Here is a 102,770-nt window from a genome sequence, read left to right as displayed (position 1 = left end):
TTTCATCACTTTTGTGCAGACCTCAGCCTTCTCTATTGGAAAGTCCAACCTTCTCTTACTGAGAAATCAACTACAGAGAATTCTAGAGGTAATGAATTGTGTAGGTCATTTTCAGATGGGATTTAATGTTATTCATAAGACAGAATTAGCATGTGTTGTTCTTGTATTACCTTTGTCATGAACTATATTGGGGAATATGCCCACCTTGGTCCTATTGACCTCTTAGCAGTGTTTAATAACTAGTACTCAACTACTTCTGGATATCTACAAGGGTTGGGGGCCAGGGGTGAGTTCCGGCAGTCACTACTGCCAGTTTGCTTGTGGCTACGCGCAGAGAACCAGTTCGGGGGCATGGCAGGCCTGAGTTGCTGTGGTTCCAGCTACCCAGGCTGCCAAACCACTACCGGTTCAGCCAAACCAGTCCAAACCAGCAGGAACCCACCATTGTTGGGGGCACTGTTTAGATGGATTGTTCCTACCTAAACAGGTAGTTTCAGCCAATATTTGGAGAAGAAGCTTAACCCCATGAGGCTCATTCGTCTCCCCTATGTTGTTTATGAGACCAGCGGAAGGGAGCATCCATCATCCATAGATGACATCTTACACCGTGTCACCCTGGTCCAAGCCAGAGATATCATGAATATCCTGAACCATCATTTGAAAGCTCTGAGGATGGGAATAGTGAACAACAAGCACAGCTCAAATCTTATCAATGGGTGATCCAATATTAGCCCCAATATTTATTTTGGATAAGATTGTGCTCCTCTCAAAAGAAGTGATTTGTCATGTAGAACGGGTGAGCAGAGGGGTCCTTCACCTAGTTATGACTCTACTTAGAACAGAATACCTTAGTGATGGTGATTAAACATAGTTTTTATTGCAAAGAAAATGAAGACACAACAAAAGATTGCAGCTTATTTTTCACAATAAATGTTTATGTCAGCCTTTATAATGCACATCTATAAATGAGAACCTTATATTGGATGTTAAAGAAAAATATGAACTTTTTGTCCCTAAATACAGGTGTTTTCCATAGAAAGTCTTTCCTATCAGCTAACTTTTCCTTGCATGTAAATTCTTGATATTCATTATCTGCACAGCACCATGATATATTCACATGGGATCTGGGAAATCCTACATTCTAATCTTTCCAAACCTCCCTTCTTGGAATGCATTTGTAGAGAATCTTTTTATTCTGATTGTAACTTTTGGAACCTGCCTTTGAAAGAGGTCTCTGCAATATTTGGAATAGAACTGTAGAATTCCAAATTATCTATTTCAGGGGTGTCAAACTCACGTTATCGCGATGGCGTCATTTCACGTATTGGCCTTTGCTAAATTGAGCGTGGATGTGGCCAGCATGTGACACATCCCGCCTATAGGGTGGGAGTTTGACAGCCCTGATTTATTTGATCTGATGGGATTTCTATGCTGAGTCCAATCCTTGACATACAAGTCAAATAAGAGGAATCAATCATGCCAGAGACTGTGTTAGACTCAAAATAAAATATTGCTTAGATTTATTGCTGCATAAACAAATTAATACATTTCTGAACAATTCTTGGCAGAGCATATTATGACTATATAATAAGAAATCTGTCTTATGACACAGGATAGTTACTATATTCAATTCACATTCAGACTGCCAAAAGGACAAAAAACACAACTAGAAAAGATCAAAATGTATTTTTAAAAACCCAATAAATGTGCCCATGGCACTCTGAAATACTGGCTCAGAACATCTTTTCTGAGATCTCTACTGAGAAAGACCAAGTGAATTTATAATAATGGAATGTGCTTCCAGGGTAAACCCATCTATCATCAGACACACAATTTCTCTACTGTCTCATACTATGTGTAATATATGTGAACAAGAAGCAGGACATGCCATCCAGTACAGCAGTGCTCAGACTGCAGAGAGCCTGCCCAGCCTTCTTGGCACATGAATTCGGGACCCACAGACCAAGGAGGGATTTAAAAAAACCCAAAGCATAGTGACAGCCTTCTTGAAAAGTTCATTGTCTGGTGTTTGAAGACGGAAATAAAGAAGAGCATCCTGTGCAATGGGAGTAGCTTCACACAATTTATGTATTGCTGGGAGGGAAGGAAAGGAAAAGGGAAGAGATATAAGTGACAAAAGAGACAGATTGCAACCGCCAATTTTTCCCAACATGCCATATGCCTTTGTGGGCTACTGGTCCTTCTAAAAGGCTATTTTCTGGCAGCTGTGCTCAGCTCCCAATACGTTTGGAGAGTTCCAGATTAAAGAAGCAGATCTAAAGGCTTTTTCTTAAATAAAAAAATAAATAAAATGAATCAGAAGGATACATCTTGTTGCAACATTATGGGTTCTATTTGCGACATATACAGATAACATACAATTTTTTCTTCTTCTATGTATATATCATCCAATTTACCACTGGTTCACAACTGTGAGCACATGCGCACATGCATGGCATTCATGTGCACCTTCCACACATGCATGCTGCCTTTTTTGCATGCGCTTTGCTCACATGCGTGGTGTGCACGCATACACACGATATCGAAAACGATCCGGGGCAGGTGGGTCCACCCACAATTCGCCAGCACCCACAGTTCACTACTACCAGTTCAAGTGAACTGGTCTGAACCGGCTGAATACCACCTCTGCCCCAATTTCAAAAAGGCATTTGCTTTCTGGAAAAGAAAACCAAATCACAGTTATTGCAAGGGATTTTTTTTTTTAAAAAAAAGCATCTGAATCCTCCAGAATAAATGTGGTTGAGTAATGAAAAGGCCGTCTGAGGCATGAACTAGAAAAAGAGGCAGACATAATAGGTTTGGCTAAAGGCCAAAGTAATGGGAAGAACGATCACGCAGGGAATGAACAATTTGCAAAACAGCAGAGCAACTCTAAGGTATTTGGAAATGTGGTGAAATCATGCTGGTAGCAATGAGTGCAATTTATGTCAGAGAAAGCCTTGCTCGGTGAGTGTACATTTTGCAAGAAAGAAAACCAGGTAGGTCTTGACGTATGACCAGAATTGGGACCAGAATTTCCATTGCTAAACAAACCAGTTGTTAAATGAATTGCGCCCAATTATATGACCACCTTTTGGCCTGTTGTTTAGCAAATTCATCACAATTGTTAGGTGAATGATGCCATTATTATGTGAATCTGGGTTTTCCCCATTGACTTTGTTTGTCAGAAGCCAGCAGGGAAGACTGCAAATGGCCATCATGTGACCAAAGTGTCACCATGTTTTTTTTGTTTTGCCAGCTGTGCTCATATTCTAAGACATAAGGTAGGCTGACTCTTCTCTGTAAGCCTACTGAGCATGTCCGTTCCTTCTTCCTTCTTTCTGTTTCTGTTTGCCTGCTACGAGGAGGTAGGCTAGGAACTTTACCAGAATGTAGTTATTAGCCAGTAAGTTTGTTATTTATTTTATAATAAAAATGTGTTTTCTTAGAATCTACCTCGGGTTTATTTTACTTAATCATAAGGTATACTCCAAGGAAAAACCACGATTCACCCCTCATCAAACACAGGGCTGGATTTACAACCCTCACACAAAGGACCTTGCAATCATCATAAATACATGCTGGTTGCCATGTGCCTACATTTGGGATCATGGGGATACTGTGATGTTTGTAAGTGTGAGGACAGGTTATAAGTCACTTTTTTCAGCACCATTGTAAGTTTGAATGGACATTAAATGATTATTGCAAGTTGAGGACGACCTGTAATTATTACCAGTTCAGATCTTTTACAAAGAAGTTAATATTTTAAAAAAGTTATAAATATATTTTTTCAGAGGATGCTGACTAATTCTTCAGAATTGGGCGAAGGGAGAATGAAGATATCCTGGTGGGATTCAAATAATTTAACAACCGGTTTTCTGCCCTGTTGATTACTTCCAACAACCAGTTCACCAAATTGCTCAGAAAGTTAACAACCGGTTCAAGTGGTGCAAACTGGCTGAATCCCACCAGTGCCTATGATGTCCATATTCTCTACACATCATATATAATGATTTAGGATGAGTTTTAAAAATGAACATATTGGATATAAACGTCATGAATAAAATTAAGGCACTTAGTATTTTCCACCCAAGAAGCAATTTATTTAATAATTACTTTGATCCTTCTCAAATCAACCCATCATACAAGCCACAAAGATGTATAGCCTTATGTTGCTATTCAGTTGCAATGAAATCTTATTTCTTTTTTATTCTGCAATATTAAACCAGTTACTCAAGTTACTGGCCCTTATCAAATGCTATGTGACAAATTGGAAAGAAAATCCTTTTAATGTGTCTGTCTGTCTATATCTCTATAGATCTTTGGGTGATACTAAAACCTTTAGGATGGAAGCATTCCTGTTACTCTGACACGAACCCATTGATTTATTACTGCTAATACATTTGTAAGTTGATCATTTCTTCTATGCATCATTCCAAGTTTTAAAAAAAGATGTGAAGGTCAACATAACATGTTTTCTCTTTGGGCACGAATACCGTGTATCCAGATGATATTATTAATAATTATGAATATTTCTGATGGCCAATTAATATGTATAGAAAGCAAGCAGGGTGTGAAAATATATTATTTCTTAAAATTATTCTTGTATAGCAGGAGGGATGCTACTGTCTAAGTTGATCAAGATCAAGATGGATCATGAGTCACCAGTTCAAAGACAGCAGCTTCTGTTTTGGAAGGATTTTTTTTTAGCTGGTTTCAAAAGAAAATATCCTTTTACTGTATGAAAAAGGTCACTGATAATAATCCTTCCCTGGAGGTTTCAGTACCAGAAATAGAATGTTTTGTTTTATACTCTAGTCCTTGAGTTTGACTCATTGGATGACTTTGATGTTCCATGACAAATTTGATTATTCTAATTGACCATCTTCTCACCTACCATCCTAAAACTGGGTTACAAATAAGTGTACTTGGAAGCTCCTCTATTTTAAAACAATATTACCTTCATCCCTTCATAGCTTGCAAAGTAAAATACAATGACCAAGAAAATAAAATCCTGTCCTGTTTTTGCTGAATATGGAATAAACCACCAATTACCATGTTAAACATGATTATATCTCCCATGATGAGCAGAGACAGGCAACTAGGGCCCTTTACGACTTGTAGCCGAGTTCTGGAGTTTGAAAGCTGGAGAAGAAGTTATGCTCAGAGCACAGCGGTGCCCTGGCCCTGCTTGGCGCCTTTGGGATACTGCTAGGTTGGTGAGCGGTGCTCTGCCTGACTGGAGGAGGGGTTGTCCAGGGGGCTTATTTTCAGGGGGGACTTATATTTTTGCCCACACGAAAAATGTGGCAAGGCCTTAGTTTCAGGACAGATTGTATTTTCGGGGAAACACAAGTCTATGCATAAAACTGAAATATGATTCAGCTACTACCACATGATTAAATCAAGCTACAAGAAACATGATTTCTTTTTCCACACATTTGTTCAAAAACGATAAGCAAATAGACCTAGGTAGAAAATTTTCCAACCTGATTTGGTTGAAGGCAATTTTTAAACGGCACATTTGAAAGAACTGTGTTTATTTAAGCTACTGGTATGCCAGTTTCATCAGTTTTTATACACAATAACAACTTTATACTTTTTCTCTATACCCTGAGGATGGATATCTTTGAAATAATGAGATAATAAGACAAATAAAAGTAATATAGAGGAAACACTGTTTAAATATGAATATTTAGTAGCTATACATTTCATACTCTTGAGATAGCCACTTTTTTGAGATTGTCAATTTTCTATGAATGGATTTTATCAGAAATAAGGGAACCCAATGCAAACTTGGCATTGTTGTTCTTGGATGACCTTTGTCATGAGCTATATTGGGGAATATGCCCACCTTGGTCCTATTGACCTCTTAGTGATGTTTAATAACTACTACTCAACTACGTCTGTGACAGTTAATCCAGGGCGAGCAGCTTTTTTTCATCATGATGGGATATAAACATTTTGGTAGAATATGTAAAGATATGCCTTTTGTAGAGCTGGAAAATGTTTATTTTCTTCCCATTATTTTCCTGTAATTTTTTTCTCACACATCAAGAAATTCCTTACAAAAAGTACAGACTTTCCTTAGTAAAGCTATAAAATAATTCAATCTTTTTAAGTCTTAAAAATATAATGGCCCAGATAGAGGCAAACTGATTAAGAATTTATTCAGGCTGTGTAAAACTAAAACAATGAGGGAAACATATTAATATGATGATTAACAGTTAAACTTTTTTTTAAATTAGAGAGGGGACATAATCTACCTTTTATCCAAATGAAACATAACTGTTCTAATATTAAATAATTAGTGTCATGAAATATTACCAGAAGCCTGCCAGAAGACTGAGTACAAGTGAACTGAAAACTTTTTTACAATAATGATAGGGAGATTTTTTTCCCTGAGCAATACATATCAAGTTACAGTTCTTCCCTGCTGAAAGAGCTAATGGGAAATGCAGAGAGAGGGAAGTAAGATCAATGGACATTTGGCTGAGGGTGCAACTAGAAGACCATAATGGTTCCAACCATTATTCACATATTAACAAGTATTTTTGAGTAATTATATAACATTTTGAATAATTATGAATAAATTCATATTTTAGAAAAAACAGAACACCAACTACAGCAAATAATAGATTGTATCAGAGGTGGGTTTCTGCCAGTTCTCCCCGGATCAGGCGAACTGGTAGTGGCAGCTGTGGGAGGCTCTGCCCACCTGCCCGGATGCTTCTGTGCATGCGCAAAAGTGAGCCTGCGTGCAAGTGCGCACAAGCGAACCAGTAGTAAAATAAATTGAAACCCACCACTGGATTGTATCAATCATAACAGCTGTAATAAAAGGTTAACCATCACATCCCCAAGACATGGGAGAATTATACCTTCATTTGAGAAATGAGGATGTTGACAGAGAACTGCTATAAACAGAAAAATGGACTGGACTTTCTGTGATTTATTTTGCAGCTAAAAAACAAAGTTGAAATGACAAATCTTCAAACCAATCTTCTCCAATTTGATGTGTTAGGCCATAAATTTTATGGTAGCTGCAAAATGGAACTGCAGGCCAATGTCACTGGAGGGTATTATATAGGCCAAGGCTGTACCAACTGGCTGTATATTTTCCCCTGCTTTTTATATTGCATTATTTTATGTTTTATGCACTGTTAGGCACACAGACACTAAATTGAGATGGGTGAGTTATATAAGTTCTTTAAATAAATACAAGTAAACTTGAGTCTGGTGCAACACAAACCATGATTAATTAGCAAATACTTTGTAGCTTATGACAATGCCTGCAATAGAAGCTTAACTATATTATCTTATGTATGGTTTTATTCAGTCCAATTGACAAAGTTTGTTTAGCACTACAAACTATAAAGTATAGCCAGCTACAAGCTAGGTTAAAATGGGACAGGCTAATCTGTGGTTCTGAGGGCTGTGTATATAACTTGTTGAAAACTAAAATGGCTTGAAGCTTGTCAATTCTTCGATTGTCTGAGCCTGTAGCACAGTGGTGGGTTACGACCGGTACGCCCCGGTACGGACGTACCGGTGCCTGCCAGGAGCACCAGGTACCGTTCCAGTATGGTGCTCTGGAGGGCCCACCCGCCCGCCCTCCTTACAAGTATTTGAGGTTTCCGGGGCTTCCACGCATGGAGTGTACGGCGCCTGTGTGACGCTCCGCCAAGCAGCAGAGGTGTTGCGGAGCATCATGGGCAGTAAGTATGCATGCGCATGCTGCGTGCTGTGCATGCACACTGTGCACATTCATGTGGTGGACTCCCGGCCCCGTTGCACCGTATCAGTTGCAACAGGATCCAGAACCCACCACTGCTGTACACCTAAATGCCATGGATTGTGTGAACTTGAAAGATATATTTTGATAAACCTGCTTCACAATTTGCAAATAGAGGGAGCATAATAAATAAGTTTCAAATCATATGACACCCTGCAGACCAAAACTTACATCATCTTTCTTAAAGCTTTCCACCTCCTTTATGACCTATTCTCCGTATACAATTCTCAGGAGACTAGCTATAAAACAGAACAGTTATCAAAAGTCATTGGAATCACTCAAAGCAAAAAAAATCCAAACCAAACAAACAGTGGTTTACAAGGACAAACCCGTATTCTCTGCATGGCTAAAGGCAAGAAAGTAGGCCATGCAATTTGCTAATGAGGACTAGTCTGTAGAAATAGCATGTCTTTCCAACTGCATTTATAGATCTATAAAAACATTAGTCATGCAGGATAGGATTTTTCCCACAGCCCACTTGACAGTCATCAATATCAGAACCCTTGAGCTCATTCTTCCACAACCATCTAGCTAGCTAACATTGTTGTCTGTGAAATACCAGAACCTGCTTTTATAGCTTAGTTTACAAATCAGGTTTTAGTCATTTTTATAAAGGAACCAGGAAACTTTAGTCTAAGAAATGTGGAGAGAAGTAACTAATCAAGATACATGTAGGGAAAAGAACAAACACTACTCACACTAGTAACCCTTGATTTAACTTAGTTTGCCATTGGGTTTAAACATTGTGCTAAGCCAAAACAAATGAAACAAAATTACAACACAACAGAGAATTGTAAAATGGTTTGTAAAGTCTGGTTTACAATGCAACATACATGAGGTAGGCCACTATGATTTTTAAAAAAGCTTAATTTAGCACAATGTGTAAAAACGACTGTGTCTAAGAACAGAGAGAAAAGTATTTGAGGTAAATTATGCTGCTGTCTGTCTTTAATAACTGCTAAGATTTTTCCCCCCTTACCTGATAAGTCACGTCTCTCATAATTTGGTCTTCTACTCAATTTATTCCAACAGCATACTTTTCATTTACAAAGTCCAGATAGCTAAACTGGTTAAAAGCTAATTTAAATCATATTTGGCTCTCTGCAGCTTTGTAAATATTTATTTAGCATTTTTATTAGCTCAGGATCAACACTTTTATGCAACTGAGGTGATAAAGCTACTGAGGCATTAATGTTATCAGGTATAATTATTGCTTACTATGTTCTCTATGGAATTGTATTAAGTTGAAAAGGTACATTATATGTTTATTATAACACAGGTCATTTTTCGAATCTGGATGTGTTATATTTTCAGTTGCAAATGTATAAATCAGCAGAGAGTAGGCACACATGGTAATAAAATGTAGAATGAATTTATAAGCTGTTGTATGACTACATAAAATGAATTTGTTATCCTATATTGGTACAACATTTTATGGTTCAAATTCTACTAGCATAGAATTACTTTGTAGAAAATAAGTTTATTTTTACAGATAGATTACTACAGATTTCTCGATATCAAAACTCAGAGAAAATGATCATTGTATAGAAATCCAATTTTATCAGTAGAGTAAAATGGAGCAATTCCAAGGACCACAGCATACAATGGCTAAGGCTAAGCCATAATGTACCACCCAATATATTAAGCCATATTTTTTGGATTATAAAATATACCAGAGTATAAGACGCAGTAAGGTTTTAAAGAGGAAAAATTTTTTTTAAAGTTTTTGCACTCTGCATACCTCCCCAAAACAGCCCATTTTTCACGAAAACGGGCCTGTTTTTTCCCCCCAAAAAGGGCATGGATAGCCTTTAGGAAGCTTATAGAGTGCTGCTGGGGGCTGGGGGGGGGGCAAAAATGGGCTGTTTTTCGCTCATTTCTGCCCTCTCCAGGCCCCAGGAGCTCTCTGAAAGCTTTCTAAAAGCTATGCTTGGCCATTTTGGTGAAGGGGGCGCAGTTTCAGGAGGCAAAAAATGCTGTATTCAGTGTATAAGATGCGCCCAGATTTTCAGCTTCTTTTTTGAGAGAAAAAGGTGTGTCTTGTACTCCGAAAAATCCAGTACATAATTATTGATACTCTCTGAACTTGGTGATTTTCTTGCAGACATTTCACTACCAAACTAGACATCATCATCCCTGCACATCAGAGCATTAAGGTTAACTAATTTGGTAATGAAGCATCTTCAACAAAACCATCAATCTCAGAAAATACTAAGGATCTCACAGTTCAATCATGAGCTAAAAATATTCTCTTTTATCCATGATGTACCGCTTTTTTCATAATATAAGATGCACTTCCCCACCAAAACAAGTGGGTGGAAAGGTCTGTGCGTCTTATACTCTGAATATTATCGCAGGGGGAGGGGGTGGATGTGGTGCCAATCAGCTGTTCTAGAATGGGCTGCGGCGGTGGTGAACAGACTGGTGAACAGGCACCATCAAACAGGCCGCTGTGAATGGGCAGTGGCGAACGGGCCGCGCTGGTGGTGAATGGGCCACGGCAAACAGGCCAGATGAATACCGGATGGATGCTGGGAGGCAGAGGCAGATTTTTCCCCCTTGTTTTCCTCCCCAATAGCTAGATGCATTTTATAATCCAGAGTGTTTTATAGTCTGAAAAATACAGTAGTTAGTTGCTTTTTAGTAGGATATTATATAAACACTCATCTCCATTCAGTTGCCCAGACTCCACCCTGCAAGGGATTATGGAGTCTTTAAAAGATAATGATTGTGTGAACTGAGCCATGATTCAGAAACTATAGTCTATAGATGAATGCAATACATGTTTAAATCTATATTCATGGATTAATTTGGCAAGCTAAAACAGACTGTATTAGAAGATCAGGTGTTCCATGCCAGCTGTATCAAGATAATTTGTTTTAGTACTCCAGCCTCTTTTATTCTTTTTATAAAAGAGGCAGAGTACCAAAATTCCCCCCCAAAAAAACAATTAAATTAACTAAATCTGTCTTTTTGGAAAATCAATCTTTCTAATTAGCAGTTGGAAAGTAAATAGATACACATTAAAAACTCATTTAATTTTAATCATTCACATAAAATCTTGCCAATGTAGAATTACAGCATACAAAGTATTTACATATAACATGGAACACTTGAGAACAAAGTTTCTTTCCTATAAATATACATATTTGAAGGACCACCATAAATAATATAAATAATCTATAGTAGTAAAAGAACAAGTTATATCTGTAAGCATTTATTTTTTGCTCCAAGTATATGCAAGCATTGGCTGTAGCACTGTCTAATCATACTGGTTTACTCAGTAGAATCCTGTTGTGATTTTTTCATTCACATTAGTATTTGTAAAATAGGAAATAAGTTGCAAATCAAAGAAAATATAAAAATGTTGGAGTACATTGCAGGTTTAAGATTATTTATGCCACTTTTATCATGCACTTGACCACAGAACAGTATTGACCAGTTTGCAGTAGGCACAGTTGATGCTTGGGCAAAAAAGGAACATGCAAAATCCAACCACCCTTAAGTAAATATTCAAACAATCCAACCCACATTTAATAGTAACATCTTACTTCACTTCTGAAAATCTCAATAATCAGAATTTTCTCTGACTAGTTGTCCTGCAAGATCAAGACTGCACTCTTATTTTAGCCACACAGTAGGTGTCACATCACAGAACATTTGCTTCTCAGTTTATCCTTCTTTCGCCGCTGCTTTGATTTCTTGCCATCCACCTGCAGACTTACATTTCTTCTCTTTTCCAAATTAAGGAGCTCTTCAAAAAGCTCCTGCACATTGTAGTTCATTTTGGCTGAGGTCTCCATGAAGGAGCATTTCCATTTTGCGGCAAGGACTTCTCCTTCACTGGTGCCCACTTCTCTTTGAGGGCCATCGCTCTTGTTTCCTACAAGTATAATTGGGACTTTCTGAATGTCTCCTTTGATCTGACAGATCTGCTCATAGATTGGCTGGAGCTCTTCTATGGATTGCCTGCTGGTCACAGAGTATACTAACATGAATGCATGGCCTTTCGAGATGGAGAGCCTCTGCATGGCAGGGAATTGGTGGCTTCCGGTGGTGTCTGTGATCTGAAGAGTACAGATGTTCTTGTCACAGCTGATCACCTGGCGATACGTATCTTCAACAGTGGGGATGTATGTCTCCCGGAAGGTCCCCTGTATGAAACGAAGTACCAAGGAACTCTTACCAACACCTGCAGCTCCAAACACAACCACTCGGTAATCATTACTTTGCTCTGGCATCCTGCTTGTTCAGTGGGGACCAAGGAAGAACCTTGAATTTACATGTTCCTTTGGTGAATAGCCTGTCAAGGGAAAACAAATTAGATATCAGCAACTGAAGTTCCAACTTGTACTAAAATTCAACATTTGTTCCCTCCAAAACACAGCTTCAAGATTTTTAGCAAGGAATATGGTGCACGGGGATGACCCTGCTATTAGACAAAATGAAATGACAACTACTATGAAGAATCACCAAAATATGAGAGAGAGAAATATATTGGTTTGGCCCTCCACAAAATCCCAATTTCTCATGTGGCCTGTTGGGAAAATTAATTGCCCAACCCTAGTTTAGTTTAGGCAGTCTCCACCATCTTGAACATTTTCTGGATGTGTTGGATGTACTGTAATTTCCAGCTACTGATTCCAAAAGTCAGCATAACTACTGTAGAGGATTCTGGTAGACAAAGTCCATGCTTTTGGAGGGGTGGGTGGGGGGAACCAAATAGGAAAGTTTGCCCTATCTTCATAGGAAATTGTACTTGTTCAGATTATTTGTTATTCTAGCCTAATTCATCAAAGGGATCCCAAAGTTTCAGACACAACTCCGTCCCATAACTAGCTCTCCAATTACAAAAAAAAGAGGACAAACCAGAGATTAAAGTCCCAGATGGATGTCTGAGAATTTTCATAGACATTCAGAGATTAAAGGTGGAAACTATTGCATGTTCTTAAGAATATTTGGGCTACAGAGGTTGAGACAATCAAGAGTAGCAAAGATTTAACAGTATTCTATCCTTCATTACTGCCTACTGTGGATCTAAATTTTTGCAGGCCTAGATGTTCTGAGTACTAAGCCACGCCAAAAGCTGACCGGCAACACCCCCGTTAAAGGATTGCCTATATTGTGATATAATAGAGACATATTTCATGGTCAGCTAATGTTAAGCAAATCACAATGTGGCTTCTTAGTTTAATGCTTCATGTACAAGCCAATCTCCAAACCACATGGTGTCTTTTTCCATGAGTGCAGTCCAAATGTTTATACCTACACAGAATTGAGAATTTCAGAATTCCATTCCCGTTGCATAAAAATCAGGTCTATAAAAGGTAAAGGTATCCTAGAGTCAAGCGTGCCTCCTGACTCCATGGATACAATGATGCAGTGATCTTAATAATAAGATCTTGTTGCTCCCTGCTCCGGGAGACTAGAGTTGTAAAATTCACTTCCTGGAGGTCAACTCATCCAAATACTAACCAGGGCCAGCCATGTTTATCTACATTGTCTGATAAACTACCTTTAAAAAAAAAAAGCATCACAGGTCAATTTTTCCAGAAAGAAAGTGGTGGAGGAGGCGCAACAACTTCTGATACATGAACATCCCGTTCTCAAGCCTGCAGTACTAAATGTTTATAAGATTAAGTTTCTCAGAAATAAAGAGGAACATCCTCCCAAGCAATGGTTAAATTGGCTTAAGATCAACGGGGTTTATAGACACTTACCGCTCGCACGCGCGTTTCCCCTCACACCCGGAGTTAAGAGACCGCCCATCATCTAACCGGGATTCCAGTCAAGCGTGGATTCCGATCGTGGGAACGCGCTCAGAGACCGAAGTCTCGTCCACCACCACCCTCCAGGCCAGAGGAAACGACACGTGTTCCTTCGCCCCAACACCGGAGAGCCGAGCAGGCCTGCCGACAATCGGGAGGCCAAAGAGCGAGGCAACCTCGGAAGCGGCAGTCCGGTCAAACACGCACCTCACGGGAAGCCAGCCGAGCAGAAATCCAGTCCGGTATTGGTCGTCTCCGCGCCTTCCAGAGCCTGGGGAGGCGGGACCGCTGTCCTCACGACAACCGGGCAACAGGAGGGATGCTCCCTGAAAACGAGCTACCTCCAAGCCCCGGCCTGGAGCAACTTCCCGCCCTGGGAGAGAGTAGCCCTTCCTTGCGCTTTATCTGCCTCCCTGGCGGCGGCTCAACAGTGTGGCATGTGCCCGGTGGTCCGTCTTCTTCTCTTACTCGGTACGGCTGGAAAGCGGAGCGAGCGGCCAGGAAGGAGATCAGCCCAGCGCTGCCGCCGCCGCCTCGTTCATTCATTCATTAAATCCTCCCCTCTGGGAGGGAGAGGGAGAGGGAGGAGGGTGAGTAAAGTTCTTAGGATTGCGCAGGGACCAAGCGGCGGCTGAGCCGGTGGGCTGGAGAGAAAGCGATCCCCGCGGGATCTCCCCTCAGGCGACGCCCCCTTCCCTTCTCTGTGCAAGCGGGCCGTGTCTCTGGGGCGCCAAGATCAGAATGTGGGAAGTGCTGCATCTGTTGAATTATCTTGCTTGGTCATTAACGGTGACACATAGAAGTACAATCAGAGGAATGAAATGGCAGCAGCCTATGTATGTATGCATTTGTGTGTGTGTGTTGTGTGTGTGATATATTTATATCTGATGTGTGTGTGTGTGTGTGTGTGTGTACTGATGTATACACACACACACACACATATATATATGACAAATTATTTGCAGTTTTTATATTGCACTAAATACTATTTATCTTTTTTTTTAATTCATGGAATTTAAAATTACGAATTTAGTGGTCCCTGAGATCCCAAAGGTTGGTGAGCCCTGTTCTAGAATACTTCCCTCTTCCTTGCAGCTATCCATTATAAAATGAAATGCTAATAAATCTTGGAGATCCTATATTAAAGCAGCGATAAGAACCAAAGCAGTACAGGTAATTCTTGATAGTTACTGTATTTTTCAGATTATAAGATGCACCTGACTGTAAGACACACCTTAATTTAGAAGAGGAAAACAATAAAAAAAAAGGTCTTTGGCCTCCACGCCCCTTTTTGGGGCCTTTTTTGGCCCTTTTCCAGCTTATTTTCTACCCATTTTTGAGGCTTTTTTCAGCCGTTTTTGGATACTTTTTTGGCCCATCTTTGAGGCTTTTTGGCCCATTTTTGAGGCTTTTTTGGCTCGTTTTGGGGGGTTTTTTTGGCCCATTTTTTGGCTTTTTTGGCCTGTTTTCTTTGGAAAAAATGGCCCAAAAAGCCTCAAAAAAGGGGTGAAAAAATCTCAAAAATTGGCCAAAAAGGCCTGAAAAAGGTCCGAAAACGGGGCATGCGGAGGCCAATAAATGGCCGGTGGTTGAGCGGGGCTTCGGCAATATTCAGTCTATAAGACGTACAGACATTTTGACCCCCCTCTGGGAGACAAAAAGGTGCATCTTATAATCTGATAAATAGGCTAGTTTAGTGACTGAATTTACAACAATGCTGAAAAAGGTGGATTCCTTGGACCGGTTTGGCTGAGTAGGTAGTAACTCGGCACCCACACTCCCGAATCGGTTCTTTTGGCGGCATCTACGGTACCGCCATTTTGTTTTTTGCTTCTGCACATGTGCAGAAGCAATTTGTTCATTACTGTGCATGTGCGCATAGGGTGAATCAAGCACATGCATGAAGCGCATCCCTGAGCGAATTGACAGTAAAAAAATCCGAACCCAAATCTGCTTATGACCATTGAAACATCCCCATGGCCACCTGATCAAAATTCAGATTTGGCAACTGGAATGTATTTATTGCAATTGCAATGTCTCAGGATCATCTTTGCAACTTTCTGACAAGTAAAGTCAATGGGGAAGCCGCATTCACTTAACAACTGTGTTACTAACTTAACTGCAACAATTAACTTAACAATTGTGGTTAAGTGTCATAAAAGGTCATAAAATGAGGCAAAATTCACCTAACTGTCTTGCATAGCAACAAGTAGTCCTTGACTTACGACCACAATGGGTCATAATTTTTATTGCTATGCAAGGCAAAGGAACATAGACCAACATAGCTCTCCTCTGCAATGTCTACTATGGCTGATTATCAACCACATTTCAGAACTACCCCTTTATGCACTAGCTGAGAACTTTGAAAGTTGTAGGTACAATACAATGGAAAGGCACCAAGTGGAGAAGGGAGAACTTTAGACTTTATTTTCTGTCTCCCTTTGTTCTTCGTCTATGATTTCTAAATACCAGTCATGTGTGTAGTACTTCACAGCTGCACAGAGAAAACTTTAGATTTATTGAGCAGGAGAAGGAAGGGAAAAACCACAACACAATGATAAATGTGTGCAAATGCAGGTATGTATATACTAGAAAGTTTGAGTATATCTAGAGATAAAGGCTGGCCAGAAATAATCAGAATGAAGGAATTAATTCAATCTCACTGATTGACTAATACATATAACTAGCTGAAATAGCAGTTCTGCTTTCTCAGTGAAAATAGATAATAAAGATTAAAATCAGAGGTGGCCTCTGTAAAAGTGGACAAATATCTAAGGTTCAGCTTTTCCTAGCATGAAGACATATGTATTGACCAGAAGAGCAGCATCTATAGATTTTCTGCTTACCATGTTGCAGGCAACCCTATATAGCAGCAATCTCCAAACTTGGCAACTTTAAGACTTGTGGACTTCAACTCCCAGAATTCCCCAGCCAGCAAGCCCACACATCTTAAAGTTGTCAAGTTTGGAGACCACTGCTAATATAACATGAACAATAAACAACAATAAATCTCTCTTACTATGAGCTGCTAGTAGAGGACTGCTATTACTAAACAGCATATTTCCTTTGATTTTTACTCATGGGTTATTTATTTGCATTTAAAAAGCAGACAGATTAATTACAGCTCTGTATCTTGGCTTGATTTTCAAAGGTTTTCTATTATTTATTATTCAGGGCAGCTGCACTTCTTCAGCTACTAAAAGCAACGGATTATTGTATTTCCCCAGAATAAAGATGCACTCCGCTGTGTAGTATATATATTATCTCCTCCAGGCTGGAGAGAGAAGATACATAATTTTTGCTGTGTTCCCCTTTATGTATTGTAAAACATAGACGCAGCTTTTAGGCTCTTCATTTAAAGACAGCAATTAGCAATTTTCTTTGTAGGGCACATCCATTTTTTTCCACTAAAAATGGTATTAAACATGCTGTAGGTTGAGTTTGCTTGCCTTTCTAATTGGCCCATCTAATCTATTTTTTTAACAGCTGCCAGATATGCAAAAATTACTATACCAGAGAAGAATTGCAAACAAATTGGTTGAACATAATGGGAAGGAAATCTAAACCTGGTTTGTTCTTATTTGCATATCTGCTTGTTAAAGTCACAAAAAGTATGATTGCCATTATACTAGTATAGGTAATTCTCAACTTATGACCACAACTTATGGAGTTGCCATATTTTTCGGACCATAAGACGTACCAGAGAGTAAGATGAACCAAGGTTTCAAAGAGGAAAACAAGGAAAAAAATAGTTTTTGTCCTGCCCGGCCCCCAGGAGCACTCTGCCAGCTTCCTAAACTCTCTGTGCTTCCCATTTTTGCAAAAAATGGGCCTGTTTTTGGCCTCTCAAACCCCCCACACATCCAGTTTTTGCCCTCCCCAGCCCCAGGAGCACTCTGCAAGCCTCCAAACCCTCTGCACATCCAGTTTTCATGAAAAATGGGCCCATTTTTGGCAAAAACGGGATGCGTGGGGTGGGGTTTCGGGAGACCAAAAATGGCCGTATTCAGAGTATAAGACGCACTGACATTTCCACCCTCTTTTAGGGGGGAAAATGTACATCTTATACTCCAAAAACTACAGCAATTCCCAGTTCACAGCATCCCCAGTTCTTCCATTTCCTAATTTGAAAATATCCAAAGGAAAGATGTCTTCTTTGGTACTTAATAGAAGCACAACCATTCAGGGAGATTGAGACTGCTGGAGAGAGGTTGGTACAAGGAAACACTTTATACATTTTTTTCCTCCAATTTTTTTTATCCAATTAATGAGAATGGAGGGAACCGCTGATAAAATGATGGATACAGCACCAGTGGTAGATCTTTCTTTCACTTTAGCTTGGAGAGCTATAGATATCCACATACCTGACTTCAGGATATTTTTGATTGAAGTCCGTCCTCATTATCCTGAATGTTTCTAGTGATCCACAAATGCTTTTTGTAAGAGGGATTTTTTCGGCTGCAGTTTTCAGCAGGCTTCTGCTGGAGGGAAAACACTAACCTTCAATTAATGTTCAGTAGATAGCACAACTGTTCAGTAGGAAACTCAAAATGGAGACAACTGTAAGTCGTTGGGGGGAGGCAATGAAAACTATAATGGGAATTTAAATGTCATTTTAGTTGGAATTCTAAGCCCATTCAGCCCAATTAAATTCTTGAGCTATGTAAAGATAGTACAAAACAATTAAAGGTTCCTAATCAGAATTATTTTTCTTTTCTATACTACAGCCTTTAAAACACCCGAGAGCTGGCAGCATTTACTGAAGGTTGCCTCTTTCTCTGCATGCTCCAACTGGTACTTAATTGGCCTTGGGTGGCTGCATTATCAAGAACATTAATTTTAAAAGCTAACTTACTTTAAACATTAACCTTTTCAGGGTACTTTACAGAACTGCAAAACTCTGGTTTCTAAAATCTGCTTGTTCATCTGATGATGGGAAGATACGAGAATGAAAAGTACTGGTCTGGAAACCAGGAGACTGCGAGTTCTAGTCTCACCTTAGGCATGAAAGCCAGGTGGATGATCTTGGGCCCATCACTCTCTCTTGGCCTAATCACCTCACAGGATTGCTGCTGAGTGGGAAACGGGGATCAAGGAGTATTAGGTGCGTTCACCACCTTGTGTTAGTTATAAAAAAATAATCACCAACTACAAGCCAGGTGGAAAATAGACCAAAAAATAGGTTTTGTAATAGCTGAGGATAACTTGTTTAAACAAATAAGAGATCAAAGTTTAATGCACATAAAGAGGATATATAATGTATTAGTACAGATGGACTCAGAAACCGAAATGGTTAAAGATTGTATGATAAAATGGGCTCAGAATATTGAAGAACCTATAATGCTGGACACATGGGAAAAAATATGGGTAAGAAATGTAAAATTTACACAAGCACAAAATTTGAGAGAAAATTTTTATAAGATGTTTTATAGATGGCACTTAGATCCCAAAAAGCTTGCTTCTATGTATTCAAATGTTCAGCCTAAATGTTGGAGATGTGGTTCTTTTGATGCTACATATTTTCATATATGGTGGACATGTCGTAATGTTAAGGCATTTTGGATAAAAATTTGGTGGATCCTGCAAAATATCTTCAAAAAAAGGATAAAATTCACTCCCAAACTGTTTTTACTAGGTATATGTATTGACTTTGTAGCAGTAGAGATTAATTTGGTTCTGTACTTAATAACGGCAGCAAGACTCTTGGTGGCGCAATACTGGAAGAAGAAAGACCTGCCTACAATTCAAGAATGGACTTTGAAGGTTACAAACTTAGCCGAAATGGCAAAAATTTCAGCATATCTTAAAGAACATTCAAATGAGAAGTATAAACGAGACTGGAAAAAATGGATTGATTATATACAAAGCAAATACGGGACTAGGAAATTCCAGATAGCTTATGCTTAAAATTAGTAATAACTTAAATTGTTAAAAATTTGGGTAACAGCAAGAAGCTGAGTTCAATGTAGAGATATTTTAGACTGTGATTGTCAAAAAGTTATACCATGTATGGGCTCTGGGAAGTCGGGGGGAGGGAAGGGAGGCGGGGATCTAGGGGGAGGGGGGAGGGGGGAAATATAATATGTGTTAAATTTTAAAGCATGATTGCACTTGTATACTGTGGTTTTTTTAATGTTAGTGTCAAAACAGAACAAACTGAATATATCGGAAAGTAATAGATACCGAAGGGAGGAGCTGAATGAAAGAAGAAGGAGAGTAGAGAGAGTGAGAGAGAGGAGGAGGAGAAGGAAGGGAGGGAATGGATTAAGAGAGGGAGTGATAGGGTTAGGGTTAGATAGAGGGGGAGGGGAAGTAGGTGTAGAGGGGTATGAGAGAAGGAAGAATGAAAGTTGGAGGGGGATGAAAGAGGGTGTATGGTGGGCTAAGGCGGTATATTGGGTTTGTATTGTAGGGGGCATTTTCTATAAAAGCGAGGGCTGTGTTTATTACTCAATGTTATATGCCTCGGTTGCACAGTAAACATGTGATTGTATAGAATGAAATGGAAATAAAAAAGATTTGTAAAAAAAAAAATAATAATCAGAGTTTATTGATAGACTATACATTAGTTTTTACAAACCATATTAAGCCAGAAACCACAATGGCTGGCTTTAATAAACCACTTAGCTAAAACCAAGCACAGCTTTGCTGCCTTTTCTTGGTTCTTGGCATTTCTGCAGCCCAGACAGGCACTTCTATTCCAGCTCGGGAATTCTGGGAGTTGAAGTCCACAGGTCGTAAAATTGCCATAGTTGCCCAACCCTGTTCTAGAGGCAGCCTTTTGCAACCATTTTTTTTCCTGGAGGAACCCTTAAAACAATTTTCAGGCAATTTCCTGCCTAAAAATAATTATACCCACAGCTCACAATACATAGCATGATCAATGAGTTGCAGCATTCCCAGCATAGCAAGCCACAGTGTGCAAAGCTTTTTTTTTTAAGTTGGTTTTTAATTATAATCTCTCATGGAAATTGTAGGGACCTCTTGCAGAACCCGAGGCTAACCTTAAACTCCCCTTAAGAAAGACTTTACATCTTGCTTTTCCTGGATAAAATCTGAAGCATTTGGAAGTCATTGGGTTGCTACCTCTTCTACTAGATCAGTGGTTCCCAAACTTGGCAACTTTAAGACTTGTGGACTTCAACTCCCAGAATTCTCCAGCTAGCTCTTCTGGCTGGAGAACTCTGGGAGTTGAAGTCCACAAGTCTTAAAGTTGCCAAGTTTGGGAACCACTGTACTAGATGAATTTCATACCCTTGTAGCAGTGGTGGGTTTTAACTTTTTTTAGAACCTCTTCTGTAGGTGTGGCCTGTTTTGTGGGAGTGGCTTGCCATCCATGTGACTGGGTGGGAGTGGCTTGCTGGCCATGTGACTGGGTGGGTGTGGCCAACTTGTAAATTGTGGTGAAACTCACTTAACGCTCTTGCTTAGCAACCAAAATGTTCGCTCAGAAACTCTGGCATTTAAAGCACGCAAGTCTTAAAGCTGTCAAGTTACCCCTAACCCTTTAGAAAAAAAAACCAAGGGTGTTCAAACTTGACAGCTTTAAGACTTGTGGACTTCAACTCCCAGAATTCCTCCTCTTGCTCTTCATCTTGATGATGTGTGGACGGGCAGGGGGAGGGAGCTGGAACCGGTTCTAAATGGCACTGTAGATTTGTGGAATCTCTTCTATAGAAGAGGTTAGAACTGGCAGGAACCCACCTCTGCCTTGTAGGATGGAGAGACCCTTTGCCCACATTTATCCTCACTGGTATTTTGATGCAGGTAGTCCTTGACTTGTGACTGGTTGTTTAGGCACTGTTCAAAGTTATGGCAGACCCTGAAAAAGGGATTTGAAGCTCTGATGGCCACCCTTTATGGTCATATGACCACGTTTTGGCCCCTCACAACCGAACTGCATTTATGGACATTTGCAGCATCCTGCAGCCCTGTAACCATGATTTATGACATTGTTCTGATCTAGGCTTCCTGAGTCGGTAAAAATCACACGTCCCAAAAACCCATTTTTCATTTAAATGGTTGTGAATTATGTTCTTTCACAGCCTGTAATGATTCACAAATAGTTTGTGAAGACTCCGACAGAGATCTGCCACAGTCTTTCATGATAAGGCTGATAAGCACCCACCTTTATTTTATCTCCCTTGAAACCTAATTGCCAATTAGTTTTGCAAGGCCAAACGGAGCACAGAGTCAAACAGAGCTTCAAAGTTTAAAACAACCAGAATGAACAAATATTGCTTCCTGCAAAAGTTCACATCCGTTTGCTCCTCCTTTATGTCCCATGGGAGGGGCCAATCATCTCCAAGCTTTACTGCCAAGTTGCCCCTTTTGTCTTAACTGTTCTTGCCTTCTGGCAGCTCTGCGCATGCTTGCACTGGGAACAGGCTCCCCCTGCTACTCTGCCTTGCTGCTGTCAAGCTCTGGAGGCAGCACATAAGTACCAATGGCCCTGGCCCCCTCTCTGCCTCCTATGCAGAGGGCCTCGCCCGAGCCTTTCCCAGACTCCAGAACCGGCCCATGTTCCTTCCCAACCTCCTCACTGTCTGACTCTGCTGCCAGTTCTGCAGGCCTCCAGCAGACCACAACAGGCATTTATTCCCAGCAAAAAACAACCCATAGCGAACAATGTTTGTTTAATAGTTGCAACATTCACTTTACAATCACTGTGTTCACCTAATCACTGACGTAAAAAAGATGAAATGCTCCCATGACCTGCTTTATACCCTCACGACTTATGACTGAAATAGTGAGCTTTATGGTAGTCATAAGTCAAGGAGAGCCTGTACTTGCTGTCAGCTCCTATGATCCAGCTCGTTTCAGTAGCATGTGGGCTGAGTGAAGCTGGTCACGATCAATGCTGATTAATCTTGCTGCCGGCTTTCTTCCCCAGAGAACTGGAAGACATAACCATGGTGACTGAAAGCCTTTTGTGCCTTTGAACAGAGAGCTTTTCTGTGCATTGACTGAAAGCTACAGGAAAAGCTCTCTCCCTCCCTTTTAATGGACACCAATGCATATAAATATTCGCTCCCTTATGGAGTTACTGATATGCTTCTGTTCACACACACCATGCAATACCACCTTGCTACTTGTATGAGAAAACATGGTTAGTTAGACAATAATAATTCCCAGTGACGTCACCATTAAAACACCCATTATGTATAATGTGAAGATTGGATTCTATGTCTCCAGGAGAACAACGTGATAGGAATTTAATAGGAGCACAAAGGATCATGCCATAAATCACAAAAGTCTCTTTACATTTGTTGGATTACATTTTTCCAATCAAGTTAAAAGTGGCTTTTCATGGAATTATTTTAACAGTTGTGGCATTGAGAAAGTGCATCCAAGTTTAGGCACCTTTTAGCATACAAGCTCTGTCTGAGTGAAACATTTCCTAATGGAGAGTATTTTTATCTTGCTGTGCACAGGATGTGTCAATAAAGTTGGTATACCTATTGATTCCTTTCTTTTAGATTAGGTTTGTTAAGTCATACCCAGAAATGGAGGTTCATTAGCAGTTCCAACCAAATTGAGCCATCTGAATAGTTATGGATTTTCTTGTCCCTTTTCCCACTGATCCCTTCTGCTTCTCCTTCTAGCCTACAGCTATTATTTCAGGTTGGTTATAGACAACATGGAGAAAACAATTAAAAAGATAGGAGAGAGGATGGTTGCTGAGCCCAAGATTCGCTTATTATGCTAATTCCAGTCTTCCTTCTCTCTTGAAGGCCTTTGGCATGTGGACTTAAAAAACTGGAATTGTCAAAAAAGACAATATTATGTAAAAGGGTTAGGGAGCTGAAGCTCTTAGGTTGGGGAAGACTATGATAAGATACTGAGTCACAATTTGTGAGTTCACCAATATGATATCTAACAAGCATCTTAGTGTGATGTGTGAACTTAGTTATCATCTAGCCCAACAGTTCTAAGGCAAAAATCAATTTCTAGTTTTTCATTTTATCATGAGGTGCTGAAAATGATTTACTGAAAATGATTTACTGTATTGTATTCCCATTTCCACAACACATTTAACTGGATCAATAAGAGTGATGGGAACACCAGAAAGGACTTAGTTGACTTAATTATCTACTTTCCAGGGGATAAATTAATTTCCAGGGATTAAATCCTGTCAAACACACCTATTCCAACTAGGCAGCCATTTCCTGATAATGCTAAACTCATCTCTCTCATTTAGTATATTTAGTCCTCCAAAAACAACGATAACAGCAGGAAAGTAAATTTATCTGGAAATACAAACCATGCAAAACTCGGTGCCAAAGTCTAGTAATCCAGAATGTGCCTGCATGATCAAATAAAATTTTACTGGTTTACTGGTGCTAAAACTCATGGCTCGCCAGGTACTTTTTGGAGGACATAAGCAAGGCTTTTATTTCCCAATTGGTGACATAATTTAATTGTTGGTGTGACAGCACACTGTCAGTAACGCCCTAGGATTGACTGCCTGGATTAAGCATGCTGAGGGAACAGACCCTCTGTGACATCTCTCTGACAATCCAGGTTGAGATAGCAGACATTGTTTTGACAAGAGGGCTACAAATCTTGGTCCACGCTGAGCCCCAAAGCTTTCTGATTACCTTGGGATCAATTTAGTCTTCTGCTTAAGCTATTTTAATATCAGTAAAATATAAGATACCTCCAGGTACATGTCTCATCACCAGGCTTACTATGGATTATTCGGAGGAGCTCTAGACACAGATACAGAATTAGCCATCCTAAAATGGACTGCACAGTTGTTTTAAAAGCACTGGAAGGAATGAAGGTCACTCTGATTAAACTCCTCTCTGTTTCAGATGTCTGGAAGAATCAGAGAAATAATTTATCTTCTGTCATTCTGTCCACTACCTAAATAGCTGCTCTGCAAAAATTATGAGGAACCCAGTTGAGAGGAATTTAGATGGAAGAGGGCAATGAAGCATGTTTACTCCTGTCTTGTAAACAGTAAGGTGTTTTTGGCTAAATTGTTGCTGGATCTGAATTTTTCTTCGCTAGATTTAAAATCCTTGTTTGTGTGTTTGCTTAGGTAAGTGTTTCTCAACCTTGGTGACTTTAAGTCCTGTGGACTTCAACTCCCAGAACCCCCCAGCCAGCAGAGCTGGCTGGGGAATTCTGGGAGTTGAAGTCCATAGGACTTAAAGTCGCTAAGGTCGAGAAACACTGGCTTAGGTTATGGTAATCCTAAAAATCAAGCTAAGAGCTGAACAAGGTGAATGAGTCCCTTGTTCTTAAACTAAAGGAGAGAGCGAGAAGACAAGAAGAGTTGTAATGTATCCCGAAGGAAGCACATCATACGTTGGCATCAGATTGTAAGGAAAAGCATCTTTACTCTTACAAGGTCAAGTCAGACTCATTTAGTCCTGGGGGACTCAACTAATGAAAGCATCTAACAGACACGTTTTGGGGTGAGGCTAGAAAGTAGTTGTCTTGGGGACATGTGCTATCACCACTGAAAATGGAAAGGAAGAAGTTTAAAATGTTTTCAGCGCCCTCATATGATCACCATCTTATCCTGGGATTGATTTCAGAATTACCCCTTTATTTTTAAATGTACTTTAATATTATTTTTCTCTAAGAAAAAAAGAGTCTTTTACAACTCTTGACAGCTTATTTCTTTCACTGTTCTACATTATGCCCAGACTGGCCTCCAGCATCAACACAATTTTACAGAGAGATGCCATATAAATGGAATTAAAAGCTTTGTGACATGAAGGTAGAGCATTTGCTCAACTCCATTTGATAGCCTGAAAACCTGAAGATGTTGGGATTCATTCTATCCAGCCTCAAAATGTATTGCAAACTTTTAAATAAAGAATTGGAATATCCTATCAGTACTTCAGGTTTTAAAGAAGGTTGGATTTGTGTCTTCCAATATTAAAATATTAATTCATCAAAAAAACTTCATGTTTATTAGCAAATGTTGTCCCCCCCCCCCAAAAAGCTACCTGTCATTTAATAAAAATACTGGCGATATAACACATTTAAATAAACTTTAACCCATTTGATTTGGAGCTTGTCTTTGGTTGTTCAGTGTTGGTTTAAGATTTGTATTTTTATTAATAAGATTTTCAGATTATAATTAAAGTTTAAACATGCGAATTTAAGGCTCAATTATGTACCAACATTTTGGAATATGTCAATGTGTAATGAACTTTAGATGTATCATACTTGCGTATCAGAATGTAGCAATAGATAATGTGCGGTTGGGGTGGGGTGGGGAAACTCTACCAGCCCAGATGTAACACACTGGATTGAGGACATGTTTTGTTGCTTTCATCCTTCCAAATGGCCCTTTGTAGATGCAATAGAAATACTGACCGATATAAGTTGGAATGATTGGCATTTGTTCTAAAAATGGATATTTATATATTGATGTGTTTTAGGGTGTTTCTCCTCTTTAATTCTAGCTAGGTATTTTTTTTATATATTCTGAAACACATTAAAATGTAGGGGCTCTAGGATTTTATAACTGTTGGAGAGGAGGTTTGGATCACAACTTGACAAATTTAAGAGTAAACATACTGGATACAGGAAATAGTTTGGACTGGTTCAAAGCCTACAGCTTTTAACAAGCAATGACTCAACAAACTTTACAAGGAATCTTGAGTTACTTATTCCATAATACTGCAGTGGCCAAATGAAAAACCATTTTGGAGACTTTAATAGCCATTTCCCATAAGCAGGATGCTTATGCCCAATATGTAGAATCTTACCATAACTCTTCTATACATCTCCAAAGAATGAAAATTGACAAAATTATTTGCCTTGAAGATGATGCATTAAAAGGAAGAAAGCATTTTTATAATGGGATTTAACAAGGATTGGATTAGAAATAAATAAAATATTTAAAATAAAGATATTCCTTGTACCTTTGCTCTGGGGCAACAAAATATAAAAACGGATAACACCAATGAAGAAAAGGCAAGGGTATCATATAATACAATCAAGAGCCTACTTAGTCCAGACTTCTAGTCTGAATTTACAGAGAGCTATCCTTTGTCAGGGTTCCAAGTAATAAAACCATAGCAAGCAAAACTCGAGGCAGGTAGATTCCCCAAAGAATAACTTTATTGGAAATATCATATTGGAACATATCTGGTGAAAGATATGAAAACTGACACTGAAGTCTCCCGTGGTTTTCACCTAATTAAAAGTTTTTCTACTTTTTCAAAGCAATCAATCACATGGTCCAATCACAGTATGGACTGGCAGCCAGGTAGCATCACTCTGCCTTCCTCTGACCAGGTGTGAGAATGTCCTTGATTCCCAAGAGAAAATATTTTGTTTTGGCTACAGAATCCCCTCTATCTCAAATCCCCCCTCCCTATTCCTCAGCTCCAGTGTGGCAACACTGAAATGATCAAAAATGGCTTTAGTCAGGTCATCTTCAAAGTTGACATCCTGGTCAATGTTTCTAAATGCATGTTAAAGTGATGCTTTCACAAATTATATGGAGTTTGTAAATGGTTATACAAAAGACAGTCATGCCCCAAATTTGGAAAATGTAAGTTTATATCCTCTAGCATAAAAGAGTAGTGCTCTTTTATGAGTTCTCATGTTCTGGCTCTCTGTGCACATTATTAGTTCCTGGTTCAGAATATATTCAGAATAATAAGAGTCGGCAAGGACTTTGAAAGGTCTTCTAATTCAACCTCCGGTTCAAGTAGGAGACCCTATACCAGTGATGGCGAACCTTTTTTGGCTTGTGTGCCAAAAGCGGGGGGAACGCAGGAGGGTCGTGCATGAACATGCCACACCCATAATGCTTTGTGCATAATCCCAGCACACATGCACACATGACCAGTGCTCCCCCCATTTTTGGCATGCTTTTTTTGCCCTCCCCAGGCTCCAGAGGCTTTATAGGCGAAAACAGCCTCCCCAATCCCCCTGGAGGTCATCCAGAGGCTTCAGGAGCTTCCCTGAAGCCTATGGAGTGCGAAAAACTGCCCCATATGGGCAAAAGACCATTGGCTTACCTGAACGATCGTTCTCTGGGCGCTGCGGGAGAGTCCAAGCATGGGTCAACACAGTCTATCTGCCCTAGGACTGAGTACTTTTTTCCCTTGACCACGCCTCCCTTTGCCTCCACAATCTCAGATTAAAAACAAAGAACACTCCATACAGGACCGCCTCCACAGTTCCTGAAGTCTTCATTGGAGGCAATCAAAACCCTGGGTGGGTTTGGACTCTCCCGCAGCGCCCAGAGAATGATCGTTCAGGAAAGCCAACGGTCTTTCTCCTGAGTGCTGCTTGGAGAGTCCAAGCATGGGACATACCCAAGCTATGATGTTCCAGGGCGGGAAGAACTCCTAGAGTCCAAACCCTCTGCAACCTTTTGCAAGATTCTTTGCCCCAATGAGGCTTTGGCCGAGGCAAAGGTATCTATCTTGTAGTTACGTATGAAAGCTGTGGGAGACGCCCACGTGGCTGCCCTACAGATGTCAATGATTGATGCCTGGGTCGCCCAAGCAGCGGATGTGCCCGCACTTCTTGTTGAGTGAGCAGTCACATGACCCAGCATGGCCTTGCCCTGAAGTTCGTACACCAGCTTAATGCTGGCCCGCAACCAACGTCCAATGGTATGTGATGATGCTTTTCGCCCTTGCGACCCAGGGTGAAAGGAGACAAACAATGCCTCAGAACGTCTGAATTCTTTGGTTCTCCTGACATAGATGTGTTCTGCACACCTCACGTCCAAGTTGTGCCAATCCCTCTCTTTGTGATGCGATGGTTTGGGGCAGAAGTTGGGAAGGATCACTTCCTGCGATCTGTAAAAAAGTGTGTTGACTTTAGGAATGAAAATAGGGTCAAGCCGCAATATGACTCTATCAGGGTACATAATACATAGGTCCTCCCTAACCGAGAGAGCCGCTAACTTGGATATCCTCCTAGCCGAAGTGATAGCGACCAGGAAAGCTGTATTAATGGTTAGGTGTCAAAGAGACGCAGTCCAGAGTGGCTCAAACAGAGCCCCCGTAAACGCACGAAGGACAAACAGCAGGTTCCACGATGGATATTGATGCACCGTAGGAGGCCTGATGTTAGATTGCCATTCAGGAAGCTTTTGACCTGAGGGTGTTGGCTCAAGGAACGGGAGGAACCCCCAGAGAGTATGGTTGACAGAGCTGCTACCTGGCGGCATAGGGTGTTGGGGGCCAAGCCCTTGTCCAACCCCTCCTGTAGAAAGTCCAGCAATTGTGGAATTGAAGCCTCTGTGTCTCGCAACCCCTTCTCTTGAAACTAGGTGGAAAATGTTCTCCAGATGGCTTCATAGAGCCTGGTCGTCGAAGGTCTCCTGGACGCTTGGATGGTCTGAATGACCTTGTCAGAAAACTTCTGTTTCCTCAGGAGGTCCCCTTTAAGTGCCAAACGGCTAGTTGCAGCCACTGGGGGTCTGGGTGGAAGATTGCCCCCTGGCTGAGGGAGATGGTCTCCTGAGGATTCCTCCAAGGCTTTTGAAAGGAGAGACTGACAAGGTCTATGTACCAGGACCTCCTGGGCCAATGGGGTGCCACGAGCACGATCTCTGCCTTTTCTTCCAGCAGCTTGGTCACAACCTGTGGAATGAGCGGGAGAGGAGGGAATGCGTACAGTAGTCCTGGAGGCCACTTGCACGTCAGGGCGTTTGTCCCCTCCGCCTCTGGAGATCGGTAACGCAGATGGAGAGGTGAGAAGTGAGGCAGTTGTGTGTTGAGGCGGGTGGCAAAGAGGCTGACCTGTGGTTCACTGAACCTCCGCACAATCTGTTCGAAGATGTCTGGGTGCAACCGCCACTCCAAATGATCTATCGTTTGCCAGCTCAACCAATCCGCCTTTTGGTTGCTGGTTCCAGAGATGTGGTCTGCCCGGATGGAGAGCAGATGGTGCTCTGCCCACCTGCCCAGAGTCTCTGCCTCCGTCATGAGCGATCTGGAGTGCGTGCTGCCTTCTCTGTTGATGTGGGCCTTTGTTGCCATGTTGTCAGTGAGCAACAGAACGTGATTGCCTGCAATCTGAAGGGAGAACTGACGTAGAGCAAGCTGGTCCGCACTTAGCTCTAACCAGTTTATGCTGTGGGAGGACTCCCTCTGACTCCACAGTCCCTGAGCAAGCTGGCCCTGGCAGTGAGCGCCCCACCCTTGTAAGCTGGCATCGGAGGTCACCACAATTCTCTCGGTTCTTTGAACAGAGACCCTTTCTCCACCGCTTTCATCTTTCACCAAGCTAGAGAGCGGATCACCTTCGGTGGAACTCGGACATGCCTGTGCAAGTTGCTGTTCCTCGCCCTTTGCATGGGTAGGAGGAATCATTGTAGTTCACTGGTGTGAAGATGAGCCCAGGGAACTACCTTCAGGCAGGAAATCATAATGCCCAGGAATTGTGACAACTGGACAATCTGTACTGACCTGGACACGCTGCAAAGCTGCACCCTGTCCCGGAGAGTCCACAAACGTTCAGGGGGCAGGAAAACCTGACAAGAGTTCGAGTCCAGAATGACCTCCAGGTGTTGTATGCGCGTAGTTGGCTCCAGGTGGCTCTTCTTCAGGTTTACTGAGAAGCCGTGTTGCTGGAGTGTTCTGATGGTAGTTCGGACATCCCGCCGAGCTTGGGCTTGGCTTGAGGAGTGAATTATGATGTCATTGAAATAACACTCCAGGCAGATGGAGAGGTTCTGGAGGTGGGCCGCTACTACTGCCAACAGTTTCGTGAATGTCCTGGGTGCCAATGACAGGCCGAAGGGGAGAGCTTGGTACTGGTAGTGCTCCCCTTCGAAGAAAAACCTCAGGAACTTCCTGTGGCCTGGGTGGATGGGAACATGAAGATAGGCCTCCTTTAGATCTATTGAGGTGAGGAGGTCTCCTCGTCTTACGCAATCCAAGATGGAGTTGATGGATTGCATTTTGAACCGCCGATATGCCAGATGGAGGTTCAGGCGCTTCAGATCTGGGATGGCCCTCCATCCCCCTGTTGCCTTGGGCACTAGAAACAGGATTGAGTAAAACCCGTTTCTCTTGCTCCTTGGGAACCGGTTCTATGGCTCTTATCTGGAGTAAGTGGTGGATCTCCGCTTGCATGAATTCCCTTTTTAGGAGGCTTCTGGGAGAGGGGCAATGGATAAAGGTTCTTTGGGGAAATGACAGAAATTCCAGAAGGAGACCCTTTCTGACCGTATTCAGCACCCATTTGTCTGTGGCTATCTCCCCCCACCTGTCAGCATAAAATTGAAGCCAACCCCCTATGGGAGGATCCCTATGGTGGTCACTTCCCTCTGCAGAAGTTCCGGGAATTGGTTCCACCATGAAAGGGCTTGCAAAAGGAGACTTGCTGATGTTGTTGCCTACCCGTGCATTGAAGGACCCCCTGTCCTGACCCCTATCGCCCGATTGGGAGTAGGGCCTATGGTAGGAAGAAGAGGTGGAAGGTTGGGCATTGTCTTGAGCCTGAAAGGCCTGCCTCCGAAAGGAGCCAGACCCCTTACGGTCAGATTTCTTAAGGGTTGCTGGAAGTATCTTTCTTTTATCTTTGGTTTCAATGGTGAACTTGTCTAATGCCTCCACAAACAGGAGGACCCCTTTGAATGGGGCCGCCACCAACTTCCACTTGGCCTTCATCTCTGCCTGCCAGTGGCGGAGCCATAGCAGGCGGCGAGAGGTCACGTTAGAGGCCAGCGCCTGAGACGCAAACTTTGTTGCGTTCAGGGAGGCGTCAGCGGAGTACTCCACAGCAGTGATAATTTTAGTTAGGTCGTGTCTCCACTGAGATCCCCCAGAGGGGGGCTTGGATCTCAGCTGCCTCAACCAAAGGAGGGAGGCTCAAATGAAAAATGAGGCAGAGATGGATGCCCTAATTGCTTAGGCAGCCACCTGGTGCGTCTTAAGACATGCCTTTTCTGATTTCTTATCTTCTGCCTTGAGACCTTCTAGGTCCGCCGGGAGATTAGAAGTGGAGGTTAGGGAGACCACCGGAGCGTCCATCTCAGGAAGCTTGAGGACCTCCTCAATCCTACTCTCTACAGCATAGAGCATTTTGTCTCCCCCGCTAGGGTTGGTCAAGGTCCCAGGTTGTATCCAATGCCTCTGGACTATGTCCATGAAAAGTTCCGGAACCGGGATCAATTCCTGGGCCGGGGCCGTTTCTTTGAACAGACCCTCTTTATGGTCCCCCGTGTTTGTGGCGCTTGCAGCCACCCCCTTACGAGCAGAACCTAACTCAGGGGACGCCACCCCCTTATGGAGAATAGATTTGAAAAGGGAAGGCTTAAAAAGGCCGGTGAAGGCCGGCTTATCGGGAGGAAGGTCCTCGTCCTCCGATAACTAGAAGTCTCCTACCTCCCCCTCTTCCAGGGCGGACTCCTCCATAGCAACTGATGTGCTAGGGGAGGCCGGGGCCTGCTCTACAGTCTGTCTGGGAGCATGCTTGGCTTTTGGAGGTGTGACTTTGTGACTTTCCCTCAGTTTCATGCCCTTCGCGATGCCTTGGGAGATGGCCAGTGTAATAATCTCCCTCATCTCTGTGGACAGGCCCGACTTCCTGCCTTTCTTGTGGCAGAGCCTGCTTGAAGACCTCCGGCTTCTGCTACCCTCTGAATTGGAGCCCTCCTCAGCGGGGAGGATGCCTTGGAAAGGCTCCATCTCCTCTCTCAGGGATGAACTGGGTGAATCAGGGTAGCCCCAGGAGGCCTCAGGGGAGGAATCTCTAGAAACATCTCCAGCAGACAAAGGGAACTTGCTCACTGGAGGGGAGCCAGGTTCCCTGTCCACCCTCTGGGCAGGGGTGGGCCCAGACACTTCCCTGCGATCTGGGGATGGATCCTGACCCCGTGGCTTGGGGGATCCCAGCCCCCCTTCTGCTGTTTGGGGCCTTCTCTCCTATCACTGTTCCCAGTTGGCCCCGCGGGGGTCTTACTAGAGGATCCCTTGCCCCCATTACCCCCTTTAGCCAGGGGAGTCCAGCCTGCTTCGTTTAGCGGAGGGCCCTGCCTACGCCTCCTGGGCCTCCAAACCTCCATCTGGCATGGTGGTTCAGCCGAGGGGAATGGAACTGTGGCAAACTTGATTGACAGGCTGGTATCAGGTTTGAGCCAGCCGGCTGCGAGTGCCCACAGATCTATTGGGAGGAGAGGGAAGCCCATGGGACAAGGCCCTTCCTCCAGCCACCTTCCGTTGCCGGATTGAAATTCATAGGAGAGCTTTGCTGGCGCCCCAGTCAAGGCCCGCTCTCCCGGGCGGTGATCTGCTGCTGAGATAGTTGTCGTCTAGCTGGGAGGAAGCCCACGCACTGCCGTGGCTCCTAGTTCTTCTCAAACGGCTGCCGCTGTGATGTGGTGACTGCTAGGGTCGGGCTTGGAGGACAAACTACATGTGGCCGCTCGAAGGCACAGTCGGAATGCCCCAAAATGGCCGCCACTGCGAACGCAGCCAATGTATTTTGCTGCCAGAGGAAAGTGCACGAAGGCCACCAAAATGGCTGCCGCAACTGCCGGGTTAATTAGAGGGCCGCCTGCACCCGCCGGAGCTCCGATAAGGCTCCGTACCATGCTATATGTCTGGCGGCTGGGGAAGAAGCCGAACGGGAAGCCTCCCACCGCCCCCCTGCAGCTGCCGGGCAAACGACTCACGCGTCGCCCCGCTTGTGACCAGCGGAGGCCAGCACACGTGGCGATCTCTCAGCCTCTGGAACAGCTTCAGAACTATTGAAACGTCCAATCTTCTCCTGGTGGTGTTGGAGTGGTAATTTTACACTTTGAAGCTAATCTTTTAATGGGAAGTTCAGTCTATCTGCACTAAGACCGAGGAACTCCCCAAATAGTAGTCCTCACGGGCAGACTGAGCTTTTAATCTGAGATTGTGGAGGCAAAGGGAGGCGTGGTCAAGGAAAAGAGATACTCAGTCCTAGGGCAGATAGACTGTGTTAACCCATGCTTGGACTCTCCAAGCAGCGCTCAGGAGAACCAGAAGTTTAGGAAAGTACCTTCAGTTTGCTCATAGGGCCGGTTTTAGCCCTCCGGAGCCATCAGGGGCCTTGAAAGCTCCGGAGGGCTAAAACTGGCCCTACGAACAACCCGGAAGTTACTTCCGGTTTGCTCGTATGGGCATTTTTTGCCCTCTGGAGCCTTCAGGGAGGCCTCCTGAAGATCCCTGAAGGCTCTGGAGGCTAAAACTGGCCCTATGAGCAACCCAGAAGTACGTTCCCGAATTTCCAGTTTGCCTGTAGGGACTGTTTTTGTGCTCCGGAGGCTTCTAAAGGCTGAAATCAGCTGGCACATGCTCCCTGGCTGACAGGGCAACACCTGACAAATGGCTCCGCATGCCACCTGTGGCACCCATGCCATAGGCTCGCCATCAAGGCCCTATATGATTTCAGAGAAATCTGAAGACAAGTCTCTTTTAAAAAGCCTCCAGCCCCCACAACCTCTGAATGAAGCCCTTCCATGCCTATTGTTACTGAGTTTATCCACTGGTTTATTGTTGTTGTTATTTTTGAATGCCAGAGTCATCTCTTATAAATCTCACTTATCCTAGGTTAAAGATCCAGGACTTACTTAGTATATTACGGAGATGTAGCTGGGCTGGGCTGGGCACAGGGTGGGTGCTCTCTGAAATGTGCCCATACACAGGCCACTGGGTTTGGTGCCATCTGTGGCCCCACAGCTGGAAGAGGGTTGCTGTTTTTTTGTGGGGGATGAGACTGGGGTTGTCAGAACTGCAGAACTCCAGTTGTCAGAACTGGAGTAATCTTGTGCGGTTGGGCCTTAGGGATCAGTTGGATTTGCTACTAATATCAGCTTCCAGCCCATACTGCTTGATACAACATCTGGCTGGTGTTGCAGTCTATAGTTTTTTGGGGTTTCAGCTTGCTTTTTTTGGATACAGACTCAGAGACAGTCAGGAGTTCATGGCCACCACAGCCTTGACTTAGATAACAGGGTCGACCTATACAATGGCCATGTGCTAGAACTGGTCTTTGTTTTGGAGGAATGATATGCAGTTTGAGGGATATTGCCATCAGTGCCTTGACATAGACAAATCACTCCCTGTTATCCTTAGAGTTATCATAGCATCCCCTCTTTGCAAGGAAGCTGGACTATTCATGATCTCCCCATGGTGTATAATGGATCCATTTGGGTTTCAGAGGGCACTTTGAGCTGGCTCATGGTTTGCTGACTGCTTGAAATGAGTTGGCAATGGTAGCTTTAGATGTGTTTGTGTAGATTCTGACTGTCCAAGCCGCCTTCTGGTTTAGAAGATGAAATGAAAAAAGGATCCCAAATTGCTACTGAGTGAAAACTGGAAGTAAATCTGAGCAGATACAAGTAAGAGCCTTCATTTAGGATCTACGTTGTGGAATAGGTCAGAGTGCAAATGCTGGCTTGCGGCTCAATATTTAAACAACCTGAAATTCATACCAAGGGGCAATGTCAACCCAATAGAAACAGAAGTTAAAATAGCGTGTTGTTGTAAACTGGTGAGATGAGCAGCATAGAAATTTAACAAATAGTAAGATCATACCTTTCTGGGCTCAAACATCCATAGGGATGATGAATGAAAAGAGACATGTCTACTATGTGGAGAAAGACTGATAGTGCTATACAAAATATTAAAGCAGAAAGAAATCATACATAGGCCTTAATTTTCCAATTGGAACACATGACTGTGAAAGCTGGACCAACAGAAAAACTGAAGGAAACAATAGAGGCATTGAACTGCTAAAGTGATGCTAGAGCAAAGTCCTGTGAACACTCTACGCTGCAAAGCTAAAATTTCATTTTTTCATTTCATTTATTAAAATTTATAGGCCGCCCTTTTCCCTGAGGGGACTCAGGGCGGCTTACAATCACAAGGGAGGGGGGTGCAGTATCAAAAAACAAAACAAAATGTGAACAAAGAAAAATAATAAAACACAACTTTCGTTCAGCAATCAAACACTCGGGCGGGTGAATTGGGAACCTATCCCCAGGCCTGCTGGGAGAGCCAGATCTTGAGGGCTGCGCGGAAGGTCTGGATGGTGGTGAGGGTACGGATCTCAACGGGGAGATCGTTCCACAGGGTCGGAGCTGCAACAGAAAAGGCTCTCCTCCGTGTGGTCGCCAGTCGGCATTGACTGGCAGATGGGATTCGGAGGAGGCCCAGTCTGTGCGATCTAATTGGTCGAAGGGAGGTAATCGGCAGAAGGCGGTCTCTCAAGTACCCATTTAACATTAATTCAATGTTAAATGAACCCAGACTTATATGCATTGCAAAGATTGCTTGGACTTCCAATGTAATCTACCTAATCCCCTACTTGGATTGCCCCTGTGACTATGTAGGACAGGTAGGGAGGAAGCTAACCACCAGACTGAAAGAACCTAAGTGAGCCATCACATGAGGAGACCCAAACTCATTGGCAGTCTCACACTACAATGAACAAGGACACACATTCAACTCTGCAGCGATTAAGATTGTTGGATGAGCAGGCACAAAAACAGCCAGGGAAGTAATTGAAGCCTGGGAAACAAGCTCCTCTTCAGTCAACAGGAGTGCTAATTGACCAGCCTATCAAGTACTTAGAAGGTGAGGACTGGGCAAACAACAGCCAATGACTTAAAAGCCAGCCATCAACACATCCCAATCAACATCTAAAAAGCCATTTACAGCAGGCACTATAAATATCACACACATAACAGCAGATACTCTACTGAAAAAATATTCTCTGAAGATGGGTTCTAGCACCAGTCCAACAGCTCGGAAGACAGAACCTCTAGTAGTGGGGACCGACCCAGATTGGATCCTGCAACATTATCCTAGGACACGTTTATTCACTCTCATTCATAAACTCAAGACTGCTCACTGGAAGCACTAACAATAAAACTAATGGTATTTTGGACATGAAGGAAAGGAGACATTGTAATAGATCCTAATGATTTAAAAATTGACTTAAAAAAATAAAAATCGACAAAAAAGGCTAATACAGGTCATGGTATTTAAATAATCAAACCAATGACACAAATATGACCTTCAGGAACTCAAAACTCCAGTAATTGACAGCCTTGATGAAATTATGTCCAGAATCACAGAGAGTTGGAAGCAACTGGACAACCACAATTAGGCTGGGGATTCCTGAGGTCACAACTGGAGTGGCTGCTGCTGCTGCCAGGCACGGAACAGGTGGGGGAGCATGAGAATCATGGGACAGCGACCAGAGGAGTACACTGGCCACCCAGATGGAGGGCTAGCACAATGGGGTTGGTGAGGTGGGGTCTGTCGTGGAGCCCTGAAGCTGGGGCTGGAGTGGCTGCATGCGGCCTGGCTACAGATTGGGGAGCAGGTGGGCTTCGAAAGGGCTGCACACTCTCCCTCTTTACTGTTGGTTTGCCTGCAGCAACAGCGTCTGCCTGGCTTCCATAGCAATAGCAATTAGACTTATATACCACTTCATAAGGCTTTCAGCCTCTCTAAGCGGTTTATAGAGTCAGCATATTGCCCCCCACAGTGGGTCCTCATTTCACCCACCTTGGAAGGATGGAAGGCTGAGTCAACCTTGAGCTGGTGAGATTTGAACCGCTGAACTGCAGATAACAGTCAGCTGAAGTGGCCTGCAGTACTGCACCCTAACCACTGCGCCACCTCGGCTCTCCCATGTGCCACCTGCCGCCTTGTCAATCACGGGGGTGCACAGAGGGTGCTGGGAGGGTGCAAAGGTCCACTTCCCGCAGAAAAGCCTTCTTTGTATAGCCTTGGGATGGGCACTGCATTGTGCCCTCCCCCTCCTCCTGCTGGGTCTGCTGGTGAAATGCCATTCATACACATGATGCACCTTGGCACTGCATCCTTTCTAGCTGGCTGGCTGAGGGGCTAGCAAGCTGCAGCTATCGCCAGAAACCATCCCCTCACAGAGTGGTGAGCAGGTGGTGACCTAGTTTCCAGCTGTAGCTGCCCCGCCCCCTTCCTCATCTCATCCTGCTGCATAAGTCCCACCCACCGGAGATCCCTGGATTCTCTCCCTAATGCTGCCTGGCCCTCCCAGGCACTACCCGCGCCCAGTTGTCTGTGACTACCCCAGCCACACCCCTCCCTTCTCCAGCCCCAGAGGACAAACACAATCCTGATCCAGCCCTCAATGAAATGAGTTTGACACCTCTGGTCTAATAAATTCAGAATACATTTCCTAAACATAATACTATTTTCCATAGATCCATTGATATCCATGTGAAGACCCTTGCCCACTCAATTTCTATTTCCAAGTTTGTTACAAAAGAGAAGGAAAAGCATCCATTCACAAACCACTTCTTCAAATTGCCTAATATGGGAAGAGTTTATATGAAAGCTATCATCTCTAAGCATTATCCTCCACATGCTCATCATTACAATAAACAAGGGTACAAATTACTAATACTGGTTTCCATGATCCAAATAGAACTCCTTTCTGAGCTGATTCTGTACGTCAATTCCAGAAGGCATTGCCCCATTTTTTTCCAATCTGAACAGCATTGAATTAAGTCTTTGAAGAGGGCTATGTAAAACAGAGGAGAGGAATAGCATCTGTTCAGGCCTTTCCTTCTTGAATTTTTGCTCCAAATGATAGTTCCAAATGATAGTTCAAGGCATGTCATATTTTATTCATGTTGTTTGGAATATTTTACTATCTTTGTTTCTCAGATATAGATCTTATTCCACTCATTTGCTTAAACTAGATTTTCAACTGTGAAGTTAGAGTAATTGTGGTTCATGAGAGAGCATTTGGTCTCCAATAGATGTCAGCATTATCCCAATTATGTTTACTATTTCTAAAGTAGTACAGTGACGATGACAGATTAAAATACAGCAGCAGCATCCTTTTTTTTTTTTCCAAATTTCAGCCAACAAAAAACAGTAACATATTTTTATACTTTATTTGTAGTAAAAAAGATGAACTACAGTGGTCCCCAGGGCTACTTAGAGCACTTTTTTTTAAAAAAAGAAAGAAAATAAAAAATTAAAACACATACATACACACTTGCACACCCCATTCGGTCCTATGGAATTATATATAAGTAAACAAGAATTCTTAAAGTATATAAAAGGATATCTACATCAAAAAGACTTGTTAAGAGTTCAGGACACATATTCATACATCAACAGAGGTTTCAAATGTCCTCTTTTTGTACCAAACTTTAGAAAAGGCAGTGTTACACTAGACTATGGAAAAAAAGTCATGAACACATTCATTGAAGTATGTAAATATTGAACTGGCTACATATGATGCAAATAACTAAATTGGTTCCAGACATATGCACTGGGACTGTTGTATAAAACCTTGACTTAGGAAGCATATAATGTATTTCAATTAGTTTCCCAAGAACATCCATAGCAGCAGCAGCAGCAGCAGCAACAGCTGGAATGTTCGTAAGTAGTGAAATACACCCAAAGGTAAGAAGGAAATACTTGTGGAGCAACCACTCCTCCCACCTCATTCCTGCTAATACTCCTGCTAATACTCAAGACTGGTCTTTCCCAAACTGGTTAGCTTAGCTGGCTGTGGGCCTTGCACACCCAACATATTTTGAGATTGGGGAATATTGATCAAGATGAAGAATTAAAAGAATTCAAACTTGACAAAATATTCTCCCCAGGAAAGATACATGGATAATAAGCATCCCATCAGTTCTTGCCAGATAGTCATTATTTTCTGCAGTGCACCCCCTTCAGATGATTCCGAACAAATCCTTGCAAGAAAACACAACCATCATGCTGTATAATTTGTATTTAGGCACAAGTAAAATTGTGCTGAAGTGATTATTCCTGGGCCTCCTTGCGAGCCAATTTGTAAACCTGGGTTGGTCCATCCACATGAGTGATGGTAGTAGTGAGCTGAAGTTCTTCTCCAGTATTAACTCCCAAATCACCTGAAAACATAAAATTGCATTTGAGATGAATGCGTAACTGGAATGATAGTTTAATCGCAAAATTACCTTAGCATTCAGAAAGAAATAAGCAGACTCCAATGGAGAAGTTTCATGAATGGACATAGCTTCCATTAATAAAATGGGGGAAATGTGTATTTCTCCACTTTGTGCAATTCTACACACATCTACATATTTGTTCAGTAACAGTCCCTCTTTCTAACTACAAGCAGGGCTGTGGTTGGGTGGGTGGGGGGGAAGCACACAAATGAAAGTCTTATTTCACATTTATTTTTCATAAAAATAAACGTGCAATAGGAGATTTTCATTAAAAATAAACATTGTGCAGTAGGACTTCCATTTAATAAGTGTGTATAAATCTCAGGATATAAAGAATCTGAAAATAATCTTTCAATTAATTCAGGTTCTAGTACAAGATTTATTTTGATTAAGGATTGTGCAACAAGCTGTTGTGGATGGGTTGCACCATGTGTAATCAAAATGGGGAGGTGAAATAAATTCTCAGATCCAGAAATCTCTTTTCTATTCTTTCCTTAGTATGTGTTTCCACAATCTAAGCTTCCTTTTCAAAAAGCCCTTAAGACTTTACTGTTCTCCCAGGCCCTGGGGTCAGGAGATTAGCTGAACCTATGTTACTTTTTGCTTTTTTTATGATTACTTTTATTGTTATACTGTTTGCTGCTCTGACCATGCAAATGGGTATCAATCAAATCAAATAACCACACTAACTTGGGGTATTTATTAGCAGTTATAACCCATAATCAACAGAGCTATGCATATAATGCTAGGGATCTTCTAAACATGCCGAAGTCCTAATTGGCTGATTAGTTGCACTGCAGTACAACCGAATCACAACTACAGGAAAGTGCATCTCACCATTTGACTGATCTTCACCGTAATTTTTATGGGAAGGTGCATACAGGAACATCAGGGCAAAGACATATAGGTTCCACATTCCATAAATCCCTGTGAAAAAGGCACTGTTCCAATGAAATGTAAGGTCGCCCCATTTCCAGTGACCTTCAGACACCTAAACAGGATAAGAAGTTGATATATAATCCAGCAGTGAAGACGTAAGTGTAGACTTAGCAAATAAAAGTCAATGATTTTCATCTCTGGTAGAGAGACTTTCATCTCCTCCAAAACATCTATTTCTGGCCTTCACTCCACTGCATGGCTTTAACGCAATGTTCTCCCTATCTGCAGTGAGCCAACAACAAGAAAAACAGCTGGGCTTAATGTTAAACCAGGGAAAGAAATCTATGAGGCTTCCTCTTTTCCCTCAGTTATGAAATAAAGAGATGAAAAGATCCCTTGTTGATACGTTGCTTCAGGATATAAAAAACAAAGTAGCAGAACACATTGCTACTAGAGAGCAATAATTTTCCGTAGTCATTTTAGATTTCTCACCTGACTGAAAATGAAAAATATGACTGTCATGGCAGCACACGCTAATGTGATCAGCATCAAGAACTTGAACCGAAAAATCAGTCCCTGTGAGAAAGAGAAGCAAATTTAATCGGGGAGAGAGAAAAAAAACAACAAAAAATATTGAAATATTCCAAATCAAAGATTCTGGAGAAGAAATCCTATATAGAAGGGGGAAACGTCCCGGAGGGTTTAGGGCTGGTTCTCATCTCTAGTTCTTTAAGCTATTAAGCCAGTTCTGTCTGGAGACATTTCTGCACTTATATGGCCTGCATCAACATCATGTGGCAGTGCAAAGTGTATGATAAAACACTGGATGCTGTTATTTCCCCATAAAAATGGTACCTATTTATCAATTTACATGCTTTCAAACTGCTAGGTTGGCAGGAGCTAAGGCAAGTGACAGGAGCTGACTCCACCACATGGTGAAAGGAGTTGAAACTGACAGAGTAAGGGGAGAGGGAAAATCCCATCTGCTACTATTCCCCTGGTTGGTTGTGCTATGCAGTTGCACACATGCAAGTGCGGGCCTTGAAATAAAAGGCACGGGGACAACAAATACTAGATTTAGGTGACTGTTACTGACAGCAATTGTCAGTAATGGTTGTCGACAGCTGTCAACAGCAAATATAGTGTAGTGGTCAAGGCGATGGACTAAGAATAGGGAGGTGAGACAGCTCCACCTACAGTATCTTGTGCTCTTGAATGTAGGTGAAGTGAAGAGTAAGCAAGCAATAGACAAACCAACCTGTAACATTCCATTACTCTTTTATCAAAGCCAGCTTGTGCTTAGAGAAACGTGGGTTTGAAAGGGAAAGGAAATGGACTCTTGTCATCTGGGAAACTATCCAATTAAATGTATCCTTTCTAATAGCAGGGTTTTTTTCCTTTTGCATAGAGGGCAACAGGAAGATAATCTATGAGCCGAGATGGTGCAATGGTTAGAGTGCAGTACTGCAGGCCACTTCAGCTGACTACTAGTCTGCAGTTCGGTGGTTCAAATCTCACCGGCTCAAGGTTGACTCAGCCTTTCATCCTTCCGAGGTGGGTAAAATGGGGACCCAGACTCTGGGGGTGATATGCTGACTCCGTAAACCGCTTAGAGAGGGCTGAAAGCCCTATGAAGCGGTATACAAGTCTAACTGCTATTGCTATTGCTAATCTATTCCCCGCTCTGCTGCGTGACCTGAGAAGATAGATCCATCCAGCTCAGTCTTTTTCACAACAAAACACTTGCTACATTTACATTTAGTGGGAGTTAATACCCAAGGATACATGTACCCTCTATGCAGGAGCTTTAAAAAGATACCTTTTAAAAGCTTCTGAAAAGCTGCTTAATTTGCAGTCTGGTCCGTGAATAAGGGCTTTCCAGTTGCTTATTGGATACAAGGCTGAAGCATTCCCTCTAGGAAACAAGTCCAACCCACCTAGAGTTCCACTTGAACTACAATGGACAGAATGGGAAACAATATATAAGCAGATGTATCTTACAACTATGGGGCACGATGACTCAGTGGCTAAGACTTAGTTAAGACATAGTTAAGGGTATACAGGCTTGTTGGCTGCATAGTTGACAGCCCAGTTCAAACCCCAAACGCTGTGCATTGGGGTGAGTGCCTGTTACTTGTCCCAGCTTCTGCGCCCTTAGCAGTTTGAAAGCATGCAAATGTGAGTAGATAAATAGGTACCACTTCAGTGGGAAGGTAACAGCATTTTGTGCATCCCGGAGTATAGTCATACTGGCCACACGACCATGGAAATATCTTCAGCAATACTGGCTTCCTCAACTAAGAAACAGAGCTGAGCACTTCCCCCCTACATTCGGACAGGGGAAACTTTTACCTTTACCACTAAGTAACAATAAGAAAGGTTTCAGGAGTCTTTATCCAAGTCCTATCTTATCTCTCTATGGCACTTTGGCAAGAAGCATTAGCAAAATGGAAAGGCTTTGATTCTTCCATTTGAGAAATATCACTTTGGGAAATGGTATATTCATGTCTTACTTACACCGCATCCCACTGGAGTCTCCATTATTCCTAAATATCTTTAGCAGCTGTAGTGGCAAAAAAAAAAAAAAACATTTCATAGTGTTTGGACTAGTTTAGTCCATTTGTTATGGAGGAGCCAGACAATAAGAAGGGACTCTGTTTGCTACCTGTTCTTTGAGAAAAGCAACTCTCTCTACCCTTGCATACAGAAAAAGGACTGCTTCTTTTTACACAGTCCTGGGGGGCGGGGTATAGGGAAGTGGTGGCTCAGTGGCTAAGACACTGAGCTTGTCGATCAGAAAGGTCAACAGTTCGCCAGTTCAAATCCCTAGCACTGCGTAACGGAGTAAACTCCCATTACTTGTCCCAGCTTCTGCCAACCTAGCAGTTTGAAAGCATGTAAAAATGTGAGTAGAAAAATAGGAACCACCTTTGGTGGGAAGGTAACAGTGTTCTGTGCGCCTTCAGTATTTAGTCATGCTGGCCACATGACCACGGAGACATCTTTGGACATTGCTGGCTCTTTGGCTTTGAAACAGGGATAAAGACCACCCCCTGGAGTCAGGAACAACTAGCACATATGTTTGAGGGGAACCTTTATCTTTACCTTTTAGGAAGGAGCATAGCTCAAGGGGCAAAATTACAGTTTAACAAAGCCTTCGTTAATATAATCAATGTTGTAGGGTTCCTAATGTAAATCCAGCCTACGAGATTTTGTTAGTAGGAATAATTTGTCCCTTGAACTGGATTAGGTTCCACATAATCGTTTTTCTGTAATCCCAGCAGAAACTGACTTTGTTTTTAAACACAATTCCCCCAACATCTTACAGATTCCTTACCTCATAATGAAGCCTGCGGGCTTTACTCATTGATGGCAGGCTGGATTGTTTGCCACTGATATTTCTGAACACTTGAAATACCATAAAACACAGGAACAAGAAGTAGAGGCAGAGGCAGATTCCAGCAACAATAATAAATGCCATCTTAAGTGGTAAAGTTAAGGGAACCAGTAAAGGCAGAAATAGCACTAGGTAGTTCATTTGGCATCTTGTCTGCAAAATCCTATTCTGCTCTTAAATACACGCATGGTAAGAAGTGTTGCATTTGTCACACTTGATGCTTGCTAAAATAAACTTGGAAGTTAACCCATAACAAATATGCTGCTGTTCAGAAAGCTCATTGTGTTATTAATGTCTCCAATCATTTCTGCCCACCCAGTATATTCTAGCTGAGTGGGTGAGCTCCAGGTCCCCTCCATTAAGCAATATCTTGTAAGTCCTAGGTCCATGATGGCGAATCTTGGCACCCATGCCAGACGAGGCACGCAGAAGCTTCTCTGCGGGCACGCGCACCATTGCCAGCTGCTCTCTTCCGAGTTTCAGCACATGCATGCTCCAGTTTCACCATTCGGTGCCGAAAAGGACCATCCCTGTCCTAGATAGTGTCTCTTCTCTGTTGTCCCTCCCCCAGATAAAGATAGAAACTTTGGAAACCTTCCATTGATCCCAGGCCTGGGATTGATGCTTGTTATTTGTTTAAGGTCATTATTTTGTGTTGTGTAATTTCTTGTTTATTGAGTCATTTTAGTCTGGTCTATCTGTCTGAAGCTATGTTTTCAGCTGTTTTTATGTCCCCCCCCCTAGTTTTCTACACCCCTCATGGTTCCCTGGAGTTGGGCAACCAATAAATGTAAATAAATAACTACATAGGCTAGAACAAGGAGTCCTAACATTTGTGTTCCATACAAATATCCTGGGTAAAAAAGCAACTAACTACCCTGAAACCTCAGAAAACACTTGTTAGAGGTTTGAACTGCCATGACTTTGTAACTTAGCATTATTTCATGCTTCACATTGAGCATTAATGGCAAAGAAACTCAGAAGAGGAGGAGATGCTGAATGGAGATCTCGGGCTCTCCTTCACTAAGATTGGCAATGGAGAATTGAAGGAACGGAACTGGCCAGCTGCTGACAGAAGAGTGGTGAGATTTGGGGAGGCACTGGTGTTGAAAGGAAGAATGGGCAGCTAAGTCCTGATATGTGAGAGAGTAGGTCATATAGAAGGGCCTTCTGGGGTGCCAGTGTCCTAACCAGAACAGTTATATCACTTTGAGAATAAAATCTGTGGTTGCATGTACTAATATGTACCTGGCTTTGGATCCCATTCAGGATAAGAGATGGGGAGCTTGAGGATGGCCCTGGTTTAAAGTGAAAGAATAAGCCACACTGGCCGGAGAAAATATTGTTCTAAGACTGCAGGTAGTTCCTGTGGTTGTCAAGCAGGATATTAAGCAAGACATCACACCACAACTTGTGATTTTACTGCTGGCTTCTCTGTTGACTTGATCAGCTGTAAAGCATGCAAATGTGATCATGTTACCATGAGGACAGTGATAAATTATAATGCCTGCTGGCTGCAAAGTGCTTGGATGTCAATCATGGGACCACAGTGATGTTGAGGCAGTAAGTATGAGGACTGGTCAAAAAATTATTTTTTCAACACCATCATAGCATAACTTCAAACAGTTGCTATACATGGCAGTTATTAAGCAAGGACTATCTATAGTGAGAGATTATTCAGGGATGGCTCCTCCATTGTATGAATTTAGGAAATAGGTAATTTGATGGGTGTGTTTCCACCTTTATCAGACTGCTGACCTTCTGAGCAAGGAGAGGAACACATTTAAGGGGACAAAAGGAGGTTGTGGTTAAGCCTGATATTCCATGGTGTAATACTGATATTGATGGGGAAAGTGAACTTATCAAAGACATGAGGAAGGGTGCAATAAGCCATTCCATTGGAAGGGGAAACGGGTAATTTGGTACCAGTTTCTGTTTCTGCCCTGTGGCCTCATTCCCAAGTAGGATCTCTGGTGGCCTCAGCTTGATACAGAAAATTCCAGGTTCATCTATGATAAGATCTTGTTCACGGATAACTTGAATGGGGTTGAAGAAGCAGATCTGATAACTTACATTACTAAAACCTGGTTGCATAAGGGCAGTGATGTCACCCTCATAAAATTCCATCCTTTTGAATTTCATGACTTATAGCAACCTTGATGCCAACCAGCAGGTGGAAACACTGATCTGTAGAATTGCAATGACATCTACCTGGGAGATATTGGTCTTTAAATGTTTGTGTTCTGTTGGATTATGAAGTCTACCCTTCATCATTTGGTGTTGGGTGATTTCAGCTTCCATTTCCTAATGTCTGAATCTGGAAAGGTTTTGGAGTTCATGAACAAAAAGTATACTTGACTATGGGCAAATATAAGCCCAAAGTCATTCCTATGCCATGATGGTAAGGGAGGAGAAGTAATGCAGCCTTGAATAAATGTTACACATACTTGCTCTAATGACATTCACAGAAAGTAAACTTTGAAGAACATCCTCATGTGTATGCATGACCTTAAATTCATGAAACCATTTCAAAAGATGCTTAAACTCTCCATGAAGTTTAAATGGAAAAAAAAACCCTATCAGTTTATTAGCATCACCTTCCCAAATTTCAGAAGCTTTGGGGCAGAACACAGAAGATAACAAATGGTTTTGAATGAAATAAAATGCAAAGGATACAGCCAACTCTGTGCCAACATCTGTAGCCCAGATACTATAGAATGGATTTTTTAATTGTACTCCTCTGGAAAAGAAAATCAGTAGATCAAATTATACAAACCGCCTGTGTAAAAATAACTATTTGGGAAGACTAGAGGAACAATGTCTAAAGAGCCCTTGTGAGTTTTATGAAAGGGAGGAGTGATGTTCTTTTAATTGCTTTAAAAAGTATATTTCACTACACAGAACCAGAAATGCTCAACTGTCTATTTCCATGCTATTCACTTTGCAGATAAATATAAAATAACAGTTTTATTATTAGCTTGATTCAAATTGGTTTCTTTTTTTATTTGTTTGAAACAACCTGGGGAGGAACTATATACTACCAGAAACAATGAACCAGAAAAATATAATAATTGTAAGTCTCTACCCTTTTCCTCTCTTCTCTAACTTGCAGTAGCAAAATGTGTGATGAGACAGGATGCAATCCTGTGCCTCTCTGCTCTTATTCAAAGCTTATTGGTGTTACAACAGAAGAGGAGGTTAGTATGATATTTACATTTACTTATGGGAAGAAAAAGATTTTTGGGCTAGGTACTACTCACTTTAGTACTATCCAACAAGTATGTATTTTCTTCTTTACAAAAATTTTCTTTATACAAAAGAAACAAAATGTATATTTTTATGACTGTAATGGGCAAGCTCCATTACAGTGGTATCTTGAGGACTATCTGTAAATTTTTTTAAAAAAATTCAATATCCAGAGTAAAGCTAAGTTACAAAAGCGATGAAAAAGAAGGCATTCTAATTACCTCTCGCACATGTCAAAGGCAAACAAACAGAAAGCACCTACAGCTATTGGTCCCACTTGTTTCCAGTAGGCTGCGAAACGATTTCGTTCACTCTGATCCTAAAACAGATTAAATAAGAAGATAATAAAACCATTATTAGAGGAGAAAAAAAGTAACACATATTGATTTCGCAGGTATAATTAGAACGGGAACTGTAGCAAAGGATTTGTATTCTGAAATAATACTTTATATTAGAACAAGGGTCAAGACATGGACATGTCTTACCATAAAATGTAAACTCTCATGCTTTAGTAAAGCTAAATAAGACTATGTGTTATAGCCCAGCAACAGCCTGTGCTGCGTTCTAATTGGTCGGGCGAAGCACAGCCTGTGATTGGTGGTTGTAATGACAGTTAAATGACAGTTGGTACCTGAGAGTATAAATACTGTGACAGTTGTAACACATTCTGAATCGCTTGTCATCTACTAATAAACATCTTACTCTCTGATTCCATGGCTCCTGCTTCGTTCCCTCACAAACATATACAACACACAATATACAATACTATGGAATGACTCCCCATCCCCAACAACCCTGTACATGTTGATTCCTAGAAGAAAATGCAAGGATGTAGCTTTTCTGTCAGCTTCAGCAAATTACAGCTAAGGTTGATCCAAACAGTATAAAAATGATAGGATATTGAGTCTCATTTTCCAGCACTTTCTTTTATATAAAATCTTATTCCATTAAGAAATTATTAATTTGATGTTCATTTTGGTAATAAAGCCCTTCCTATGTTCATAACTTCCACCTGTAATAGACTACGGTTCTCATAATCCCCACCCAGCTCCAATTTATGGCTTATTTTCTGAGAATAATGGAGTGCTAGAGAGTGGGGAATTGCTTTGCAGAATGAAAACAAACTCTAAAATATATAACAATGGAGAATGGGGCGGGGGGGGGGGGGAAATCCTAGAATAGTATATTCACACGCTCATGTGAGAGCACCTACCATCATATGCTCTCCACAGAAGATGATCCAAAAAGACAAAAGCATAGCATAGAAGATCCCTTGACGAATATCTCCAAAAAGCAGCATCCAAGTCCAGTCAAAACCAATAGAAAACCACTCTACTGGAAGGTTTATGAAAGTCATAGAGATTCCAAGGGTAAAGATTATCCTGAAACAAATGGTAACATTTTCAAAAACTCTTCCACTTTCATCAGTTGTTCCAATAAGCTTTATGTAATATTCAGGTAAATGCCTCCTAAAATGATCCCTGGCTCCACCTACTTGACATGTTACAAAGGCCAATACAGACCTTGCACTGATGGAAGCTGCACACCACCACAAAATATAGAGGTACCAGGGATGGGACAGACACATCCAATATTCTTCCTGACTCTATGTTTGTCTGTCTGTTTACCTACTGTATCTAGGACAATTCTAGCAATGGTATGAAGTTGACTCAGTTTTTAAAACACAGGTGTCAAATTTGTGTCATCACAGCGACGTCATGTGATGTATCAGGACTTTCCCCCATTCACTAAACTGGGCGTGGCCAGCACATGAAACATCTGGCTTGCAGGCCACGAGTTTGACAGCCCTGTTTTAAAACCGTGACCCGTCAAAACCGCACTCGACTAAGCCGCTCCTGATTAAACCGCGTCGCTGACGTCATCAACAGGGCGACAACAGCCAGCGCGGAGAAAGAGGGCACTTTAAATAGTGCTTTGAAAGCAAGCCGATTCAACTTAAGGTAAGGGTTAGGTTTAGGGTTAGGTTTAGGGTTAGGTTAAGGGTTAGGGTTAGGTTAAGGGTTAGGATTAGGTTTAGGGTTAGGTTAAGGGTTAGGTTTAGGGGGGTTAGGATTAGGTTTAGGGGTTAATTTTAGGTTTAGCGTTTACAGCGTGCTTCTGTCTCCGCGCTGTTGTCGCCCTGTTGATGACATCAGCTAAGCGGTTTATTTGAGCGTGGTTTATTCGAGCGGTTTTGTGGTGGAACCTTTTAAAACATTTCTCTGAATTCACATGAAAAGTTCACCTTAACTTCAGTTAATAAAGTCTACCTGAAAAAGAAATTAGTCCCTCAGTACATCTGTCCACAGCTGGTAAATTTGTTATTAACCATAGCTACGGCAAGTAGATGAATCTATAATGTGATAACATTTTGAATGCTATAAGACAAATTTCTTGTTATTTTTCAAATACAGTATGTTAGGAAAACAAGGATCATCATTAGGTTGGGAGAAAGCTGTTTTAGCTGTTCTACAAGATGCAGATAAAATAGTGTACCGCCAAAGTGAATCGAGGGAGAATATACTTTGGTACAGGGGTCTTCCCGATGTCTTAAGATTATTAGCATCAGAATTCTTTACCATTAGAACTAAAGACAGTTTACAGTCCAAGACATCTAGAGGACACCACACTATCCCTACCTATTTTATTATATGTTACACTGTAGATTAGCCAATCTTGACTTAACAGAGCTGTAGAATAAACTGGTAGCATGAGCTCCTCGAGGGAGAACGATGACTGCCATTCCAACAACTACACAAAATTTGGTCTCCCCTTCCAAAAAACAGACAGGACTTTCATGATCATTGCTTACTTTTCTAGGAGCACAGGAGACCGTGTCATCTGCATGATCCGTCTCCAATACCAAACCATGATGATGAAAATGCTGGGTGTCAGGAATGTTTTCATGGCAAACCAGACTTTTGTGAAGCCTCCATTTTGATGGATACCCTGAAAGTGAACTTAAGTTTCAGTGCTGATTTTCTTCACATTGCTAACACCAATCCATCATTTGTTTAAACTACCATAGCCTTCCCACTTATCCAGAAGATCTTATAAAAAACAGGTTAAAACAACAAAGACAAATAATATAAACCCACTGTTTATATTAAGATATTTACTATACAATCACAGTAGCAGGAGATGAATTGTACTTGGGGAACAAAAGACATGGGAATATTGTGAACAGAAGAATTAAAAAAATCAAACATTTATCTGGTGCCAAAAGCTGGTAATGTTGGAATGTCAAATGGACCTCAAGGCAAAAGATATTCTAAAAGTAGGGTGCTGAAATCAAGAAAGCTTTTGCCAGAGGTGGGACATTAAGGGCACCCTTAGAGGCTCTTTTAAGTATTAGGACCTTAAGTGCTAAGTTTGAAATTTGATTAATAACAAATAAATTTCAGTGCAATTCTTTTAGGTCTGATGTTATTTGGTTTCAGAAGAGTGCTAGTATTCTCCATTAGCTTCTGAATTGTCCTCAAAGAAAAAGCCACATAAATTGCTATCTGGATTTAAATGAACTAGTTGCTTTTTGTAATTTTGTGTATACCGTGTTTCCCGAAAATACAACAGGGTCTTATTTTCTTTTTACTTACAAAATATGGCCTTGGGCTTCATATAGGGGAGGGCTTATTGTTTTGGGGTTGCCGGGCGGCTGCTCCCTTGCAAACTGGCTCCCAAAGAGCCAGGCACAGCCTCAGGGGCGAAGCAGCCATGAGGTGACCAAGCTCACGAGCAGACGCCGAGCAAACTCCCTCTCCAGCCGGGCATAGTGCCATTCACTGACCTAGGGCGTATCCCTAAGGCGCCAAGTCACGTGGCGCTCTGCCCACTCCCCAGCTCCTGCGGCTTGGCACATTCGGGATACCCCTAGGTCAGTGCATGGAGCTCTGCCCGGTTGGAGAAGGGTGTTGCGTGAGCGCCTGTTCAGCCCCCAGCAGGCATGCCTCCTAGCCTCAACATGTCCGGGCCCAGCCCTCCCTGCAGCAGCTGCCACCACCACCACGCTCCGAGCATAATGTCTTCTCCGGTTCCAAACTCCCAAACTCGGCTGCAGAGTCTTCCAGCAGTGGCCGCTCTAGGAGTGCGCTCTATGGTTGTGGGCTGGCTGCTGGAAGACTCTGGGTCCGGAAGACTCTCTTACAGAGTCTTCCAGCAGCCAGCCCACAACCATAGATTGCACTCCTAGAGCGGCCACTGCTGGAAGACTCTGCAGCTGAGTTTGGGAGTTTGGAACTGGAGATGATGTTATGCTCAGAACGCAGCGGCTGCTGCTGCAGGGAGAGCTGGGCAACTCCCGCCTCCGGCCAGGCAGAACGCCACTCCCCAACCTAGCATATCCCAAAGGCAGCAAGCAATGTGAGCGCATTCCCTCCCCCGGCTTTCTCCTGTGGCTTGGCGCCTTCATGATACCACGATGTCGGTGAGTGGTGCTCTACCTAACCGGAGGCGGGTGGGGGGTTGTCCAGGGGGTTTATTTTCAGGGGTGAGCTTATATTTTTGCCCATGCAAAAAATGTGGCAAGGCTTTAGTTTCAGGACAGGTTGTATTTTCAGGGAAACACGGTAGAAATAAATAAAAACGCAATCTAAGTATGCCTCTTTTATCATATCCCATATTCTCTTAGTTTAGCTTCTTGGAAGATGAAGAAAAGAAAGCAGTATTGCTCTTGCTCTGTCTGCAAAATGTAATTCAAAGTCAGGTGACAGACAGGTGCTGATAGTCTAGCAAAATGGCTGCTTGCTCCTGAAGGCATCGAGGAAGCTATTACCAGCAGAGCAAGTGAAAAATTAGTTAATTTCATGGGTGCAAAGAAGCATAATGGCAGAAGAGGCATCAAAGGGGGAAAATCTGCAGGGAACCTGGAAACTATGTACAGGGACAACATTCCACATTTCCAACCACTGAATTATCATATGTTCTTCTTTTCCCCCATCCTGAAGGACATGCACTTAATTCTGTGTTTTAAAAAGTAATTATAGGAGGTCGGAGACAACCTTTATTTTTGTTTGCTTTATAGTTAGCACAGTGTCTCAGCTGCATAAGATCCTGTAATCAATATAAAACATCCCAAATAATTACATGCCAATTCTGTTCTGATTCTACTTCCCTAGCTACCAAACCTACTAGTCAAATTATTTAAGAAGATTTTAAAACACTGTGGAAATTGGGTTTCCAAATGCTTCTTTGGAATGATAAGGAGCATCATATGCCCATTTTCCATGCAAACTTATTGAAACAAATTCTATTGTCCACATTTTAAATCTGGTTTTTTCCTAGTGGAATCTAACCACAAAGAATTTAGAATAAAAGAGTAAGCGCAATTAATTCCATATTCAGAATTTCAGAATATCTCAAGTATGTGAAATAAATACAGCTGTTTGGATTCTGTTAGGCTAGCAGCTTATGTGTATGTTTATATAGAGAAGGAAATTAGTATAAAAAACTATTAACAGATACTTACCACTAAACGGATATCCTTTATTTCACCAATTCCTACATTAATACCTGCCTTTTCATTCACTGGAAGACGAATGTTGAGAAGATAGTATTTGTGAGCTACGGTTCCAATCTCCATGAATGGGAGAAAGTCACAATCGTAAAACTTCCCTTCGTGCTCTATAGTCTATTGAAAAAACAGCCAAGAAAACAGTGCTATAAATATTGAACATATCCACTCATAAAACTGTTGTTTCTTTATAATGTATGAACATATACATTGTATTTTGGAAATTATAACTGCTTTCCTGGGATAGGTTGGTACTTCACGCCAAGCTAAGGACAAATAAAGCATTGTGTAGTTTTTCTTTATGTGAACTTTCAGCTTTCTGAAACAAGTTCACTTAAAAATGCGTACATTTTCTGAAATAGCAAACATTTTATCCTCTAACCCTAACCCCAACTTTACAGTTATAAGTTCTCCCAGCAAAATTGGTTGTCAATTAAAGACTATTATTAAGTTCAAACTAAGTATAATTAAAAATAGCATAAATAAATAAATAAATAAATAAATAAATAAATAAATAAAATAAAAAGGACACTGAATCTTACATCTTACTAAAGCCAAACTATAACATTTGTTCAGCCAAACCTGGAAGTGTGAAATAATTCATAATGTTAATGCTTTCCACTAGCTATGCTATACTATAGCCCACATACTGAAATACTTTTATAGGCGAGGGAGAGGGGGGGATGTATGAACATCTGATTCTTGGTTGAGATTGTGAAAAACACTGGTGGAGTAGAAGTTTTATTAGTTTTCCAGTGCTGGGTTATCAATAAAACCACTGCTAATATAGACTTACTAGTCCTAGTAAGTTAATAGTATAGTACAAAGTTTCAGAAACAAGCCTCCTTACAATTTATTTATATTTCTGTATAAACTTATATTTATAATTTAAAGTTCTTAAACTTCTCAAGATACTTTAATTAAAGTTGGAAATCTTAGGGTAGCCTCCAACTATGCTGTAATCCATGGCAGAATTAATTCGGTGCATTTGAAAGCAAACAAAAGATTTTGCATTTTACTAGGACAAGTGTATTAAAACAGAACAGAATCACAAAGAACTTACTTTTGGAGCACCAAATGTACAGTTGAGCTTTCGAGTCTCCACCCCATGTGCCATTTCTGTCCACTCACCAACTGTATCATCACGATATCCTAAGTGCACATCAAGACTAACTTTTGCATTTTCTCCTGCAAAAACAACAGGATACAACATGTTAAATGTGTCAAACAATATTTTTATGGCAAAAACAGAGCAATTACTTTTGGCTGCCCCAAATACTGATTGACTGGATAACAGATGTTCCTTGCCCCTCATGCCATGACAAAGAGTAGTGTGACAATTCCTTTTGTGCATTGTATTATAGTTTACATCTTCCTTGGTGTAGCTAAAAATCCCACCAGACTACCTTCACTTATTTTCCAGCTTTTCTTTTTCATGGGTGGCACATCTTTATGAACACCTGTGCTTTGCTTAAAATTACAGTGTGTCACTGACAATCTATATATAAAATCAGTACTGCTTGGATTTAGGTTAACAAAATACATTTTCAAGCAAGACCAACATTACTCCATACCATCAATAATGATCTTCATAAAATTATTTATCAAGTTTATATCCTGCTGCAGTCTAATCAGACTCTCAGAAGCTTGGCATAAAGGTTTCACAAAAAATTTATAATAGAAAAATCACCATAAATAAAAGAACTGTTACTACAATTAGATGATACTACACTTCAAATGCCCATTGGAAGATTCCTATTTTTAACTTTTTCCAAAATGTGTATTATGTCAGAGTCTATTGAACTTCCAACAGGAGGAGGATTCTAGAGATCTGGTTTCCAGGCTTCAACCTGCCCGATCTTCTGAAATTCAGGAATTACTAGCTGTTTCTTTTACTTAGTACGACTGAATCTATAGGGCTGACTCTAGTGGAGAGATGCGGTCTTGAAAGTGACTTGGAGTAAAATTATAAAGAGCTTTACAGGTTAAAGACAGAAAAATAGAAAACTGATGACAGAAAAAGACCCATTGAGTCTGCCTTTGAGTTTTTGTTTCTTTGTTGTTTTTCTAATTAATTTATTTATCATTTTAATTATTTCTTAAATTTGTATTTGTTTTTCATTATTTTTATTTTATTATTTATTTATTTTTAAATTTTTGTCGGATTATAAGACATTTGTTTATCCAGTGTTTAAACAGCACAAATGTATTAGACAGCCAGTGTAGGGCCTGCAATGCAGATATAATCCCACTTGAGAACTGCTGCTGAGATCACTGCAATCTACCCTTCCAGGTGGTCTTTAAATACATCTCTTTGTGTATAGCACATTAGCCGATAACCCGGCATTGCTGGGGTATTTATTTATAGGGGAGAAATGTCCGGACCAAACATAATTTCTAATGTTGGATTTTCCCCCTTACCAGAGGGAGCCCCCTTGTGGAGTACTGTGAACCCTTTACCATAGCAACTCCAATGCACTGTACAATAGAAACCATTTAAAGACACAACAGGCTGCATCTTAACAGAACACACACCCCAAGGAGTGTTAGGGTGTCTTGCCCCCACCGTATTTGCCTCCAGAGAGACAAGTTTGGTTGAAATTGCTCGAAGCGTTCCAGAATTATGCTGGAACATACAGACACACAGCCGTTTTTATATATATAGAGACTGCAGTAAGCTAAGCAGGTGGTAATTGGGGCATGGGATTTGGTTAAGAGTTTTACATCATGAGTTTGGACGGTGCTGGAGATACTGTCAAACGTTTTGTCCCAGTGCCTGGAAGCTATGAGGATCTGGGTGGGACAGAATAGCCCGCAACTGAATCCCAGCAAGGGAGAACATTGATTTGTACATCAGTGATTTCCTATGGTCCCAGTAATTCCTTTGAATGGAGTTTCATTCCTCCCAACAGAAAAGGATTGCAGAGGAATCAGAGGACACCAAGGTGCCATTTGCAGTCTTAACTTGGATGTGATTACTGGTACCTTGTTACAATTCCCCCATCACTACCCACTTAGACTTCTGCAATGTCTACGTCCTGAGAAACAACAAAACCCTAGACAGTGTTCAGTGTCTAAAGACACACCTAGGAGTCCACCGACTTAAGGTTAACTCAACCTTCCAACCCTCCGAGGTTGGTAAAATGTGGGCCCAAATATGCTGATTCTGTAAACCATTTAGAGAGGGCTGTAAAGCACTATGAAGTCTAAGTGCTATTGCTAAGTAGAATCAAAATTCATGTTAAGTGGCTTTATTGGCAAAACGTTGTACTAACTGTTCACAGCAAACAGGTGGTAAGGCTACAAGGTGGTTCTTTCCAAAAAATGAATTAGTTGCCTAATGGTTCGCTGGGCAATTATTGTCAATGCAGCAAATGTTACATATTTTTATTGCCATGGAATATGTCCAAACTGACAGCAACAGTGCTTGAGCAAACTGTTCTGTAGAGGATGGGGTGCTCAAGAATCTGATGCCCTCTCCATGATCAAAGGTGTGGGTTAATTCCTATCTAAATAAAGGATAGAGAAAATTGATGTGAGCCCTTCAAGGTAGGCTTGGTCAGGGATTGGACACCACAAAAACTATTGGAACCCTATTGTTGAAGTGTGTAGTAATACATTTTTAAAGCCTGATGATTTTTTGTCTTCCCCTCAAAGGGTGTCTGATGTAAGAGCAACTTTCACTTTCACTCCCTCCTGTCTTCAAGGGCTAAGCTTGATGGTGGTTTAATTTCTTCTTCAAGGTTATCTCTGTATTTCTCTCTGCTTGAGAATCTCAGCTCCACTTAGGTACTTTTATGCACTAAAAACAGCATAAAATAATGGTGTCATATAATTCACAATGTTTATTTCCAGTCTACATTTGAGTAAGAACTTCTCTGAAGCTCTTCTTTTCTACACATCTGTTACCATTTCAGAGTTATAATTTTATTGGAATTACATGGAGAGACACTCATCTAGAATGCTGGGAACGGGCGTGGAAGGGCTTTGTGGTTCAGACCAGCTATTTATAAAGTACTTGAAGGTGTTTCTTTTTTCTATGGGCGCACCACCCTTTTCCAGTTACTTTTCTATTTTGCAATAAGCACAAACTGTATATTTCAGATTTAAATGTTAAATTAAATGTAAGTTTCTACATTAAAGTCCATCCATTTTGTTTTATTGTGCACACTTTTAGTGACACATAAAAGTGTGTGAGCCCTTTTGAATTTGCAATATTTTTGCATAAATGTAACTTCTAAATGCAAAGAAAACTTACCCATAAATCAGTACACAATAAAGAGATCTGGATGGTATCTGAAACATCATCTGATCTATTCCCCTGCCCAGAAAATCTAACCCTTTTTCTGGGAAGTGGCCATCCAGACACAGCTTAAACCTAAATTAAGAAGCTATCGGTTCTGTTAGATGCAGTGGTGGGCTGCTGCCAGTTCAGACCAGTTTGGGCAAACCAGTAGTTCCGACGATCAGTTGGCCCCACCCCCCACCCCCGCCTTATCCTGTCCTATATTTCCTTCTTTCTGGCTCAGCTGATTTGCGCGGCATAGTTGGATTTCCGTGCCTCCTCTGTTCTACTTACAAGGGCTGCCTTAGAAGGTAAGCAGCTGAACTTCAAATTGCTGTATTTTGAACGCTGTGCGCAAGTGCGTTAGGTGCGCGTGCGCGTAAAGAACACAATCAGTGAACGGGTTATTAAACTGGTTGCAACTCACCCCTGGTTAGATGTTAAAATATCTGTGTTGTCAGGAATCTCTTTCTATATTTGTTTCTAAATAGTTTTGCTGGTAAACATTCTGGCATCTTATCTCCTGATATTACAAAATAAGTAATAGTCTGTCTAGAACAGCGATGGTGAACCTTTTTTGGCTCGCGTGCCATAAGGGGGGGGGCAGTGCAAGAGAGTTGTGGGTGGGCGTGCTGCACCCATAATGCAATGCACGACTACCAGTGTGCATGCGTGCATGAGGCGCCCCCCCATTTTTTGCACACTTTATTCGCCTTCTCCATGGCTCCAGAGGCTTTATAGGAGCTTGGGAAGGGCAAAAACAGCCTCCAGGGACCTTCAGGAGGCTTCCCTGTAGCCTCCAGAGGACTAAAAATGACCCTACGAGCAAATTGGAAGTCCATTCCCGAACTTCTGGTTTGCCCATAGGGCTGGTTTTTTGCGCTCCGGAGGCTTCAGGGAAGCTCCTGAAGCCTCCGGGGGAGGCTCTTTTCGCCCTCCCCAGGCTCCTATAAAGCTTTTGGAGCCTGGGGAGGGCGAAAAATGGCTTTAAAAAAGGCTGAACTCAGCTGGCCAGCACGCACATGTGCGCTGGCCAGCTGACAGGGCAACATTTCATGTGCCACCCGTGCCATAGGTTCGCCATCCTGGCTCTAGAACATGTATGTAAATATATATATATAAACGTTGCCAAGACAATCTCAATCTTACACGGGAAAAGACCCGAATACAACAAGACCAATGTACCTACTCCCGTGAAAATCAACAAATATTCTCTCTCTCTCTCTCTCTCTCTCTCTCTCTCTCTCTCTATCTATCTATCTATCTACCTACCTACCTACCTACCTACCTACCTATATACACATACACACACACACACAAAAACACACACACACACACACAGAGTTGCGAGAAAAAGTATGTGAACCCCCTGGGATTACGTGGAGTTTTGCATGAATTGGTCATAAAATGTGCTCTGAACATCATCTAAGTCACAACAATAGAAAAACACAGTTTGCTGAACATAATACTACACAAACATTAGATGTTGCCATGGTTTAATTGAACATAACATGTAAACATTCACAGTGTTGGCAATAATAACCTCAACCAAACGTTTCCTGTAGTTGCAGATCAGACCTGCACAACGATCTGGAGTAATTTTGGACCACTCCTCTTCACAAAACTGTTTCAGTGTAGCAATATTCTTGGGATGTCTGGTGTGAATCGCTCTTTTAAGGTCATGCCACAGCATTTCAATCGGATTGATGTCAGGACTCTGACTGGGCCACTCCAGAAGGCGTAGTCTGTGCTGTTGAAGCCATTGTTTTGTTGAATTACTTGTATATTTTGGGTCATTGTCCTGTTGCATCACCCATCCTCTGCGGAGCTTCAATTGGTCGTATGTTTTCCTGCAAAATGTCTTGATAAACCCTGGAATTCATTGTCCCATCAATGACAACAATCCGTCCAGGCCCTGAGGCAGCAAAGCAGCCCCAAACCATGATGCTCCCTCTGCCATGTTTTACAGTGGGGATGAGGTTTTGATGTTGGTGTGCTGTGCCTTTTTTCTCCACACATAGTGTTGTGTTTTTTTCCCAACCAACTCAATTTTGGTTTCATCTGTCCATAGTATATTCTGCCAGTAGTGCTGTGGAACATCCAGGTGCTCTTTTGCAAACTTCAAATGTGCTGCAATATTTTTTTGGGACAGCAATGGCTCCTCCGTGGTGTCCTCTCATGTACTCCATTCTTGTTTAATGTTTTCCTTATTGTAGATGTGTCAACAAAAATGTTAGCATGTGCCAGAGATTTCTGTAGGTCTTTAGCTGACACTCTAGGTTTCTTTTTTACCTCATGAAGCATTCTGCACTGTGTCCTTACAGTCATTTTTACAGGACGACCACGCCTAGGGAGAGTAGCAACAGTGCTAAACTTTCTCCATTTGTAGACAGTCTGTCTTACCGTGGACACATGAACATCAAGGCTTTTGGAGATACTTTTGTAACAGTTTCCAGCTTCATGCAAGTCAACAATTCTTGATCGCAGGTCTTCTGAGAGCTCTTTTCGGCGAGGCATGGTTCACATCAGACAGTGCTTCTTGAAACCAGTACACCCAAAACAGGTGTGTGTTTTTAAAGGGCAGGACAGCTGTCAGCAACACATCCAATATCATCACACTGATTGGAGTCAAGGTTGGCTCACTCCTGGCTCCAATTAGCTCTTGGAGAAGTCATTAGGCTAGGGGCTCACATACTTTTTCCTGCACTGTGAATGTTTACATGTTATGTTCAATTAAACCATGGCAACATCTAATGTTTGTGTAGTATTATTTTTAGCAGACTGTGTTTTTCTATTGTTGTGACTTAGATGAAGTTCAGAACACATTTTAAGACCAATTCATGCAAAACTCCACGTAATCCCAAGGGGTTCACATACTTTTTCTTGCAACTGTACATACATACATACATACATACATACATACATACATACATACATACATACATACTACATACTCTGCTTTGGAAGAGAAGGCTACATGTCTTTCATAATTTGGTTATAATTTTCCAGTTCCCATCTCTTCATTTCTTACTTTAAATAGTAAATGAAGGGCATAGTCCCTGTTGTGTGATTTTGGTTTTTTTTTTGTTTGTTCTTAGCATCAACAATATTTGAGGGACTTCTGCTGGCACCGTAGGCGTTGAAAGCCCCGTGATTGCGTTTAAGCTGCTAGAACAGTGTAAATTAGCTGTCTAGTTGCTTGAAAACTTTCCCCTTGGGAAAAGAGGGGTAGGTGAGCAGCCGGGCAAGGGTAGAGCTCCCCTAGACCCCCAGGAGCAATTCTGGGGCTCAAAGGGTGAGAGCTCCCCTGTAGCCCGATGGAGCTCCGCATCCGGGACGTTTCTGCTGTAGCAGAACAAAACGCCGCGACCATCCCTGTAAACAACGCTTTAATCTACATCTGAATAAGAAGCAGGCAGAGCAAAGACAGGAGTGATTATAATTGCAAGTACAAATTTTAACTCTGATGCAGTATTACTCCCTTCTGTAAAGATTGAGGGAAACAAAAGGGAAATGAAGATGGCGCCTGAAAGTTAAAGGGTGTGGTGAAAGTGAAACTTATAAGGAAAGTACTTTTTAAGTGCTTGCTAACATCGTTAACCTTGTTCTAATCAATGGACTCAATTTTAAAAGAACAAAGAGCTCAAGATTAAAGAAAACAACATTGGTTTACTAAGAAACTATAAGATTTAACAAATTTGGGGATTAAGTGGACTTTTTGTACTCAATAATTTGGCTGCTAGAAAGTGTGATTTGAATATTTGGAAATGGCTTCAAAGCAAACAAAAATAGGTGCTCCTAAGAGCGCTGGAAGTTCCCCAGCTCAGCCATCTAAACTGCAGTCTTTCTTACCCCCAGCGGATACACAAACACTGACACTTGAAGCCCTCCAAGGCACCTTAAAGGCACAAGCCTCTGTTCTGCAAGAAAACATTACAACTGCTTTTAAAGATGTGTCTGATGAAATGTCTGAAATTAAGGATTTAATCCAAACCCGCAATCAACAAATATGAGAGGATATTGTGGATGCATTTAAGGGCTTGCTTGGTTATGTAACATCGCTGGAGGATAGGGTGGAAGAAATTAATCAGTCTAATGTGAACTTGGAGAACAAAGTTGATGAGGCTCAAATCAAGATCGAAAAGACAGAGGCAGAAGTTATAATGACACAATACAGAGCGATGGAATTTGCTTTGAGAATAAGAGGCCTGAAAGAAAATAACCAAGAAAATTTTAAAGAGATTTTTGCAGAAGCTTTTGCTCAGTTAATTGGTGAACTAAAGGCAGAATATGATTGGCAGATTGACAAAATCTATCGTGTTAACTCATGGATTGCTAGACAGAGACAACTACCAAGATGTTGTAATCTATTTTGTCACCAGGAAAACAAAGAATGGAATATTACAAGCGACTTATAAAAACAAGCTACAGGTGGCAGGACAGGAGGTAGCAACACTGAAGGAAATTCCCCCTAAAATGTTGAGATCCAGAAAGGACTATGCATTCCTAGTTGATGAACTTAGAAATCGCCAGATACAGTATAGATGGGAGGTTCCAGCTGGATTGGTGATGAATTATTTAGGAGAAAGATATCATCTTAATTCAGTTTGGAAGGCAAGAGATTTCTACAGTAATGTACTAAAGGCTGGATACCCACCATCTTCAGGAGCTAGAAGAAGGAAAGAAGAAGGGGAGGCTAGAAAGGAAGCTGCCCAGGTACAAGCCCAAGGAGGTGCCTTGAGTACACAAGAAGATTTAATGCAACTTTCAGGTGCTGTTCAAGCCTTCGAATTATTTGAGGAAATAGAAGGAGTTATGGAACAAAGACAAACTCGAGCGGTAACTAAACATAAAGAACAAGAATTAAAGATGCAACAACCCAAGAAACTATAAATATAAATACAGAAGCTGTGGGGGGAGCCAGACCAAAGAAGAAATTCCAGCAGGATTTCCAGGCGGCTCTTAAAAAGCTTCAGGGGGCTAAAGATGACAATTAAAATTTTAACCTGGAACGTTAATGGCTCAAATTCATCACGAAAAAGGGAAAAAATATTTCACTATTTGAAACAATTCAAAAATGATGTAATTTGTTTGCAAGAAACACATATTAGAACAAATGACCAGAAATATTTGATAAATGCAAGACTGGGAATACACTTTGTGGCATCTGCTCCTGAGAAGAAAAATGGCATAGTTATATATTTAAGGAAAGACTTAAAGGTTATATTAATTGAAGCAGATCCTCAAGGAAGATCTATTGCAATTGAATTATTAATAGAAGGAAAGAAAATACTCTCAACGGGAGTATATGCTCCCAATCAACAAAAAGAAAAATTTTACAAGTTGCTGCATACTAAATTAATACAATGGGATTATAGATCGTGTATATTATTGGGTGACTGGAATGGAGTATTGGATACTATGAAAGACAAGAAAGGACTTTTGCAAAATACTCAAACACAAGCAAGACTGCCTAAATCTTTTTTCGACATGATGGATGATATGGAACTGAGAGATATTTGGCGTGAACGGAATTTTAAAGAACAAAACTTTACAATTTTTCCAATAGGCACCAATTCTTTTCTAGAATTGACTTTATATTAATTACAAATGATTTTCTTTCCAGGGTGAAGAAGACATGCCCGAGAACTCTAACAGATCATAATCCTGTGTGGATGGAACTGGAATATGGAGAGGGGTCTAGGAGGTCTTGGAGGTTAAATGAAAGTTTATTTAGATATGAGGGAAATGTGATAGAATGTAAAAAACTATTGAAAGAATATTTTGTTTTTAACATGCATAAGGGAACACCCATGGAAATGGTTTGGGATGCAAGTAAAGCATATATGAGACATGTTCTAATAAATTTCAATAACCTACACAGACGTAGACAGGGGGAAAAGTGGAGGGAACTAGAAGAGGAGATAAAAAAGAAAGAGCAGGCATTAATATCTAACTCAGATGATAAGAAGACAAAAGAAGCAATTACTTTACTGCGAGGGCAATTTAACATATTGATGTCAGACCAGGTAGCAACTAACTTGCTATATGCTAAACACAATACTTTTTGCAATGCAAATAAACCAGGTAGATGGTTAGCATATATGTTAAGGAAAAAACAAAAGTCTCGTACCATAGAGAAAATAAGAGTACAAAGGTAAAGAAGTGTATCAACAGAATATAATTAAAAAGGCCTTTTTAGAATTTTATACGAGACTGTATGCTGGTGATAAAATACAAGGTATAGATATAAATAGATATTTGGAGAAGGAGAATATCTCCATAGTTACAGATGAGCAAAGGGGAAAGATTGAATCAACCGATAACTACGAAGGAAATTCTCCTGGTAACTAAGCAGTTAAAAGTTGGTAAGGCCCCTGGTACAGATGGATTGACAGCTGTTTACTATAAAAATTTACAACTAGAAATGGTAGAACCTCTTAAGGAACTATTTAGTAAAATACAATTGGGAGGAAGGGCACCACCATCTTGGAGAACAGTCTTTATTTCCCTGATTCCGAAAGAAGATCAAGATCATAGTCAGCCAAAAAACTATAGGCCCATATCACTACTTAATACAGATTATAAAATCTTTGCTAAAATACTAGCAAATAGGTTAATGTCAGTTATGCAACAAATGATTCACAATGATCAATCTGGTTTTATAGAGGGGAGACAAATGAAAACTAATGTAAGACAAATTGTTAATATACTGGAGTATTTGGGGAAGAATAACCAAGTCCCTGTAGTGCTTATATTCTTGGATGCAGAGAAAGCATTTGATCAAGTGAATTGGCAATTTCTAATGAAAATAATACAAAAGATGCAGTTTGGAGAGTATTTTATACAATCTATTAAGGCAATATTTCAGAAACAAACAGCACAAATTATAGTTAATGGTAGTTTAACAGAATCTTTTAAAATCAAAAGAAGAACAAGACTGTCTCCATTGTTTATTTTAACTTTGGAATTATTGCTGAACAGAATACGTGATTCAGATGATGTACAGGGAATTAAGATTAGGCATTATGAATACAGAGTATGAACATTTGCAGATGACTTGGTTGTAACTTTAACCCAACCGGGGAAATCAGTTATAGGTTTAATGAACATAATTAACCAATATGGTCAAGCATCTGGGTTTAAAATAAATCTAGGGAAAACAAAGATGATAGTTAAAAATATGACTATAAATCAAAAAGAAGAATTAGAAAGAGTAACAAGATGTGAGATAGTAAAAAAGGTTAAATATTTAGGACTTTATATCACAACTTCAAATGGGAAATTATAAAAGCATAATTATGAACCATTATGGTACAAAATACAGACAGAGATGAATAAATGGAAAAAAATTACAATTGTCTTTGCTGAGAAGGATAGCAGTAGTAAAAATGAACGTTTTGCCTAAGTTTTTATTTCTTTTCCAAATGATACTAATACTCAAAAAATGCAAATTTGGAAGAATGGCAGAAAGGTATTAATAACTTTTTTGGGGCAGGGAAGAGACCGAGAATAAAACTTAAAATAATGCAAGATATATGTAAAAGAGGAGGTTTGAAAATGCCCAACTTAAAATTATATTATGAAGCATTAGTTTTATCAACAATTAGTGATTGGATTAACTTAACACAGGACAGAATATTGAGGGATATGATTTAGTATATGGTTGGCATGCTTATTTAGTATATGATAAGAAGGTGGACAGGAGTTTTAAAAGCCACATACTAAGGAATGCTCTATTGCGTGCCTGGAAAAAATATCAATATAAATTAAATGACAAGATACCTATGTGGGTAGTTCCCAGACACACGATAGAGAATATAAGTATAGAACAAAAACAGGATGCAGTTACATATAAAGAGCTTCCTAACATAAAAAGAGGTGTACTACAGTTAAAGCATTTGAATGTATTAAAAGAGGAAAGGGTAATTCAAATCTGGTTTCAGTATGGACAGTTACAGGCTAGATGGAAAAAAGACCAGAAAATTGGTATCATACAAAATGAGGAAAATTTGGTAAAACAAATTAGGGACCAGAGTCAAATGCATATTAAAAGGTTGTATAATATATTGATAGAAATAGATTCTGAAACAGAGTTAGTTAAAGATTGTATGATAAAATGGGCACAAAACTTTGAAGAACAAATAATGATGGAAACATGGGGAAAGATTTGGGTAAGAAATGTAAAATTTAGGCAAGCTCAAAACTTGAGAGAGAATTTTTATTAGATGCTTTATAGATGGCATCTAGATCCCAAAAAGCTTGTATGTACCCGAATTTACAACCCAAATGTTGGAGATGTGGTTTGTGTTGACGCTACGTATTATCATGTATGGTGGACTTGTAAAAAAGTTAAAGCATTTTGGATAAAAATATGGTGGATTATTCAAAATATTCTTAAAAAGAGGATAAAGTTTATTCCTCGGTTGTTCTTGCTAGGTATAATCACAGACTGTACAGTTATAGAGACTAATTTGATTTGAACTTAATAATGGTAGCAAGATTGTTGGTGGCGCAGTACTGGAAGAAGGAAGAATTGCCCACTATTCAAGAATGAACGTTAAAAGTAGTAAATTTAGCAGAGATGGCCAAAATCTCAGCATATTTGAAGGACCATTCAGATGAGAAATATAAGTTGGAATGGAGAAGATGGATTGATTACATTCAAAATAAATATCGTACTAAGAAATTTCAATTAGCTTATGAATGAACAAGGAATGTTATAATTTATAATTTATCTAAATTTAATTTAATAAAAGGGGAGTTAAAGTACAAGAGGGAGGTAGGATGCTATAGTTAGTTGGCTTTTGTTAGTGTATGATTGTTAAAAGCTTATACCCTGTATTTTGCTCTGGGAAGTTGGGGAGAGGGAGGGGTGGGGTGGGGGTAGGGAAGGGGAAATATTTGTAAAATTTATTAAAGCTTCTCAATTAAAAAAACAATATTTGAGAGAATATAATAGAAATCTGGGATATTAACAAGTAACAAAAGGTGACTCTGCAATTCCAGACATGTATAATCACGACAGTCAACTCTCACAAAGCAAGCCCCATGTTGTTAAGGTAAAATAGCAAACTTCCCTCTGAATTTAGTCTAAATTATTGGAGCAAGAAAATTGGAACTGAAAATACAATTACAGGAATAATGAATAAAAGAACACTAAAGTCTTTATTCCCTGAAAAGATAACTTTCCAAACATTTTACAATCTTGTTTTGGAATTATCCTTTTTTAGCCATGCCCAAATAGGGGATTTCTTTTGTAGAAAATTGGGATTCTCCCTTTAGTCTCTCTAGCACTTCTCCCCAGTTTAGTTCTGCTTCATGGTCCCATCTAGTCAAATGTCAGGTTCCTGCATACAAGTATTTCCTTTCAGAATTCCATCCGCTGCCTGGATGACTAAGCTCTTTCAGCAGCTGTATTATTGCTGGAAGACAGTCAATATTTTTCATAGAGTGTATTTTTTTCATGGGAGTTGTGCAAATTGTGACTTGGTGCTGCATTGGAACAAAAACTGAATTCAGTTTGGCAACCTCAAAATAAGAAAATAAAAGGGGCTTCCAAATGTTCAACAGTTACCACTATTTAAAATTAGATGTTAATCACTTCTATGAGTTAAGTAGTTTCCTCCAGGTTTTTTTTTAAAGTATATTGACAAAGACTGCAAAGAGATAACGATGTACAATATTTGGAGTGAGTTGGGCAACCACCAAGGAAGGAAGGAAGGAAGGAAGGAAGGAAGGAAGGAAGGAAGGAAGGAAGGAAGGAAGGATTGATTCAAGCGATTGCCAAATTTAAAATACAATATTTATAGTAAAATCAATGTTCAATTCTAGGGCCTCTTTCTCCTGCTTATGAGGTGTAGCTTCCCACTTTGGGGCAGCAGGAACAATTTCTATTTATGTCTTATTACAGTACTGTAACAGACTACCTGGGTCTTAAGCAATTTGCTTCTGACCTTGCCAGAACAAGCTCTCACAATGAGCTGGCTTCATTTCAAGAAGTTGTTCGTTCTTCTGCTTAATACTTAAAAAGGAGGGGGGGGGGATATTCTGCTGAACAATCTTTTTCTTTGTGTCAATCTAATGCTTGCACAAAGATAATTGATTTATGCATTTAAATATTACACTAATTTTATTCATAGCAGTAGCTAAGTGAAATACAATATTCAGCCAGAAGAAAGACTTAATTTCCATAAGCCTGCATAATAAATAATATCCAGGGGAAAGAAAAACACAGCACTCCTCAAGGTCACAAACATCTGTAAGATGTATTTTAGAATTTGCATTATCTGGAACAACCCACCCATCCCAATATACTTTCGAAGAAATCCTACCAAGAATTGGATTTTAGGCCACCATCAAAAAAAGTCTGCTCATTAAATGATGATTTTATAACAATTCAACATTATTACTCACATCATTGCTGAATTTCAGCACTGTGCAAAATAAACAAAAACCCAGGAATTAAATTTAGGTAGATTGGTGACTTCAGTTTCCCATCATGTTCATTTTGTGACTCAAATCAGCCCAGGGGTACTGGCCGAAGAAAGCAAATGGACTGAGTCACGTACGTGAGTCAGTGAACCCATTTTTATTCCATTGGTGTCCCCCAGGAATGTTATATGTTCCTATACACACCCTCTCCAAATCTGAATGTCAAATGCCAAAATAACTCTGCCCACCAGGAAACAATTGGAAGCAAAAAATTATGGCAGATATTTTAGGACTAGGTTTCTGATTGCATTGCCTAAGAATAGAAAGGAAAAAAATGAGAGAATGTATTGAAAGTCAAATTAGTAAAGGATTAGGGAGAAAAAGCTGATACAGGAATGCAAAGAATGTTGTACAGCCTTATAGATAATAGAATCTGTATGACTCCTCTGGCTCCCATTGAATCTTACTAAAATTAGAAGACTACTGAATTATGTTTTTTTGAAAAAGTGAACTCACATATTGCTAATACAACTATCCTGGATCATAAACTTTAATCCTATCAGAGAAAAACATTGTATTTAATATTTATTTCCTAAAAGCATTCCAGTAGATAATTTGCCCCCCCCAAAAAAAGCTCATTTAATTTTGGTTCTCATAGTCAAAATTAGGCAGCCTATATACATGTTATGTAAACTAAGTATTTACATAAATATGCACACTTTTCTTTTATATATTTTTATAATGCATCCCAAGCCAAATCACAGCATGGTAACAAAAGTACATCAGAAATATGAAATTAATGATTAGAATAATTCAAAATCTATGACAAATCCAAATAAATTTCTGCTTTGGAAATCTGTCAACTTTCAACTTGACTCACACATTAACATATTTAAGTTGTAATTATGAAGAACTGACAGATACAAAAAACCAAGTGTTGTAATAACAGAGTTCTAGTCCAACCCCCTCCACAGGCAGGAAACCCTATACCAGGGTTCCCCAAACTTGGCAACTTTTACTTGTGGACTTCAACTCCCAGAATTCTGGGAGTTGAAGTCCACAAGTCTTAAAGGTGCCAAGTTTGAAGACCTCTGCCCTATACCATTTCAGACAAATGGTTGTCCAATCTCTTCTTAAAAACCTCCAGGGTTGGAACATCCACAGCTTCCGGAGATAAGTTGTTCCACTGAATAATTGTTCTGTCAGGAAATTTATTCTTAGTCCTATAGGTTGCTTCTCTCCTTGATTAGTTTCCTTCCATTGCTTCTTCAGGTGCTTTGGAGAATTGCTTGACTCTATTCTAGAGTCAAGCTATTCTCCAAAGCACCTGCGGGCAGGACAAGAAGCAATGGATGGAAACTAATCAAGGAGAAAGGCAACCTAGAACTAAGAAGTTTCCTGACAGTTAGAACAATTCATCAGTTGTCTGAAATGGCATAGGGTTTCCTGCCTGTGCAGGGGGTTGGATTAGATTCTAGTCACTAGAAGAACTCCAAGGTCTCTTCTAACTCTGTTATTCTATAACCTAGTTATGTATTTCCAATCCAGGCCAAATAGGAATGTGGTAGAATTCCTATCCTGAAAGCTGTCAGGATCTAGAGTGGAAAAACAAGGTCAAATGAAGCAAGATTCAGAAACCTTCTGATTCTGGGATGATATGATCTTTGGATTTTAATTAGGTTGTGTTTTCTCACCGAGAATAGACCAACAGTTTGGATATCCTCCTTGATTCATAGCTCTTGGTGAAAAAGCAGATGAAGGTCATAGCCAAAAGGGATTGATACAATTTCTTAGATCTTATTGCATTTTGTATTATTTATATTGGTTGTATCAGTTGACTTGTGTACTGCTTATATGTCCTTCAAGACTGAAGCAGCATATAAATTTCATAAATAAATGAATACAATAGATCCTGAAGCCACAACTTGGTATCCTCTTAAATCTTTAAAATGACATATGTCTTTAGAGAGCGTCTATGATGGGGAAGCCTGATCTAAAAAATCCCCTATATGGGCATTTTGCAAGCAGTCAGCAGCATGGACTTTTTTCAATTGGGCTACTTAATAATACAGAAGCCAGGGTTTACATCAAGTCCAAATCCCCTTTCTACTATAGCTCTATAGATGTGCTGGTGAATGCTGGTCAAGGTCTATGGTACATCTTCAAGAATGGAAATTACATAATAACCAAGCATTTCCTGGCCAGTACTGAGTACAGACAATGTTAAATTTCTATAGTTAAGATAAAAAGCTAAAGCCATTTTCAAACAATCAAACTCACTGCCAGTTATTACCTAATGTCAATGCAAATTAGTAAGGGATAAGGCTTAGGAAAAGCAACATATTGGATGATGCTTAAAGCCTACAAAATAAAAAGGCTCTTAAGAATAAATACTGGCTTGGAATCAGGCCAACTGATACTTTCATTTGCCATCTAGAGGTGGCAAAGGCAAGGTAGAAATATTAGAGAGGAAATTAGAGAAGAAAAGCAAGCCAAGAATGATCTCAAATGACTTTCACCTTCATGGCTATTGACTGCAAGAACAAAATCACAGTCTGAAAGGAAAACTTCTAATATCAAATGAATTTGGAAGGAATGATTATTTTGGCCAGCATTAGTTGCAAACTATCAATTTTTAAGCAATTATTACCCCAATTAATCACTCTGGCACCCACATATTCCTTGCAAGTTTTAAAAGGAAATCCCACAAGCATCTCAATGCTTGCTGACTGACTGAATTTGAAATTAAAGTAGCTGTTGAATTTTAACCTATATTATCATGTGTAGTTCTTTAATGTTTCATATATTCCTGGAAAATGCAATTGTTAAGACAAAGATGGTATGTATGTAGATCTTAAGTTAAATCACTACGTATATTGTTTTACTAGAACTAAATCTTGAAAGGCTTCATTTACTATAAACTTTACTTGGAATATTTATATATTTAGTTAATTGGATAGAATATTAGCTTCTAACACCATTATTTCAATTCAAGGATTATAGAGTACTGTTTGTAGAAAACCCATTTTATCCATTTGCTTATGTTAAACTGATATTATGGGATAAGCCAATTAAAATTCATAAAAAGTCTGGTTTTTTGGAACATTTGAATTGATACTGTGATTTATTGAATGATAATGAGATTATATTACTCCAATTGAAGAGAACGTAACAGGGTTGAACTGTGAAGTCAATGATGCTGATGATACTACCAAATCAGGTAACGTCTGCAAACAAATAACTAAGCTCAGAGAGAATAAAGGACATGACAATTTTTATTACATTCTGTGTTATAGAAAAAATACGTTTTTTAAAAACTGGCAATATTTTACAATTTCTGTCACATATTGATTTGAATCAGTGACATTTCTGTTGCAGAGACACCTTATAAGTAATCCTTGACTTATAACAATTCATTTAGTGACTGTTCAAAGTTACAACAGCACTTAATAAAGTAATTTATCACCCTTGTTCACACTTATAACTGTTGCAGCATCCCTATGGTCATATGATCTAAATGCAGCTGCTTGGCAACTGACTCATATTTATGATTGTTGCAGTGTCTCGGGGTCATGTTTTGTGACCTTCTGTAAAGTAAAGTTGCAGGGAAGTCAGATTTACTTAACAACCAGGTTACTAACTTGACAATTCAGTAATTCATTTAACAACTGTGGAAAGAAAAGTCATAAAATGAGGCAGAACTCATTAACAAATGTCTAGCTTAGCAACAGAAATATAGTTGGGGCTCAATTGTGCTCATAAGTCAAGGTCATAAATACCTGTATTTATTAGAAATGATTACTAAATGATATGAGACTAAAAACCCACCATTAGTTGTTATACTTATTGTCAATAAATTAATTCTATATGGAAATATCAAATACTGCCTGGAATAAAGAACTGGAGATCCCCATTTTAACTATACAGTGAGAGATAATCATAATGTATGAAAAAAATTCAATGGATTTAAACTATGATTACTGAAAAAATGTATTTCAAATTTACTTTACATATATTAATCTGACTTGGACAAATATTTTGATATTACCAGATAACCATGTTATTACCTACTGTATACACTGATGGTTAAGACAATAGGAATGGATTTTCCATATCCTCCTTATTTCTAAGAGATTGAAAAGACAGATCATATATAATGACCATTATAATGAAATTATAGATGACCAGGCTGAGCTCAAGGGAGGGGTCAAGGATGTCATCACTCTCCAGTCCCTTCATGCTCTCGAGATCTAAGTTCAGCCCACCTTGAATTCCATTTACTCTTACCAAGAGTCCAAAATGACTGCAAATTCATTTTGACTGTTAGCAATTCCTTCTTGTAAAAAATGAGTTAGCAAGCAATAAACCTGTATTCATTTGAATCATTTTGGCTCCTCATTTTCTGTGCTTGGCAGAAATATAGTCACTCTTCATTGAAATTTTGGACACTAACTAATTTCCAATCCCATTTATTTTACAGTTATTCCATTAACTTTTATTAACTTAGAAACGCCTTTTGCTACTTACTAATTTGATTGTTACTCTTGAAAGCAATGTCCATATGCAAAATGCAGAGAATAAATTGGAACCAGGGACTCATCTCATTATTTGGAAGTGGTATGTGAATGGCGAACACAATGTTATTCGCTTCTATTTGTCTGTTCACAGCTTCATCCAAGTCTCTGAGTTTATTACATTGCTCAGGTCCCCATGGTATAAACCATTTGGTCTTACGATGGTCTTTCTGTAAGTCTATGCACTTTGCCGCCACATAAGGCACAGCAGCAGTAGGGTCTGGAGCTGAAAAACAAACAAACAAAATTCGTACATTAAGCATTTTAGCATTCACAAAATACATAAGAAAAAAAGCCAACTGGATGAATTTGATCAACCACTGTCTCTCAGCCCAATATAACTTACAGGGTTGTTGCGGAAGGGGGGGGCGCAGGACAAAATGAAGGAGCACCATGATAATTACCCTGAGCTCCTGAATGAGACAAGAAATAAATCAAATAAATTTGGCCGTTTACAAAATAGCATTTCTTAAGTATCAAATTACCAAAAAAGTTTCATATAAAACATCAATGTTACAGGATGAAATAAGCAAACTATTCACTGACTGAAATTTCACACTCACCTAGGTAAGATTTCTTGACTTTTCTATTTCTATGAGTGGTGTCAATATACCATAGTCAGCATAATTTGTACATTCAATATAATTTGTTAAATAATGCACAGATAGCTCAATTCACACAAAGCATCAAGCCCCTCAAAGTATCTTGATTTAGTGCAAACTTGGCTCAAGGACCTGGACTAGTAGGCTACAAAAAATGTTGACAGGCAAGTCTCTGCTCTTAGAAGGTTCTGAAAAGGCAAAAGGGAACTGTAAATATCTATCACCTATTATTAGTGACCAAGCTTAGCCAGAAACTGTTAATGACTCAAATATTTTATATATATATATATTTATATATATATTTATTTATCAGCATAAATATAACATATATATATATATATATATATATATATATATATATATATATATATATATATATATATATATATATATATATATATATAAAAGCTCCATCTTTCTCCGTTTATTATTCCTCCGTTTATTATTCCTCCGTTTATTATTCCTACTGATAGAGGCACTCCCGACAACACTGACATGACAAGCTACTGTATATAAACAGAGAACAAACCTAGCTTTCATCTAGCATGAAGATGTTCACTAATTAGGCAACAAAACATCTGCAAGAAGACCACCAAGCTCAGAGAGCACCAAGGGCTCCCTAGACAGATATTCTTGGAATTCAATCTAGTTGCATCAAGGTGAGTGAGACAGCCCTTACCTATGGATCCAATACAACACAATGGTGTGTGTGTGTGCGTATGTGTGTGTGCATATGTGTGTGTGTGTGTGTGTGTGTGTGTCACCTAAGTGATTTAATTTGCTGCTAAATCTATTCAGGTAAAATTTCAGAATCACATAACACAACAGAATAAGGTTGTAGCTTGCCATACAAAATAGCCATGTGATTCTCAAAATGCCAATTATTTCCTACACAGTCTGCTTTTTGTTTTGTCTTATGCACACACTTGTATCACTACTCAATTAGCTGGTCTTTTAACCCTGCTCAATAAGCTCTACATGGGGCTGCCCCTGAAGAGTGTTCGAAGACTTCAACTAGTCCAGAATGCAGCCGCGCGAGTGATTGTGGGTGCGCCTAGGTACACCCACGTTACACCTATCCTCCGCGAGCTGCACTGGCTTCCCATTGGTCTCCGGACACGCTTTAAGGTGCTAGTCGTTACTTTTAAAGCCCTACATGGTATCGGACCTGAGAGACCGCCTCCTGCCAGTTACCTCCCAGAGGCCTATAAGATCGCACAGATTAGGCCTCCTCCGGATTCCATCTGCTGGTCAATGTTGGCTGGTGACCCACCGGGAGAGGGCCTTCTCTGTAGCTGCTCCAGCCCTATGGAACAATCTCCCTGTTGAGATCCGGACCCTTACTACCCTTCCGGCCTTCCGCAAAGCGACCAAGACCTGGCTGTTCCGGCAGGCCTGGGGCTGTTAACTCATCCAGCCCCATCCTAAGTTATGAATGTTGTTGAATTTTTAATTGTTTTTTATTTTTATATCCCCCCCTTCCCTTTTTATTTGTAAGCCACCCTGAGTCTTCCGAGAGTGGGCGGCATACAAGCTAAATAAATAAATAAATAAATAAATAAATAAAATAAATAAGCAGTGACCTGCTCCAATGATCCAAATGAATCTCCCTGGGCCTCTCACCTGCTGGAGATCTCTTCTTGTCTGATAGTGGATTATACAAATTTATTTTACAGTATGATGAACAAGTTCTTAAATATCTGAAGCCAAATCATAGACATCACACTGGGAAAAGATTTTTTCTATCTCTTTCTGTCCTTCACTGAAAAAGATATACTGCCTGTGATTGGCTCAGTTACTAGATTTTATTATTAAATGTTACACCTATACTTCTTTTTCCACTGAAAAAGAATATATATTTTTTAAAAATAGGAATATAACATTGAGGTGTAAGCAGTGGCGTGCGGTGAGGTTTATGGCTGGTGAGGCACTGACACAGTGATGGGTTTCAATTTTTTTTAGACTTGTGGACTTCAACTCCCAGAATTCCACAGCCAGGCATGCTTAGTTCCGATTTAAAGCGACATTTGTTTTTCTCCTTTGCGAAAAAGTTTCCTTCATTCTTTTTCTTCTCCCTCCCCCTTCCTCCCTCTCTCCCTCCCTCCCCCCACTCTCAAACAGACACACACACACAGAGAAGTTGGATTGGACTATCTCTCCTACCCCCTTCCCTCTCTCACTCTCACTCTCAAACAAACACAAACACTGAAGTTGGATTGGAGCCGATCCGAGCCTTTGATTGCAGGCAGAGCCACGTTGCCTTTTCAAAGTTGTAATCAGTGAAGCTGGGCTTATATAGTTTTATCCAGCTGTGTGTGTGTGTGTGTGTGTGTGTGTGTGTGTGTGTGTTTGAAAAGGCAACATGGCTCTGCCTGTTGGGGTGGATTGGCTAGATTTACCGTAAACCCGTAATCCCTCAGGACTGTCATGGTGATGTCTAGATCCCGTAGGGCACCCCTAAAGGAAGATGACTGCAATAACAGGTCATCTAGGTAACATTGGATGCGTACAGGGACCTGCCTCAGGTGCGCTGCCAGCGCTGCCATTACCTTAGTGAATACCCTCGGGGCTGAAGACAGCCCAAAGGGGAGGGCCTGGTATTGATTTTGGTTGATTTGGTTTATTTATTTATTTATAGGCCGCCCTTTTCCCTGAGGGGACTCAGGGCGGCTTACAATCAAAAAAGGAAGGGGGGTGTAGGACAATACCAAAAAGAAATGTGCACAAAGTAAATTAGACAGTAAAACTCAACATTCACTCAACATTCGGGAGGGGCAAAAATAAGATTATCCCCAGGCCTGACGGGCTAGCCAGTTCTTGAGGGCTGTGCGGAAGGCCTGGACGGTGGTGAGGGTACGAATCTCCACGGGGAGATTGTTCCATAGTGTCGGAGCCGCAACAGAGAAGGCTCTCCTCCGAGTAGTCGCCAGTCGGCACTGACTGGCGGATGGAATACGGAGGAGGCCAACTCTATGCGATCTGATGGGACGCAGGGAGGTGATTGGCAGAAGGCGGTCTCTCAAATAGCCAGATCCACTACCATGGAGCGCTTTATAGGTGGTGAGTAGGACCTTGAAGTGCACCCGGAGATCAACAGGTAGCCAGTGCAGCTCACGGAGGATCGGTGTTATGTGGGCGAACCGTGGTGCGCCCACGATCACTCGCGCGGCCGCATTCTGGACTAGCTGAAGTCTTCGGATGCTCTTCAAGGGCAGCCCCATGTAGAGCACATTACAGTATTCCAGCCTAGAGATCACAAGGGCTCGAGTGACTGTTGTGAGGGCCTCCCGATTCAGGTAGGGCCGCAACTGGCGCACCAGGCGAACCTGGGCAAATGCCCCCCTGGTCACAGCTGAGAGATGGTGGTCAAAAGTTAGCTGTGAATCCAGGAGGACTCCCAAGTTGCGGGCCCTTTCTGAGGGGTGTAAATTTTGTCCCCCCAGCCTGAGTGATGGTACGTTGGTCAAATTTTTGGGAGGGAAACACAACAGCCACTCGGTCTTGTCTGGGTTGAGTATCAGCTTGTTTGCTCTCATCCAGTCTTTAACGGCTTCCAGACCCCGGTTCATCACGTCCACCGCTTCATTGAGTTGGCACGGGGCGGACAGATACAACTGTGTATCGTCCGCATATTGGTGGTATTTTATCCCGTGCCTTCGGATGATCTCGCCCAGCGGTTTCATGTAAATGTTAAATAGTAGGGGGGATAAGACCGACCCCTGCGGCACCCCATAAGTTAGGGGCCTCAGGGACGATCTCTGCCCCCCCACCAACACCGACTGCGACCTGTCCGAGAGATAGGAGGAGAACCACTGCAAGACAGTGCCGCCCACCCCTATCTCCCGCAGTCGTCGCAGAAGGATACCATGGTCGATGGTATCGAAAGCCGCTGAGAGGTCCAGGAGAACTAGGATGGAAGCATGGCCTCCATCCCTAGCTCTCCAGAGATCATCAGTCAATGCGACCAAAGCGGTTTCTGTGCTGTAACCGGGTCTGAAGCCAGACTGGAAGGGGTCAAGATAGTAGCTTCCTCCAAGGTACGCTGAAGCTGGAGAGCCACCACCTTCTCAACAACCTTCCCTACAAAGGGGAGGTTGGAGACTGGACGATAGTTATTAAGAACAGCTGGATCCAGAGACGGCTTCTTCAGGAGGGGTCTTACCACCGCTGTCTTAAGCGCGGTGGGAAAGTACCCCTCCCGAAGAGAAGCGGTAACAACCGCCTGGATCCAGCCTCGTGTCACCTCACTGCTGTTGGCAACCAGCCAGGAGGGACACGGGTCCAGTATGCAGGTGGAGGCACTCACAGCTCGCATAGCCTTGTCCACATCCCCAGAGGCAACTTCCTGAAACTCAACCCAGAGATGGTTTGCCAAGTTTTCTCCTTGTGTCTCGGCTGGATCTACTGGGGTGGAGTCCAGGTCCGCTCGAAACCGGGCAACTTTGTCCGCCAAGAACTGGACATACTCCTCAGCCTTACCCTGTAAGGAGTCCCCCGTCTCCCTCCTATTTAGGAGGGAGCGGGTTATCCTAAACAGGGCGGCTGGGCGGGACTCGGCGGACGCTACCAAGGAGGCAATGTATGTTCTTTTTGTTGTTCTTAAGGTCCGAATATACTCCTTGGTGCATGCTGTTAAAAGTGCCCGTTTCGACTCGGACCTATCGGACCTCCACGAGTGCTCATGGGACACCACATTGATAGTGGTGTCCCATGTAGCAAAACCTGCGGTGTTCCTGGGCAATGGGAATGTGCAGGTAGGCCTCTGTGAGGTCTATGGAGGTGAGAAAGTCTCCCTGCCTAACCCCCTCCAGGATAGAGTGCAGAGAGTGCATCTTGAACCTCCTATAACGAATGGAATGGTTCAGACGTTTCAGATCAAGGATCGCTCTCCAGCCCCCCGAGGCCTTGGGGATGACAAAAAGAATAGAGTAGTGCCCCTGACCCTGTTGCTCTGGAGGCATCAGCTGGATCGCCCTGATCTCCAACAGGTGTTGGATGGCCTCCTGCATCAACAACCTCTGGGTCGGGTTCTTTGAAACCAGGCATATCCGGAAGAAGCTTGGGGGACTGGAAAGGAATTTGAGTGAAAGGCCATGCCTGATGGTCTGCTGCACCCACTTTTCAAAGGAGGTGAGGTCCCAGCGGTCGGCAAAGTGCATTAAGCACCCCCCAATGGGGAGAGCGTTGGGCCTAGCTTTAATTTTTGCGGAAGGAGTGCCCCCGCCTCCTCCACCCCCTCGAAAGGGTCGCTTCTGCTGCCTGCCTCTCTGCTGCCTGTCTGGGTACCTCTGCCTAGCAGAGAATCCCCCCGGTACTGCCTGTTCCCAGAGAACTCTGCCTCTGATCTCCTAAAGGAATCTTGATCCTGAAAGAAGGACCCAGAGTCTTGACCCCGGGAGTAGGAGTGTCTGGGGTATGGAGCCGTCCCGAAGCTGCCTTTCTTCTGGGCAGGACCTTCCTCTTGTCCTTGTTCTTGATCAGGAAAGGCTCCAGAGCCGGACCAAAGAGGGAATCCCCTGTGAAGGGGGCAAAGCCAGGCGCCACTTGTGATGAACCTCTGCCTGCCAATGCCGTAGCCACAGCAGCCTGCGTTTCACCACCGATGATGCGATCACCCTGGAAGCAAACCTGGCTGCAGCTAAGGTGGCATATGATGAAAACTGGATGGCTGCCACCAGCTTGTTGATGTCCTGATGTGACCGGACATCTGCTATAGGGGTGCGTTGCTGTAGCTCCTGCAGCCACAGCAAGGATGATCTGTTGATGAAGGAGGCTATGGTAGCTGCTTTCACTGCCCAGGCAGCTGCTTGATGACCCCTCTGCAAGGTGAAGTCCGCCTTCTTGTCCTCCGACTTCAAGGCATCCTCTGGCTCCCCAGGCATATTGGTGGATGTATGGAGAGCCACGACCAGAGGATCAATCGAGGGCTGCGCTAGCAGCTTAGTCAACTCTTGGTCCACATTAAAGAACACCCTGTCTGAAGAGGAGGGTGAGGGACCAGTAGTAGAAGATGCCCATTGGCACCTTACCAGGTTGAGAAAGGTCTTGGGTGCAGGGACGGTGTCCGGCTCGATGGCCTGCTCATTGAAGATGTTCTCCACTGAGAAGCCCTGGTGTTGAGATGGGACCTCTGCTACCCTGCTGCCTAGCTTGGCTGTTGTCTTGGCCTTGAAGAGCCGGGACTTAAACAGTGAGGGCTGGAACAACCTGGTGAATGTAGGTTTAGGGGGAGGCATGCCTTCATCCTCTGACAGCTTGTCCTCCCTGATCTCGCCTTCCTCACTTTCCATGTTGCTGCCAGAGTTGCCATGGATGACTCTGCTTAACTGTTTAAAAAATTCTCTAAAAAACGCCTTCTAGAGGAGGCAAGAGAACCACGTGCCTCATCTACATAAGGAATTTTTTGGCTTTTAACCCTTGATTAACTCTGCTCGAGTGATCATAAAATCAGACTTTAGAGGCTTTTTTTAAACAGTTAAGCACTAAGCAGAGCCATCCACTGTGACTCTGGCAGCAACTAGCTCAGCCTTTTTCCTTTTACATTTTTTTTCTTTTCATGATGACAGTGGTGAGGCTCTGCCTCCCCTGCCTGCATGTCACTGACATGAATGCTCGCAGCGCACGCATGTCTTACCATCCAGCAATGCCTCTGCGATGCTCCAGCTGCTTGGTGGAGCATTGCGTAGGCGCTGCACGCGCCGTGCACGTAAACACCAAAGAGTTTAAAGACAGGTAAGGAGCGCGGGCGGGCACCATACTGGAATGGTACCCAGTGCTCCGGGCAGGCTCAGATATGCCCGTACCAGGCCGTACCACCTGCAACCCACCACTGCTATAGATCCTTAAGAGTAAGATGTTTGACTTTTTACACCTGACTTTGACAACATGAGTGAAGACAGATCACTGATTATTGACTGAAATAAAACTGAATTGACAGCCAATGCTGCCTTAGAAACTGGGGTGACTTTCACCCTTCCTTCCCATTCCCATTCAGTTTAGAAACTGTTGGGTTCTGGGTGGGGAATTTTTTCTTAAAAGAGAGTTGTTCTGCAGTCTTAAAAGAGGCAGTGGTTACCCATTTATGGCATGGAGCTGGGTTATTTGAAAGACTGCTGAGGACTCGCTCTGCTTTTGTCCACCCATCCATTTGGTCTGACTGAAATTATGCCATTCGGTGGGGCCCAGGATGAGAGTATTTTCTGTTCTCTTGGCCACATTGATCTATTTCAAGGCATTGCCACCAGCCCTGGGAATTTGTAGGTATGGCCTAGTCCTTGCAATTGTTGAATTGTTATTGGAAATTGAGTTTTTATTCCAGCCGTGGATCATCATACACGTTGCTATTTATTGTTTGTTTTATGCTACTTTAATTGTTAGCCATTCTGAGTCATGAACTTGAGATACGTGGCCATATAAATTGAGTTAATATAAATATATGGAATTAATATAAAGGCTTAGGGAGCTTTCTTGAATGGATTCAAAGGAGGTTCTTCTAAATAGCCTTCTTCAACCAGAGTTTATTCCAAAATTCAAAATGCAGCAATAGACCTTAGTTTCAACCATTTTCCTTCAAGTCAACGCATAAGTAGTAGCTGTGGGAAACCATGGGGGACACAACTACTGTGATCTAATTAAGCATTAGTGGAGCTAAACATATTCAGGATCTCATTTCAAATTTTATGCTATATCCAACCTGATATTAAAACATATCTACAGGAGGTTTTGCCCATTATTTTCTTCAGCTCCTTCAGTGTTATTTTCTGATCCTTATTCACACTCCCACAAATCCTTTAGAAAAATCTCAATTGCATGGTGTCTACACTGATTAAAGTCTGAAGCCTAGTGACCTCATGTGATGTTAACTGCTCCCATGCTCCAACAGCATTCTCTTTTTCTATTCAATTACCCCCTTCTGAGCAGAGGCTATCACCACCAAATGAGTGCATACAAAGGGCTTCTGCTTCATTACACTAACTCAACAGCAGGATAGGAATAAACAAGCTAATTTATCATCTTTACCTCTCTCATCTTACAAGCCTAGCATCTTTACTTTTTTCTTTCTTGATTTTAATTATCCAGGAACATAAAGCTTGCTAAATTCGTAGCATTGAAACCAACCCCAAGCCGTTCAGAAGGATTGGATTATAACACCATCACCATCATCCCCAGTCTTTCGAATTTTTTTACTGACTAACCAGTTTTATTTATTCTGAAAGTTAGATGATGTTTTTTGCTAGATTTTGTATAGCAAAGGCTTCAAGCCTATATACGCTTTTGTGTAAATGTCACTGAAATCAAAAGATCTGAGTAAACCTATTTAGGATTGTAACTTCATCCCTATGTTAACAGATTTGAAAGATATGGAATCTTAAGACTATAACTAAAATAAAGTACATAACTGAATCAAATTGTGGTCCAAATTAATATGCTTCTCATTATCAAATGGTTTATTTTTTTTCAGATATTCAGAAACAAAAACAAAAATATCCAGGTAACAAGGGCAGAAGATTTCAACAAAGCCAAGTCAGCAGCATAATTGAGGGCCTTATTTTCCTACGGTAGTAGAGCAACCATCTTCTTTATTGCTTCAAGATCAAAGGCGCTAAAATCATGGCCTCATGGTTTATGAAGCATCCCAAGAAGAGAAAATCCCATTAATGAACGTTGAGGGCTGTATGTTCTATTCCAGGTTATATAAAATACAGAAAGACCAGGAAAGTGGAAGATAGAGCCATTAAGGTCTGATTTGATTACGCTTTCTTCGGTGCTACTTTATAATTTTATTGTCCCTTGTATTGCTCATGCTAAGGCTACTGCAGAATAGAACAGGTTATAAACAGAAACAAACACACAAACATACACCCAAGAGAACTAGGCATTAATACAAGAAATGAGACAAGTTGAAATGGTCCATTTCTTAGCAATGGAGTTTGTAGGCTTCAATTTAAAAGTGTAGTTGCACAGTGTGTAGACAAGAGCAGGTAAGCCTCTAATAAAACTGAGACACAGAAGAATCATATTTTTCTAAGCAAGACAAATGTAGCTTGGAGTAAATAAATACAAAAAGAGAAAGAACAGCAGCCTATTTATTTCTTGCTAGCAAATAAAATAAAATTTAATATGTAGATATGAAATTTAAAAGCCTATCAGTTGTGATCATTGGGAGAACTGGCAACTGCATTCAAGTTTGCATCCTCACCTTTTGTTTCCTTTAACATACTGGTAATATATCCACCTGCAACATACATAGTTTTACTGACTTTTTATCACATTTGGAAATATGGTACTGCTAAGGAACAATTTCATTCTTAACTAGATTTTTAAAAACTCTTGTTGTGGAATTCAGATATGCTGTATCTTGGGTTTGCCAGTTGCAAAATCAATACCAGACACAGAGTAACTATCCTTCAAATAACTCATGCCAAGAGATATAGAACTCAAGAAGTTTAAAAAAAAATGTTTTTACTTAACTAGTAGGATCAAAAGAGGAGCAGTATTTTCTCATTTTTGCATCTTTATAGTATACTACAAAATCTTTCAGTGATCCTTTCCTTGGATCAGGAGGTAGCACAATTTCTTTAAAACCCCAGTAAGGATAAAATCATTCTGAAAGAGCACAAGGGAAGTGCTGCTAATCATTCTGTGTCACAAATATGATTAGGTATTAAGTTTACCATTACTAACTGCTCCAGTGATTATAGCCAAAACCAATTATTTAAATTTCATAGTGTAACTATCTGACCTTCAAAAGGGGGAAAGTTTGCTAATTGGCTCATTGCAGCAAAACATGCTTGGACCTTGCCTAAGCCTTTCTTTTGTCAATTTTTACTTTTGAAAAGCCATGTGTCTTGCTACTGCAGCCAGGCTATTAAATCAGTTCACAAATAGGTCTAAATAAAAATGATGAGCCCATAGTATTCAAAGCAAAGAGAGCCCAGCTCTGAAATAGAAGCCAATTTTTATAGCTGAGCTTAAAATGTTTGATTTTCAGGTAACAACTGGAACATTGAAACCATTTCTATAGATAGAAAGCATTTATCATTTCAGAGGCAGATGTCTGCACATTTATGCCTTGAAGGAATGCTAAAGCATCTCTGGTATGTGCATGTAAGCTTTCATCTTAATAGAGACATCACAAAAGTTAGATTTTTAGTTCCAGACAAGCACAAAGGAATTCTTTGATAGTTATTTCTCTCCTAAATGAATCATAAACCTTAATCCAGGCAAAGAACTTTAATTTAAATGAGGTTATTGTTCTCAGTATTTACATTTGCTTTAGACTTATTTTCCAACATGGTTATCATCATTTTGGCTTCCTAGCCTCTTTATCATGACAATTACTTATTTGAGATTAATCAGTTAATGAAGCTGCCATGTAAAAGGCCTTATAGCTGCAAGTTTTTAAATCTAAATTTGCAAGCTGTTTCTGAGCACTGGAATTTTCTAGTGAGATCTTAATCTACATCTTCATAGCAGGAATTTAAAAAAAAACAAGTAGCAATAATATTTTAGGTTCAAATTCAGGAATCTTTTTTTTCTAATCTTTATGCATATTTCTAGACAACTACAAAGAGGATTGTACATAAAAATTAAGCAATAAAGCAGTTCACTGCAGAAAGTGCACCCTTTCTGACTGTAAACAAAAAGACAAAACCAAATTCAAATAATATGGGTATAATGCAATCTATCCCACATCTATAATACATTTGCCTTTATGATGAGCTAGAATTTGATACCAGCGAGTGATTCTCTTTGGCTTTCCCAGCCATGGGAGTGGTTAAATAATTATGGACATTCTTTTCATAATGTTTTTACTATGATACTTCTCCCAAAGAAGCCAGAAATAAGATGCCAAGTTCCCAGCTCAATCTTAGTAGAAATGGAATAAAGCAAGAAGGTTGGAAGTTATGAAAACAGCAGTTGCTTCTGTGGTTAACTATTTCTACTGTTATTTTCCAAGCTCTTCAGGTATATTGGATGCCAATTCTCATAATGCCTAGCCATCATGGCTATTAAAGTTTAACAAATCAGCAGGTGCTAGACAGACAAAATATACTGTATGTCACAACCACCATCTTTAAATATACAAGGCCACCAAATGATATTCAGATCTGAAATGTAATACATTCCTGTTCATCACTACAGCTTAAACACATTCGTGGCATGTTTCACAATAAATTATTCCACAGTAAATAAATGTTGTTACATTAAATTATGAGCAAACCACATATCTAATAGTCATAATTGTCCCAGAGTTACCTTGTAGTAAGATGTGGGATCAATAAATTTAATAAAATAACCATTTGGATATAAGATCACCAATAAGTTATAGAGTAGTATCATTAAATGTCCCATAACTGCAGATTCTGAAAAGTGTCTCTAGGGAAAGATTAATAGAGAAATACATTTGTAAGGATGCAAATTGAATTAAAATGTCATTCATTTCAAATATTCTACATAGCTGGCTCAATAACTATATTTCTTGTGCAAGGCAGACTTATTGGGTTAGGAATGTGCCATGTAAAAGTATGTCCTTCTCCCTCTGCAACTAATATGAGATTTCCTAGCTTCTCTGAATTCTTCTTCAAGTTGAGCTCAACTCCTGATGTCTTCATGGACACTGTGATATCCAAATAGTAAGTGGTAGTTTGAGTGTTCCCTGAAAATAAGCATTAACTAATCATCATCATAAGCTGCAATTTAAAAGTGAGGGAATTTCACATTGCATTGGAAGTATATGGGTACCACGTACATGCCAGATCTTTAAAAAAGAAACTGGATTAGAAATGGAATGTCTGAATTAGGGTTTAGATACATGTTAAACAGACAAAAGCAAGACCAACAATTTTAATTAATCAGTTCTGGAAATCACATCAAAATAACGGGATCCATTACTTCAAAATATAATTATTTTTAAAAAAACCATAGCTGTCCATACCACATCACATTTACAACACTGACCAGCAACATGAATTCCCAATGGCTACTTTGGGATATTTATATCCTGGTCTATAAAGTAATAAGGTTAGGTAATTTGATCATTGACAGATCTAAAAATCAATGATTAATTGGTTACCTTTTTCCACAGAGAGTTGCAAATATAATAAATCTTCATATTGATGACTATTATGAATATGGATTTTTCAGTAATGGAAGTCTCACTGTACAGTTTCTTGCCAAGGAAGGCTTATCAAATCTGCTCACTCATCTTCTTTAGAAGACAGATCAACACTGTTTTTCTTTTATTTGCAAAGATCTGGGACTGTGTGGATAAAGGCTGTTTCATTTATCAACTGCCAATTTTTGTAAACTTAATTGCAGAAAAATATGCTTTCCTAACAGTTTTCACTACTTTTAAATTTGACTATATTGATTCATAAACGGCCATGAAAACCTGCTTAGTACGAAAGCAAACAGAACTTTAAAAAAACCTACTTCATCTATTTAAAATGCTTAATTGAACCAAGCTTGTCTTTGAAAAAGATGATGTAATAACAGGAACACATTTTTTGGATGACTCCATATACCACAGAAAAGACAGCTATTGCTTTTTCAAGCTTCAGCTATGACTGTGTTGTAGCCGTATATAGTAAAAGCTTCCATGATTTGAATATAACACTCAATACAGATTTTGCAATGCATTATGGGACATCACAGCAGGAAGTCTGAATACCATATGATTTTGAGTTTATTTATACCATGGGAAAAGAAAAAAGGCATGCACATCTGCACATTAAAAAAAACACACACACATAGAAGTCACTACTGGAAGTTCTTTCAAAAATATCTAACCATTATATTTACAAAAGAAATGTGCACTTCCGCACACACCCCAACACAAGGAATCTCTTTAAGGCACTGTACTGTTTTCTCAAAGATTAAATTCAGTTGTATAAAATGAAGCGCTTTAAAAGTGACTTATAACTTAATACTCCAAGACATTTTATCTGCAAAGCTCAATATTCAAAAGAACCACAAACATGCAGATGAATAAATGCAATCTGTATGTATTTCAGAAAAATGCAAAATCTGAGTATCAAAACAACACTCTTGCTTCAAAGTAACACAATGCATTAGGATACAGTAGATTTTTCCCCTATCCCTAAATTATGCCTAGGTAAAATGACTGCACAATCAAATGCACAGTGCAAGCATGCTGGTCTGGTCTGAGACAAAAAGCTGGCTGAAATGTGTTGCAACATGTCTGTTTGCCCATTACAGCTAGTTTGGTGTCTGGCAAACTCACACTGTCTGGTCTTAGAAAAACCTTAGCAGTATGCAAAGACCTGGCAGCATGCAAAGAATTTCACACTGATAAAGAACAATACCAAAACAGATTTAAGTCACCCTTAACATTTACATCACAAAACCTTTCAATTGAAGGCCATGTATTTAAATGTTACCATAAAATAGAATGTTTCCCATTTTCCCTGAGAATATTCAGGAAACAGATTTCCTGGGGAAGCTATTTCTCCTTTCCCCATGAACCGGCACTGTTTCTCCGGAGAATATTTGGCTAGTGGTTTTCAATTTAAAACCAACAGAGACGTAGTATTTGTGAAACAAATGAAGCCCATCCAGCATATATGTGCTGTAGCTATTTTATCTATGACATACCGAATTGAATGATTCATGTCTAAGACTAGAAAGTGGATGACAAAATAGTGGCTCTGAGTCCAAACTGCAAAAAAAGGATTAAATAGTCAACATTGTGGCTAGCATAGATTTCATTTGTTTTAGGACTTCTATAGAGGAATTTTAAGACCTACCTGGGCCTTGAAACTGGGGCAATAAAAGGTTTTACATGTTTGAAAGAAGAGACTTAAGAAACCCTTTCCTGTATCTTTACTATGTGTTCTCACATTCCTAATTCTCATGAGGTAATCTATTAAGATTTATGTTTTATTTTCGTTTAAGGCAGCCAGCAGCTGGTTATGTAGCTGAGAGAGAGAAAGAAACTAACCTCAAAAACACAATGTACATTTTTGAAGCTTTCTCCTCAATAGTCTCACAGAGGAAGTCCAGGCAACATCAAAAGAAGCCACAAGACTTTCAGTGGGAAGGGATGGGGAATTAAAAAAAGTCAAAAGCAAAACTCTTCTCTCTCCCTGGAGGGGGAAGGCATCCCTGACTCTTTCCTCCTGCACTTCCTCCTCCCATTCTGCTAAACCCTTCCCCGCCCTTAAGACTCTGAAATCCAATCTAAAGAGAGGCTGCCTAAGGAAAATCACGCAGTGCTCCAGAGAAAAAAGGAAGAAAGCAAAGACCCATTAAGTGGGATACAATGCCGGAACATGCCTTTCGTGGGTTGGAACGGTTCCATTTTTTTCTTTGAAGGAAATTAAAGATCCTTCTTGCAGCCGAGTTGGCGTAAAGGCGGATTTTTTTGGGGGGGGGCACGCGCGCGCGAGAGAAATAAAGGGACTGATCAACTTTTCCACACCAAGGTGTTTAACCAACTGAGTCACCATGCTTAGAGGGTCATCCTGCCGTTTGTTTCCATGAAGCAGATCCTAAAGCCGTGGCAAACCTCCCTCTGTCCTAAACTTTTTCGACGCCGCCCTGCCTTCCTTTGCTTGCGGCCCTAGACCGCAGTGGTCACAAAGAGGCCCGTGGCGCGCTGTTTTCTTAACTACAATAGCAGGGCAAATGAGATCATAGAAGCAAGCCAGGGATACTGTAACCAGTATCCAAACAGATAAGGGGTGAAGCCCGAGTCGGAGAAAGGCGAGGAAGAAGAGAAAAAAAGTTTGGTTTTGGAACACTTACCTATCAGACCCCCGACTAGAAAGGCGACGACTTGGAAAATCAGCAAGATCCCGCCAACAATGCAGAGCTTTTTGGTGCTCATGTTCTCGATAATTGCCCCAGCCATTTTTGCAGTGCTTTCTCTCCTGCACTCTAGGCGGCGGCGGCAGCAGCTGTAAAAGTTAAAAGCTGCAAACGGATGGGAAGGAAGAGGGGAAGCTCAGCACTGATTGCCCGGGAAAGCCCGGACCTGTCTCCCTCCGTACCGAGAGCTGTGATTGTAGCCGGCCCTCGAGTGCATGTGGCTGCTTTAAAGGAGCAGGAGAGCGAATCACATGATACCCACCTCCCTCCTCCTCCTCTCTCCCCTTCTCTCTCCCTGAGCTATTCAACAGCAATTGGTGTCAGTCTCACATAGCAGTGGGGGAAAGCCGAAAAAAAGGTTGCTTAAATTAACTTGAAGAGAGAGGGATGGATTCCCATAACTCGAGAAGATCTCGCAATTTTTTCCCTAGGACCTCATCTAGTGAATTCTGGAATGATAGTCACAAGACAACGTGTTGAAAAGATCTAAAAGATTTTGTAAAAATAGAGGCAGGGACGATGAAAGCGATTTTAAAATTTTATTTTTAAGGCGCTGGAGGTGGGAAATACTTTGAAACTTTTCTCTCTGGTCAACTGCTTTTAATTTCCTTTTTTAAAGATCTGTTTTTCAGAAGCTTGCGTTAAGGCAAAAATCATTCCTGTTAACTATTTACAATTTAGAAGCCTGAAGAGTGGGGAATGAAACTAATATCCACTCATTCACTTAAACTATAAGAAATCTAAATGTCTGGGAAGCACTTGCTGGACAATGTCATATCCGGCATAACGAGGCAACAATGCTTGGCTAAAGTCTCAGATTACAGTGCTGGCATCCTCTATATCACTTTTGCTTATCTCTAATATATATAAAAAAACTTATTTGAGATGTGGTTTTGGGAAATTAAGAGAGGCAATTTAAAAAATATTTACAATGCCCTTCAGATTAAAAAAAAAATCTGGGGGTCGAGTTAATGTGGGTGGTACACTTTACTTCAATGCAAAAATGATCATTGTTACATTATTATTGTGATCTGAAGGGCATTGTAACCTAGTTATAATATACAGGTTAATACTATGTTTAGTTTTCATTACAACATAAATATTAGATCTACATTCACTTCAGCAAGTGAGTTTTCTTTTGAAATTTTGAGCCAATGGGGAACAGGGAATAAGCACCCTTTAGTGAAATGTCTCTAATGTAATCAGGCCAAAACTATCTTGAGTCCATTCTTGCATTTCTTTGCCTTGTCTTACACATTCTTATTCATTGATGTAATTTCTGGAAACCCAGTTGCATTACAACTAGGATTCAGAAACCTTGTCTAGTTTTTCCGTTTCTCTTTCATCTTGCCATAAAATGCTTGTTCTATGATCAATAGGGTAGGTCTTTTTATGTACTCCGAGTTTGCCCATTCCATTCCAGAGTTTTTGATCTGGAAAGGGATATGTCTGACTCCTTCCTTCCCTTGGGATGTGTGGGCTGAGAGGCAATCTGCCTACAACCTAAATTTATCCAGTTACTATTGATTTTAAATGGGATCGTTTTATCCTGCAATGCTTTTATGTATGTATGTATGTATGTATGTATGTATGTATGTATGTATGTATGTATATGTATGTATGCAACAGTTTCCACCTTTTTTATATAACCCACACTTCTTAAAAACTTAAGTAAAATCGATTTATATATTTAACACAGTTTTAACACTATGTCAACTAACGTTGGTGCCTCTTTACTGTTATACTAAATCTTGCTAAACTAGTTAATTGGCTCTACATGTAAATAAATTTGACAAACCACAGTTTTGCTTCTGAGTAAACAGTCACATATATGCTCAGTATAGTAAACTCAATTGATCACTGGGAATGTTATAATGCCAAACACTCAAGAAATTACAAAATCTAACAGATAAATTTTAGGCTTAGTCACTCCTCCCACCCTGCCAACTTTCCTCTTTTGTTCATTTGTGAAGCTTCCATTTGGGCAGTAAGAATCACGTAACTGGAACCCAGCCCTCTATCTAAACATGAATACAAATAGAAGGTGGATGAATCAGGGTACAAAACCTTTCAATATCGACTTCATGAATTGTTTTTATTCCTCAGTGCTGTATGTGATTTTAATTCTACTGAATTCATAAGGGTTTTATTTTAAAAAATCAAATTTAAATTGTATTTATAGGTCCAGGTAAGCATGTTATTTGCTTGTGTGGAAAAGCATGCTTACCTGGAACTAGAAATACAATTTATAAGCATATTTTTCCACACAAGCATATCCCACTTAATATAAGAGGACTGGATATCCAGAGAAGTATGGATAAGCTTACAATCTTAAAATGTATGGGGACCTAATCAAGCAGAATAAATATTAATTTTGACAACCATTCTGCTCAAACTGTACTTACGTATCAACTATTTTTAATTATGGTCATACTGGGGGTAACATTTCTTCTCAGAGAACTTCTGAATTTGTACAGATGCTCTAAAGCAAAATTTCTGTATATTTAATTGTTAATATAAATTGATTAAAGCTCCAGAAAATTACAGTTTCTTTTAAAGTGATCGCACTAGTTCAACACTTGGTAATAAACAAAAGTACTAACTTCAGAGATTATAGTAAGACAAAATTTTAGCTACAGTTGAATAAAGCACATTGACAAGTGCATACATTGCATTAAACAAAAATGTGACCTGTAAAATAGAAGGGCTTAATGCCTACAACCTGCTAAATTAGTATGAAGCAAACTACATTGTTTTTTTTCCAAGATTATAGTCCAAATCCAAGAGGATCAAAATTACTAAAGCTAAGCTAAAATAATATTCATAAGATTCCTGCTGCAAATACATTGTAAAATTTCTATGTTAAGATTACCAACTATTCAGGAAATAAATGCAGCCAGGCCTGCTTTTTCTTGTCTTAGTAACTTACCTCCAAAAGTCAGCAGAAGATTCTCAGAGTAGGAAGATAAGCACAATCTCTTATAAATGTATGTTATTGATATAGGACTAGAGCAGTGGTTCCCAAACTTTTTCAGTCCACCACCCCCCTGGTGCTACAAACTGATCCTCAGTGCCCTCCCACCCAGTGGTGGAATTCAATTTTTTTTACTACCGGTTCTATGGGCGTGGCTTGGTTGGTGTGGCTGGGGGGTCATGTGACTGGGCGGTTTGCACGACGGAAGGAAGATAGTAACAGTAAAATTCAAAACTGTAACAATTAATTGCACATTTATTCAAAAATCCAATTTAAAAACTTTTTTAGTTAATGTTAATTCAACAAAATTGTTGAACATGATTCAGTAATACCAGGTTTTCAAAATCTGATCGTCATTTATCAAGAACCTTAGTAACTAGTAATTGAGTAAACTCAGTAAAATTTAATAATTACTTCACTGTTCAGTAAATTCTTAATGTGATGGATGGGATTGATGAAGTGATACCAGTTTCCCAATGTCAGGTTTTAAGTCACTTAGAAGGAGTCTTAAATCACCACGTTCAGTAAACTGAATGCTAGGCTCAGCTCTGCAAGCGAGAGCCCAGATGGAGGGAAATAGTTTAGGAAAAAAGTTGTTCCTCTCCTGGCTGCTCTGTTGCCCCCCTGCCCTGGATTTTAAACTGAATTCTAAGCTCAGCTCTGCAAGGGAGAGCCCAGACGGAGGGAAATAGCTTAGGAAAAGAATAAATAACTTGGCTGGGGAATGGGGGAAGTAGCTAGAATAGAAGCAAAGGAAGACTCACCGGGCAGAGATCTGCTGGGCTGTGTGGTTGAGATAAGTGAGGAAACCAGAGAGCATCAGCAGCAGCACCTGTGCCTCTAGGCAGGCGAGGCACGAAAAGGAGTGAGTGGGAGGGGCAGGAGGTGAGGGCGGAGCCAGTCAGTGGTGCATTTTACCGGTTCTCTGAACTGCCCATAATTTGTCCTACGGTTCAGGAGAACAGTCAGAACCGGCTGAATTTCACCCCTGCCAGAAGTGCTCAACTGACTGGCGGCCAACAGAGCCCCAGGCAGAATTGTGCCCTGCGAGGGGGCCACCTCCCTTGCCTCTTAGTACCCGCCTGCTTCCCCCCTTACCTCTTAACGCCCCCCTAAGTCATCTCACTGCCCTCAGGGGGCGGTACCACCCACTTTGGGAACCACTGGAGTAAAGGGTGGAATCTGTCCTGGTTTCGTCTAGATGAAATTTGCAGGCAGGCTTTTCTAGTCAAAATGCATGTGTAATAAATAAACACCTACTCCTTCATATTGTTTGCATAGGACACTGATTTATTAAACGATCTTCACAATATTTTGAACAAAACAATGACTTTTAAAAATGAAAGATGATTTCATCAACGATCTTATATTCAGACACAGAAAAAGGAGAACAAATGTTTATCTGGGCAATGAACTCACGTAACATAATCCATCTACAAAAGTTGGCTATTATTAAGTTACATTTACTGGCTACTTCACATTTAGCAATAGTTCTTGATCTACCCTATGTGATGATCTGGGAAACTGTAGGAAATCCATATACATTCATATTTGAATGTTTAAGATCTTTATCTTAGACATAATAAAAACATTTTTATTCTGCAACAGCCAGCCAAATTGCATTCCCTAGTTTTTTGCCTATTTTAAAAATACATTAAATGAAAATTAGAACAATTAGTAAAGCAGGGTACTTTCACTAGCTAGCAGCCAAGACACATTCTTCATACACTGTCAGAGGTAATACACTTTTGTAGTGGTCAGATATTAATAAAAGCAACTGCTATAACCAGAACCATGCTGCCATTCATTTATAATATTTCCAGAAAAAAAACTGGATGGTTGTTAAACAAAACAATTAGCTTGTTGATCTGATCCAGAAACAAATTGTAATTTTATTATGTACATGTATTGAAGGGGAAAAAAATCCCACTCAAGTCCAGCTCGACTACTAGTGACTTCATGATATACCGATGCAATTTTTCTTAATTTGCCACAGCCTTTTTTCAGGATATTTTTAGACTTCCAGTCTAGACTAAAACTTTCAGATTTCTTAGTGGTCTCCTATCCTAGTATTAATTAGGTCTGATTATACCTTTTGAAATCAAGACTGCTTAGGTGTTGCCACATAACTGGGTACCTACTGTATATAAGGGCTGGGTATACCCCTCAACATAGGTTATTTCTGTTACTCATTAAAGCAGTCTCCTTTTTGTCAGTTTTCCATATGAACCATAACAAAAGTAATGTTTCTGTGACAAGAATCAACTTACATGGAAGCCTGGAAAAAGAGGACCTGTTTAATAGATAACATTGAGAAACTGTTTATGCAAAGTCAAAAGGATTTATTCTGCATCAGTTCTCCTGCATATGTAAACAGATACTTGTAGTTCAGACTTACTGTTGACTATAGTTTTTGTAAATAATAGAATAATAATTCATTAAATTTGTATGATACTGAAGCCTATCTCAGCAATCAAATACTATATGTGTGTGTGTGTGTGTGTTTGTGTATGTATGTATTTTATGTATATACATACATACCAGGGGTTGCTTTCTCCCATATTTGGGCATACCAGGGGTTGTGACACTAAATACATACCTATTTCCCTGGCTCAGCTGATAAAGGAGGAGAACCTTGTGGCTTAGTGGTTAACACATCTGCCTAATTTGTAATACAGCCCAGGTTCGAATCCCAGTAAGGGTATGGCTAGCTGATGAGAGCTAAATAGCTTGAAATAGATCTATACTAGTCTCTATTTATTTATCAGCACAAATACAACACACAGACACACACACACACACATATCCATTAACCTGTGAATCTTATATGCCAAAATAAATCCACAAAAATGATTGGTTTATATGTGAGTGTCTATGATGATTTTTTGCATTGCTGTATTTTTAGGAGTAAATACTGGCAATATTATAGATCTACAAATAATATTTTCATGCTAGCTTAGTAAATAATATTCTTCCAATATTAAAAGAGCCTGGAGGATCTCACTTTGGTAGATAAGCTGCTTTTTCCAAACAGGTGTCATCTACTTGTGCAGAACTTCTAAAATTTCCAGGCAGCAAACGTGATCTTGCTGGCTTGGAAATCTGGGAGTTATAATCAAGGAAATCTTAAAGTGAACAGATTAGGAAAGGTTAGTCTTAGCTCAGGGGTGTCCAAGCTTGGGAACTTTAAGACTTGTGGACTTCAACTCCCAGAATCCCCCAGCCAGCATGACAGATAGGTCTCGGGTTGAACTTTAACTAATTTATATAAACTGGATTTCATTGAGTAGGTCTCACCATTGTACTTCACATATCAAACCCTAAACCACATTCTGCAAATCAGAATAGCTAGATTCTTACTTTATGCTAACTAACATCAACAAAGCATATTACAGCTTACTGGGTTATGTAAACCATACTTTATAGCTGGCCCAAATATTTAAAAAAACCACCCAACTCAACACAGGTTACTGACTGTTCCTAACTTTGGGGTGGGGATCTAATCTTATCAGCTGGGTTGTGGGTACTCTTCTAAGTTGATCATAGTAAACAAAGTGTGGTGTGGCCCCTTGCTGCACAGATAATCCCCTCCCCCCTCTCTCCTATATTAAACATCCTGGAATAAAAAAATGTTCAATAGCCATAAAATTTGGAACGTATCTCTTGTTTCCTCATTCACTATCTTTATTATCTGCTGTATAAATTTTGCTTCATTGCAGCTAATGGCAGATAACTGAAAGAGGGCAAGAAGGGGGAAAAAAATCAATTTTCAGAATAAGCATCAGGCAAGCTCAAAGAACTCTATACCTACCTCACTTACTTGCTGAACCTATGATAAAAGTCAAAGCTCAATCCAAGTTTAACATATTCCTCTTTTTTTAAAAAAAAACTAAATATCTAGACGTTCATTTTTTTTTTAGAAAGAGCCCAATACATTGAAGAAATCAAATATGACTAACATTTATCTGGACAGCATAATAAATTATCAAGTAGCTTGCAACTGAACTACAAAGATTTTGATTTTTTTTTGACTAGCCAATAATTAAATGCCCCCACCCAGTTCTATTACTGGTATATAAAAAAGTCAAAACAAATCATGTTTTGGGAGAGGAGTATCAGAGGGAAGGGAAGAGAGACAGAGAAATCATAATGCACATAGTAATATGATTTCCTTGCAAAAGAGAAAAGTATTGTTTTAATTAAGAGAAATAAATTCATTTTAAATTTTGCAGAACAGCCAATTTATATGGTAAAACTGAAAGCATAAGTCATAACTTAATTCACAGACTAAATGAAGCATGCGAGACAAAACTACCGTCTTCTTCCTTGACATTCTTTGACCTTTCCTGGCACAACAAAAATGCAGTGAAATGAGTTTTCAAACTCCCCCCCCCCCCCCAGGACTGATAATACAGTCTTAAGAGAGCGCATATCAGGAAGTGTTACAGGATTTCACAGTGTGGGCATGCATTTCTTTGGCATGGTTTGAAATACATTGCTCTGCTGCCAAGAAATAAATGCTCTGTGAAGGAATGCCCTGTGAGAGGCAGTCTAGAAGGATAATAACATGAACACCCCCTACTGCTAAGTAAGAATATGAATCATCCATTTCAAGGCTTTGTGCATTTTGCTCTATCTGCACTGCCAATATGGATTTGCCTTTCTACCTCCTTTCACAGATTTCTCCAAGACAGAAACATTATCTCACTTTTGCCTCAATTAAGCTACAGACAGTTATCTCTCTCCCAAGTTCCTACATGCTGGATTATTTAGACACTGCTTCAATTGAGCCTGACCAAAGAGAAGTGAAGCACAGAATGAAAAAAAAATAGCATTCACTGCCAGAAATACACAGACTTCCATATATTGCTCAGAACTGTCTATTGTTTCATATATATATTTCTGAGGTTTGTCTCATGCCACAGTTCAAAACTTAAGTTCCCATTCCCTCAGGGTAAATGGGACATACACTTCACTACACATGTTTAGGATTGGAACTTTAGTAGATGCACAACTCAGTTTTTCCAGTTTTTCTGGAGGGGAATGTGCTGATTGTTGCTTATCCAACTTTCTCTGTGACACTGGATTAGTGGATTTCGTGCAGAAGGGAATGTTTAAACTGCACGTCCCCTCCCTTTAACAAAGAACAGCAGCAATAGGTTTTAAAACTTGCATATATAGATATATAGATATATAGAGAGAGATAGATAGATAGACATAGAGATAGATATAAGAGATAGATATAAGAGATAGATATAAGAGATAGATATATAGATATATAGATATATAGATATATAGATATATAGATATATAGATATATAGATATATAGATATATAGATATATAGATATATAGATATATAGATATATAGATATATAGATATATAGATATATAGATATATAGATATATAGATATATAGATCAGGGGTGGGTTCCTACCGGTCCTTGCCGGTCCTTGCAGACCGGTTGGTTGGTGAACCCGGAAGTAATTAACTTCTGGGAATGCTGGCAATGTTCCCTCTAAGGTGCGGCTAGAACTGGCCACCCGCAAAGGACCTCCCCAGACTTGTTTTGTTGAGCACTGCTGACTGACTGTAGTTTGTGCCAGCCGCGGCCGCTCAAACTAGTGCCAGTCATCCCATTTTCTGCAAAGCAAGCCCGGGGAGGTCCTTTGTGGGCGGCCAGTCCTAGCCACTTGCGCCCCGCTGCAGCTGAAGTGAACCCCCAAAGCCCCCGCCGCCACCGGAATATCTGCTGCCACATCCTCCTCCAACAGCACTGCCGGATTGGCCGCCCAACAGCGGGAGCTTTGGTGGCTTCACCTCAGCTGCAGCACTGGGCAGCAAATGTGGTGGTGCTGTTGGAGGAGGAGGAGGAGGCAGCAGCAGTTATTCTGGTGGCGGCGGGGGCTCGTCGGCATCTTCAACGGCAGCCCTGCTCCCTGTGAAAAAAACGAAGATGGAGCAGATCCGCGCAGATGACGTCGCCGCAACATGACTGGAGGAGGAATTCTGGGAGTTGAAGTCCACAAGTCTTAAAGCTGTCAGGTTTGAAGACCCTTGGGTTTTTTTCCCTAAAGGGTTAGGGGTGCAAGGATCTTGTAACTTGACAGCTTTAAGACTTGCATGCTTCAATGCCAGAGTTTCTGAGCCAACATGACTGGAGGAGGAATTCTGGGAGTTGAAGTCCATAAGTCCTAAAGCTGTCAGGTTTGAAAACCCCTGGTTTTTTTTCCTAAAGGGTTAGGGGTGCAAGGATCTTGTAACTTGACAGCTTTAAGACTTGCATGCTTCAATGCCAGAGTTTCTGAATAGCTACTTGGACCCACCTAAGTACTAATTCATAATTTCATATCCGGTCACATGGGCAGCAAGTTACTCCCATCCGGTCACATGGGTGGCAAGCCACTCCCACAAAGGAGGCCACACCCACAGAGTAGGTTCCAACAATTTTTGAAACCCACCAGATAGATAGATAGATAGATAGATAGATAGATAGATAGATAGACAGACAGACAGACAAACAGACAGACAGACAGACAGACAGACAGATAGATATCTCGGTACACCCACGTTACATCTATCCTCCGCAAGCTGCACTGGCTGCCTATTGGTCTCCGGATATGCTTCAAGGTGCTAGTCGTCACTTATAAAGCCCTACATGGTATTGGACCTGGGTACTTGAGAGACCGCCTTCTGCCAATTACCTCCCATAGACCCATTAGATCCCACAGATTAGGCCTCCTCCGAATTCCATCTGCCGGCCAATGCCGGCTGTTGACCACTCGGAGGAGGGCCTTCTCTGTGGCTGCTCTGGCCCTTTGGAATGAGCTCCCCGTGGAGATTCGGACCCTCGCCACCCTTCAGGCCTTCCGGACAGCCGTTAAGACCTGGCTGTCCCAGCAAGCCTGGGGTTGAGTTCCCCCCCTACTCGAATTTGCTGTGCTTGCTGTGTTTTTTAAATTGTGTGTATCACTGTCCTGTTTTTGTCTTACTTTCTGTATTTGTTCCCCTTCCCTTGGTTTTTGTTCAGCCGCCCTGAGTCCCTTCGGGGAATAGGGCAGCTTACAAATCGAATAAATACCAATACCAATACCAATACCAATCTCCATCCTTATTTCTGTTATACTGCTAGAGGTGCCGTGAATGGACAGAACAATTGCAATCATTCCATGCAGCAGATTACTGCAACTTTTTTCTAACTTTCATAGACCAGTTACACTTTTTGATGTGACCAGAGCTGCAATCTAAAAACAAAAGGCCAAACAAAACCAATAATTATTTATGCTTATTTAAAATTAAAGTGAATGAATTACTGTAGGTTTTTTTCCACATGTATTTAATTATTTTCTCCTGTCATATGGAACATTACAGTTCAGAGGCAACGTTTGAAGAGGTACAAAAGAGTTGTACCCAAAATTTTCAGGGGCTTTTCAGCTTTTGCTATAGAGAATCCTAATCTGTGGGAGAGATCTCATGATGGGACATATAGTACTGGAAGGATAGACTTTATTCAAATGAAACAGATCTGACAAGAGGGAAAGTGGAGTCACATTATGTGTAAAGAATGATTACATCTGTGTGGGAATTTGCCTTACAAGAATGAAAATCCCGTTAAAGGTGTCTTGAGTGAATATTAAGGGAAAAAGAACCAAAATACCATTGTTGTGGATATATACAGTGGTACCTTCGTACTCAACTACTTTGAAATTCATTGAATTTGGTATTCAACACATTTTGACATGAAAAATTTGTTCAACATACAAGCTAGAACTTGTTGGTATCAGCTGCTCTTGTGGCTCACCATATTCCTTATAGGGAAATTATGGTACTCATCATTTTTGGTGCTCATTGAGCCTCCCAGAAACAATTAACAATGAGTACTGAGGTACCACTCCAATGGTATCAAACCAAGCAGAAGCTACATATGAAATCTTTGCAAACCAAGTAGTCAAGATATTCAGGAAACACAATTGTTTTCAACTTCCCTGAAATCAGCTAGGAATCAAATTCTAATACAAGCAGGCAGAAAACTTCATTATCCAAAAACTGGAAAAGGCAACAAGAAGATCAATTATATTGGACATACTTACTAACAAAAAAAAATGGTTAACAAAGTAAAAAGTGGTAGGATCATTAGGGGAGAGTGACCAGGAAAAGGAGAAAGGATTTCCATGGATGAACATCCTGAAGGGAAAAACAGTTGTGGTACAACAGTTTAAAAGAGTTGGGAATTCTGTAGAAAAAAAGAAATTAGGAAGAAGAGGATTTCTGTACTTTGGGGGCGGGGGAGTTGTTAAAAAAAATAAGAGAAAAGATCGGAAAGGAAATTAATCATTAGGAAATAATTTGGGCCTATGAACAGAATTTAGAGAACTAAACTGAACAACAAATTATGTATTTAGCTAATGAGAAATAAACAAGTTGGTTACATATTACGGTTTTAATTAATTTATTTTTATTATCATAGAAATACTTCCTTGTGTTAACTATTATAAAGTTCCAATCGCTAATGAACATTAATTCTTATATGAAATGCTGACTATTCTGCCCTTCTCACCAATAGTGGAAAATGGTGTGAATTATGTTAGCAATTTATGTTATATTTTTATCCTGCCTTTTTAATATATATTTTGGTCAACTCAAGATGGGGAATTTGGTCTATTTTGCATTCAGTTTTCATTGTGGCAATTAATATTTCTCAGCAGTTTTATTCTCTTGCTTCATCTCTGAAATTCCCACATCTGGGATATTTAAACTGAAGATCAAGTTCTGTCTCTGTAATCAACAGATGGAAAGAGTAACAAATGAAATTGTGCCTAATAATAAAGACAATCTTATGCCTGAAGCCAGAAACTGTGTTTTTTGTTAGGCTAGACATGATTATATAAAGAAATTACTATTTAATTAAATGCCATAAACGTCTTTTGAACATCTTTAGTCCAAAAAAGCTTTAGAGCAGGAGTGTCAAACTCGCATTGTCATGTTGTCATCATGTGACATATCATCACTTTTTCCTTCGCTAAAACGGTGGTGGGTTTGATACTCCTGCTTTAGAGAGTAGAGCCGAATAATCATCTTAATTCTTTTGCAAAATAAAGAGCCTTTTTTTTCTTACAAACACATTTAGTAATCTATATTCCATATTCCCTCTATAATAGAGAAACATATATTCAGTGAATAATTAAACTGACAGTAATGAGATACATTTCATTGTCCACAGTTCTATCGGGTTCATGGAGAAACATTGAGAAGATGACAAACTCTATACTTTTTCACTTTTGATTTCACAAGGAGTCTCGAAAAGCTTTGCAACATATCAGCAATCTTGAATCATATTACCCCCCCCCCCCCCTTCTCCATATTTCTTGCTATTTAAGTGTGGCCTATGAATTTTGTATCTTGGCCCAATTGCTTTTCTGCTGGCATGAACCAGCTATGGAGGGAGGAAAAGGAGAAAAAACAGCCTTGAAGAGTAGCTGGTCCGTCATGATCTGACTTGTCTTCTAGTTGGGGCTGGTGTGAAGAGATTTTGAATCAGCAGTTCCACTGGTGCTAGTGAGGTTTATAGGTATTGGAGACTAAAACCCAACTTCCTCAGACACTGTGGAACATGTTGCGAGTCTAAAATTTACAGAGAAAATGTACACTAGAGAGAAAGCAAGCAGACTAAGTTTGTAGCCGGAGGGAATCTGGAGAAGCTAGACAGAAAAGGCTGGAGAGGTATTTGAGGATGTAGCATACAGGGCCACTATCAGTTCCTATTTGTGGAGAGGAGAACAATCCTGGATGTTGGGAAGTGAAGACCCAGTGGGACAAGCTAAACCCAAGGCCAACAGGGCAAGGAAAGAACCGATTGGTTGCAGAAAAATCTGCACTTTAATAAAGTTTTATGCTGGTATTTTAAACATATATTTATAATTCTGTCCCTTCATCCTGATAATAATACTATAATAATAATATAATAATAATAATATAATTAGACCTCTTTTATAGGTCTAAAAATGTATTAAAAATATCTAGACCAAAGCATGACATTTCACACACTAAGGAGTTAAGCGCAGATAGTAGAATTAGATACTTCTATATAGGGCTAAAATTCTACATAAATTTACTTAGGAATAACTCTATGTTGCTTTTCAAAACTAAATTTATGGGCATACTCTGCTGGAGTTACTTTAGGCTGCAATATATTTCCTATATAATGTTAATAAAAATATATTTCTAGTCTCCTAAAATAGGTTGTTCTTTAAGTAGTTACCTGAGTAGAGTTCTAGCTTTTTATAAGACAAAATACCTGTTTTAAATATAAATAAAATGTGGCATATAGTATTTAACTTACTTTACACAAACAAGTCATTCCATCTAACAGTTAATTCAAAGATTTGCCTTTAAAATATGCAACAAAACAAATGTAATTAACCACGTAGTTGCATTTTTAAAGGATAATATACTCCCAGGAAATTCAATAAAAGCTTTATTTGATTACATTATTCATAAGGCATTTAACAATTTATAAGGTACTCAACCATGATCTTTTAGAATACTGCCATTCTCTCATAAAATAGATGCATTTAAAGTTTTAAAAAAGGAAAGTGAAAATAGAACATTTATAGTATTAAATGATGTAGATGTAACGAAAAGTCTCGTTATAAACTCTAGCTTTCAGGAAGTAAATGATTAAAGTACTTAGGCACTTGTATAAAACTGAATTATTTAGTTTTGAAGACCCCAGATCCATTACTTTATTACAAATCATAATAACTTTGGATTGATTCACAGTAAAATAAAATTACAATGTTTTACAGTTCAGAAGAGAGGCAAAAATGGGAAACAGAATATTCAAATAATGGCTGATAGATCTTGGCCAGACATTAATAAAAGTTTTCCATTGTCATTACAATACAACTATTAGTAAGAAAGAAATGTGATGTACAATACAATATAATAGCAGAGTTGGAAGGGACCTTGGAGGTCTTCTAGTCCAACCCCCTGCCTAGGCAGGAAACCCTATACCATTTCAGACAAATGGCTATCCAACATCTTCTTAAAGACTTCCAGTGTTGGGGCATTCACAACTTCTGGAGGCAAGCTGTTCCACTGATTAATTGTTCTGTCAGGAAATTTTTCCTCAGTTTTAAGTTGCTTCTCTCCTTGATTAGTTTCCACCCATTTCTTCTTGTTCTACACTCAGGTGTTTTGGAGAATAGTTTGACTCCCTCTTCTTTGTGGCAACACCTGAGATATTGGAACACTGCTTTCATGTCTCCCCTAGTCCTTTTTTCTATTAAACTAGACATACCCAGTTCCTGCAACTGTTCTTCATGTTTAGATTTAGATTAGATTTTAGATTTTAATAGCATTTATAGGCCGCCCTTTTCCCTGAGGGGACTCAGGGCGGCTTACAATAACAAGGAAGGGGAGTGAAGACAAAACATAAAAAGAAATGTGCAATAACTGAAAAATACTAAAAACACAACATTCTCTCAGCATTCGGGAGGGGCGGAAGAGTTTATCCCCAGGCCTGACGGGCTAGCCAGATCTTGAGGGCTGTACGGAAGGCCTGGACTGTGGTCAGGGTACGAATCTCCACGGGGAGATTGTTCCATAGCGTCGGAGCAGCAACTGAGAAGGCTCTCCTCCGGGTAGTCGCCAGTCGGCACTGACTGGCGGATGGAATACGGAGGAGGCCCGCTCTATGCGATCTGATGGGACGCAGGGAGGTTATTGGCAGAAGGCGGTCTCTCAAATAGTCAGATCCACTACCATGGAGCGCTTTATGGGTGGTAAGTAAGACCTTGAATTGCACCCGGAGATCCACAGGCAGCCAGCGCAGCTCGCGGAGGATAGGTGTTATGTGGGCGAACCGAGGTGCGCCCACAATCACTCGCGCGGCCGCGTTCTGTACTAGCTGAAGTCTCCGGGTGCTCTTCAAGGGCAGCCCCATGTAGAGCACGTTGCAGTATTCCAGCTTAGAGATCACAAGGGCTCGAGTGACTGTCGTGAGAGCCTCCCGATTCAGGTAGGGCCGCAACTGGCGCACCAGGCGAACCTGGGCAAATGCCCCCCTGGTCACAGCCGATAGATGGTGATCAAAACTCAGCTGTGGATCCAGGAGGACTCCCAAGTTGCGGACCCTATCTGAGGGGTATAAATTTTGTCCCCCCAGCCTGATTGATGGTACGGTGGTCAAATTATTGGGAGGAAAACACAACAGCCACTCGGTCTTGTCTGGGTTGAGCACCAGTTTGTTTGCTCTCATCCAGTCTTTAACAGCTTCCAGACCCTGTTCCATCACGTCCACCGCTTCATTGAGTTGGCACGGGGCGGACAGATACAGTTGAGTATGTTTTAGTCTCCAGTCCCCTAATCATCTTTGTTGCTCTTCTCTGCACTCTTTCTAGAGTCTCCACATCTTTTCTACATTGTGGCGACCAAAACTGAATGCAGTATTCCAAGTGTGGCCTTACCAAGGCATTATGAAGTGATATTAACACTTCACGTGATCTTGATTCTGTCCCTCTGTTTATGCAGCCTAGAACTGTGTTGGCTTTTTTGGC

General features: G+C 40.5%; 2 protein-coding genes across 2 annotated transcripts; both read right to left on the bottom strand.

Annotated features, from left to right (window-relative positions):
- Positions 1–10,601: 10,601 nt before the first annotated feature.
- DIRAS3 (DIRAS family GTPase 3) lies at positions 10,602–14,427 on the bottom strand. The gene is made up of 2 exons (XM_032217389.1): positions 13,516–14,427; positions 10,602–12,098 (listed from the first exon to the last, which is right to left on the bottom strand). The coding sequence occupies exon 2, from the start codon at positions 12,034–12,036 to the stop codon at positions 11,440–11,442; it is 597 nt and encodes a 198-aa protein (XP_032073280.1). The 5' UTR covers positions 12,037–12,098; positions 13,516–14,427; the 3' UTR covers positions 10,602–11,439.
- A 23,967-nt stretch (positions 14,428–38,394) lies between these two features.
- WLS (Wnt ligand secretion mediator) lies at positions 38,395–87,282 on the bottom strand. Its single transcript, XM_032218231.1, has 12 exons — positions 87,177–87,282; positions 71,759–72,031; positions 53,576–53,700; positions 52,468–52,629; positions 49,816–49,952; positions 48,217–48,385; positions 47,225–47,322; positions 46,434–46,497; positions 43,698–43,841; positions 40,853–40,936; positions 40,319–40,472; positions 38,395–39,424 (listed from the first exon to the last, which is right to left on the bottom strand). Exons 1-12 carry the CDS (start codon positions 87,280–87,282, stop codon positions 39,315–39,317), a joined length of 1,626 nt encoding a protein of 541 aa, XP_032074122.1. The 3' UTR covers positions 38,395–39,314.
- Positions 87,283–102,770: the final 15,488 nt, after the last annotated feature.

This window comes from Thamnophis elegans, chromosome 5, assembly GCF_009769535.1.
Source record: "Thamnophis elegans isolate rThaEle1 chromosome 5, rThaEle1.pri, whole genome shotgun sequence".
Classification (NCBI taxonomy): Eukaryota; Metazoa; Chordata; class Lepidosauria; order Squamata; family Colubridae; genus Thamnophis; species Thamnophis elegans.
This window is presented reverse-complemented; position numbering and strand designations above follow the sequence as displayed.

Excerpts from the sequence above, each read along its gene's own strand:
- DIRAS3 (XM_032217389.1), bottom strand. The coding sequence starts at position 12,036 with ATGCCAGAGCAAAGTAATGATTACCGAGTGGTTGTGTTTGGAGCTGCA.
- WLS (XM_032218231.1), bottom strand. The coding sequence starts at position 87,282 with ATGGCTGGGGCAATTATCGAGAACATGAGCACCAAAAAGCTCTGCATT. Across the intron at positions 46,498-47,224 it reads GCCTTTGACATGTGCGAGAG|AGGAGTACAATTAAAAAATC; the intron begins GTAATTAGAATG and ends TTTCTTTTCCAG. Across the intron at positions 40,473-40,852 it reads TATTTTTCATTTTCAGTCAG|GTGTCTGAAGGTCACTGGAA; the intron begins GTGAGAAATCTA and ends TATCCTGTTTAG.